This window comes from Podarcis raffonei, chromosome 17, assembly GCF_027172205.1.
Source record: "Podarcis raffonei isolate rPodRaf1 chromosome 17, rPodRaf1.pri, whole genome shotgun sequence".
NCBI classification, from domain to species: domain Eukaryota; kingdom Metazoa; phylum Chordata; class Lepidosauria; order Squamata; family Lacertidae; genus Podarcis; species Podarcis raffonei.
The window spans coordinates 8,119,257-8,263,435 of record NC_070618.1 but is presented as its reverse complement, the minus strand read 5'-3'; the positions used below and the strand labels follow the sequence as shown (position 1 = coordinate 8,263,435).

General features: G+C 45.0%; 2 protein-coding genes and 2 long non-coding RNA genes across 5 annotated transcripts; 1 reads left to right on the top strand and 3 right to left on the bottom strand.

Moving 5' to 3' along the window:
* Positions 1-38,672: 38,672 nt before the first annotated feature.
* ERI1 (exoribonuclease 1) lies at positions 38,673-48,022 on the bottom strand. 2 transcript variants are annotated; one of them, XM_053370932.1, is made up of 7 exons: positions 47,784-48,022; positions 45,687-45,861; positions 43,913-44,123; positions 42,849-42,932; positions 41,848-41,957; positions 40,782-40,896; positions 38,673-39,916 (listed from the first exon to the last, which is right to left on the bottom strand). In XM_053370932.1, the coding sequence occupies exons 2-7, from the start codon at positions 45,809-45,811 to the stop codon at positions 39,677-39,679; spliced, it is 885 nt and encodes a 294-aa protein (XP_053226907.1). In that variant the 5' UTR covers positions 45,812-45,861; positions 47,784-48,022; the 3' UTR covers positions 38,673-39,676. The 2 variants fall into 2 exon arrangements, with proteins under 2 accessions (XP_053226907.1, XP_053226908.1); XM_053370933.1 differs by lacking the exon at positions 47,784-48,022 and adding an exon at positions 47,262-47,281.
* A 12,011-nt stretch (positions 48,023-60,033) lies between these two features.
* On the bottom strand, positions 60,034-113,584 carry MFHAS1 (multifunctional ROCO family signaling regulator 1). Its single transcript, XM_053370927.1, has 4 exons — positions 110,154-113,584; positions 68,950-69,232; positions 66,716-67,122; positions 60,034-60,962 (listed from the first exon to the last, which is right to left on the bottom strand). The coding sequence occupies exons 1-2, from the start codon at positions 113,485-113,487 to the stop codon at positions 69,102-69,104; spliced, it is 3,465 nt and encodes a 1,154-aa protein (XP_053226902.1). The 5' UTR covers positions 113,488-113,584; the 3' UTR covers positions 60,034-60,962; positions 66,716-67,122; positions 68,950-69,101.
* Positions 98,009-99,040, top strand: LOC128404889 (uncharacterized). The gene is made up of 2 exons (XR_008328188.1): positions 98,009-98,065; positions 98,250-99,040. It is a non-coding gene; the product is annotated as an uncharacterized LOC128404889 (long non-coding RNA).
* Positions 113,585-115,735: 2,151 nt separating the features above from the next.
* LOC128404836 (uncharacterized) lies at positions 115,736-118,016 on the bottom strand. The gene is made up of 2 exons (XR_008328178.1): positions 117,947-118,016; positions 115,736-116,166 (listed from the first exon to the last, which is right to left on the bottom strand). It is a non-coding gene; the product is annotated as an uncharacterized LOC128404836 (long non-coding RNA).
* Positions 118,017-144,179: the final 26,163 nt, after the last annotated feature.

The following is a 144,179-nucleotide window of genomic DNA, read 5'->3' as shown; positions in this document are numbered from 1 at the left end:
CATTTGTGGTGGAATTGCAAGAAGGTTCAAGGTTTTTAGAGCTTAAAAATACATAAAGTAACTCTTATTACAGGTCAAATGGTTTCCTGTGATCAAAGGCTAGTATTATTAAACCTTTTTGAAAAACTTTTTGTTTAAGGTTTTTATGATAGCCACCAGACAAGTTGTAGATCAAAATTGGAAGGCAGTTGCTAATTTGACACTGGAGGAATGGTGTGAGAAGATCTGGAACATAGTGCTCATGGAAGAACAATCTAAGCAGCTTCAGATTCTAAAAATACACCAAAGATGATTTTGAGGAAACATTGTGGGGGGCAAAGACGCCACCATTGACCCCTAGCAATTTCTTGAGTAACCTGCTGAAATAATGAACTAGGTATTACTTAACACCTACAATTGTTCTCAGTATACTGGTACCTCAGGTTAAGTACTTAATTCGTTCTGGAGGTCTGTTCTTAACCTGAAACTGTTCTTAACCTGAAGCACCACTTTAGCTAATGGGGCCTCCTGCTGCTGCCATGCCGCCGGAGCCCGATATTTCTGTTCTTATCCTGAAGCAAAGTTCTTAACCTGAAGCACTATTTCTGGGTTAGCAGAGTCTGTAACCTGAAGCATATGTAACCTGGAGCGTATGTAACCCGAGGTACCACTGTATTGACACATGATTTGTTAAATAACTTACCTCTGTGTGAATGATATCTATACATGGGATGGATGGAGGAAGGATGGAGGGGGGCATAGGGGGTTCTTTTGAAATAGACAGTTTATCTGTATTTACAACTGAAAATGCATAGACTATAAAAAGGGTGCTGAGAGTTGATAGGAGACACACACACATGCACACCAGCTATAATCCCCAAAGCTCCCTGGGAAGAGGGTTGATTAAGCCACTCTCAGAAGCAGTCTGCTGACAACACACAGAACCCTTAACCAGTTACATTTCCCAGGATCCTTTGGGGGAACGACTGTTTAAAGTACGGTAATATGATGTGGGTGGCGCTGGGGGTTAAACCACAGAGCCTAGGACTTGCCAATCAGAAGGTCGGCAGTTCGAATCCCTGCGACAGGGTGAGCGCCCGTTGCTCAGTCCCTGCTCCTGCCATCCTAGCAGTTCAAAAGTACCTAAAAGTGCAAGTAGATAAATAGGTACCGCTCCAGTGGGAAGGTAAACGGCGTTTCCGTGCGCTGTTCTGGTTTGCCAGAAGCGGCTTAGTCATGCTGGCCACATGACCTGGAAGCTGTACGCTGGCTCCCTCAGCCAATAAAGCGAGATGAGTGCCGCAACACCAGAGTCAGCCACAACTGGACCTAATGGTCAGGGGTCCCTTTACCTTTACCTAATATGATACTGGTAAAATGTATAGTTGAGATGCAGCCTAAGGTGCCTTGGAATGAGTAGAGAAGAAAGCAGGGAGGACAACAGTAAGTGGAGTCAGAGCACTGGTTTTAAGCAAGAGGTCAGACAGTGCTTAGTGGGCAGTGCCCCATATGACCTAATGAACCAGCCTCCACTGTATCTTAATTTCTTCAAAAGATATGTCATCCTTCTCCAGCATTCACCCACCCACTTTCTCTTCTTCCCCCAGTGAAGTTCCTTTTTCTAAGAATAACATCCTTTAAAGTAGGTGAGTAATCAACCACCAACACTGAGTTGCTTTGCCCAAATGTGAAATGGGAGTGTGGGGTAACAACATACTGGATTTTAGCTAATCGGTCAACATAGTATGGAACAGTTTTTCTTTCAAAATTTTGGTGTAAAAAAAATTATAGTTAGCAGTTCATTTCCCTGTAATGTGAAATTTCACGAGACTTCTTACGCATAGTACTTGTTCAACTTCCTGTGGGTGTGTCCTCTAAACCCTCCATGAGAGGCTCTGAAGGACAGCCAATCGTTAGGAGACAAAAAGAGTGTCTATTAAATGGGAACATAGTTCAGCGAGGACTCCATAACTGAGAGCTCTGGGTACGCTCCCAAAACTGGAAATCCCAGGATTCTTTGGGGAGCCGTGACAGTCAAGGCAGCATAAAACTGTCAAGCTAGATAGTTTGGAATGTTAAGTATTATAACCAGTAATTTTTATGCCCAAGACACAGCTTTAAAAAATGGTATCAGAATTTACACGCTACAACGTAAAGGTAAAGGGACCTCTGACCATTAGGTCCAGTTGCATATGACTCTGGGGTTGCGGCGCTCATCTCGCTTTATTGGCCGAGGGAGCCGGCGTACAGCTTCCGGGTCATGTGGCCAGCATGTCTAAGCCGCTTCTGGTGAACCAGAACAGCGCACGAAAACGCCGTTTACCTTCCCGCCGGAGCGGTACCTATTTATCTACTTGCACTTTGAGGTGCTTTCAAACTGCTAGGTTGGCAGGAGCTGGGACCGAGCAACAGGAGCGGGGATTCAAGCCGCCGACCTTCCGATCGGCAAGTCCTAGGCTCTGTGGTTTAACCCACAGCACCACCCGTGTCCCTTACGCTACATGTAAAGATACGTTAAAAAAAAAATGGATGAAGCGGGAAGGGTGAAACATGACTTCAGAGGAAGGGTGTCCTCCATGGCCAATTCACACACACATCACACAAACACATATTTAAACCATGAAGGGGCACTTTCCCTTACAGTTGAAATTCTCCCATGAGTGAGAGTTGAGATTCTAAGAACACTTGCCTGAAGGCACACTTCCTTTGACCACAAGACACTCGCTCCCCTAGGGGGCACACCCTCCCACCCCCAGCTGAAAGGAATTAAGAGGGAGGGGATCTCTAAGTCCATCCTCCTGCCTCTGAAGGGAAGCAAGTGATCGTAACAGATCTGCTCAAAAATTATTGTGGAACTCCTCACACACCCCAGCCCACAGCGATATGAGTCACAGGCCTCTGGTCTCCCGTCTCCCCCAATGGAATGTGGAAGCTAAATGTGCTTTTTTCGCTCTGTGAGGCATAGAACCAATGCCAAGCTGAGACCCTCTGCTTCCCTCACTAAGGCACTGGTATCTGGGCTATCTGTCTGCTGTCAACATATTGCATAGGCTACATTAGCAGCTTAGAACACTGATATTTGCACTGGGAGGAGATTCTCTTTAAATGCTACAAATTTCCTTCCATGTATGAAAAAAGGCAGTATACATTACACATTTGAAATGTAGCATATATATGCCCTGAATTCACAGACTGTAACAGCTCCCTGGTGAAGTTTTTTATTAAAAAGCTATGCTTTGTGATTTTTGTGCATATACCGTATTTTTCGCTCTATAACACGCACCCGACCATAACACGCACATAGTTTTTAGAGGAGGAAAACAAGAAAAAAAATATTCTAAATGAAACAGTACATGTATGATTTTTGTGGTTCATGCTGTGGCCACAGACATGTGATCTGACGGTGAGTTTGAGGTAGCCCAATGCAAAAATCCTGAGGATCCATGTGGATCCATGCTTTGTAACCACATTTTTGCACCACTGCAGCCCCAGGCAACAGTGGGTGTGTGATTTTTTTGGTGCAAGCTGTAGCCATGGACATGCTATGTGATCTGATGGTGAATTTGGGGTGACCCAGTGCAAAAATCCTGAGGATCCATGTGGATCCATGCTTTGTAACCACGTTTTAAGTGGGGAGGGAAGGAAAAGCACTCAAGGGACAAGGGACACGCGTGGGGTGGGTGGAGAAGGATGCTGTTAATAATGCAGAAGAGGGGTATAAGAGGAGAAGGCTCCTCTCCTCTCCTGCTTTGCTCCTTTAAAGCAAGCAGGCTCTCTGTCCATCTCTCCTCCCCACTCAGCAACTCTTCTCCCGCTTTGCTGTTTCAAAGCGAGCCACGGAGGAGGGAAGGAAGGGGAACCATGGATCCTCTGCTCACGACTGCAGCAGATCCCCCCGCCATCCGTAGGCATTCGCTCCATAACACGCACAGACATTTCCCCTTACTTTCTAGGAGGAAAAAAGTGAGTGTTATGGTGCAAAAAATACTATTTTTTTTGTAATTTTTGAGAAAAGAAGTCCCGGTGCAACAGATTTGCTCTGAAGGAACAGAACTGGCTAGGTTGATATTGTCATGACTGGCAAAAGGGAGGGGATTGCTAAGTTTCACAGTAGATCCTGGTTCAAATTGGAACTCAGCCATGAAGCTTACTGGGTGACTTTTGGCCAGGGCTGTTGCAAGGATAAAACAGGAGAGGATCAGGCATGCCGCCATATCTCCTCGTAAGAAAGGTCAGATATAAACATAAATGAATATAGCAGATCTGTGGCACAGCTGTAAAAATTCCTGGCAACGATCATTCTCTGTGATCAAGTACCTTATGCACTAAATGGTGTCATACTTGCAAATGCACCCAGTATCATTATTTCTGCCCAGATCAGGGAAAGTAGTCATACCGGAATTACAGTACAATTCTAATAAAGTCTACTCAGAAATAAGCATATTAAAATCAATGGGGCTTACTTCCAAGCAGGTGGGGTTAGGATTGCAGCCTTAGCTGTCCTATTGGTATTCTGTGGGGCTGCAATGTTTTTCTCTATTTAAACTTCAAAGGAAGGAAGGAAAAACACAGCTACTGGGATTTTTGTAAACCCCTGGATAGTAGAAACCCTAAAGCAATAAGGACCCTTCGCATCCCACCAGTCACAAATATGAAGAGAGGCAGCATACATTTAAAGTGCATTCAATAGATATTTAAATCACACAACTTCCCCCAAAGAATCCTGGAAACTGGGGTTTCCCTCTCACAGTCCTATGACTCCCAGTAAAAGGTAAAGGGATCCCTGACCGTTAAGTCCAGTCGTGACCGACTCTGGGGTTGCGGCACTCATCTCGCATTATTGGCCGAGGGAGCCGGTGTAAGGCTTCTGGGTCATGTGGCCAGCATGACTAAGCCACTTCTGGCGAACCAGAGCAGCGCACGGAAACACCGTTTACCTTCCCGCCGGAGCGGTACCTATTTATCTACTTGCACTTTGAGGTGCTTTTGAACTGCTAGGCTGGCAGGAGCAGGGACCGAGCAACGGGAGCTCACCCCGTTGCGGGGATTCAAACTGGCGACCTTCCGATCAGCAAGCCCTAGGCTCAGTGGTTTGACCACAGCGCCACCCGCGTCCTATGATTCCCAGTACCCACAACAAATTACAGTTCCCAGAATCCGCGGGGGGGGGGGGTAGTCATGTACTTTAAATATGCTTTTGGATGTGTTTTAACTGTATGGTGCGAATTGGCCCCTCTACAGAACCGAAGACCTAGGTGTGCTGGAATGTGTATCAAAGTATTTTGAGGCAAACAGATCCAGGCCCCAATGCTATGCCAAGCCTGCTTACTTCACTGTAGGCAACCAAGTTGTGGCTTTTTTCAACCCCCACTTGTGTTTGGTCTGTACCCCCACCCTGGCCGCAGGAGCCACCTGTCTCACAAGTGCTTTGTTTCCGCTAACAACTTATATAATAGGAGTAAATGGTCTGTCGCAAGGATGTTGTGAAGATACGACAGGGGAGACGAAAACCCCAATATGCTGCCTGAGCTCAAGGGTAGATTACAATTGTGATTAGAAATCAAAAGCCTAGCATCACAGAACTGTGTGTGTGGCAAAGGCCACAAAGCCTGCTCCCGCATAGCTGCCAACTTTCAGATTTGAAAATAAGGGATCAGCAGCCTCACCTGTCCCGGGACAGTCTACGGGATATCTAACAATCCGGGATAGCATGGGAAGCAGCAGGAAACGGTGCTGAAATAAGGGAATTTCCCGCAAAAAAAGGGAAGGTTGACAGCTATGTGCGTCCTGGTCGCAAAGAAGGAGTAGCTGCCCCTCCAGACCAAGGCACAGAAACCTGACCTGCAGTGGGCTGTAATCGCAGAACAAGCCCATAATTCCTGCTCCGGGGTGAGGTGAAAAATGTCTTGACATGTTTGATGGCATCTTTTATCACTTCACTGACAATCCAAATCTGGCAAAGGATGTTGTACTTCCCCACCCATCTTTTGGGAACCATTAATATCTCATTGAGAGCCAGCCAGCATGGCTGAGCTTCACATGTTGGTGGCAGGAAGCCAGGACTAAAAGTAACTTGCAGTAATGAGATTGAGATCAAAGTTGCTTTCTCTACGTTGTCCTTGAGGGTTTTTTTTAAATGTTTAATGTTTTATTATGTTTTTATATATGTTGGAAGCTGCCCAGAGCAGCTGGGGCAACCCAGTCAGATGGGCGGGGTATAAAGAATAAAATTTCTTCTTCTTCTTCTTCTTCTTCTTCTTCTTCTTCTTCTTCTTCTTCTTCTTCTTCTTCTTCTTGTTATTTAATGTTGTTGTTGTTGTTTAGTCGTTTAGTCGTGTCCGACTCTTCGTGACCCCATGGACCAGAGCACGCCAGGCACTCCTGTCTTCCACTGCCTCCTGCAGTTTGGTCAAACTCATGCTGGTAGCTTCAAGAACACTGTCCAACCATCTCGTCCTCTGCCGTCCCCTTCTCCTTGTGCCCTCCATCTTTCCCAACATCAGGGTCTTTTCAAGGGAGTATTCTCTTCTCATGAGGTGGCCAAAGTATTGGAGTCTCAGCTTCACGATCTGTCCTTCCAGTGAGCACTCAGGGCTGATTTCCTTCAGAACGGAGAGGTTTGATCTTCTTGCAGTCCATGGGACTCTCAAGAGTCTCCTCCAGCACCATGTTATTTAATAGGACATCCCTATTTTTATCGGAGAAAGGTTGGAGGGCATGGCAATGGCAACAAGGCCAGAAGATTCCAGGGATGGGCAGTGGGACCTCAGCAGGTACCCAGTGACTACTAACCCTGGAGGCTGGCCCAGGACTAGAGGAGTTAATGGTCTTAGGCAGCTTCAGAGCAGGATATCCCTGCACCATCATACACCAAAGATTAGGAGAAAGGTCAGGGGATCTTGTGTCCCAGCACCTCATTTTCTAAGAGTGCTTTCATCCCTGCATATTAAAGTCACAATAGCACGAAATCCAAATAGACTGCTGCTGCCCAGTCATCAGCTACCAGATATGAATCTTGACATTTCCATTATGCAACCGCCAGAAGAACTGCAGTGCAGTATCTTAGCGTCACGTACTCAGGTTAAGTCTGCCCTCATCTGAGCTTTCCCAGTAGTCCACACATTTCCATTTTGCATGTAAAGGAACCTGCGAAGGAGAATGTTTATGGCATTCTATAGAAAGAGAGAGAAAAATGGATTTGCATGTCCTCACCTCACAGCTGCCCTGGAAACTTTGACTCCACCAAATGCACAGGGTCAGTGTCTCACATGTCTAGCAGGACATAGCACTCATGCTTCAGGCTTAAGGGTCCAGTGAAATATAGTTTGGATGCAGCCTATGAGACGTGGTCTCCATCTGGGCCTTCTCAATACGATGGACAGATCAAAGCCTTCAAAATGAGACAATGTAATTTGCATGCTGCACATGACCAGCAAGATGGTGACACAAATTAGATGGGCTATATTAGCATTTTACTCTCTCTTTTTTTTCCAATTTCTGTCCACTACTGTGTTTCTCCAGTAGTTCAGACACTGGTGACTTCAAAATTGGGTTCACAGCAGTGGGACATCCCTTGGGCTTGATCCAGAAGCTGCAGAATTCTGCAGTGCGGTTGCTGAGGGAAACCCTGTCAGCATCTAACACCTCTGCAAATTCTTATGTTCTCAGGATGCTTTCTTTTGCTGGATGCATTTAAACAGAGGCTGGATGACCACCTGTTAGGGATGCTGGTGTTGCATCTTGTATAGTACACCCTGGATTAAACTGGGTTTGATCTGGATCACCTCCAAGATGCAGGCAGCATCCGTTTCAGGCACGACTGATATGTGTGCAACCACGCAAACAGGCATTGCGCCGAACCAAGAAGTGTAACAAAAATGTCAAGGAAAGGTGTGGGGCGTTTACAGGCTTTTTCAACTGTGTTTCAAATATTAATTACCGTATTTTTCGCTCTATAAGACGCACCAGACCACAAGACGCACCTAGTTTTTGGAGGAGAAAAACAAGAAAAAAATATATTCTGAATCTCAGAAGCCAGAACAGCAAAAGGGATCACTGCGCAGTGAAAGCAGCAATCCCTCTTGCTGTTCTGGCTTCTGGGATAGCTGTGCAGCCTGCATTCGCTCCATAAGACGCACACACATTTCCCCTTACTTTTTAGGAGGGAAAAAGTGAGTCTTATAGAGCAAAAAATACGGTACTTCACTTAAACACACGGCACTTTGGAACGTAAATTGGGAGTTGCCTATACCTTATGAATCTATACACATAACTAGTGCCTTTGGTTATTCCCACACCACCCCGGCCAACTTTCCTCCTCACATTTCAGAAACATGAATGGGGGGGGGCGGGGAGTTGAAATTCTCCCAGGGAGACATAGTCCTATTTCTGAACATTCACTCAAACTTTAATTGCATGTCTGTATGTTTAAAGCAGCAGCGACATTCCAAAGTCCCTGGACACGACAGAGAATTACCCCCTTCCTACTCTCCAGGGGACACTTCCCTGTCCATGCACTTGTGTTTTGGTTTCTGGGTCAGATGAGGACAAACATTTGCAAACGCTGCCATGTGTCTTGCGGCTGTGGAGGAGGGTGAGAAGTATCAGGACCCCGTGCTGCTCTGGGAGTGACCAATGTAACTTTTTCCATGGACTTCTTGGCAGCACAGCAAGGCTCCTTCCTTGCAGATTATGTAAACTAAGAGAAGGAAGGAGAGGAGTCTATATACACTGTGAAATGGCAGCTAGGAAGCTTCCTTGTACTGTTTTCTTTTGTAAACAGTACATGATCTTTGCCCTTTTGCATTCACGGCAGTTTCACTTTCCACGTAATTTAAATAAGAGTCGCTTGCTTGTATGCTTTGCTCCTTATAAGCAAACGACAGTGGGAGATCAGGAGACTTCCTTTTTAAATGTGTTATCGTTTCTTCCAAGACAACAATGCCCGTTTACACCACAAAGAACTCATAACCCACCTACTTTCAGCAGCCAGAAACACCATAGCCAGACACTGGAGAGACCTGTCAGGAGTAAGCATGGACCAATGGTACCAAATAGTATGGGAAACAGCCCTACTAGAAAAATTAACCAATAAACTGAAACTGACACGGGGACAAACAGAAGAAGACGCCTTCACCCCCGTATGGCTCCCCTTTATTGCGTACACAGCCCAACAAGACAATGACAATAATCCACCAACAGCATACAAATCAATATGGCTAACCTGATCCAAAACACCCACCCACCCCACTCACACATGAAAACAAAAACCACCACAGCCAACCACAATTGAACAGCCACACCCTAGGCCAGTGGTGCCCAAACATTTTTCAAGGAGGGCCAGATTTGATGAAGTGAAGGGCCGTGAGGGCCAACCAAAGTTGTTGCGCTTTTTTTAGGATTGAAATTGTTGAGCTTTTTTTTTTTTTAGGGTTGAAGTTGTTGAGGGGTTTTTTGAGGATTTTACCCCATAAACTGCCGAAGGGGCCGGATTAGGCCCCCGAAATGGACTTTGGACATGTCTGTGGTAGGGCCTTTGGCCAATAAGGGAATCAAAGGTGTGCTAAAGGTGGGAAAGGAGATTGCAGAGGAGCTGAACGGATTATTTGCATCTGTCTTCAGAGCAGAAGACTCGCGAGTAACATAAAAGTAATAAGGTGAAACAGGAGAGATGTGAGCCGGGAAGGGTGACGGAAGGGCCCGGCCAGGCGGCGACTCACCTCGCAGGCGGTGCGCCATCCCTTTGGCCCAGGCGAGGCGGCGAGGCGGCGGCGGCTGCTCGGCGACCTCCTCGCCCATCTCCTTGTGAGGGAAACGCAGCGTCGGGGCGCCTCCGGCGGAGCAAGGCCGCTGGCCTTCGCCTTCCCCTCCGCCTTCCTCCTTTGCGCCGTGCAGCTTGTGCCTCCAGTGCCTCCCACTCTCGGCGGGCCCTCCCTGGCGCCGGGCTCCGAGGGCGAAGGCGCCCCTCCTCGGCCCCACTCCACCACGCCCATCAGCAGCACGGGCCCCGCCGCCGCGCTCCCGCCAGCCGCTCTGGCCGCTTCGCCTGCCTCCTCCTTGGGCTCGAAGCCCGGGTTGTCCGGGCTCCAGGCCTGCCTCGAGCAAGACGAGAGCGGTGGCGACGGCAAGCAAGACGAAGGAGGAGGAGAAGGAGAAGAAGCGCCGAGACGACTTTGCCGCTGCTGCCCGGTGGGTCCCGCAGCCGCCCCAGCTTGAGATGCTCCAGGCCACCGGGAGGGCAAAGTCCCGCCATGGCCCCCCGACCCTGGACGAAGGCCGCCTCCACCTCAGAAATGTTCTCTCAGGCCGGCCGAGTAACGGCGCGGGAAGGGAGCGCCTTCGCTTTCTCCACCGCCCGCCTTCCAGCCCCCCATCCCCACCCACAGCACGCCGCCTCATGACGAGCCACATGACAAGCTACACGGGCCACATGACGAGGTCTGGCGGGCCGGATTCGGCCCGCGGACCTTGTGTTTGACACCCGTGCCCTAGGCTAACCCCAACCTCTCTCACCACCAAAGGAACACAAGCGAACAGCAGAGAACCTGCACGAGCAACGCTGACACCAAACCCTACATACATTAAGCATAATAGAAACATTGTTTTGGAGTTGTTGAGCTTCCAGAAGAGAAGCAAAGCACGGAAAATGTGCTGGTTTTATGTCACACCATGCTCTGTACAATAGCAATCTTGCCCCCCCCCCCAAAAAAACCCCCTGATTTCCTGAACAAGAAACGGTTAGGAACTATTTTTAACAACTGAACAAGCAAGCCTTCAGATTTCAAAAGTATTTCTGGCTGCTCCATTTTTATCTATCAGATTTGCCTACCTTAAATAATTGTGTCACTGTTGCTTAACTTTGCAAGGGGAAAAACCTACAGCCTTGCACCATGATCTGCAAAAATAGAAAGAGAGTAACTGTTATGGGAATGCAAATCAATTCTGGCCTTGAAACAGAGGCTGCCTTGGACAATGGTTTTGTTGCATCTGCCAATTTGAAAGCAAGCAAACCTAGACACTGAACTTTCTAAGTTGCCTGAACACCTGTAATCAAAGTTGCATCTGCATCTGCCTCACACCTTGCCCATGTCTCCTCCCAATTCTCCTTACTTCATGATCATAGCTGTCAACGTTTCCCTTTTTTAAAGGAAAATTCCCTTATTCCGAATAGGTTTCCTCGCAAGAAAGGGGGAAAGTTGACAGCTATGTTCATGACCCACCATTTACTGACAGAAGATTGGGAAGCTATTGATCATGAATTGTTAAAAAACAAAAACACCACCCAACGTAGCAAGCTCCACAGCATGTTTCCCCCATAAGGCCACCTTGTCTGTTACCTTTGCAGGGAGAATTGCTCCTCCAGTAGTGTCTGGAATGCAGGCAGACCAGATCCATAGAGAGTCTTCTCACACCAGTGACTGGGAACGCTAGGAGGGGAAGCAGCCACCTGATCCAGCCGACCTAGACACACAACCAGTGATACACCAAGTGAGCATCTTCTGAGCAAGAGCACATTGCCAGGAAAGTGGTGCTTGAAATGGTCCTTTGGTGCAATGGTGGAGTTAAAAATCAAGCTCAGTCACTGAAGTCACCACCCTCCCATGCTAATACTTGGGCTTAAGAAAAAGAGAGCCAATTCTTATTTGGCCAGTGTGGGATAGAGAGGGATAGAGAGACAGAGAGAGAGAGAGACAGAGAGAGATAGAGAGGGATAGAGTGAGTTAGCAGCTGCATTGGAAGTAAGCATGGACACCGCAGGGATTTGAACCCCGTCCTGGGAACCAGGAGCGCCAACCACCAGTGTCTTTTGCTTTTTTTTTTTGAGCAATGCAACAAGGGGAAAAGCAAAACCTGAGAGAACATTCTGTGAATGTTCTCTCAGGAAAAAGAAAACCTTAAGAGGTTAAGAAGAGCTCTTTGGGGAGACCTGTGGAGAGGCCAGCGGAAAAGAAAAGGAGGAAAAGGAGAGACCAATACAAAAGACATTGTTTTGAAAACAGACAACTGAGTGGTGCAATGTGAACTTACCTAAAGCAGCACTGTCCTAATGCTGGTGACTCTCACTTCAAGAACAGTGAACTCTGGGAAGTCTGAAGGAAAGAAGAGCTGGAAGAAAAGAAGAAGTCTTCTCCTACCTGCAGGTGAGCCTCATTGTGGTGACACAGAATAGGGCCTCCTCTGACAATTCTGTCACTGCAACCTGAAAGAATCTTAGCACAATGAGTTGCAGATGGAACAGAAAATGAGATTTTATTTATTTTATTTTTTTAAAGCTTTCTTACCACCATGACTTCCGGGACTCTGCTGGAAGAGCTGGCTTCATTTGAGTGTTGCAGGATCTTTGGAGAGTACTGTGAAGACACCAGCAGAAAAGAAAATGGGAAAAAGGAGAGACCAATAGAAAAAACATTGTCTTGAAAAAAGACAACTGAGTGGTGGAATGTTAAGGAAACAGAGCTGGAAGAAAAGAAGAAGTCTTCTCCTACTTGCAGGTGAGCCTCATTGTGGTGACACGGAATAGGGCCTCTTCTGACATCTCAATCACCGCAACCTGAAAGAGTCTTAGCACAATGAGTTGCAGACGGAACACAATAGAAATTTCCTCCCTAGCCAAGCAAGGGATACTCACCTAAATGTCCTCCAGTCACAGAATATCATTTTGACCGCCATTTTATTTGAAGCTGGAGGAGCCATTAATCTAGAGGGGGAGAAGAGAGAGATCTAGAATCACTAGTTTGTCCCCAATAACCTTCCACCAATCCTACAGAAATGTGATGACACGGAATAGGGCCTCTTCTGACAACTCTGTCACCGCAACCTGAAAGAGTCATAGCAGGTTGGGCCAAGAAAGTAGGGGGTGAGTCATTTTGCGAGTATATAATGTGTTTCGATGTGCTAATGTTGGAGAAAACCTGGGCAACTTTCAATATAGTCCTGGAGGGTTACTTTACCCATGAAATTAAGGCCACTAAACTGTATGAGAAAGGATATTGCAGGATAAATGCCTTTTCTACCTTATCTTTCCCCCCCCCCCAGCAGCTTCATCCTCAAAATGCCTTCTTTGCTTTTCCACACTGGAATCAACATGTCACCCCATAGATTCCAATTAGGTAAAATATTCTGATCCGTGACGAGTGTGTTTTGCTGCTGCTTCTGCTGCTGCTACCTGCGGCACTTGCTAGCCACTGAAATCTTGGCACACTCATTCTAAGGGAGAGTTACAGATGCTAGATGCCACTCTCAGGGCTAGATGAAAAACAAAGAACTTATAGTATTTTTTTTAAAAAAAAAACACCAGCCAGATGGGCGGGGTATAAATAATAAATTATTATAATATTGTTATTATAACCTCAGGAAGGTGGTACACACAAGGACTTTCCAGACTTTCTAGCAAGAGACAAGAAGTCAGTATGCTCCCAAAATCCCTCCCTTCTCTCCTATTTCTGGCTTCAGTAAAAAACTTATTATCAAAGTATTACATATACTAAGAACATTGCAGAGGGCTTTCAGTTATTGTGTTACCAGCTACACTTCATCAGCCTAGATCCACCAACACTTCTTGCTTCTAAGTCTTTCCTGTGCTAAAGTCTTCCCAATCTTGGCTTTTCTAGCTTCAGCAATGAAAACCTCACACTTTTCCTAACATCAGATGGCTTCTCTAGTTGCCTTTTAAAAGAAAAACTTTCCATTTCCGCTACCTATTTTTCACTGTGCTTCAAGCAAACTTCATACCCATCTATGTGCTTTCATGTGCTCCTTTTTACAGTTAGTTTGAAAAGTAAGCAAAACATGATTTATACCCTTCGTAGTCCTTCATTTTCTCTTGGCTTCTCTAGTTGACATGTGGTGTTTTTTGTTTTGGTGATTATCCTTAAAATCTTCATCTTGGTATTTTTCTGAATTTTTAAGTTTAGATTTTGCTTGGCTGAGCTTTCTTTTGGGGACTTTCTCGAAGTCCAACTTTTGTCTGCAATTGACTGTCCCTCTTTGATCAGGATTAATTCTTCTTTGGTCTTCTAGTTTCTTTCTGTTTCCGTTTGATTTCAAAATTATTGTCTCTCCTAACACTTTTTAGACAGATACATTATATATATATATATAAGCTCACAGGTGAAAATTACGTGTACCTCTTTCTGAAGTTGTAAACAGTAATGTTTCAGTAGAGTAAAATCCCTTTGTTTACTTTAAAAATGTAACCTAAACTGGTTTCAGTTGTGTTTACAAACCTGTTCATCTTCCCCAGCCTCCCTCTCCTAATCCCTCTGCCCCTTAACTCCTTCAGCTTTGACCAGTGAGAGGGCCAACACCAGTAGCATAGCCAGGGACAGGTTCACTCAATGGAATGTGGCTCGCTCCTTCCACCACCTGTCATAATGACACATAAAAAAGTCCCTGGCAGCATTAATACAACCCCAGAGTTGGTCACGACTGGACCTAATGGTCAGGGGTCCCTTTACCTTTACCTTTACCCTATACCTTTACAGGACATTCAAACATATTATTTCCCTCAATCAATTCTGGACACTGCAGTTTGGTAAGGGTTTCTGGGGTCAGTTTCAGGGTCAGTTCCATAACCTACGAGCTATGTGGCCTTTTGTCCTCAGGTAGGGAAATCAAAGCATCAGCTGATGCATGAATGAGCATATGATCTCCTTCTTTGTACTGGTGCCCATTCATCCCCACTGCCCAGCAGAAGCAAATTTCCGTATGCAATGGTGTGTTGATGGTGGTTGGAGCATGCTGGGCTTGGAAGGGGGAGGGTGGGAAAGATGTCCTTCCTGGGAGGCATCTGTGCTCTGGCCACCAAAAGGTCATCTCAGGGGAGGGGAGGAAGCCCACCAGCACCTGATTCTTAGCAGCTTGTTGGAAGGTTTATGACGTTCCTTTATTGCTCTCATTTCCTTGAGGTGTATTGAAAGCTACAAAACACCAAAGGCCAAGGAAATGAACGACTTGGAATACGGAGGCAAGTGCTCATCCCCAACCAAGCCTCAACAGTGTCTTAAATTTAATGGGATGGATTTTGTCTTTCAGGCAACAAAGCTTGAGCTACCTTCAGCATCTTTTCAACCATAAAATAAAAACCATTGCAATGGGGATGTTGTGGTGTCATGTAAGTGCATTTATGGCACCATCTTTTGTATGACTAGATTGCTGTTAAGTGTTGGCTGCTTGTTTTTAGACCTGGTTCTAGAATTAGACCTGGTTCTAGAATGGGTGGCTGCTAGCTCTGGAATCTGTGAGCCAGCTGGTAGGGTCCTGTTCATGTTCTTGACCATTGGGCCTCTCTAAAAGTAAATCCCATTGGTGAAGTGTGCCTCTAATTTTAATTCAGAAAACATTGGATGCCTCAGGTGTCAATACCCTGCAAAAACACAATGCCCACTCACTCCTTCCCAACAGGTGGGCGGAGTTTGCGGCCTCAGGCTGAGCCACCTGGCCGGGTGGCACCCACCAGGTAACTGCGGGCTTGGCCCACCTCCACATGGCAGACCAATGGGCTGCCAGTGGGGGTGTGGCCTGGGAATACCTTTAGGGGCCGATCCCCGGCCAAGACTCACTCGTCTTTCTTCTCTTCTAGGATCAGGCCAAAGGGAGTTTATTTTCAGGCACTTGTGCTGTGGAAGGTTGCGTTCAGTTGTAGGCAAGGCCCCTGGGCCTCGGGTGGCGGTTTTGGGCCTTGTTAGGTATCCTTTAGCCTATCTTTGAGTGAAAGGGGGGTGGCATCTCACGCACCCCCATGCAGCGGCGTTTTTGCAGGGCCCATTAAAGGGTGTTTGTGGGAGTCCCTGGTCCTAGAGCGGCGGCAAGTAGGTCAAACTCCCAATCCGGTGCTGTGCGTGGGCACGCTGTGTAAGTTCACGCTTTGCAGTCCCCTCACACTGCACCTGTCTCCCTGCACATCATCATCCCATCCTCATGGGGTTGAGAAGGATACCTTCCAAGGCCAAGGCAAGGTTGCCTACATCTAAAATCTGAATTCAATAAAGTTGTGGCTAATTCGAACCCATACCTTGTTGTCTGGTCTCTTCCTTTGTGGGGGAGGGGGTCCCCAAGGACAGGGTTAGCACGTGGGCCCGCAAACACTGGTGTATAAGTGAAGATTAAGATATGGGCTGGGAAGGCCTTGCTTTAAATTTTACCTCAGCCATGAATTCACTAGCAGGCTTTAGCTATGCTTGCCGTTTCTATGCCTCAGAAATGTCCCCACTCTGGCAACATACCAATAAGAGTACCAGCTTATTTTACAGGGCTGTGGTAAGGATGGCTGAGAAAACGAAAGCAATTTGAACCATTTTGCTTGCCTCAGCAGCATGCATGGGGGGTCAGAGCCACACACACGCCTCAAACCTGACTACTATAAATGTTCATTATTAACAGAAATCTTCTTTTTTAAGTTTGCAGAGAGTGTTTATGCCTAGCTAGGTTATAAGTAATAGGAGTCATCAGAGAGATGAGCACAGAGTGGTGTCTAAAGAGAGAGTCATGCTCTCACCTCATCCCCCCCCCCATCAAAGTTCCCAGGGAGAGGAATGCTTCTGCGACCCAGTTTTTCCCACACCTGCCCCCTCACAGGTATCATTCTGACATGCTTAAGTAGGTACGAATGAACCTGTGGCACTTCTCCATGCATTGATTGTGGCCTCCCTCACCACAGTAATCCAACGAAGATCGCTTCTGTGATACGCACGCACTCAACAATGGCAGTGCTACTGAGTGGTGTGCCGTCACAAGCCATTGTTGGCAGCCGTCAGTCCCGAGAGACAAGCTAGTACTGCATTAACTGGTTTCTTCTTGCAGTGCAGATTGCGTTGAGCTATAGTTCCTGCTGCAGTTTTGGGTGACCTTGATACACCATTCTGATGAGTGCTATGGTTATTACATTACTAGCCACACACAGACATTTGCCATACATTTCCTCCTTCATGCTTCCTCTCAGAATGGATTATTTATCCTAGTGGCTTCCAAAGCTAAGATTCTTTTCTCATTCTCTTACTCAGTAGATTTCTTTGCTTTGCTTTGCTTTTTTAATTACTTTTTTATTCAAAATTATAACAAGACATATTATCCAAAAACATATCATCCTTGTTTCCCCCCCTTTTTCCTCCCTCCCCCCTCCCACACAAAACCCATCCACCCCCACCCCACCCCCTGACTTCCCTCAGTTCGTCTTTGATTTCTCTAAAAATGCTGTTTTCTGCATGTTACACAGTTGTATAGATCCTCAAACTATTTAGCTGATTATTATCAATAAAAAGTTTGTGAATGTTTATTCAAAACCGGCCAAGGAGTCCAGTTCGCTTTGTTGTGTCTCAAATACTTTGTAAAGGGTTCCCATTCATCTTTAAAGTCACAGTTATCCTTGTCCCGTAGCTTGTACGTCAGTTTTGCCAGTTCTGCATAGTCCATCAATTTTTCTTGCTATGATTCTTCGGTTGGGGTTTCTTCAGTCTTCCATCCTTGTGCTACCAGAACTCTCGCGGCCATTGTCGCATACATGAAGATGTTTTTTCGCTTTTTTGGCAGATCTTCTCTTCTCTTCTCATGCCTTCATTCTTTTCTATTATCACCAATTTGATGTTGCCTCTTCCTGGCTTCATATGCCAAGTGCACCATTAAACATATATATATATATATATATATATATATATATATATATATATATATATATTGGTGCCTAGCGCAAATAACATTGTAGAGGAACAGCCATACAGTCTGTAGCTCTCTGGGTTCATTAACATAGTCACTACATAAGGGCGATATTCATTGTCGACCAGATTTATAATTGGAGGTATGGATGCCTTCCAGAGTAGATGACCTTCTTTTGCTGTTGCACTCTGTGGAGAGCACATTCTTGGTGATGGTATCTCTTCGTCAGCATAATTTGGGACATTATTTATTGTAATTCCAAATGTGGCTTGAAAGGCTCTCATTAACTTGAATGTGGAGGTGGCTCACTGCTCTGGGACTCCCGATGAAAAGATTCATTGTTGATCCAGCAGCCAAATGACTGCTGCGCTGCCCCTACGGTGACTCCAGAACAGGGGTGGCGGTGGAGGCCGGTTTTAACTGCTGGACCAGAAAGCAAGACTGGATCTCTGCCAGGCTTCTCTTAAACCTGATTCCCATGCTAGTATTCTTGGGGGTCAAGCTGCTTTTTCAGAAGCATGTGCAAATAGGTTTGAAAACTGTACCTTTTTTTTTTCTTTTTACCACTCTGACATTTGAAACAGGACTCTGGCTGATAACAGGATTTGTAGTTTGGATCAAATATTTAATTACTGTGTTTAAGCTTAATTTAGCATATTTAGTATTTTATCCGTCCTCATTGGTTGACATTATGAAATTCAGGCCATCTTCAATCATTCTTTATTTGCCACCAAAAGCACCAATGACTTTCTTCACCTTTTTGAAAAGAACATATTATTTGAAACATATACCGGTAATTACAAATAGTACTACTTTTTAAAGTACTGTTGAGCTTTTGACAACTTGCTGCTTTGATAACGTGAAATGTTGTTTCATTCTCTCACTGTGTTCTTTTAGCTATGCCAGAATTACTTCTTTAATGGGGCTGTAATTCTGCTTCCTTCATTTATTTTACCAATAATATGTCTCTGAAACACATTCTTAGTATTTTTGGACATTGCCATCATATGTTTTATCATCAGTTTTTCCAGCTTGATATCCTTCAGATGTCTTCGAATACAACTCCCATCAGCTCCAGCCAGCACGGTCAGTGGCTGGGGATCATGGGAGTTGTAGTTCAAAACATCTGGGAGGCTCTAGGTTGGGAAAAGCTGTGTTATTATGTCTTTCCCTGCATGACTTCATAGGCAGTAAGATGCATCTACATTAGACTGAACGTTCTTCAGCTTCCGTGGTACAAATAGAATTAGGTTCCTCATATTAAGAGCCTTTTCAAAATCTCCCCCATCTGTGCTGCGCAGCACTGCTGTGGTCGGATCCAGAAGGGCTTTTCTTGCAGTAATGCAAGCGCGCATATAGGTGCACAATAAGTTAAATGTTGTTCCTCACTATAATTTTTGTGAGTCACGACTTTGTCCTCTCAGCTGTTTTTATACTCCTCCCATTGTCTCTGATGTTCAGCGTATAGGCTTTCCAGCTGGCGTCATGAGATATTAACTTGCGACAGACTCAGAAACTTTTATAGTGAAGAAAATGCGGTGGGGGCAGGGGAAGCATCAACTCCACCCCTGTCTGGCCAAAACATGGCAGGGGATACGTTATTCTAGCCCTGAGTTCCAGGGTGGGACTGGCCTGCCTGCCTGGCCTGGCCTGCTCTGGGCTAGAAGCCCATAACCATGAGGAAAACACTGAAACCAAATTAAGAACACAAGAGCCTACTAGATAGGCCGCTAGTCCAGCGTAACAGCATTTTCTATCCCTAGGCAGAAGAAGCCAACAGGATGTGACATTGAGCAGAGGGAGGGAAAACAACAACCACAATCCCACAGACAGTGGGAACAAATGTTTCTAGCAGAATTTACAGGCCCTGCTGGCATATAAGTGAATAAATTAGTTAGACCTCTGGGCTCCAGAATACATAAAAAAAACCCTAACACAAAATCCCAGGGAGAAAAAACAGTAGTTGAAGAGCATCTGTCTCTTGTGCACATTTAATATGTGTACATGTCCTATTGCCATGTCTGGTAATAAATACAAAGCAGGCAGCTTGCAACATTAGAAAACAAATCAATCCTCCAATTTTTCAAAACCGGCAAAGCTTTTTGGTGGCACAGGGGTCGGGGGAGTGTTTGTATTGAGCCAGGAAAATAATATTTGGCACTGGTCCTCTGGCATCCAGTCACCCTGTACAAACCACTTTGGTAAGAAAAAGCAGCTGACTTGATCTGTTTCAGCAGTGAACAGAAAAACCAGACCATATCTGGAAGCCTATTCTGTTTCTGCTAATGCAATCTCTTTGTTGTAGCCAAAAAGCCCCATGGAGATACTTTATATTTTATTCCCTTTCTCTTTCTCTTCATTGCCATGAGCAGAAGTAAAACACAGCACATGATCTTTATATTACTCAGCGCTATTTCGTTATTACCTCAGGCGACACACACAGTTCTAAATCATTTCATAGTACAGTAACGACAAGAATTCGACCTGTCATGTTTGGAAGGCCCAGCCCACTGAAGGCAGCCAAGGCCACCGTGTCTAACTCCGATGTGGTCACTTGATCCAGTGAGCACGTGGATCCCAAATGTGATGTTTGGCACTCATGGACCATCTTACTCTATTGCTGCTGCATCAGGCTTGCAGCGTGTCAGAGGAGGCCTTCGCCTCGTGCAGCCAAGGGGCCGTCAAATAAGTCACAAACCAATTTTAGACTTGGTCTGTTGAAAATTAGCAGCCATCGGCCGGTCTGTTATTTGACAACATAGCTCAGCTGCCGAGGAAACCAAGTCCCTTCACAAAGGGCAGCGCTTGGCGCCACTCAGCAGCCCTTTCATTTTAGCAGGTGACCCATGGATTAAAGCACCCTGAGTGACAGTTGCTTGTGCTTTTGGCTGTAATTTGAAGCACACCCTTAATCAGTACCCACAGCAAGGAGAAAGGTGATGAGTTTTAATGTATCTAATATCTTGTCTCTGGCTTTCTTCTGGCACATCTCATTCCTCTCACCTCTGCACAGGACTTCCTGTTCTCAGACTCGTTCACTTCTCTCATTGTCCATACATGAAATCCTTTTTCTTAATTCCCTTCATTGATTTCCTCTTCACTCCTGCATCCAGCACAAACAAAAGTGAATGTGACAGGTCCCGGGAATTATGAAGATTTAAAGACAGTAAACGTTCTTATGCATTATTAAGTCTTAAAAGGAGTAAAGAGAAAAAGAGTGTGAATGAGGAAATGCCTCCATAGCTAATAGGCAGAGAAAGAAGATTACAAATGACAAAATGGCAGAAGAGAAGAGAAGGTAGGATTGCTACAAACCTCCTAAACAGGCCATTTGTTTTCTAATTTTGTACTTTGTTTTAAAAAGTTCAAACAGAGACATTATCTGGGCTCATGGTTTGTCTCCCCCAAATTCCCACAAGCCATAAACCAAGAACAAACCTTGGCTACAACTTGAGGTATCTCTGGAGTGAGACAAAGCACAAAACCAGGTGTGGTTGTCACACTAAGCCAAACCATGGGTTTGCTTGGAGAAGTGCAGCAAGAGTAGTGATGGGAGAGGAGTATTTATAGCAGCCGCAATTTTCTCTCTGGGAATCCACACATTGGAATCTAAGCCATTGTTCGGCTTGGAGGGACGCGGGTGGCGCTGTGGGTTAAACCACAGAGCCTAGGACTCGCTGATCAGAAGGTCGGCGGTTCGAATCCCCATGACGGGGTGAGCTCCCGTTGCTCGGTCCCTGCTTCTGCCCACCTAGCAGTTCGAAAGCATGTCAAAGTGCAAGTAGATAAATAGGCACCGCTCTGGTGGGAAGGTAAACAGCGTTTTCGTGTGCTGCTCTGGTTTGCCAGAAGTGGCTTAGTCCTGCTGGCCACATGACCCGGAAGCTTTACGCTGGCTCCCTCGGCCAATAAAGCGAGATTAGCGCCACAACCCCAGAGTTGGCCACGACTGGACCTAATGGTCAGGGGTCCCTTTACCTTTTATTGTTTGGCTTGGCATTGCATGTGAATGTCTTATTTCCAGCATCTTCACTGCAGCAACCATTCTGGCAGCTGCAGCACAATCCCTTGTGTTTTTCCTCAGAAGTTAGTCCCACTGACTTTAATAGAATCCCATGTGAACATCAGAATGCAGCTTTAGGGTGCAAACCTATTGGCCTGTTGAGTTCAGTGAGACTTACTTCCAGGCACTGGGAGTTCCTCCTCACTGGGTAGAGGAGTGTAGCCTTAGTTGTTTAGTCAGGATGGGAAACTTCAGCTCCCAGATAGCTCTCTATCTGGCCCTTGTTGGCCTTTCCCCAGGCTACATCCCCTCTCCTGCTACACCATGTGCATCTTATAGGGAAAAGGCTGAGGTCAGAACTCATAAAATTATTTCCCAACCAGAGTAATGTATCCCTGGCCAGCAAGAGGTTTAGCAGGAAAGGCTACTTTCAGGGGAGAATGGGAAATTGTTGACCATACTACCCATCTTCTGAAGTCAACTACTAGCCTGTCCTGTTGCCATAGTCATCACACTTACCATGTGCCCCACTTTTCTCAGGAGGACAGATTTGGCTTGGTGGCCTGAAAGGATTAGGCACATGCTCATGCCACCCCTCTTTGGCTTAAAAATCTTCAGCGCCTGCGTTAATGAATGGAAATTCTATGATTCCATGAATGCTGAGCCCCCAATTGACAAAAGGGACAGTGGCAGTTCCCATGAGTTTGGATGATCTGGCACTCTTCTGAGTCTCCTGGTGCTTGCACACTTCCCAATAGGAAGAGGAAGAATACATGCAAGAGCACGTGTAACCTGGCTCGCTGCTGAATGTCACCCTGTGGGGATGCCCCAGAGAAGTATTCACTTGGCAGCAACAACAATGGGCCTTCACAAACTGCGAAAGAAGCAGAGCTCAGACTTGCTTATTATACCGCTGTTTAATGACTCTGCAGCTTGGATAATTAAACAGCGTTGCTTTCCTCCAGAACGCTGGCAAGCTTTGCCTCAAGAATCCAGGATCTCTAAAAGGGTAAGTCAGCGGGCCTCTGCAGTTCTCTGGGGCCGCAGAGTTACTGAACCTGGCTTCTAATAATAGGCCAGCAAGACAGTGTTTTTGACCTCAGTGGCCACAACCCAGCAACTTAGTCATCATAATACGCCGGCCCTGCTGAAATCCAGGGAAGTATAAAACATTGGGGGGTGGGGCGGGTAAATGAAATGAATGGTTAAGAATTTAACAAGATCTGCCCTGAATATGTTCCATTATAAAGCTGAAGAAGGGCGTTCAAAATGTGGGTAAGATTTATCTGAAAATAAAGTCCACAGTGTTTTATCTTTATATACCGTATTTTTCGCCCCATAGGATGCACTTTTTCCCCTCCAAAAATGAAGGGGAAATGTGTGTGCGTCCAATGGGGAGAATGCAGGCTTTCCCTGAAGCCTGGAGAGCGAGAGGCGTCGGTGCGCACCGACCCCTCTCGCTCTCCAGGCTTCAGAAAGCTATCCGCAAGCCTTGGGAGCCCGGCAGGAGTTATGTTGTTACATACATAAAACAGCTCAATCATTATTATTTTTTTAAAAAGCTTCTGTCACTATATTCCCTAAGATAAGAGCTTCAGAGGTGTTTTGTTTTGTTTTTAGTATACCGTATTTTTTGCTCTATAAGACTCACTTTTTCCCTCCTAAAAAGTAAGGGGAAATGTGTGTGCATCTTATGGAGCGAATGTAGGCTGCGCAGCTATCCCAGAAGCCAGAACAGCAAGAGGGATCACTGCTTTCGCTGCGCAGCGAACCCTCTTGCTGTTCTGGCTTCTGGGATTCAAAATATTTTTTTTCTTGTTTTCCTCCTCCAAAAACTAGGTGTGTCTTATGGTCTGGTGCATCTTATAGAGCGAAAAATATGGTAATCACTTTGAACATCTTTTTTAATTGCTTTGGTGGACTTTTTATCCTTGGTTGCAGCTTCTTCCTCTGCTTCAGTAAGTCACACAGGTTACCTTAGCAGATGCGCTCCAAGTATTGTTGGTCTACAACTTCCACCTACCCTGTCCATTGGCTATGTTTGGCTGAGGGTGAGGGACTCCCAGCAACATCTAGAAAGAACCATATTGACTTCTCCTGCCCTAAGGTGATTAGGGAACATGCAGTTAGCAAGAAGAGTGGCTTGCATTATTTAGCCAGTAAGATTTGGCAATACGATTGCATCACTGAGGGCAAATGAAGTCAAACGAGAGAAAGGGCAATATAAACAAACAAACACACACACACACACACCCACACACACACAAGAGTGGTGTGTTAGCACTGCAAAGAGAGAATATTTTCCCCCTCCAGATTGCAGAAAAACGTTCCTGGAAAAAAACTAAGTAGCTGTGGTTTAGCCCTACAATTTAATGTTCATGTCTGTTCTGTTTGGCCAGAACAGACAGTACATTTTTTGTGGTAATGCTGTATGCTCTTGAGCTCTTGCTCATTTTAAAATATGGCCACAACCACGTCCTTGCAGAAAATCAATTATATGCAATATAAAAATTTACCATGAAGTAATCATTTCAACAAGTCAGTATTACCATACATAATCATAACTGCTCCAATACGTTCAAGTTTTTAATATCCTTGAACTGACCTCATCTAATTTCATACGTCATTTTAAAGCAACTGATAACAACCCAACATTGCTTCCCTATTTTTAAATTGACTTTTTAAAGTGCAGTGGTACCTCAGGTTACATACGCTTCAGGTTACATACACTTCAGGTTACAGACTCTGCTAACCCAGAAATAGTGCTTCAGGTTAAGAACTTTGCTTCAGGATGAGAACAGAAATCGTGCTCCAGCAGTGTGGCGGCAGCAGGAGGCCCCATTAGCTAAAGTGGTGCTTCAGGTTAAGAACAGTTTCAGGTTAAGAACTGACCTCTGGAACAAATTAAGTACTTAACCCGAGGTACCACGGTAGTGTTGAGCTTTTGACAACTTGCTGCTTTGATAATGTGAAATATTGTTTCAATCTCCCGCTGGATTCTTTTAACTATGCCAGAATGACTTCCTTTTTTGTTGTTGTTGTTTAGTCGTGTCCGACTCTTCGTGACCCCATGGACCAGAGCACGCCAGGCACTCCTGTCTTCCACTGCCTCCCGCAGTTCTTTAATGGGACTGTAATTCTGCTTACTTCATTTATTTTACCGATAATATGTTTCTGAAACACATCCTTAGTATTTTTGGACATTGCCATCACATGTTCTATCATCAGTTTTTTCCAGCTTGATATCCTTCAGATGTCTTGGGAATACAACTCTCATCAGCTCCAGCCAGCAAGGTCAGTGGCTGGGGATCATGGGAGTTGTAGTTCAAAACATCTGGGAGACGCTAGGCTGGGAAAGGCTGTGTTCTTATGTCTTTCCCTGCATGACTTCATAGGTAGTAAAATGCATCTGCATTAGACTGAACCTTCTTAAGCTTCTGTGGTACAAAATGCCAGCAAACTAATAGCTTATAATTTTCAGGTTAATAATTTAATTCTGTATGTTCATAAATATTGTCATATATTTTCTGAGATAATTTCCCCCCAAGCTTTTCTCCCCATCTAGTGCAAAGCCTTCTTTGTGCAGTTTATTTATTTTATATAGCATCTTGTAAAATTTAGAATTGCCAATTAATTCCTCAGAATTAGCCTGCTCTCTTGAAGGCTGTTATTTTTTTAGAAACCCAGTGCTGTAATTAAAAGGGCTGATAACAAGGGAGGCAACAGGTCTCATTTAAACTGAGCTTGTAGATCAGATCTCTCTCCACCTAACGATGCCCCAAATCTATTGCCGCACTGTGGCGGCAAACCTATATATATCCATTTACCTGGATGTAAGCTCCGTTTGTTTGGGCTGACCTCTAAGCAGACATGCTTGTATCTGCACTGTTAAGTCTCCAAGTTGAGCCTCTTCTGTCAATGAGAAGCAAAAACCATATTTTAGTTAATCTTTGCAAGGGCAAAAAGCAAACATTCAGAAGCGTGCACACAAAAGGAGGGCCTGGAAGCAAAAGCTATTCTCAGGCACTGCTTTGTAAAACAAACAGAAGAGAACTAAACCGTAAGCAGGCGGACTGTGCAACCCGTTTGGCTTGTTGCTGCACAGCAAACAGCAGCTCTGGAACTCTTTTCATTTGGCAAAGTTCTCATCTGCACTTTTGTAGCCTCTCATCCAGAGAGAGGCCTAAATAAACTCGCATCACAATGATGTCTAGAATGAAGTCTAGACGCCGCGCTTTTCGAAGAAGGAAGTGTGACAAAGCATGATAATGTCTATGCCATGGGCAGGCTGCCCTCCCTGGAACCATGTGGGCTGTTTTAAGTCAGCCTTCTACAACCTGGTGCCTTCCAGATTTTGTGTACTACAACTCCCAGCACAGCCATGCTGGCTGGGGCTGTTGCGAGTTGTTGTCCAAAACATCTGGGAAAGTTATTCTAAATGATGGAGGAAGAAGAAGATAAGATGACAGTGTAGAAGAAGAAGAGGAGTCTGGATTTGATATCCCGCTTTATCACTACCCTAAGGAGTCTCGAGAGACGCAGGTGGCACTGTGGGTTAAACCACAGAGCCTAGGGCTTGCTGATCAGAAGGTTGGTGGTTCAAATCCCCGCGACGGGGTGAGCTCCCGTTGCTCCTGCCAACCTAGCAGTTTGAAAGCACGTCAAAGTGCAAGTAGATAAATAGGTACCGCTCCGGTACGAAGGTAAACAGCGTTTCCGTGCGCTGCTCTGGTTCGCCAGAAGCAGCTTAGTCATGCTGGCCACATGACCTGGAAGCTGTACGCCAGCTCCCTTGGCCAATAAAGCAAGTTGAGCGCTGCAACCCCAGAGTCGGCCATGACTGGACCTAATGGTCAGGGGTCCCTTTACTTTTACCTTTAAGGAGTCTCAAAGCAGCTAACATTCTCCTTTCCCTTCCTCCCCCACTACAAACACTCTGTGAGGTGTTTCAAAGAGACTTCAAACAAGTGTGAGAGACTGCAAAGAAGTGTGACTAGCCCAAGGTCACCCAGCAGCTGCATCTGGAGGAGTGGAGATGCAAACCCGGTTCACCAGATTACGAGTCTACCGCTCTTAACCACTACACCATACTGGAAACTGTGATTTAGAATGGGGCATGAGTGGCAGATCTTGCGGTGTCATATTTCAGTGGCGCCATGTGCAACGTTAAAATGTGAGCCCCTCCGCCTCTCACGCCCCATTCTAAATAATAGTTGCGGAGTCCCCAGGGTCACCCCCAAGGCTCTGCACCAGTGCAACCGAACCAGACGTGCTCCCCTAAATCCCTCTCTAGGCAATGCAGGTCATGGAAGAGTAGGAGGCGAATTGAAGCAGAGAAGGCCAGAAAAAAATCCCTAGAAACAAGATGGGGGGCATAAAAGTTAACCAATATTGAACCCTCTCCCCTAAAAAATATTATACAGTAATAAAATAGTTCTGCATTGTGCTTGTGGAGCCCAGGAACAAACAAACACACCAGGAGAGGCTGTCAGCAGTCAAGGGACTATGTCTGGTCCCCGGTAACTTCTAATCTGGCTACTGGCGTTCGTCTCCCCATAATGCAGCTCAGTGGATTGTTTCCAAGCTATGAACATCAGCAGAGGCTCTGGGAGAGTTCTCCCTTATTTCTGCATCCCAACTGCTGACACAACAGAGAGTAACTGACAGATCTCTATCAAAGCCTGAAGTTAGCATAGACCAGGGGTCAGCAAACTTTTTCAGCAGGGAGCCGGTCCACTGTCCCTCAGACCTTGTGGGGAGCCAGACTATATTTTGAAAAATAATAATGAACGAATTCCTATGCCCCACAAATAACCCAGAGATGCATTTTAAATAAAAGGACACATTCTACTCATGTAAAAACACGCTGATTCCCGGAACCATCAGCGGGCCAGATTTTGAAGGCAATTGGGCCAGATCCGGCCCCGGGCCTTAGGTTGCCTACCCATGGCATATAGACAATGCTGCACTAGATCAGGGGTTGTCAACCTGGTCCCTACCACCCACTAGTGTGCATTTCAGGATTCTAGGTGAGCGGTAGGGGGCTCTACGGCACAAGCTGAATCTTCCTTCCATCGAGTACTGGTGGGCGGTAAGGAAATTTTACCATCAAGAAAGATCATAAAATCATAGAATCATAGAGTTGGAAGAGACCACAAGGGCCATCGAGTCCAACCCCCTGCCAAGCAGGAAACACCATCAGAGCACTCCTGACATATGGTTGTCAAGCCTCTGCTTAAAGACCTCCAAAGAAGGAGACTCCACCACACTCCTTGGCAGCAAATTCCACTGTCAAACAGCTCTTACTGTCAGGAAGTTCTTCCTAATGTTTAGGTGGAATCTTCTTTCTTGTAGTTCGGATCCATTGCTCCGTGTCCGCTTCTCTGGAGCAGCAGAAAACAACCTTTCTCCCTCCTCTATGTGACATCCTTTTATATACAGTATTTGAACATGGCTATCATATCACCCCTTAACGTCCTCTTCTCCAGGCTAAACATGCCCAGCTCCCTTAGCCGTTCCTCATAAGGCATCGTTTCCAGGCCTTTGACCATTTTGGTTGCCCTCCTCTGGACACGTTCCAGTTTGTCAGTGTCCTTCTTGAACTGTGGTGCCCAGAACTGGACACAGTACTCCAGGTGAGGTCTGACCAGAGCAGAATACAGTGGCACTATTACTTCCCTTGATCTAGATGCTATACTCCTATTGATGCAGCCCAGAATTGCGTTGGCTTTTTTAGCTGCCGCGTCACACTGTTGGCTCATGTCAAGTTTGTGGTCAACCAAGACTCCTAGATCCTTTTCACATGTACTGCTCTCAAGCCAGGTGTCACCCATCTTGTATTTGTGCCTCTCATTTATTTTTTTTGCCCAAGTGCAATACTTTACATTTCTCCCTGTTAAAATTCATCTTGTTTGTTTTTGCCCAGTTCTCTAATCTGTCAAGGTCGTTTTGAAGTGTGATCCTGTCCTCTGGGGTGTTAGCCACCCCTCCTAGTTTGGTGTCATCTGCAAATTTGATCAGGATGCCCTTGAGTCCATCATCCAAGTCGTTGATAAAGATGTTGAATAAGACCGGGCCCAAGACAGAACCCTGTGGCACCCCACTAGTCACTCTTCTCCAGGATGAAGAGGAACCATTGATGAGCACCCTTTGGGTTCGGTCAGTCAGCCAGTTACAAATCCACTGAGTGGTAGCATAGTCAAGACCGCATTTTACCAGCTTCTTTACAAGAATATCATGGGGCACCTTGTCAAATGCCTTGCTGAAATCAAGGTAGGCTACATCCACTGCGTTCCCTTCATCTACCAGGCTTATAATTCTGTCAAAAAACGAGATCAGGTTAGTCTGACATGACTTATTTTTCAGAAATCCATGCTGACTATTGGTGATCACAGCATTCCTTTCTAGGTGCTCACAGACTGTTTGCTTAATGATCTGCTCCAGAATCTTCCCTGGTATTGATGTCAGACTGACTGGGCGGTAATTATTTGGGTCCTCTCTTTTCCCTTTTTTGAAAATAGGGACAACAGTTGCCCTCCTCCAGTCTGCCAGGACTTCGCCTGTTCTCCAGGAATTCTCAAAGATGACTGCCAGTGGTTCTGAGATAACATCTGCCAGTTCTTTTAATACTCTTGGATGCAGTTCATCTGGCCCTGGAGACTTGAATACATCTAAACTAGCCAAGTATTCTTGTACTATCTCCTTAGTTATTCTGGGCTGTGTTTCCTCTGCTGAATCATTTGCTCCAAATTCTTCAGGTCGGGCATTGTTTTCTTTATCGGAGAAGACTGAGGCAAAGAAGGCATTGAGGAGTTCAGCCCTTTCTGTGTCCCCTGTTTGCATTTCACCATCTTCTCCTCTGAGTGACCCCACTGTTTCTTTGTTCTTCCTTTTGCTACGAACATACCCATAAAAGCCTTTTTTGTTGCTTTTAACCTCTCTAGCAAGCCTGAGTTCATTCTGTGCTTTAGCTTTTCTGACTTTGTGTCTACACGTGCTGGCTATTTGTTTGAATTCCTCTTTGGTGGTTCCCCCCTTTTCCATTTTTTGTACACATCCTTTTTTAATCTTAACTCAGTTAAAAGTTCTTTAGATAGCCACCCTGGCTTCTTTAGGCACCTTCCATGTTTCCGTCTCATTGGTATTGCCTGAAGTTGTGCTTTTACTATCTCCCTCTTAACAAACTCCCAGCCATCATGAACTCCCTTTCCTTTTAGTATTACTGTCCATGGGATATCACCCAGCACTTCCCTAAGTTTTATGAAGTCGGCTTTCTTAAAGTCGAGAAATTGAGTCCTAGTATGCTTGGCTGCTCCTTTCCGCTGTATAGTAAACTTCAGAAGAGCATGATCACTCGCGCCTAATGATCCTTCCACTTCTACCCCACTAACCAGGTCATCAACATTGGTTAGGACCAGATCTAAAATGGCTGTTCCTCTTGTTGCTTCTCCCACTTTCTGGACAATGAAGTTGTCTGCAAGGCCAGTGAGGAATCTGTTTGACCTTATGCTCTTGGCTGAGTTTGACATCCAACAAATATCCGGGTAATTGAAGTCCCCCATTACTACTATCTCCCTTCCTTTTGCATGCTTGGCCATCTGTTCCAGGAAGGCATCATCTATGTCCTCCGTTTGGCTTGGGGATCTATAGTAAACTCCCACAATGAGGTCACTGTTATTCTTCTCTCCCTTAATTTTGACCCAAATGCTCTCACTTTGGCTTTGAGGTTCTAAATCTTGGATCTCTTCACAGGTATACACATCCCTGACATATAATGCCACTCCTCCTCCTTTCTTGTCTGGTCTGTTTCTCTGAAATAGATTGTATCCCTCCATTATTACATTCCAATCGTGGGACTTATCCCACCAGGTTTCAGTGATGCCTATTATGTCATATTTAGTTTGCTGTACCAAGAGCTCAAGCTCATCTTGTTTATTTCCCATGCTTTGTGCATTAGTGTACAGACATTGAAGTCCATTAATCATTCCCCCGTGTCTCTTATTTAAGGATTTTTTCCTCCCACCACTAGGTCTGCGTGCTGTTTGCTCCATTTGGTCTATGACATTTGGATGATCATCTTCATCAATTGATAGACTTCTACCTTCAGGAGCACTGTCTCCCTCCCCCACATTAGTCAGTTTAAAGCCCTCCTGATGAGGTTTCTGAGATTTTTGGCAAAAACATTCCTCCCAACCAGTGTGAGGTGCAGCCCATCGCTTGCCAGAAGTCCATCTTCAAGAAACTGCAGTCCGTGATCTAAGAATCCAAACCGTTCCTGTTTACACCATTTGCGAAGCCAGCTGTTCACTTCCACTATTTTTCCCTCTCTCCCTGGGCCACGTCGTTCAACTGGGAGGACAGATGAGATGACAATTTGTGCATTTAATTGCTTCAATTTCCTGCCCAGAGCCTTGTAGTCTCTTTTGATCTTCTGGAGGCTATTGCTTGCAGTGTCATTGGTTCCCACATGAACCAAGAGGAAGGGGTATTTGTCAGTGGGTTTTATGATTCCTTGCAGTCGTTCAGTTACATCTTGGATCTTAGCCCCGGGGAGACAGCACACTTCCCGAGACATCTTGTCAGGCCCACAGATCACTGCTTCTGTTCCCCTCAGTAGGGAATCCCCTATCACCACTACACGCCTCCTCTTAGGTTTGGTCGGGATTCTTCCGTGAGCTGTCCATTCCAAGGCCGCCTGCACATTCCCTGAGGACTGACTTTGCTGCTCGTCTTCATATACCTGATCGACTGTAATGAGGGAGAGATCCTCAAATGGAGTCTGCTCTTTGTCTTCCATGCTAGGGGGAGAGGACCTCAAAGCGATTGTGTATTTCTAAACAATCAGAGCGAACCCTGGGCCTCCTACTTCTTTGAGTCACGTTTCTCCATATATCTGGCTCCTGTGTTGGTGAACTAGCCTCCTTCTCAGGGGAGTCCCCTGTCTCCTCCTTGGTGAGACGGTGTGCTCTGTTGCTTCCAAGAAGAGCTCCAGCTCTCTAATTCTTTGGAGCGTAGCTACACGTTCCTCCAGTTGCTGGACTTTGTCTTCTAAGAGGGCAATCAACATGCAATTGCTGCAGGTAAAGCTGCCTGCAACCTTTGGCAAGATAGCAAACATTGCGCAGGAACCACAGGCGACTGCAGCTGTTCCCTCACCCTCCATCTTGAGAACATGTCGTTGGGGGTGGCTACAGCGGTCCTCCATCATAAAAAGCGTGAAGACAGGACAAATAACTCCCCTCCAAAAAAAACCTAGGTCTCCCCCAACAAACGTTTGAGACTAGCTCCCCCTAAATCTAAAAGATGGATCAAACTGCCCTGCAAGCTCTGATAAGCTCCTCCCACAGCTAATCACCTGCCTCAACAGAAACCCTGCCCCCTCTGACCTTTGCACAGGGAGAGCAGCTAATCAGCCCCAAGAAACACACACAAGAAAACCCTTTTTGCTCCTTCTTCAGCTGCTGCCCTGCAAGCTCAAGATGCATTAGTGGGCGGTAGGTATAAAAAGGTTGACTACTCATGCACTAGATGGACCATTGGTCTGGCTCTGTATAATGCAGTCTCCTATGTTCCCACATTAGTGATCTCTCCGCTTCCCTCTCCTTAATCCTTAGCTGCTGCTGTCCTGGGCAGACTGTAATATGCTCAGCTATGCCCCATAACGGGAGGTTTCCCATACAGTATCGAAAGGCCTGCTCCTCTTCATGTAGGCATGCAGTCTTAATCACATTCCTCCTGGCAGTAGCTTGTACACTAAGATTTAAGAGGAAGCGTTGTCCATGGTGGCTGGGAACAAGACAGTGTCTAAGGCTCAACACTGCCCTGCCTAGTTGTGAAATAGGAAGGTGCAACAGTCTGTTGCCTCCACAGATGTAGCCCACATGTGTAGGAATGGGTGAATCACATCCTAAATTTACTCAATATAATCATGCTAAAAAAGGAATCCCTTAAAACTTTTACGAAATAAAGTGATGCAACTTTTTGTATGAAACTCCTGCTAGATCAAACATGGATTTACCAACCACAGATATTTTGCTTATGCAACCAAGGTTGCTGTGAGGGTGATTGGGCCATGACATTGGTCAACCTATTGATCGCCAGGGTTGATTTGGCTGCTCTGGCTGGCTAGGTGGGTGCACTCTCCCTCCTTGTGTGTCCCTCCTGGAGCTGCATACCTGGTGGAAAACTATCTCAGACAGGATAAGATGGTTTTAAATTGTGCTATGTTTAGCTTTTGGGGGGATTTGATTTGCTATTGTAGTTTTGCCGCTTTGTGGCTTGAATACCTGGATATAGATCATGGGTAGGAAAACTAAGGCCTAGGGGCCAGATCCGGCCCAATCGCCTTCTAAATCTGGTCTGCGGACGGTTCTGGGAATCAGCATGTTTTTACATGAGTAGAATGTGTCCTTTTATTTAAAATGCATCTCTGGGTTATTTGTGGGGCATAGGAATTCGTTCTCCCCCCCCCTTTCAAAATATAGCCTGCCCCCCGCCAAGGTCTGAGGGACAGTGAACTGGGCCACTGCTGAAAAAGTTTGCTGACCCTGGTATAGATAGTATTTGGTACAGCCTGCCTTGGTAATAAGCAGTATATACATTTATGAATGGGACGCGGGTGGCGCTATGGGTTAAAGCACAGAGCCTAGGACTTGCCGATCAGAAGGTCGGCGGTTCGAATCCCTGAGATGGGGTGAGCTCCCATTGCTCGGTCCCTGCTCCTGCCAACCTAGCAATTCGAAAGCACGTCAAAGTGCAAGTAGATAAATAGGTACCACTCCGGCGGGAAGGTAAACGGCGTTTCCGTGTGCTGCTCTGGTTTGCCAGAAGCGGCTTAGTCATGCTGGCCACATGACCCGGAAGCTGTACGCCGGCTCCCTCGGCCAATAAAGCGAGATGAGCGCCGCAACCCCAGAGTCGGCCCCGACTGGACCTAATGGTCAGGGGTCCCTTTACCTTTACCTTATTACTTCCCTTTATCTGGAAACTATACTTCTGATGATGCAGCCTACATTAGCTTCTTTTACTGCTGCATCACACGGTGGACTCATGTTAAGCTTGTGGTCCACCAATACCCCTAGATCCTTTTCACATGTGCTACTGGCAAGGATTGTGTTTTAGTGTGGCCACTCTGCAGATGCATGTAGTGCTGGTCTGATATCCATCACTTCATTGCCAATATATTTCTCTAGCCATTCATTTCTCTCAGGGGAGTCTGTTTCTTCATTAAATTTTACTTACAGCTGCAACTCGACCAGAAGATATTGGCGATGCCAAGCCAAGGTTTCCATAGTCATAGCGTGTGAGCTCTAGCCTCTCAGTGGAGCCCATTAACAAAGGGGGAAAAGACAGGGGCACCCTGACTCTTCCCTTTCCAGTCATGGCATCCTTCAGATCACCAAACTGGCAGGGCAAGAGCAAGCTCAGATTTCAGCTCGTCAGCTCATTTGCATGCATGTGAATGACCTTTAGCTGAGGGAAGGTTGGGAAAAGGCTGATGGCAACCTGCAATCAAATCCAGATTTAATTTATGGATTCACTGGGCAACTGCCCGCCTCCGTCCTTTCTCCTCATTACTATTAATCTACAATCTCACAGTAGCCGTGTCTGTTTACTAAACTCTGGAAGGTTGGGATCATGTGTCATCTGGCTGTTCTGCGGCATGCAGCCCCTAGCAGGCTACCAGTACTCAGTTAAATGGCATCCCCCTTCTAGGACTAATATTAGGATATTATTCTTCGACACTAGACAAAAAGTCTTCCAAACTGACGTGGAGGAAAACTTCCTAGACAAAGTGGCATGGCCATTTAATTGCCAAGCTGATGCAGATATCAATGTGTTTATTGGCTTTCCAATGTTATTAATGCCACTGTATTGCTGCAGCCATCGTTTTGTTACATCTCTCAGTTGGGCAAATGGGCGTTAACACCGCAAATACTGTTTCATGTAAGCAAGTGAGTTATGATATATTAGGCAAGTTTATGAGTTTCGCAGCATTCTTCCTCAGACATGGTGAGAAAAATATACGTGCAGTGCGTGTGGCTACAGTGTAGATCATAAGATGGTGTTTTCCTGTGAGGGTTTCCTGCGCAGACAAGATTGTGCAGATCTCAGACAGATAACAGGTTGGGCTAGAATGAAGCACTGAAGATACAGACTGTGAAAATATGGAAATCAACAATAATCATAATCTGTCTCTCATTGCTTCTGTTTAATTAGCCCTTCCATGTACAGTGGTACCTCAGGTTAAGAACTTAATTCGTTCTGGAGGTCTGTTCTTAACCTGAAACTGTTCTTAACCTGAAGCACCACTTTAGCTAATGGGGCCTCCTGCTGCTGCTGCACCGCCACTGCACGATTTCTGTTCTCATCCTGAAGCAAAGTTCTTAACCCGAGCTAATATTTCTGGGTTAGCAGAGTCTGTAACCTGAAGCGTATGTAACCTGAGGTACCACTGTATATGCATCATAACTAATATAATGACTTTATTATACTTTCTGTTTTATATTCAGCCCTTTTCCTAATAATTTCTAACACTGAAATGGTTTCAGTTTTGATCATGTAATTTAAGGTTCTCTTCCCTGGATTGGTTAAAGCCAATTTAGATCTGGATAACGTATTTTTTTATTTGTGGCACTGTACCTTACAGAATATCAGTGACCCAAAACAGGCAGTTTCGTTGCACTGTGGAATGCCCTTCTATTTGAAACGCATTGTGTCAGACATCTTGTAATGACATATTCTCCCCCAACCTATCAGATTGGACCATATTATTACTGAATTCTTGACTTTTACCTGTTTTTTTTCTAATGCCATTGTACTGGTTATTATGATGTATCTGTTTTTATTATACTGTTTTTATGTTGTATTTTTGTATACTGCTTCGAGTTTTTTAAAAAAATATTAAGTGGTTTAGAATGCTTTAAAACAAATAAGCAGCACAGTTAAAATTAGCAGTGGTGAATCATACTTTATTAATTTTGTAATAGAGGTCAGAACATGGTATTCAGTGGAATTGTTTGCGTTGCATTGGCTATTGAGTAACCTGGCTAGGACTTTGCTACTGCAGTGGTAAAGTAAATAAATCAGGTAAGAGACAAAATAAGCATAAAAGCAACCACACTTCTGAAAGAGCTTTAAAGGGAGTGTGTTTTAAACAGTCCCACTAAAAGAAAATAGGGTGAAATAGAAGCCGTGCTCAAGCTACAGCCATGGGCCACTGGTAATGGTGCCAGTTACACACCTCCAGTTGCATCCACAGATGCATCAGATCAGCGGACATGGCTACTGCCATTTCAATGGGGATGTGCATTCAGTTGATTGGTGCTTGGACCTGGAGATGTGACTCAATGGCCTGGTTTGCTTATCACTTTCAACCAGTTAAATTCAACTATGACTTAATTGTGACTGTGTAATGTGCTGCTGAACAGGAAGAAAACTGTGGCCACTCCTGGTGCTACCGCACTAGTGTGAGCTAAGCCATGGGTTGGCTTAGCTTTACATCCAAATGGGGCTTGTAATAAACCACAACCAGTAACCATGGTTTGTTCTTGACAAACCATGAGCCTGGGCTCAGACTAATACTAAACCAAACCAAACCAAACCAAACCAGCTCCTTGTAGTGCAGCAGCAGAAGTGGAGTGGGGACAAAGTGACTGCAATTTCAGCAGCATGCACTATCACACTGGGCATTCACCTTGAAACCACAGTTAAGTTGAAACTATGGTTTTAAGTGAAGTGTGAATGAGACCACTGACTCATGTTTGTAGACGCTATTGAAAATTTAGGACACAGTTCCAACAAAGTTAAGCATTTTTTATATCCTTCTAGATTCCCTCATTCACTGAAGCCAGTGGGACTTAAATGCTTAACTATGGCTGGATCAGAACCCAAAAGATAAGAATTTTGCAACAGATTATATAAAGACTACCCTGTGGCAAGAGTTCTTTTTTTAGCCTTTATCCCATAAACCTTCCGCTGGCAGGTGTCCACATTGGCAGTCTATTACCTTGTTTACCGAAGTTTGAGAACTTTGTGCTTACCCTGAACATAATTTATTGGGAATGTCTGAGAATTCCCAGTTAGCAGTCTTGCTCTCTTGTTCCTCCTGCCTTAACACTGTGTGTTGCCATGCTTCACTTGAAAAAAATTAAGTCCCCTTCATGCAAGAATGTTCAAGGGAACATCAGGGGCTCTACACTGTAAACATAAGAACTCAAGGACATAAGTAGGGTCTTGCTAGAGCAGTTCAAAAGTCTAGCATTCCACAGTGGCCAACTAGATGCTTCCAAGACCACAAAGAGGACATAAAAGTAATAGCTATATTAATGAATTCATTATCTGAGTTTGATCATAGCTTAAACAATGCCATTCATGCACAGTAGGGAGGTATCAAGTATTTAAAAAATGGCGGAGAAACCCTGGTGGGGAAAATCCTAGGAACAGCCTAATGAGGACTCTGCATGCTTAGTGGGAATGGGATGCTAATGATGGGATGGGGGAAATCAGAAAGCTAGGAAGAGGGCAATGGCTGGCTGGGGCACGAAACAGGAACACTGAACTATATTTTGTTGCTGGTCCCCCTTCTTATGCCTAATAGCCAATTTGTCTATCTCTCCCATGAATAGCCATTTAACCTAGAGGGCATCACCACATTTTGTGGCATGAAATGTAATGTGAAGAGAAATATTTGCTGCAGCAATAGCAGACAAGCTTCTTTGAATCAATATATCAACATCAAAAGTCAATAGCTGGTAGTGTGATGCATCTTTAGTTATTTTAGGGCTTGAGATGGGTTTTTATTTTATCGGCTTACCAATGTCAGTGTTAGCTATCATATTTGATCTGCAACTCAAGGTAACATACGCCTCTCATGAAGTGGACAGCAAACCAGGACAGCTTATGCCATAATAAAATGGGTTAGTCTTTAAGGTGCCACAAGACTCTGTTGTCTATGAATTCATAGCAGATGATGAGTACCATATTTTTTCGTGTATTAGATGAGTTTTTTTGACTCAAAAATCATGTAAAAAACCCGTAGGTTGGTGGGCGCGCAACTCCACCCCATGCTGCTGCGGGAGGTGCGCGCTCTAGGGAGCGTTTCCCGCAGCAGTGTGGAAGGGAATCTGCGCACAGCCAGACAGCTGGTTGGCGGCCCGCACCCCGTTTCCCACCCACAGTGGCGTGGGAGGGAACGGCTGCCCACTGTGCCAACCCTCAGCAACGGCCCTGCTGGGGTGATGATACACATGCAATTACCCCTAAAAAAGCTCAACAACTTTGGGCCAGCTCCCCTCATTTTCTTTAAATTTAGCCCCCCAAGATATGGGACGCCTTATACATGGGGGCGTCTTATACATGGGAAAATACGGTATTTATGGTATTACTGTGACTATGATTTAGCTTAAGAGTTTATTTGAGGACTATTATATATTTTGCACAATGAGTTATAGCCCAGTAATATTTTGTACAGGATATGCATTATCTTTTGTTTTGGCGTACAGTAATCCTGTAACTTATGCACATTTAACTTGGGCACATTCAGCTTTATGTGTTTAGTAATCAATCGCTCACTAGTTAGCTAGCTAGCAGGCAGAAAGGTGCGGGCATCAAGGAAAAGACTTTGGCAATCCCATCTGCCATTGAACCCATTGTTTTTTTACTACACACAATCTTTGCTTTAGACATTATCCCTGGAATGTGACCCCCATGTAAGCTGCGGGCTTACTGTATTTTATTGCTTTGGATGGTCTTTCTAATTTTTTTGAAGTGTTAAATAAATACCATAGATTGTTAAACTTTATTGTGAGTTTATCTACACGTAGAACCAAAAACCCAGTGCAGGGGAATGGATAAGTGTTGGGAACTGAAGACATGGGTTTGAATTCATGCTCAGCCCTGAAGAGCCTTATGAAATCTGAGCTACTCAAACACTCTTTCTGGGTTGTTTTGAAGATAAAATAGAGTAACGTGCATATAAGCAAATCAGAGCTACTTGAGAAGGGGAGGATAGTTCAAAAGACAAGCATCCACTCATCAACACAAAAAAGATGTGCACTTTTATGTAATATTTTATGTACCAATAGAAACTTGACTTGTATTTATTATGTCAACATCAAAACAAAGCTTTATACACTTTGCAGGCTGTTTGGCATAGTTACATATGTAAGAGTTTGTCTTTGGTCATAGAAATAAACTTATGCAATAATCACATCAAATCCAGATCTTATTAAAATGTTGTGGAAATAAGCTTCTCCACTGATCCTTTTACAACAGAGGTAGAGTGGTCGAGTAATCAAACCAAACTATTTGATTCATAATGGAAGGAAGAAAAATAAACAGAAACCTATTCCAGCCAAAATCAAGCCCTTTCTAGTTCCACTTATTTAAATGGGAGAGCATAAAGCACATGCTAAAGTCAACAATTTAAGGTGTCTAAAAAGTGCTTAATTTTGGCCAATTAAAGGCCTAAACATTTCTGAATACGAAAAAGAAAAACGTTTGTTATTACTGTATGAAATTGCTATTAGTTGGGCTAAAGCCAGGGAAACTTAAAAACTGAATCTCCCTCTCCTGGAGCAAGACTTGCAAAAATTAACAGGTAAGTTTTGAAATATGAGCAGAAGGTAAAGTCGATTTGGCCACTGTTTCACAAAGTCAAGCAGACCCTTGTATGCTACAAAAGAAAAGAGATACAGCACATTCAATGGTGTTGTTCAACAGTGTTGCAATTACCTATTTCATATTGAAGGAGAAAAGAACGGTATTACACCTGTGGACTCAATTCTATGCTTCTAGTTTTGACTTTACATTTTACAGAAAGCCATCTTAACTACCTGGATATTTTATACCAAACCTAGCACAACGAACCGAGGCGGCCATAAAAACAACCCAACATTAACACCAGTGGTTTTGTGACAAATTGTAAATTCCAGTGAGTTGTTAAACTGGGAAACAGATACCAGTTTTTAAGCTCCTTGGAAGTCTTTTGAAGTCCTAGCGTTCTTGGGTATGGTCCTCAACGTAATGTAACTCAATGTTTAATTTTTATCGTAAACTTGGCATTAGTGGTACAGGAGCTCCCTCTATTGGGACAGTGGAGGAGACAGTCAGTAACAGCCCACCATGCAATCTTTCATTCACCCGAAGCTCACAGCCATCTTGAAGCATACGTATTGCTATGCGTGCAATGTTCTTAGAGTCATCAAGCCCACTGTGAGGCCGTCCGTCATAGTCCATTCCCAGCTTTTCAAGCATGGTTGAAAGTCTAATTTGGTTTCTTGGAACCTGATAAAGAAAATAAGAGATACTAAAGCAGGAGGAGGTGGGAAAGAGAACCAATATATATACACCCACCTACATTATTATTGTTGTTGTTGCTGTTATTAAATTGTTCAGTTGCCTAATGCCACAATACAAACAAACAAAGGGTTATATGCAACTAAATTCTATTGATAGTAGACCAACTGAAGATAATAGGCCTAAATCAGCCATATGCATTCATTTCAATGGGTCTACTCTGGGTATGACAAATATCAATACAACCCAAAATAACGAAGATTATACCCTTCTCAACCAATTTAGAAGAGCTAAAGGCACAGTAGGCAACAGTTACAGGCTGGGTTGCCGTTTGCTAACGGTTTGGCCAGAGGTATACCTCACCTGGAACAGAGCTTTGATTAAACTAAGTTCTAGCCAGCTAGGACTTGATGTATACATTCCCACAAATTTTGAAGCCATGGAGATAGAAATGTGGGGGGTTTTTTTTTGGGGGGGGGATTTGAAATATATGCAACACTTATTTTCTGAGAAAGTAATAAACTTACATTTAGAGCTTAAGAACATAAAATGCTTCCTAGCTATAATACTGAAAAAGGCATATTTTTGTTTTTGCAAAGAGGAAAAAATAAATATTGAAAAGACAAATCATCATCATTACAGGAAACAAGTTATCCCTACAGGGATAACTGTAACAGCAAACCAAAACAAAAAACTAGCAAGGAATGCTCCCTCTTTTAAACAAACATAAACAAATTCTCTGAATGAAAAATGATGTATGTCAGATCATATTGATAATATAAGTCTACAATATACTTAAATTTTAAATACCTAGCACTGAGTTTCAGGCAATGTAAGTGACAGAGACACAAACCTTGTAGAAGTTCCCATAGGATTTGCGAATATTGATCCACTTCTTAGCAAAAGAAGGATATTTCAGACGGCTAATGCGACACTGGATATTCAAAAATTTACTCATATCCCAAGATCTTAAAGAAAGAAAAAATATGCATAGTATCTTAAGAGTGAGTTAGGTGTTCCTTTCATGCTAATAGGACCAACACATGAGGATCTCCCGTGTCTCTGATTACATGAACTTTGGAGGTCATCTTCTGGGCACCTTCAGAGGCTGGACAGGTGGCAACCGGTCTTCTCCCCTTTCGTTTTATAGAAGGTTGGGGAAACCCCTAGAACAGATTTAGTGGGTATGCAGGGAGGAGAGGGGGAGAGTATTCCACTGCACAAGGATAAATCCTTGCACTGGCAAAACTCCTTTTAACCAATGAGTTTTGAGGCCAGGTAAAACCAGTTCTATTTGCCTGATCTTTTAATTTAACAGTGAGATAAAAATTGCATTTATGCGCTGATGTTTTATGTGACTCTGCTGGATTTTTAAAATTTCTGTCACTGTATTAACTAACTTTGTTTTTGTAACTGTGCAATGGTGTTTGACATTACTTTATATAGAATCAGTCTTGCTAGAATTAAAGAGGTGGGACTCAAATAGCAAAATTGCAACTTTTATGCAGAAGAGTTTTTTTGTTTTTTTGCTATACTAATTATGGGTAGGAACATAATTCTGGATATGGATAGGAACATAATGGAGCATGGTTGCGACCAGCACACTAGCTGTAAGAATCACTTGGATTAAATACTTACATATGAATACCAACGTGCTTGAAATAGTTACACATATTATCCCCACTGAATTCAACTTTGTTTGGGAGTCCTTTTACAGAACTATTCATCATGACATGCTATTCAGATAAAAATGCAAAAACAGCTTCAGTTACCTGAATAATTCCAAAGATGCAACATAAAAGAATAGCACAGAGTTAAGATTATCAATTTGGCTTAATTTTTACAATATATGTTTCTTGATTGGAAATTAATGGTTTTGCAATGTTAAAAATATTATTTTTAAGCAACTGAATACATACCCATCAGTTAATATGGAATAGCTATATTTGCTTCCCAGTTCTTTCTGTTTCATCCAGTCCACAGCATGTTGCAGAACCTTTGGAAATTCATCTGCTTTATCTACAAGGTCCTGAAAATATGTAACAACAGCAATGAGCAAAAATAAAAATATTGTACAAGGTATGATCTAAAAAAACATTGTGCAAGAAACTGTGAAAAGCAAGATTAACACAAATTGGGACTTGGATAAGATAAATCTTTAAAAGCTTGCTAGCAAGTCTACAACAGATTTCAAAAAACAAAACAAAAACGTAACTAAAAACGTTATTGTTTTCTATTGCATTTAGTGGATAGTAACTACTTTCAACCACTCCCTGCACAACAGACTGACAACATTAGATGGAGCTGCATTCCTAACACTTATACAGGAAAAACAAACTTTAAATCAATCCATCAACATAATCCCCATAGAATTTAAAATAGTAGCACAATCTGAATATACCTTATAGCTGGAGCAATACATTTCCCTTTTTATCTCCCAGAACAATGCTCTTTAACTTTCTTTTAAACCTCTGTCTGCCTAGAAACCATTATACACCTGCTGATTAACTCTTACTTTGAGGCACAGTCTGGAATATTCTGAACACCATCCAGGGACAGTTTCCAGCACATTGTGTGGGAAAATTCAGAATGATACAATATCATTCAAGCTACCTTTTAGGGAATCCTATCTTCCATCAACGATCTTATTGAGAAAACCCTGATAAGGACCTGAAGGAGCTTTAGGAATCCCAAGAACACAGGTTGAAAATCATGTACACATAATTAATGTACTTGAAATATTGATTTTAGAAATGTTAATCTGGAAACAGGTAAGGAAGGGGGACATTGTTGTCCTAAGCACACTTAATTAATCATCAACATACCCAATAAATATGCTTGGAACTAGGAGCCAAGACTATTATAACAAGCACTTGCTTCATTTACACTCATAACTGTGGTCAGCTGCAGAGAATGTTACCTGAGAGATTCCTGTCAAATTAATGCAGAATTCTGAAAGCTGAGGATTAATCTCTGGTTTCACATACTGTTGAAATGTGTCCTCCTATAATATTAAAACATGGTTCACTTGGCAACAATGCAAAAGAATCACAGAAAATGTATAATGTTTTAGAAGAAAAGAGTAATAATTAAGGTATTAACTAGCATGCAAGCAGTCAACATCCAAGCTTTTTTATATTTGAACACAAGCAGTGAAATGGCAACATTTTATGAAAGAGAAAACCTGACACTCATTTTCTTATGGACAGGGACATTCTCAACAGCCTCCACTTTGGGTATCTTTGCCGGCTGATATGTAGTGCTGAGACCTTTTTAACATACAGTAGCTGTTAAAGAACTATGGACACATCATCAGAGCCACTGAACACTTGTACAGATGTGATTTTTTGCACTATCGAGGACAAACTTACATATGTGTAATGAAGCTCAACAGATCTTTGAAAAATGAAAAGCAGGATGCTGCAGTTTTTAATATAGGAGTGGCAGTGTAATAACGTAACATTTTTCTTGCTGGCTGCTTTTCCACAAAAAAAACCTGAAGGTTCTAGTTACCTTTGTTGCAGGAACAAACATGTGATTACTTTTAAATTACTGTAAAAAGCTTTTAAACTGAAAGCTGAACAAAAACTAAAAGTTATTTTTAAGAGGTTAAACAATATCTGTAAGAAAAGGATATACAGTGGTACCTCGGGTTATCCCTCTGGATACGTACTCTTCGGGTTGCGAATGCGGCAAACCCAGAAGTGTATACTTCCTGTTTTGCCACACGCACATGCGCAGAAGTGATCTGCATGCAGAAGCGATCTGCACGTCACGTGTGTGTGCTGAAATGGTCAATTGCGCCGCGCACGTGCCCAGAAGGGCGCCTCCGGTTACAGAGTTTTTGGGATACGGCCGGGCCTCCGGAACAGATCCCGTCTGTAACCAGAGGTACCACTGTATTGCCCAAATTCTCTTTTACAAAACACACTGTATCTAATGTTTGCTACCCATAAAAAAGTAAGAAGAAACAGGGTCACTTACAATTTCTAATGTCCGAGTGTTTAACAAGACAATAGGAAATTCAATGATTTCATGTGTAGATTCAGGAGGATTTCCTTCTTCACAAGTTGCTTCAAAGTCAATAACACAGATGTAATCATAGTAATTATCTGCATTCATAGTCTGGTTTTGCATTAACTTTTCTTTCTTATAGTAGTTTTTCAGTCTCTTTTTCAAAACATCTTTCACTCCTCTGCCAAAGGAAAAAAATATATCAGTGCTTGACCATCACCTAAGGTTTATTCAGCAAAGTGCTGAGTGTAGAAATGCCATGGTATTTGTAGAATACAAAGTGTAGAAATCTCATGGTCTATTTGTTGGTTGGCTCCCTCTGCAAACTTTAGCCCTGCCTCTTGTAAATGCCAATGCCTAAAAGGTATTACAATGAGCTGTTCTGATCCACAGGCCACACAAAGCAGTTGCTCCTACAGTACAGTCTTCTCTTGAGAAAGGAATAACCACCTTAAAGCAAGTCCAAAAATCTCTCTAGAAGAATCAGAAAAATCGCAAGTCTTAGAAAATGGAAAGACCACCTTATTCAGTTACCCCAGTTCTTTACAAAGGACGTCAGCAGTGAAATGGAAACACTTAAAAAAATAACAATCATTTGATTCATGATTCATATAAGCTTAAGCATATCCAGGCAAGCTGCAGTGATAGATAGATGATAGGACAGGAATTAATCGCAAAACAGGAATAGTACCAATTATGTACACAGCTAAGAAGTTTATTTCAGCTAATCATAGCTCATTAACCAATTTAGGGTTTGGCTATAATGCTAAACCACCAATCCCATCCTAGTGCCCTCCAGATCCTTTGGACAGCCCCCATCAGCTCCAGCTAGCATGGGTAGTATAGTGGAGGAGCATGCAATTCTGAGACTTGTGCCCACAACGGTAAACTGTTTATAATTACATCCTAACCATCCTATTGAGTTTCTTCCTAGCTGTCATTCTCCCTTCAATTCCCTTTTCTTACCAGGTTATCCTTTCAGGAAGGCTATATGAAACTTCTCTTACATGTTCCTTTTGCTGTATAACTGAAGAATATACAGACTTATAACTTATATTGCAAACTCTAGAATTACAAATTATGCAACAAGTCATGTGTTCAGAAATTACATTACCAGTAGCAGCTGTAACTATCAAATCCTCAGTTTCTCCACAAGTCTTCAGTTCCATTCCATTTATAATGTACTCTAAATAACTAACAAATGACAAACTTTCCCTCTAATTTCACTTACTCTTCAGGCTGTAAAAAGCTTGTAGGAATAGGGATGCATAATAGGTGACCATACTGGTCTCATTCCAGCCCTGCTCAGGGTAGTTTTTAATGGTTGATGTTTCGTTTTGTTTTTAAATACAGTTGTACCTCGGAAGTCGAATGGAATCCGTTCTGGAAGTCCATTCAACTTCTGAAATGTTCGGAAACCAAAGCGCGGCCTCTGATTGGCTGCAGGAAGCTCCTACAGCCAATAGGAAGCCCCATCAGATGTTCGGCTTCCAAAAGAACGTTTGAAAACCGAAACACTCACTTCTGGTTTTCGATTGTTTGGGAGCCAGAACGTTCAACTCCCAAGGTGTTCGGGAGCAGAGGTCCGACTGTATTTTGTTAGAAGCCACCCACATTGGCTAGGCCTAGGGCAACCCAGTCAGATGAACGTCATATGAATAATAAAATTATTATTATTACTTACATATGAAATCAGAAATGCATATGTATCCTCAAAAAAGACAAACACCTGACAAATGCCTACCTGGTGTCAAGTTTGAATTCAGCAAGTTTAGCTCTAAGTTCATCTCGGCTCATTCTGTTGATATGGCCATTCGTCAGAGAAATCTCTTTGTAAACTGGGTCGCTGAAGTCACTTGAACCAGACATGGTTTTCTTTTCTTGACAATAAAATATATAATGCCGCTTACTCTGGAAGGCTATGTGATAATGATACAAAACAATCAAGTTTACATCAATCGACCTCAACTTCCAAAGCTTAAAATAAGTATTTTATTCAACACATTCCTGCTGATTTGCTGATCCATATATAAACTAATAAACACTTTTTACCTGATCCAGGGCATTATATAAAGAAAACCCCAGAGTTGTAATAGTCTGGAACCTCTCTCCCCCTCATACATACATAACTTTTGAAATCATTTTTCTTTTATGAAGGAAATGATGGTCAATATTGCTTTGTGGGTCGGATTTAGTCTACCAGTCAATAGTCTGAGATCTGCAGGGGAGTTCTTGCTGATAGTTCCACTGTGGCTGGTGCCACAATATCATAGCAGAACCTTCTTGGTCACAGTACCCAAACTTGCAAATATCAGATAGGCTTAGGATTTAAATATGTAATGTGATGAATTAATATGTTTAATGCCAAATTTGAAAGAAAGAAAGATGATAAGTAATGAAGTTCATCTTATAAGAATATTGGTTTTGGAAAACTGTTAAAATGATATACACTGAAATTCAACCAGGGGGATACGAGGAGGTCACTTAACAATGTTACTAAGATTGGTTTAAATACAGCTGAGATTTATGTTTGTTTGTTTGAAAAATCTTTTGGAAAATTAATAATAAAAATTTGGAAAAAATAATAGAGACCATTCAACAAAATGGGGGGGGGATGCTACCAAAAAAAACACACCTTGCCACACACAAGCAGCACCAGAGTCTACAATTGTAGCCTTTTCAGGTTTTGCCCTCGGGTGGGAAGAGAATTGTGCCCGGGACAGGGAAATGGGAGTCAGCAGACACTCAAGGGATAATTTTCAGAGAAAAAGCTTTATTTCTACCATCCAGGCTTGGTAGAAGGAGCTAGTGTGATAATTTCACAAACAAGCACAAGTTCACAGCCATTTGCACAGAGCATATATCCCCTCCCCTTTCTCCTCCTCCTCCTCAGGAGCCCTGCCCCATGATGAGTTTCCTGAGCATGAACAGAAAGCTCCTGTCTGTGGGACTCTTGGCGCCCTTCCCAGGAAAGGGGGATGAGAAGCCAAGGGGGTTGAGGAGCCTTGTGGTCCAGTGTCCAAGATGTGTTGCAACTAGAGTGAGATAAGACTCAGTTCCCAGGCTTGCTTTATGCTTGGCATTGACAGAGCCTATTCATCAGCCTTTTGGAAGCTCTCTCGTACTGATAAAAGTAACATTTTGCCTATGCAACAGCATCTTGTGAGAAAGCAGAGAAGAGCTGTTTTAGAAGAGAGAAAGGGAATTTTGGACAGTTTGAGGCTTAGGGTGACTTCGGGCCTAGGTGGGGCACCTGTCCTCACCTCCTTCACAATAAACATGCACGCTGCTCCACCCCCTTCACCCCATATTTGTTTACCCTCCAGCCTGACGAGGAGCTCTGGAGAACCCGAAACCTTGCGGGATATGCTGTGGCATTTTGGCGGACTTCATAACGGTGCTGCTCTCACGAGTATTAATGGAAGCGCAACCCTTTCAAACGCGTTGTGGGAGTGGTAGGAGGGGGTTATTGGTTTGTTTTTATTATCTATTTTGTGGGGGGGGGTTTCCTACGGCATTTTAATGTTGCGAACCGCTCTGAGAAGAATAATAAATAATAATAATAATAATAATAATAATAATAATAAAAAAATAAAAATAAAAATAAAAATAAAAATAATGTGAAGCACCACAAATTTGGTGATGGTGATTTGAGACCGTTAAACAGGACCGTTCTCCTCCCCTCCCCCCCCTCGCGCGCGAGCGCCATTCCTCCTTCAAACGGCTAATGCCGCCTCACGTGACTTTCGCCGGGCGCCGCGCGCGAGCTGGACCAATGACGCCACAGTGGGGAGGAGGGAGGGCGATTCCCATTCTGAAGCCTCTCCGCGGCAACGCTCACCCGCAAGCCGGCTTCTGTCACTCCTCCGTTCTCTTCTAGCGCTAGCGGCTGCTGCTACTGCGACGTCGGCACGTTCGCGTTCCGCCGCTCCCTTCTCTTCCGCTGTGGCGCGGGCGGCCGCCAGAAGATCAAAAGCAGCAGCAGCGTCACAAAAGGGGGCGGGATAAGTGACGCAAGCTTGCCGGAGAGCCTCTGCTCGCACGGCTCCGCCCACCTGAACCTGACGATTGACGCGAAGGCGGGACTTAGGATAGGAACGCCCCTCCCCTGATCTTAACAACTCTTAAGACTGAGAGGGCCTGGAGGAGGAAGTGCGCGTGCGCGCCGCCGCTACCGCGCGTCTTTGTCCGGCGCCCCGCCTCTCTTTTCCTCCCGCCCCTTTCAGAACGGAAAGCGCCCGTTTGGCGGCTCCTCCTCCAATCCGCGGCCCGTCTAGTGTCACGTGGAGAACTCCCGCTCTCAGTGTTTAGGCAATGCGCCTCGACGTCAGGGGGCGTGGCCTTCCTCTCAGACTCCCGCTTTGCCCCGCCCTCTGCCCGGGCTGGGATTTAGGGTGGTTGCAGGCAGTTCCCCCGCACAGGGCGCAAAATAATAATTATCAATGACAATATCAATAAAACCAGTATTTATACGAAAATACCCATTAAAATATATACATCGAATATATCTTTATTAATTTTACTTCCTTTCCAAAACTTGGTGCCCAAAATCCTTAATAACAGCAAGTTCAGTCATGCCTAGGGTTACTGAAATATACTCAGAGTCAAGAGTGGATTTCATGCTCTTTATTCAGCTCATAGTAGTGAGGAGGAATGAATGTTCCCCCAGAATGTCTGCTTTATATACATTATTTACACAATGGGCTGCACGTGATTGGCTAATTCCAGGATTCTCCTGTAGGCCAATCAGGTTGTGAATTCACTTTCATCTGGAGCTGGATTGGGTGGCTCCTGAGGACCAATCATACTGCTGCATTGTTCTAGGACCAATCAGACTGCTGCATTCTGAATCCTATTGTTCTAGGACCAATTAGACTGCTGCATTTTGGATCCTATTGTTCTAGGACCAATCAGACTGCTGCATTTTGGATCCTATTGTTCTAGGACCAATCAGACTGCTGCATTTTGGATCCTATTCAACTCAGTACATAACAGTTACAGACACTTCAGGTTGTGTGTTTTCGTGTTGCGCACTGCGCCGAACCCGGAAGTACCGGAATGGCTTACTTTCAGGTTTCGGCGCATGAGCAGAAGCACTAAATTGTGCTTTGCCCATGCACAGAAGCACCGAATTGTGACCCGTGTGTGCGCAGACGCGATGCTGTGGGTTGCGAACGTGCTTCTCGCACGGATCACGTTCACATCCTGAGCGTCCACTGTATGAAGACCAATCAGAACTGTTTGTTTACATTTCTTACGTCATGTCAATACTCCTCTAGTACTGTCATGCTGTCCACGCAAACGGGTTGCTGATCTTTTGTGTACAGTGCTACCTCGGGTTAAGTACTTAATTCGTTCCGGAGGTCGGTACTTAACCTGAAACCGTTGTTAACCTGAAGCACCACTTTAGCTAATGGGGCCTCCTGCTGCTGCTGCGCCGCCGGAGCCCAATTTCTGTTCTTATCCTGAAGCAACGTTCTTAACCTGAAGCACTATTTCTGGGTTAGCCGAGTGTGTAATCTGAAGTGTATGTAACCTGAAGCGTATGTAACCCGAGGTACCACTGTATGGCACTGACTTCTTTTTTATCTCCATTTTTAATAAATGTGGTAATATCAAATATAGTTCTATTTCATCACATTCTCATAATTATAGTAGGGTACAAAGCGAGAATCTGGAAATGTCATCTTTCCTTCTGTAGCTTGTGTCTTTGGTTTTTGCACTGGTAAGCAATGTACTTTTGGTAGCTGGAATGGTTAAACGGTTTCCACTTTGGAGTGCTGCATATCCTGGATGGTTTTTTCCGCACTGTCTCTTCACCTGTTAAGAAGTTACATAATTTGTTATGACTTCCTTGAAAATAAGTGTGTCCACTGATCTGCTCTTAAACAAATCCATAAAATTTAAATAAATGCATGTTACCATGTTGATATTTATCAACCAAGAATTTTTGCATTGCTGGACATTAACATCAAGCAGCAATTGGAAAGCTGCTTTGAATAAGTGGGTGAATGTAGGTATTTTTCTTAATATATCAATGATGCTCCTTTTGATAGTTCCTTTGGAGCATGGGTAGGCAAACTAAGGCCCGGGGGCCGGATCTGGCCCAATCACCTTCTAAATCCGGCCTGCGGACAGTCCGGGAATCAGTGTGTTTTTAGTAGAATGTGTGCTTTTATTTAAAATGAATCTCTGGGTTATTTGTGGGTCATAGGAATTTGTTCATTTCCCACCCCACCCCCAAATATAGTCTGGCCTCCCACAAGGTCTGAGGGACAGTGGACCGGCCCCCTGCTGGAAAAGTTTGCTGACCCCTGCTTTGGAGAAAGTTGTTTCCCGCAAGCAGGCTGTGGCTTTGTGCCTGCATTGGAAAAATCCGTAAGGAAAATCAGTGTTTTAAAACATAATGGCTAAGCCACAGCACGTGAGCCGTATCTGACACCCTTGGAGTGTTTTGTGGCCTCCAAGTCTTTTTTCCTAATTTGAAAGGATCTTTCAGGTTGGTTGGTTGGTTGGTTGGTTGAAGATATTGACTATAGGTCCCCTGCTGTAATACCATGGGGACAGTTTTTTGTGATTCCCCAAGGGCAGCTATGGTTTTCCCAGTAGTGATGTATGGAAGTGAAAGCTGGACCATCAAGAAGGCTGATTGCCGAAGAATTGATGCTTTTGAATTATGGTGCTGGAGGAGACTCTTGAGAGTCCCATGGACTGCAAGAAGATCAAACCTATCCATTCTTAAGGAAATCAGCCCTGAGCGCTCACTGGAAGGACAGATCTTGAAGCTGAGGCTCCAATACTTTGGCCACCTCATGAGAAGAGAAGACTCCCTGGAAAAGACCCTGATGTTGGGAAAGATGGAGGGCACAAGGAGAAGGGGACGGCAGAGGACGAGATGGTTGGACAGCGTTCTCGAAGCTACCAGCATGAGTTTGACCAAACTGCGGGAGGCAGTGGAAGACAGAAGTGCCTGGCGTGCTCTGGTTCATGGGGTCACGAAGAGTCAGACATGACTAAACGACTAAACAACAACAACAACAAGGGCCCCTCCAAAATGTTGTAATTTAAAAAATAATATGTAGATTTTTTGCTGTGATTTCAAGAGGTGCTTTCTCTGCTTAGTCAGGATTCCACACATCTTCCCATTTTCAGATTTAAATACACATTACTGGCTGCTTCTGCGGGCGCTACAACAAAAGGTTTTTGTGTCACCACCTTGTCTCACCAAAATGTGTCCTATAAAAAGAATGTTTTTGCCACATCAACTTTGAGATGCAGCCTTCAGTGAGGTCATCATGGGCCATTTTGTCCCCCAAAAGTAATGTACAACGTAATAATAAAATAGTACGGTAAATAAAAGATAAAATGGTCAAAGAATAGGAATTGTAAGGCAGAGCTAAAACACGGTGGGGAGTGTTTTTCAGCTCAGTAGGTCGCATTCCCTTGTGGTCTACCTTCTGCCAGTGGTGGCTGGGGTCAGAGGCAACAGAACTGAGAAGATAAATTCTAGCCATGCAAAAGCCAGAGGTTTTTACACATATGTGCATGAACACACACACCAAAAAAATCCTCCAGGCTAACAGGATACATAAAAGACTCATTCGTCAGGTAAAAGCCCCCAAGGAGGACGTAGAATCAGGTCAACAAGTACAGTAGTGGGTGACTGGGGCTTATGGGGAGAAAAGGTATTAAGATATGGGGAAGTGGGGCATGGCCCAGGGATAATCTTGAGCGTCACTTTTGGCTCCTGGGCCTGAGGATCCCCACTTTGTAGTGCGTTAACTAGATAACAACAATCTAGCAAACTGGCCTGTGTTTGTTGTGTGTGTGTGTGTGTGTGTGTGTGTGTGTGTGTGTGTGTGTTTTCACTTTGCTTCATCAGATTTATTAAGTGTTATCCTCAGTTGGCTGGTGTGTGTATGAAATATTAAACAGAGAAAGTATAAACATAGGTGAAATGGCTGTGGAATGCAAAGAGAGTCTGAAACAATTTATGTACATTTTAAAATGAGCATATTCAGGCCACTTCCTGCTCTTAATATTTCCCTCCTTCTTGCCACCAGAGGGCAAGCAATGCAGCACATTCCGGGTATGAAGAATTGCTCATGCATTACTGTACTTCTTAACATTTATAATAAAAGGATTTCAAAGGAAATGTGAAACCAATCATTTTTCTTCTCAAAGAGTGCCACTTACTTCTGAGTGCTGAGTGAAACATCTGATTTTGGATTCAGGGTGGCAGCGTAAGTATCTGCAGAAAACGTGAACATGGAGCATAGATGTTGTATTTAGGCTGCAATGTCATTTAATGCCTCATTGTCCTAGTTTTGCTCTGTACATTCTAGTGGTAACTTGGTGTGGCAACACTCTCTGAACTGAAGGGAAGGGCATCATAGGCTCTGCCCAACTTGAGGACCAAGAGACAGCACCCCAGCTCTCAAAGGAGAACATTGTGGCAATATGGAGACCAACACGGCCCCCATCCGTAGGCTAGAAAAGGAGCAGATGCAAGAAATGCCCTTCTTCCTTTCTTGCCAGAAGAACTGCTGGATTGTGTGTGTGCTTAAAAGAGAGGGAGGGCCACACGTCCAGGACAGATGATACTGCTGAGATGATGTAACTTCAATAATTAGTGCCTGGACTCGTTTACTTCCCTCTTCCCTCCTGATTCTTGTCTCCTCTAGTCTCTCCTTGACTTTTAGATCGAGTGCCTGCAGGCAGGGACTGTCCTGTCCTTTAATTTCCGTACAGCACCTATAAATATTTAGGTGCTTCGTAAGTGACAAATGACAGCAACTTATTCATTAAGACACTCATTTCAAAGCACTTTTTAATTAAGTGCCATTTTTGTCTGGGGCGAAATATTTCCCAGGCACAACAAGCGGACCGCTTACCTCTGGCGATAGGAGTTGACCTTGAAAGATAGTGGCATACAGAGTGTTTGATCTCCTTTGGGATGCCATTGAATGGATGTGTCGACTCCAAATCCAACCTGTCCCTGAGCCCCTGAAGAAATAGGCATAGTTTCCTCATTGGAGATGGTAAAGAAACAGAAATGTCTCAGCTAGATCTGTCCATACCAAATACCTTGACATTTTCTAATTTTTCTTCCTGTTGCTCTTTCCGCATACGTTGGATTTGCCAAGTAGAGTTTAGAGTTTATCTTTCTTCTGGCTCCAGTGCCTGCCTGTGGCCTTGTTTGTTGTGGTAGCCAAGGAAACAGTGACTCGCTTGCAAGCAACACACACACACACACACACACACACACACAGTGCAAGCATTTTTCAGTCCAAAAAGCTTCAGCTACCAAGGAAGCTAAATCCGTTATTTTAACTCTTCTAAACTTCACTGCACAGAAGGAAATCCTGCGTTTTATTTTTCGTTCTCAAGAGATAATGTCCTATAGGAATCCTCGTTACATTTGCTAATGTGCGTTCCTAAAACAGTCCATGGCAGTGGCAAATCAGCAAGATAATAGCACTTCTTTGATTGGCTAATCTGTCTCTGCATCTGCTTGTAATTGCAGAGCGCGAGTTAAGAAATAAAGCACATTCTTGACATTACACAAGGAATGGAATCCAGTGATAATGGTGCCCATAGCAACAAGTATAGGCAAACTCATCTCTCCTCCCCTCCCCTCCCCACCCAGCGGCCCTTATTTTATTTCTTTAAACACTTCGATCCCTTGCAGGCATTGTATACTACTAGGTAGAAGATCGTATCTCCCTTCACAAGTAGTTATTAGAGCCAGTTTATGCAAGCAGAATCAAATCCTGCTCTGTGTAGCATGTAGGCGGCAGATGTGCCCACGAGGGGAATTGTGTGTTGGAATAAACCCCTTTCTCAAACCTGCCAGTGGGAAAGGGAGAAAGCTAATCATCCATCACCTGATAAGATATTAAGCTTCCACTGGAAAATGTTTACTACACCACCCACTTTTACAGCAGTAGGTGAATGGAAGTCTTTAGGTAACCTATATGCATGTGAATGTATCCTGGCTTTGGAAAATCCACAGCTGCTGGGAACCAGCTTTCCCCACCCTTCTAGGAACAACACTGCTACAATTGTCAGTTGTCCTGAAAAGACAAGGGGAAATAACCATTTGTTTCTCCACTACTGCCACTATCGAGTTGCCAGGTGTTATGTACTGAAGTTCTCACCCTGGGCCAGCAGCGGGATACTGTAGATAGTTCAGGTCCACATATGCAAATAAGGGATTGAAAGTGACGTTCAGTGATTGGCTAGTTACAGAAAATGGTTACTGTTGCGTTGTAGTGGAGCTCTATATAAGCAGGCTGGCTGAACCCTTCAGTTCAGTTCTGTTCTGGCCTGAGAATAAACAAGAGCTGTTTGAAGAATCGCTGTGTTGTCTGATATGTCCACCCACAACTTAACACCAGTGTCCTGCCAAACTTGGAATATGCATACCTGATGCAAAAGGTAAGGCAAGAACTGTTTTGGCTGACAGAAATGTTAGAAAAATGCTGCGAGTGCATGTCTTCCCATGCTTTCTTTTCCTTGTAGAACATATGAAGAACCCCCTCAAAAAAACATTCCCAGCAGGGTATTTACATGCACTGCCCTGTGCTCCTTTCCTTCGGGAGCAGAATTATTTCAGTGCTTAATGTGCAAGCTTACTGGAGCAATCCAATTATTTTCCTTTGGAGAAAAGCACCACCTGCCTCCTAACTTGACTCCCTTCCAATATCTGAGCAAAAAGCCGAGTGACTGTGTGTTTTTGCAAGCGGGGTTGGGCTGAGGGGGAACGGCTTGCCTAAAGTCACCTAGGGAGGTCATGGAAGAAATGGGGACTTTCTGATTCACGGTTTGTAGGTCAGGCTCAGTCGTTCTGTCTGCAGCATCTCTCAGTCTTAACTGTTCCTCCAGGCCTTCTGGAAAATGCCAGAATTGTTTCTGGGTGGGTTTGCTGTGGGGAGGGGAAATTGCTGCTCAGCAAGAAAGCTGTTGATTGGGCCCCAGAACTCTTATAAGAACATGGAGAGAGCCTTGCAGTTGGGTCAAGGTAATGGGCCTATGACAAACCTAGACAACATCTTAAAAAGCAGAGACATCACCTTGCCAACAAAGGTCCATATAGTAAAAGCTATGGTTTTCCCAGTAGTGATGTATGGAAGTGAGAGCTGGACCATAAAGAAGGCTGATCACTGAAGAATTGATGCTTTTGAATTATGGTGCTGGAGGAGACTCTTGAGAGTCCCGTGGACTGCAAGAAGATCAAACCTCTCCATTCTTAAGGAAATCAGCCCTGAGTGCTCACTGGAAGGACAGATCCTGAAGCTGAGGCTCCAATACTTTGGCCACCTCATAAGAAGGGAAGACTCCCTGGAAAAGACCCTGATGTTGGGAAAGATGGAGGGCACAAGGAGAAGGGGACGACAGAGGACAAGATGGTTGGATACTATTCTTGAAGCTACCAGCATGAGTTTGACCAAACTGCAGGAGGCAGTGGAAGACAGGAGTGCCTGGCGTGCTCTGGTCCATGGGGTCACGAAGAGTCGGACACGACTAAACGACTAAACAACAATGGGCCTATCTTGTACAGCACTCTGTTCTTATAGGGGTCAACCAAATGCCTCTGGCAAGTCAGGATCTGAGTGCAACAGCATTTAACGGTGGAGGCAGAAGATAGCCATTATGGCTGGTAACCACTGTTAGCCTTCCCATCCATGAATTTGTCTCTTCTCTTGAAACATCAATTCTAGCTGGTAACCTCTTAAGCAGTGAGAGAGAGAAATATAAACAGTGATAAAAATGCCATTGACGGACAGGAGTCTAGATTAAAAGGTAAAGGGACCCCTGACCATTAGGTCCAGTCGTGGCCGACTCTGGGGTTGCGGGGCTCATCTCGCTTCATTGGCCGAGGGAGCCGGCATACAGCTTCTGGGTCACGTGGCCAGCATGACTAAGCTGCTTCTGGCGAACCAGAGCAGCGCACGGAAATGCTGTTTACCTTCCCGCCGGAGCGGTACCTATTTATCTACTCGCACTTTGACGTGATTTCGAATTGCTAGGTTGGTAGGAGCAGGGACCGAGCAACGGGAGCTCACCCCGTCGCTGGGATTCGAACCGCCGACTTCAGCAGTGAGAAAGAGAAATATAAACAGTGATAAAAATGCCATTGACGGACAGGAGTCTAGATTACGAATAGATAAAACCAGGTGAACAATGACATGTCTGGTTTCTCTAGCAACAGGTTTTTACTTTGCCAAGGCAACCATGATTGCTAATGTCATTTGCTAAAATGACCTCAAATAGCTAAAGAGATTTTAGCAGTTATTGGCTGGTGTGGAATCAGAGATTTCCTCTTGAGGTGCAAAGGTATAATCAGTTCATAAAACACAAAAAACTTGTATTTTAGAAACTTGGGGTAACGTTAAGAATGTAGCAACTTTATACACCTTGCTGTATAATGCAGAAAAACCCTGCATGTTTGTTTTTTATCTCACTGTCAATTTATAACCCATAAATATAATAGCTTCCCCACTAGATGCTTCTTTAAAAAATGTACGTTAGTATTGCTTGGGGTCATGTTTTTCATCAGTTTGTAGAAGATTTGCAACGTAGAGAATTTAATTCCATCTTTCCTGTCCAAACCGACAGGGTTGTCTGCATAAGGCTCTGATCACAAAAAATCTGGAGGGCATATGATGGTATTTGGGAATCTCGTGGAAGGGATGCAGGCAACAGCACTGCGATTTGGATTCACATTTATGCAAGCCAAAAACAGTAGTAGCAGGGCATTTCTCCAACATTAGGAAAATCCAAACTGTCTCTCATTATTCAGTGGAGTCCTTCTCCTCAGATTTACTGGTGGAAGTCTCTTGAAAACCACGTTTTGTAATGTGGATGTTTGCCTCCACGAAATTAATTTTTCCATTCTGGATTTGTCCCATCACTTCCTGTAGGCAACAAGGAAAACCTTGATCTCTGGAATGCAATTAAAGGGCAGCTATCTACTCTAAAGTTCAGCAGCGACCGCTTCCTACAAAATTACATTTTCCATATGTGTCTTCCTAGAGAGACATCTGAATCACTGTTGGTTTTAGTATTTTCAAAGGGAATTTCAGCCATTGCTTCTTTGCCCTGGTAGGACTTGTGCTGCAATCTGCGATCTTTCTGCACAGAGTACAACCTAAACTAGTGCAAATCTCCACAACGCCTCAGGCATTCCAACAGCATACTTGCATCATGGCCATCATTTCTTTTGGTTAACGTGCGGCCAAAACAAGAGTCCAGCTTGAAGTCAAAAGCTTGCTTACTGCTATGGCTTTTAAATTAATCCCCCAGTAAAGGTATTATCCCCCAGTAAAGGGGGAGGCGGGTGGCGCTGTGGGTAAAACCTCAGCACCTAGGACTTGCCGATCGAAAGGTCGGCGGTTCAAATCCCCGCGGCGGGGTGCGCTCCCGCCGTTCGGTCCCAGCGCCTGCCAACCTAGCAGTTCGAAAGCACCCCCGGGTGCAAGTAGATAAATAGGGACCGCTTACCAGCGGGAAGGTAAACGGCGTTCCGTGTGCTGCGCTGGCTCGCCAGATGCAGCTTGTCACGCTGGCCACGTGACCCGGAAGTGTCTGCGGACAGCGCTGGCTCCCGGCCTCTAGAGTGAGATGAGCGCACAACCCTAGAGTCTGTCAAGACTGGCCCATACGGGCAGGGGTACCTTTACCTTTTAAAGGTATTATGGTACTGGTCATTTTATTCTAATTTTATTGTGCACACTGCCTAAGAGTTTTACAATTAAGCCATCTGTAAACCTTCCTTAATAAATAAAAAGTACTGCTGTTCACATTTTGCAATGCAAATTTGGAAAGTGGGGAAAAAGAAGCCCGCTTCAACTTATTTATTTGTGGCCTGCACAGGCAAAAATACAAATTACAGTTCTGTCAATAAATAGTCAGAGAAAACTCAAGTTGTAATATTACTTTTATTCTCAGGTTTTCGTCTTGGTGAGAATATTTTTTCTTCTTTTTTTCTTTTTTCTTGTAAAAAAGAAGTCTGTGCTGTAATATGGAGAATTAACAGATAAGCTATAAATATAGCCGCCCCCCATGCCCCTTGCTGAACAATCACCACCCATGTTACACCAAACACCCCTTTTTTTTGGCCTTCCAGAAGTGACTCAAAGATGGGTCAAAGGGAAGAGAATCTTTTGAGGAATTAAAAACAGCACACGTTTTCTTTGGCAGCACTGCGGTGCATATCCAGGAAACAGCTTTTCCTGTCATGGAACCTAGGAATAGAAAACGTGACTGATTCCAAGGGCAATTCTCCAGCAGTTTTAAGAGGAATAGCTTGATTGATTTTTTTTGTGCCTCACAGAGCAAAACCTTGCCCTCTTCCCAGAAAAGTCTTCCGCCGATACTACCACAACAGGATCTTGTCAAGACACTCTGCCAGCCAAAATATCTTTTGTCTGGCTGCAGTGTCTGTATTGAAATGTCCTGCATAGCAAAAAATGATTTTTTGAAAAATTATATTTGCTCTTAAAAGTTCTCAGACAACCGCAGCAAGTGTTTCGCCTCAGCCGCTCCAGTGCGATGTTGCTGAGCATTTTTAGCAAATAGCCTGAAAAACATGACTGACTAAACGCCACCCATGTTTAGGCTGACATCAGCAAAGAGTCACTCTTCCATTGCTGGCAAAGATCTACTTTAACAGGTGCAAAAAACCCCTTCATTTTGGCCTTGAGAGGGAAAACTCATGTCAAGTTGTGCTCCTCCTTACAGAAGTCAGAGCTACTTAGAAAGTTGCACTGAAGAATGAAGGTACACTTAGAAAACTCATCTCAACTAGTATTTGCCAGAAATTCAGTGGTGCTGAAGCCTGGTTAAGCACTGCTGTTTTGGCACTTTCCCACAGAATGACCAAGTTTTGCTCAAGCCTACTTAAGGCAAAACTAAACAATACATTTCTGAAGCCCAAACTATTTTACTAGGTGATGTGGCACCGAAATCTGCTTGGGAACGTCTTCTTAGCACATGCCCCTGATGCGCTAAGGTAATTAAGATCTGGGAATGTTCCACTTAAATTCACACTAGACCTGAAATGGCCCACAAGACCCAAAATACAACAGAAAACTGCAGCTAATCCCCCAGTTAACCTTCTTGTACACAACAGTTGTCGAATGGAGTGACTCTGAAGCGGGGGGGACATCTTTCAACACACACCGACAAAAATTAGCCACTGGGATTCAAAAGCTCACTCGTAACACCAGACACATTTGTTGATTAATGTCTCTTTTTCAACCACTTTTCAAATGAGGTATATCTTTCCCTCAGCTAAGCTTAAAATTCAACAGCTGTTTTTATGATTTCCGCATGGAAATCCACCTCAAAGTTACATGTTAAAATGCCCCTACATTTTTTTAAATGTGATGTTTACTTGTAAGAGTGGATATTACAGATTGTTGGCTGCATTCTTCAAACAAGGGAATAATCTTGAGGTCTGAGAAGTGTGGTTTCCTCTGCTCTGTGGCTTTCCTGAACCATTCCAGTAACACCAAAAGCTTCTACCGATGCGCTGAAGGTAGACTGTGTTGCAAGCTTGGATGGTGGTGTCATAATTCAGTTTCCTAATCTAGCAAATGTGGCACAAATGCTGCTCTAAACATATGGGCAGAAGGCGCTACCATTATCAGAATGGCTTAAAGTGTAGTGCCATAACTATACATAACTCAGGCGATGTTTAAAGTGGGGCCCAGACTAATACATTCTTTTGAAAATAAACCACGTTTCGTAGGACACTGAACCAATCCCCACCCCAGAATGAGGGACATTATGAATAAAGCCAGCGTGATCCATAGTCGAGAAAAGAAAATTCTAGAAGTGAGGTGCTCAACTTCGTTGCAACATGAGCTGCATTTTAGCTGCTGGTGTTCCAAGTGCTTAATTTCAATACAGGTAAACAGAGTCTAGCAATAAAGCCCAATCTTTGTGGCACATTGTCACCAATAGCTGAATTGCTTTCTCTAGGCTCCCAAGTGGCTGGAGGACTGAGGTGTGTCCATCTCCACGCTGCTCTTTGCTCCTTGTCAGTCATTTCTGCCTCAATTCAATTATTCCATTTTTTCCCCCCTGGTCAATTATTCTTGGCATTGTTTAGGGATGAAGGATTCCTGGCTTACTACACGGCTGTCCACTCAACTGGACACTCCAGAAATAAAGTTTAACTAAAGCTGTCTTCCCCTTCTCCACCACGTTGACATGTTCCACTCGCAAGAGGGAGAAAACTCAAAACCACATTTGCTTCTTTCAAGTACTACTTCAACTGTTGTGTGGAGGCAGAGGCATTCTCAGAAGAATCTGTGCTAGTGTTTATTTAGGTGGATTTTACCATGAAACTGCAGTGAAATTGAAGATTGTGTGTGTGTGTATCTGTGTGTGTGCGTGTGTGTGCGTGATGTGTATGTATGTGCACAAACCAGGTGTTTAAACAATAGATACCTGCATGCATTGTTTTGACATCACATCCAGAACCCAGCAACTGATTTAGCACAATCTCCATGCTGACCTTTGTACCCAGTGTCAAATTAATTCTAAACTGCATAGATAATTAAAAACTTAGAAAAATAAAGATTAACACTTAAAAAAACACACACAAACAAATTGCTGAACAGCAGTGAACTTCAGCAGTGATCCTCCTTCACATTTGACAGACTTGGAAACAGAGTGCCCCCGATACTGCTGTCGTCAATGGCAGCTGCGGCTTTTAAACTGCACATTGAACATAATCCCTGAGAAGTTTTTCATCCTACTCTGTTGGCAAGCAGCTCTTTGCTAGAGAATGATCCTGAGGCTGAGGGTCGAGTGATGAATCCTTTAGTCCACCATTCATCTGCAACGTAATATATTACTTTAAAAACCATTTCACTTCTGGGGTTAAGTTATATGCTCAGTCCCTGGGAAAGCATCCACCTGAAGAGGTATTTTCCAGTTTTGATTTTGCGTCCTTTTCCACAGCACATTACAGCCACAGAATTATTAATTTCTTCCTATGGGGAAACTAAAAGAAAGAACAAGAGGAAGTTTATATACAAGAAGCAAGTCATAAACATTCCACATATTCATAATTGTCACCAGGGCTGTCTTTAGCAGATGTGGCGCCGGGGTGCAAATATCAGCCCAGAGCCCCCAAATTACCACAGATATGGTTGGGGTGGCCGTAGCTGCGCACTGCCAGCCATGGGCGGGCCCCGCAACTCTCCCCCATGCCGCTGTGGGAGAGTGATCCCCACAGAGGCTTGGGAGTGAAGTTGCGCCCCTCCCAAGCCTCCTCGGGAGGAGAGCGATCCTCGCAGAGGATTGGCAGGGAAGCTGCGCGCCCACCAGCCTTATGGTTGGCGGGGCGCAGCTGGCAGGCATGCAGGGAAAGGGAGGTCGGCGGCAAAGCCACGCAGCTCCCCCACTTGCTGGGGCGCCTCTGAGAGGCCGGCGCCCTGGCGCAACGCACCACTAAGCCCTATGGGAAAGACGGCTCTGATTGTCATAAGCAGAGCATTGCCTTTGAAGAGCAAAACTTCTCACATTATATTTCTCAAAGAACTTAGGGGATCTATCCATCACACAAGGCTAATGTCCCCATTTGTACAAACTTGGGAAGTTACCAGGAAGACTTAGGCAAGCACCCCTACTACAGTTCCTATAAAACAGTGTTAAGGAGATGTAAAACCAATTCAACACACACACACACACACCCCTCTCCAAAACCACTTTTTTGTTTTTAGCATTCTCAGATAATGCTCACAGATCCCAGTTGCAGTCTCAGCTAAGGGTGCGTAGGGTTGACCATCTTGAGTTTTAAAATAAGCCCTGTAATACTCTTCCGCCTGTTTGTGGCTGGTTATCAGTAGCTGGCGTGCAGCTCACTTGCCGCTGGTAGATAGCGATGCATTCTCTGCCAGGCCTGGGATGACCAAGTCCTTTAGTAAACCACTGGCATATCTAGTTTCTGCTATCTTGGTAACCAATGTTTCCTGGATTTCCACATAGCTCAGCAGTCTTGTTAGTGCTGAGCTGCTGACTCAAGGAAGTTCCGAACAAAACTGACGGAGGACCCAATAAAGACTATTCTTAGCGAAGCAGCAAAAAGAGAAGAAGTAATCGTTTGCTCCCCAGGCCTCTAAAGGACGGCCAAACAGAACCTAACCAACAGGAGGAAAGAAGAACGCTTCTTGTCTGCAGAGCAACTAGCCTACATTCCATAGCAAGCCTTTTCCTTTCTCCAAAGAAGCTCAAGGGGCATTTAGGAGCTTATAATCAATATCCAGCTGATCCCTGATCCAGACCTTCTTATCCAGATTTTGTGGTGTTATAACTCTGCCTTGCTGAGATTTACTCAACTCCCTCCCTCCCTGCTGCCTCCAACACATTGAAGACAGCAAGCAGATGGAAGCCAGCCTTCAAATTCGCCTCCAAAGCAAACATAATTTGTGCAGGAAGAGATTGTTCCCTTCAGATTAAACTGAAGACAGGAGCGTGTTTTTTAATAGGGGAAAAGACTGTTCATACAGTTGAAGATACTTGAATATGAAGCATGTAGTTTGTGGCTAGCTGAAGCTCAGAAACTGGGATACAGATTTGTCCCCACTCCTGCTCACCAGATCGTAGAGTTGGAAGGGGTCCCGAGGGTCATCTAGTCCAACCCCCTGCAATGAAGGAATCTCAACTAGATCACACATGACAGATGACCACCCAACCGTCATGTATCGGCAGATATGGGGAGCCTGTGGTGCTCCAAATGTTCCTGAACTACAACTCCCATCTTCCCCGCCCATTTGCCATGCTTGCTGGAACTAATGGGAGTTGCAGTTCAGCAAATATCTAGTGGGCCAAAGATCTCCCAGCCCTGCTCTCCTGTCACCCATTTCCCTCTGCTTCAGGAAATCAATTTAAGTACCGTATTTTTCGCTCTATAAGACGCACCTAGTTTTTGGAGGAGGAAAACAAGAAAAAATATATTCTGAATCTCAGAAGCCAGAACAGCAAGAGGGATCGCTGCGCAGTGAAAGCAGCAATCGCTGCGCAGTGAAAGCAGATTTCCCTATGGGCTTTCTTCTTGCGAAGCAAGCCCATAGGGAAATTCGTCTGGCAAAGCACCTCGAAAAACGGAAAACTCTTCTTGCGCAGTGAAAGCAGCAATCCCTCTTGCTGTTCTGGCTTCTGGGATAGCTGCGTAGCCTGCATTCGCTCCATAAGACGCACACACGTTTCACCTTACTTTTTAGGAGGGAAAAAGTGTGTCTTAGAGAGCAAAAAATACGGTAAGTATTTCTGTTCCAAATAATTTATGAAGGAGGGAGGGATGCAATTTATATACAAATATTACTTTCTTCTTCTTCTTGCTGCTATGTGATATTAGTGTGTTGGTTTTATATTTGATTGGATTTAGCCGATTACGCTTGTGTGGTTTTATATGCACTTTAATCTACCGTAGAACCTTTTTAAGGCAGATGGTGACTTCTGCCACGTGTGGTGGTCATGCAGCAAAGTGAAAGGCTTTTGGGAATCGATTTACAACGAACTTTAAAAAAAATTTAAATATACTTTTCCCCAAAAGCCTGAAGCTTTTCTGCTAGGAATGATGGGTAAAGAAATTAAAAATGAAGATAAGATATTATTTCTATATGCCACAACAGCTGCAAGAATCATGTTAGCACAAAATTGGAAAATGGAGGTTATACCCAATATAAGTGATTGGCAGGTCACAGTGATAAATTATGCCGAGCTTGCTAGAATAACAGGAAGATTAAGGGATCAAGACGAACAGAAATTTCATGATAACTGGAATAAATATTTGACGTATATTGGAACTAAATTTCAGACGACACTGGCGGGGTTGAAATAACTCTAATAGTAAGTGATTAGGAAGTAAAAGGGATAAAATACATGACTGTAAAACCTATCTGATATTTACCAAAGGAGTGGAGGGAAGTCCAAGGCTTGGCAGAGCCTAAAACAATTTTGTATTATACTTATGATTTTTGGAATGGATATAATATGTGCAAGTTATGTAATGGATTTTGTATATGTCTATATGTATATATATGTAATATCAATAAAAATTTATCAGTGGAAAGAGAACCTTTTTAAAGGCAGAAGGGCAGGGTGCAATTTTACCATTGTTATGGTTGAGAACCACATCAGTATGTGCAAGTACATGCTTAGAGAAAGGACACGGTTATTCTTCAACATGCAAAACTAAGCAGGAAAATCTGCATTTGTTGCGTTTTGGTGAATTGATGTCAAGCATTTATTAGTGAGAATTTTCTCCCCAACTCACCTGCCAGCTCCACCGCCCTCCCCACAAACGAAGCCAGGATATACGAAACATTGAAATTATTCTCGAGGACAAAAGAGATCCACTTCTGTCTGCAGACAACAAAGGTTCATGATCCCCAAGCCTGAGCAGAACCCAGACCTATACCAGGCTAACAAGACAAACTAAGCTTGCAGCTAAACTAGCCAGATAAGTATCTGCACACAAACGCAGAACAAAAAGGCTGAGTAGACTTAGCTGACGTTTTTGCTTTCCTTTCATGTGAGCAATTTCATTACACAGTAATGAATTTTTCTCCACCGCAGTCATTTCCCCGCCCTCAATTGTACTGGTTATAAAGCCAGCGTCTAACTTTCAGATAATAATTAGGAATTATTATGTGTAGGGTTGTAAAGTTGTATCCATCTCACTTAATCAACAAATGCTTTAATTAGTAGGTGGCAATTTTAAGCGAAAGGGGCGGCACATTTTAAATGGATGGAACATTGTGCAGAGGTCATTTTGCTTTTGGCATTGCTGTCATACAGATGCTCTTTCTTTTCAACACTTAATAGCTTTTGCTTCTTTAATTCTACTTTTTTTTACTTCATTATCTCAAAAAGCACTTAGTGAAGTTTCAGTAGTATACAAAATTAGTTAAATGTACTAGATTGTAAGTTTGTGGGCAGGGCTTGCTTTTTGTTTTTAATTTTTGTGCACTACCTTTTACATAGTATTATTATTAAATTGATGACCTAAGCAGCCGGTCATTGGAAGGCAGACAATTAAACAACTAAAATGCTGGAATCTGTGAGATGGAGGATGTGGCATTCAACAATATGTTGGTTTTCTGTCTATTTTGAAATAAAAAGGAGAAATTTTTAATCAAACTGTGACCCAAATTGAACTGTTTTATGGAAAGAAATGTCTATGCATTTCTCCCTTTTACCTCAGCCAGTAATATATTTGTAATAAGCAGCAAGCCATGACAATATCAAAACAAAAGACAATCGTTTAATTTTGCTAAGGAAGGTTAATTTGGGAACAGATTTTTTGTTCTGCTGCTACTTAAAGAGTTACTATAATAATCAATGTTATCCCTAACTGTACAATTTGCCAAGGAATAAATGTTATAACCAGCCAAAGGTATTCCTCAAGGAAATACCAAGAGCTTGTGAGCAAAATAAAGAAAGCAATCACTAACATTACTAGAGAGAAAAATTAACTGAAAAGCCAGAGCCAGTTACCGTATTTTTCGCCCTATATGACACACTTTTCCCCCTCCAAAAGTGAAGGGGAAATGTGTGTGCGTCCTATGGGGCGAATGCAGGCTTTCGCTGAAGCCTGGAGAGCGAGAGGGGTCGGTGCGCACCGACCCCTCTCACTCTCCAGGCTTCAGGAAGCTATCCGCAAGCCTTGGGAGCCCGGCGGGAGTTGCCGCCGGGCTCACAAGGCTGGCGGGCAGCAGCCAGCAGCCCGAAACCAAGGGAGCGCAGCGGAGCGTGCCCCGAGCTTCAGGCAGATATCCGCAAGCCTGGGGAGACCGCGGGAGTTCCCGCAGGAGTCCCAAGGCTTGCGGATAGCAGCCTGTTCTGGGGGCTGGGGTCAAGGGGAAAGCTTGCCGGGGGGGGGAATAATTTTCCCCCCTTTATTCCCCCCCCAAAAAAACTAGGTGCGCCCTATGGGCCGGTGCTCCCTATTGGGTGAAAAATACAGTATATTGTGGTTATTTTGGACCCCAATCATTATCCGACAGAATATTTTATCTCAGGTTTGTTCACACATCCACGTATTATCACCTGGACTCTTACATGACTCTTTAGTTAAAATCCTGAATGGACTATTTCCACTGAAAAGTACTGTTTAGAGTTGACAATGGTAACATGACAATTTCTACCTGCAATTATTATCTCCAAGAGCTCACACACGCAAATAAACAAGTGATCTTTCTATGTTGTATGTAAACTTGCCCTGGAAACAAAGAGCAACCCTTAAACCCAGTGGCATTGTGGGGGGGGGGCAGAGGGACAGTTGTCCCAGGCGCAAAATTGTTAGGGGTGCAAAATTTCAACCCCCAGTGCTGTCTCCATACAGCTGTTCGCTTCCATTCCTGGGCTGTGTTGAAAACAGCTTCTCCGTGTGAACCAGGAAGTGACCTCTCCAGACAAGAGGAATGACTCTTCTTTTCTTATCTCTGTGGCTCTAATCTCCTGAGTGGCCTTGTTAGGCAGTTGAATATGCATGCATACTCTGTCCACTTCCCTCCCTCCCAAACCCACTCTGTGTGGCCCCGGGCACTGGAAACCCACGCTACACCACCACTGCTTAAGTCATCTTTCATATTGCTTTAATGGCAATCAAGAGATTAGCAGAGAAACTAAGGATATTTTCACTGCAAGAATGGCAGGTCCCTTCCCTGCAGAAAAGGCCAACTGCAGGTGCCTTGCCCTTGCAAACCCAGAGTAAGCCCTGAGGAACACAATGACAAAGTCAAAACTTACCCGAGTTACCAACAGTGCCTTTTCAGCAGATATATCTTTCAGCTACAGCTGAACAGTGACCACACCGAGAACAACCTTACATTCACCAATGGGTCCAAACAAGTGCACAAGACAGGTCCACAGAGTTCTCAATCCCAGCGTATCGCCGTCAGTCAACAATGCTCTCGTTTCCGTGCTTACGAAGCAATTAAAACCACCCAGAGTTTTCAGACTGTCGTGTATAAAAGTTCCAAAAGCAGCACAGGATGAGGATGTTTTGCTGTGTTTCTTGCTTCAATAAGCCTCTGGACAAAGTTCTTGGAAACACACCACTCCAACCCCAGCCGATGGTAAGGATCAATTCAGGCAGGCTACAGATTTGTGTCCACCCCAGCGCATAGCCTTCCAGCACACCTGCTCCCATTAATCTGCATGTTTGAAGAAGACAAAACAGAAAGTCTCAAGGTTCATGGCGCTAAGGATCCACCTTCTCTGTACCATAATATACTTATCCTGCATCTGTACATGTCTATCATCTTCTAGTTTGTTTGTTTGTTTGTTTGTTTGCTTGCTTGCTTGTTTGTTGCTTTATCTAGCCCGGGGCAACCCAAAGCGACTTACAGCCAGACAGACAGATAATAGACCCTACATAGATTCATTAAAAAAACCAGGAGGAAAGAGAAATACATTAAAAACACCTCACCCACTTCTAGAAGGCCACAGTTAAAGGACAGAGGCCTGGTTATACAAGAAGGTTTTTAGGAAAGTATTTAGGAAAGCTGTTTGTTTGCTGTGCATCTGGACATGCCTTTAGATAAAAAGGTAAAGGTACCCCTGCCCGCACGGGCCAGTCTTGCCAGGCTCTAGGGTTGTGCGCTCATCTCACTCTAGAGGCCGGGAGCCAGCGCTGTCCGAAGACACTTCCGGGTCACGTGGCCAGTGTGACAAGCTGCATCTGGCGAGCCAGCGCAGCACATGGAACGCCGTTTACCTTCCCGCTAGTAAGCGGTCCCTATTTATCTACTTGCACCCGGGGGTGCTTTCGAACTGCTAGGTTGGCAGGCGCTGGGACCGAGCGACGGGAGCTCACCCCGCCGCGGGGATTCGAACCACCGACCTTTCGATCGGCAAGTCCTAGGCGCTGAGGCTTTTACCCACAGCACCACCCGCGTCCATGCCTTTAGATACTGCCAACCAAATTTTGCATCATGGTTCCTGACCTCAAGGAGCACATTTCTGCCTCTTTGGATATAATTGGACACCATTTTGAATAAAGATTGTGGACTGGGCCTTTCAAAACTGCACTGATTTTTTGCTTTCTTAAAATTCCTGAGCAATTCCAGGTACGAGGTTGCTAGTGTCAAAATGTATTTGACAGGCAAATCTACCGTGAATCTCAGCGGAGAATAACAGGACAATGTATTGGTTGATTTTATTAAAACCCAACGTTACTTAAGCTTATTAAAATCTAAATATGCACAAAGCCATCCCATAATGTTGCAATTTGAATAATGATCAAACATCAAGTTGCAGCATTATTTTTTAAATTCATAGATAATTTTATTAGGAGGATTTTATGGGTTAGTGCATCGAAAACACAGGACACTAGTAGGATCTTCGGACTTATTGACAGTTAAAACTGAATGTAAGTCACCTAGAGACAGCTCTGTGTTAGGCAATTACCAAATTTATTATTTACTTAACAATGGCTTCATAATTTATTTAATAATGGCTTTAATAGTTTTATAAGTCCTGGTACGTTATGGGATTGAACAAACATTTATTATAAATGAGCAGCTGAAGCAAACAAACCTACGTTTGCTTTGGAGGATATTTCGAAACCGTTTGCAGAACAGCAACTTGCTTAATCCCAAATCTAAACTGGACGCTACTCGTCTGCTCTGTGTATTACTGACATAGTTCTTTCATGCACATGTCAGCAGAGCAGTGTGGGCGCTGGTTCTCATGCAAAAATAAACCATGTGCCGCTAACTGCGAGATGTTCCTTAGTGAGGCTTTTTTTCTGCCGTGGTTGATGTTTGCCCAGAACAGGAGTTGCAAGTGGATTTCAAAAACACAGACAAACGGAAGCTTTTAAGGTGTAAATTCTGCAACATAAATAAATAAGCAAAACAAGGAACCCTCGTAAAATACTCACCCTCCACCAAAATTCAGCTTTGCTGTAGCAATCTAGCCTAAAAACCCCACACTGCAAATACCTTCCCATTCACTAAAGGAAAACAACATAGCTGTACCTTTATTTCCCAAGCTGTGTTGTCCAGGTCCCACCAGTAATCAGAAACATCTCTGGGCTGTACATTTCCAAAAATGCTTAGGAAGGGCTTGTTCGATTAAGGGGTGTTTGGTGTGTCCTTATATGGGGGCAAAGGCAGGTGTCTTCCAGAAGTTACTTGGAACAAGGGCTGATCACTGTCGGCGTAGGGGGGTAAACCAGAGCCACATTCACTCGCTCGTTACCGTTCTTCGGACAGATGATCTCAGTCACTCCCTCTGGCCTGGGCTGACTCAGCAATTCTCCTGCGGAAAACAAGGTAGAGGGTGTTAAGACAGCCACGACACATCTTGCTTCAGGTCTCGAGTCACAAGAAAGGTAAGTTCCCAAGCATGGATAAGGAAAACACAACTCAAGCGATCATTAACTGCTTGAAGAGAAGTAAGGTAAAGGTAAAGGTACCCCTGACCATTAGGTCCAGTTGTGGCCGACTCTGGGGTTGCGGCGCTCATCTCGCTTTATTGGCCAAGGGAGCCGGCATACATCTTCCAGGTCATGCGGCCAGAATGACTAAGCCGCTTCTGGCGAACCAGAGCAGCGCACGGAAACGCCGTTTACCTTCCCACCAGAGCGGTGCCTATTTATCTACTTGCACTTTGATGTGCTTTCGAACTGCTAGGTTGGCAGGAGCAGGGACTGAGCAATGGGAGCTCACCACGTCGCGGGGATTCGAACCGCCAACCTTCTGATCGGCAAGTTCTAGGCTCTGTGGTTTAACCCACAGCGCCACCCGCGTCCCAGACCCTACATAGATTCATTAAAAAACCAAGAGGAAAGAGAAATACATTAAAACATCCCGCCCACTTCTAGAAGGCCACAGACAGTTAAAGGACAGAGGCCTGGTTATACATGAAGGTTTTTAGGAAAGTATTTAGGAAAGCTGTTTGTTTGCTATGCATCTGGACATGCCTTTAAATACTGCCAACCAAATTTTGCATCATGGTTCCTGAGCTCAAGGAGCACATTTCTGCCTCTTTGGATATAATTGGACACCATTTTGAATAAAGATTGTGGACTGGACCTTTCAAAACTGCACTGATTTTTTGCTTTCTTAAAATTCCTGAGCAATTCCAGGTACGAGGTTGCTAGTGTCACCCGCGTCCCTCTTTTGAAGAGAAGTAGCGTAATGCAAAAATGCCACCCGACACAATTATCGTATTGACAAACTGAACGTCTGAAGGAAGCAAGACAAAAGGAAGCAGCTGTCATCGCTTCCCCGTTCCAATCACCTGCACTGCCAGACAGACGGACTCTAGAGATCTTTATCTAGAATCGGAACATTTAATGCATGCACTCCCAGAGTCTTATGAAAGAAAGGCTACAGAGAAAAAGAGAGATTGCCATTAGGATTTAGGGGTAGATGGGCTCTGGCTCAATGAAGGCTTTAATAAATGAATTAAACTATACCTGCCATGAGCAGACTTGGTAAGAGCCAGGCACACAGTCACACTTTAAACCCCTGCCTAGGTATGTTCCAGTGCAGGTGTGCACTGAATTCAGTCTTCCTTCTCAACGGCCTCGGAAGAGAGCCGTGGAAAGTGAGAGAGGCCCTCCAGAGACCCTCTGCAATTGCACATGCCTTTGGATGCAAGCACTTTTCCTAAATTCTTCTAGGGATCAGACATTTGTAATTTCCCCTAGGAAATTATCTATTTTCAGCCCAGACCTTTCTGTGCTAATGGCTTGCAACCATTTCTCCTCCTCAAATTATTGTTTCTTCAGTGCAAACACAGAGTAAATAAAAAAAGGCAGTTGCCTGTTTCTAAGGAGCTGTTGAGCACCTTTCAACGGTGTGGGAAGATAACAAGAGGGGAAAATAAATGAGAGAGACTATGGTAACGGGATAGGTGAGCAAATGCAGACAGAAGAGGTGATTGTTGATGAGGAGGTTTTCCCAGGTAGGCCTGGTATCCAGATGCTGACATTTCCCTCCTTTAGATATTTAATAATTCAAGGTCTTGATCTAAATACCCCCAACAACTGTAGGCTCTCATTAATGCATTCCAAATCTTTTGTTGTATCAGTTCTCCTCTGGAGTTTCTTTAGTTTCTTTGGGTTGCATCCAACACTGTTGTTACCTGTACACCCTCAAAATCTGCTCCGGAGGGCACAGGAAGAGGACAGAATTAACACAACAACTCTTCAGGTCTTTCAAATGTATTTCAAATAATGTTATATAAAAAATACAGTAGCCAATTAGTCTTATTAGTTGATAATGAGTCAACATTTAGATCAGCTAACAATAACATCAGAATACAGTATGTGTACAATGTTTCCAAGTGTACATGGCACTTTATAGAATAACGCCAGCAAAGAAAAAGGGGGATTATGACCCAATAGCTCAGAGTTATGGGTTCGAATCCCATGTTGGGCAAACGTTTCCTGCATTGTAGGGGGTTGGACAAGATGACCCTTGTGCTCTCTTCCAATTCTACAGTTCTATGATTCTATGGAAGTGAGAGCTGGACCATAAAGAAGGCTGATCGCCGAAGAATTGATGCTTTTGAATTCTGGTGCTGGAGGAGACTCTTGAGAGTCCCATGGACTGCAAGAAGATCAAACCTCTCCATTCTTAAGGAAATCAGCCCTGAGTGCTCACTGGAAGGACAGATCGTGAAGCTGAGGCTCCAATACTTTGGCCACCTCATGAGAAGAGAAGACTCCCTGGAAAAGACCCTGATGTTGGGAAAGATGGAGGGCACAAGGAGAAGGGGACGACAGAGGACGAGATGGTTGGACAGTGTTCTCGAAGCTACAAACATGAGTCTGACCAAACTGCGGGAGGCAGTGGAAGACAGGAGTGCCTGGCGTGCTCTGGTCCAGGGGGTCACAAAGAGTCGGACACGACTAAACGACTAAACAACAACAACATGATTCTATGACCTAATGAGCTTACAACCTGAAGTACCATATTGGTGAATACTATGAAGGGAGAAGGGAATACAAATTAATGTGTCAGACGTCAAGTGGGGGAGACTCAAGTTCAAATCCCAGCTTTGACCATGAATCTCACTTGATGTTTTTGGGGTCAGTCAATGTCTCTCTGACTAACTTACATCACAGAGTGCCATGGGTGTAAGTGAGGAGTGGGATGTTGGGTGGGGGGGAGAACATGCCATGTACACTGTTGTGTTTGTTAGAGGAAGGGTGGGACACAATAGCATTAAATGGCACTGTTACAAGAAGGGGGGGGGAATCATCCTCCCTTATTCCCCCAGGAAAGAAATCAATAAAGACAGCAATATTCAGAGTTTGAAGATTCTTTAGTTTAAAGGATGGAAGTTGCCGTTCACACAATTTCATCTGATGTTCTGTGCTAAACAGGCCAGAACAACATCCGCAGCAATTCCTGCACCCAGCCCCACAACTTCCAGGCTGTGGAAACTTTTTTTTTAATTGAAGAACACAAACAGCAATTTAAAGATTTCAAAGGATGGAAAATTCTTCCACTGAATTTTCCCTCCAGGAGTTAATTACTAATTTGTTGAGACTACTGTGACATTTTGTTTCATGAAGCAATAACTAGCTTTATGTAGGGTTTGTTATTGCATTTCGCCACTTCTGAATAATTCCCAGCCCCACACCCCCACCTCATAAAAAGGACATGCTTATCCAAGGCAATATGAACGTTAACAGGTTGTAGACACAGCCTGCAGTTTGGAGTCCCCATGAATAGGCGAGAGTAAAGAGTTCGATGAGGAGCATTTGTCCTTAAAATGGCAAGCACATGCAATCCTAAAGGAGCATGTTACACTTAATAATAATAATAATAATAATAATAATAATAATAATAATAATAATTTATTTATACCCCGCCCTCCCCGGCCAGAGCCGGGCTCAGGGCGGCTAACACCAGTAAAATTACAATAAAACCATAAGGGGTGGGGGGACAATTTAAAATACAGGTTAAAAATGCAATTTAAAATGCAGCCTCATTTTAAATGTAGCCCATAGATCAAAACCATAAGGGGAGGTAAACATAAGGGTCAAACTGAGTCCAAACCAAAGGCCAGGTGGAACAGCTCTGTCTTGCAGGCCCTGCGGAAAGATGTCATGTCCTGCAGGGCCCTAGTCTCTTGTGACAGAGCGTTCCACCAAGTTGGGGCCAGTACTGAAAAGGCTCTGGCCCTATGTCAGGGAACTGCAGGCAGCGAGGGAGGAAAGAATTAGAGGATACAGGTAACGATCTCCACTGCTCAGTACTGAGTCCTCCTCAGAAGACAGAGAAGAGGATAGTGAGTCTGGGGAGGAAGGGGTGCTTCAGAGAGAGGGGGATCCACGTCCCAGGGGGAAACGGAAGGGGCTGAGCCGTTGACTCTGTTGGTCTCGAGGGAGAGGGAAAAGAGAAAGTAGTTAGAGCAACGCGTCATGAGAGACGGGTCGCTTTGTTTATTCTGCATGTAATCTTGTAGGAAAGAAATAAAGAAAGGAATTGAACATTTTTTATGTATGCAACAACAGCAGCAAGAATACTGCTCGCCAAGTATTGGAAGACACAAGATCTACCCACCGTGGAAGAATGGCAGATGCAAGTGATTGACTACATGGAGATGGCAGAAATGACTGGCAGAATCCGTGGCCAGGGAGAAGAATTGATGGAAGAGGATTGGAAAAAGTTTAAGAACTATCTACAAAAATATTGTAAAATGTTTGAGTGTTAAAATGATGTGGGATGTGAAGATAACATGGCATTTGGGATATGGTTAAGAGAGTTATGAAAAGAAAAATCTTAAAAAGGAGAAGGGGGGTATGACTAGAATAATATTATGTCAAAGTATACAAGGTGGTATAAGGGTTCAAGATAAGGGAAATTAGAGACATAATAACTGGAAATATATAATTATAAACGAGTTTGGAAAAAGGGTTAGAATTTGCTGAATTTGACGGAATAAAGAGGAATACAAAAAAGGGGGATGTGAGGAGGTCAGGAAAGAGGGATATGGATTTTTGAAATTTAAAAAGTGGAATTTTTCTCTTTTTTTTCTTCTTTTCTTTTTCTTGTTAAGTGTGTATTTTTTGTTTGTTGTTGATGTTCTCGTTTTGTTATATGTGATATATGTTTTGTAAAATCTTAATAAACATTTTCCAAAAAAAAAAAGAAATAAAGAAAGGAATTTATGGCTGGCTGCCGGGAGTGTTTCTCTGCTAAGTGCAGCAACGCATGCAGCTGGCAAGCTGACACCCTAGTTGAGACCAAGGCTCAAAAGAAAACGGGTGGGGACAGTTGTGGCAAGTCATAGATATTAACATGGTATGTGGCCACAACTTTCCCCACATGCAACAGTCACCATTGGAACTTATTATCTGTCTTTCCTACTGGGGAGCTCTGGCTTGCTCTCCCTCTTCTGCATTTGCAGCCTCTCTTTTGTTCTTGCTCATGTTACTGGCATAAGCTGGCCTTGCAAAGAAGCCCAGAGAAGCGACAAGCCGACAGAAATTTTAAAAATCGCTGAAGTCTCTACGTTGCCTGAGTTCAGGGCTGTGTGTGAGATGGTAAGATCCCACAGGAATGCAAAGGGGGGGGGGGAGCACAAAAAATAGTACTGGGTGCACAACTTGGCTTCTCGCGACACTCAGCTTTCATTAAAAACAACAACACCCCAAATTCCCAGTCCTTGCAAATGTAAAGATATGCTTGAAAGTGGTCGCTTCCAACTCTACAATTCTATGATTGCGCACGCATGCACACACACAACCTTCCCAAAGGTCATATTAATCTCAGGGTAGGGAAGGTCACATCACTTTGGGTGGGGTGAGGCTTGTGTTTTGACAAGATGATCAAGGGTCCTCTGAGCTCTGTCTCCCTCTTAATTAAAAGAAAAGTAAACTGCAGCTTCAAGCAGCTGATTGACTGTACTCAGTAACCTGGCTGCCTTTCTTTCAAAAATGTGGGACAATGGGAACAATGGTAGGTGAGGATATTGCATTTGGGGGGGGGAAGAGATGGCTGCCCCACCCCCTGGCCACTTTGTCAAAAGGTATGTCTCCCCTCCCAAAAGTGGAATTTAATTTACCAGCCCACTCTCCCAAGCCTCTGATATTCTCCTCTGAAGTGAAGGCCCAAGACAGGTGTTGATCATGATGTGAGCTGCGCACAGGTGGTCTGAAGCAAGCGAGCTACTGCCATTCCTGCGGCGCCTCCTTTTATTGAGACAAATATGCAAGCTAGGCGGATACATTTTGGGCTGTGACCTTTACACATCTTCTGTCCCTAGATCGTGGGGTGGTACAAAGCTATTTTGGCACCTGTTTTCCACAGCGTCATTTTCCCCTTGCACAGTGTATGACAAAGGAGACAAAGGTCTCAGGGACAAAAGGTTACAGACAGGACACCGCTGACTGCTGAGACCGCAAAAGGTCAGACATAGGGGATGATGTTCCGACAGCCGTGGCTTGTCTGAGGGGGAGTCTTCCCTGCACCCCAAGGTCACGCGTGCAGGCAGACTGTGGCTGCCTGCTGGTGGAGTGTGCGCTCCCTCCGGACCTCACTGTCCACTCCGCGATATCCCTACACTCCTCCACTAACAGCTTGGAGAATAACAAATGGTCCTATGAAAGGGTGGTGGTGGTGGTTTGTGATTATCCTCCGTTTCTCTGAGCAAGATTTCCTGTAGTTAATGTAGTAGACTCACCCTCATCCCTACTTGCAGAAGCAGAATAATATATTAATTCATTTCCGCAAACAAGTTTAAAAAGGCATAATAAATTAAGCAAAATCAATAGTGCGAATCTGCTCAATCTGCGTCATTTATACTGAGGGTGAGGAACCTGTGGCACTCCAGATGTTGCCTCATGCTGGCTGAGGCTGATGGGAGTTGCAGCTCAACATCTGGAGGGGTGCAGCTTTCCCACTCCCAATTCGCACAGACCACAGAAATCCATTTTTAATTTGAGGGATTTTTATATTTGCAGCACAGAATACTCATAAACCTGCCTACTTTATTACGCATAATATAAAGGTAAACGACCCCTGACAGTTAAGTCCAGTTGCGATCGACTCTGGGGTTGTGGCGCTCATCTCGCTTTACAGTGGTACCTTGGGTTAAGTACTTAATTCGTTCCGGAGGTCCGTTCTTAACCTGAAACTGTTCTTAACCTGAAGCACCACTTTAGCTAATGGGGCTTCCTGCTGCCGCCTCACCGCCGGAGCACGATTTCTGTTCTCATCCTGAAGCAAAGTTCTTAACCTGAAGCACTATTTCTGGGTTAGCGGAGACTGTAACCTGAAGCGTATGTAACCTGAAGCGTATGTAACCCGAGGTACCACTGTACTGGCCAAGGGAGCCGACATTTGTCAGCAGACAGTTTTTCCGGGTCATGTGGCCAGCATGACTAAACCGCTTCTGGTGGAACCAGAGCAGCGCACGGAAACACTGTTTACCTTCCCGCCAGAGCGGTACCTATTTATCTACTTGCACTTTGAGGTGCTTTCGAACTGCTAGGTTGGCAGGAAAGGGACCGAGCAATGGGAGCTCACCCTGTCGTGGGGATTCGAACCGCCAACCTTCCGATCGGCAAGCCCAAGAGGCTCAGTGGTTTAACCCACAGCGCCACCCACATCCCTGGGCATAATATAGTTTATACCTATTAGTGTTACATATAATCTGTGGTATGCAGAGAGAACGGGTGCAGAGTCTTCTCCTGCCGCCATGTTTTTGCATTTTTTCTTCTATTTCCCTTGCAATTCTGAAAAGTACACTTGGCACCTTGGCCAGAGTTTGTTTGCTTATTTGATTTTCATACTGCCGCTCCTCTCAGCTGGGAATCTGGACATGTCAGTGACCTATATGCTGAGGATGATGTTATGTTCTGGTGGCGGACGCCACATACAATTTAAGACGAGTTTAATAACAGCCGCAGCAGCAGTGGCGTCTGGGATGACGACCACAATGATTACATTTCTGAGTAGCATGCAGCACCCTTATTTGTTTCTGTGTGGACCATTCCCCCAATCACATTATCAAGCCTACCACATGCCCGAGTAATCAGTGCCAAGCATTATATAAACTCATCCTTTAAGGGGGGGGGGGAATAACAATTTTCCTGTTCTGCTGAATTAAGCCCCAGTGGAGTCCAAGAGGAATTAGAAATGTTCTGCAGATCAAAGTCAAGAAAGGTCACATTGCCAGAAGGAACTCTTGGCTCCTTTTCCTCTCATTGCATTAAGGGAAAGCGGGGGGACAGGGCAGGAAAGAGAGAAGGTGGCACACACACACACACACAAACACACACACACAAATCCCTCCAGCTTTTTTCATCGACTAGACCTTTTGCAACCCTTCTGTGTTTGGATAGTACATTCTTTCTGAGGCATGTCACACACAATTGGAAACCCCAGCTCCTGACGGCAAGCCGTTTCATAAAAATGAGAGATAATACAGAAAGTGAAGGAACTCTTCTATTGCCAAGAAATAGCCTCCTTCTAACCCACCCACCCACCAAAACACCCCAAGAACCCAGAGGTACAGACTGATTTTCCCCCCTTCTCTTTCAACACTGGGACGCCAAATTGTTTTACTGCTTTTATTTTTGCATGTGGGATTGTATTGACTTTTTAAATTGCTGTGCCTCTCGTAAGAAACGGGGGACAGAAAGAAATATTACAGTAAGTCAGGGTTTCCTAAAAGCGGTCAATACTGATCCCCTGGGGTTGATAGGACTGTGCAGGGGATGATTAAAGATCTGGGGCTGACAAGGGCTGAGGGGTGGGAAAGAAGTTTACGAGGTATACTGCAAAAAAATTAATCAGAGATTATGAGCCTCGGGCATGTACAGAGTTCCTTCTCAATGAGGAACCTCTGTATTTCATAAGATGATTCCACAAAACAACCGCATCAGACCATTCTGCTTTGCTGCTAAAAAATTGTGTACACAGGTACACTTTTATTTTTTATTACCCTATTTCACTTTTTTAACATTCTATGATTCCTAGTGATGTCAACTGGAGATTAGTAAATGTTGATTACCGTATTTTTCTGAGTATAAGACTAGGTTTTCTTCTTTAAAAATTATGTTAAGAAAAGGGGGACGTCTTATACGTGGGGCAATTTCCCCCCATTTTCTTAATTTGGAGTCCCCAAAAATAGGGGGCGTCTTATACACGGGAAAATATGGTATATGCTGATATTCCTAGACTTTATTCCATTTGCATTCCTAAGATTCTGGGTAAAGGATGACTTTATCAACTCATCAAGGGGTCCATGAACTCAAAAGCTTGGGAAACCCAGTTATAAACAAACAAAACGGGCGAGCCACTTCAGTGACTGAGCCAGTTCGTACATCCATATTCAATACCTGTCTTACCAGCGTGAATGAACTCATCGCAAATCCATCGCCACAAACAGGACTTCTGTAGCATCTCAGACACAGTACTTTCTCAATGATATTAAAAGGCATTTCAGTCCCTATCGACTTTTCTGGGTGTGGGTCAGAATATCTGCACTAAGGCCAACCACATTATATGGAGCACACAGTCCACTATGACCCTCCTCTCCACCACACACACATTGCACTGCAAAATTATTACATTTTACAACTAGTAAACAGAGGCAGGGCAATCAGGCTGCCTCAAACCGTACTGCTTGTACCCACTTAACCCAGCATGCAAAAATGCCTTATCCCAAGGGAAAATGCTGTTTGAAAAGCTCTAGGCTGGACTTAAGGTAATTGCCAGGCCACGCAATTTTGCCAATGTTGATAATGTATTATGTAACTGATTTAGAAAGCACTTATTGCTGATGACTGAGCAAGGTCATCAGACTCTTCAGCTGAGCTGCTTCTGTCCTGCAAGAATGTCCGTACAGAGAGTGGAAAACAAGATAGAAATGAATTATGGGGAATATAAAATTAATGCAAAGAGGATAGAGATGCAATTATATTACCCACCCACTTATACAACAGGAACTCCACAAGTGCAACGAGACTTTGGTTTCTCTCCTCCACCTCCTCCTGCAACCTCCCCTGGCCAAAAAAGTGAACCAAAATAAAAAACCTGCTTCAGAGGTGCCCAAAGCAAAAGGTGTTCATTAACGACCATAATCACAGTTAATGATTTTACTAAGATCATAAGCTATAAATAATTGTGTACCTATTTAAATATACAGTGGTACCTCGGGTTACATACGCTTCAGTTTATAGACTCCGCTAACCCAGAAATAGTGCTTCAGGTTAAGAACTTTGCTTCAGGATGAGAACAGCGGCGCGGCAGCAGCAGGAGGCCCTATTAGCTAAAGTGGTGCTTCAGGTTAAGAACAGTTTCAGGTTAGGTACGGACCTCTGGAATGAATTAAGTACTTAACCCAAGGTACCACTGTATGTTTTTAAATATGCTGGAAGCTGCCCAGAGTGTCTGGGGCAAGCAACCCAGTCAGATGGGCAGGGTACAAATAATAATTTATTTTTATTTTTATTAGTTCAAGATGGTGCTGACCTCCCCATGCAGTTTGAAGGAATTAGGCTGACAGATGAAAGCCATGGGTGGGGGGTATACTATTTTACATCATGAATATTACCTCAGTGTATGATCAATTACTGCTCAGTGTCAGACACCTTGCCTCATGACAATCCTGGATTTCTCCAGGTGGGTCGAACCGAGGAAATAAGGCCCGGTTCCACTGTCCAAACCAGTGACGTCTGGAACAGATTGGGCTGCCATCTTGACTCAAAAGGCTGTCCAATGTTACCGAAATGCAGACGAAAAAACTGCTCCAGTTTCTTCTCTCCTCCTACTCTATCTTCAAGCCCAGGTTTAGGTCTTCTCCTCTTCCTGCCTTGGGACCTCTGTAGTCTTGGCCTCACCCTTTTCAATCCTCAGATGCACCTTGTTTCCACAAACTTAAGTTCTCAAAGCTACAGATGAAGAGTATGTGGTTAAAGCAATTATCATTTCAGGAATGTGCATGGGCCCATTCAAGAACGTAGTCTTGGGTGCAGTAGAACTCATCTCCCTGAGCATCTCGCTTTTCATTTGTTTTGAAAGTTATCTTTTATGGCTGCACAGATATGCCTCCAGCTGAAACCAGACTACAGCTGATGGAAATTTCAAGTGAGTTTGGGCAACAGGGGCTTCACTGCTCCTGCAAAACTACTTACTCATCCTCATATCTAGCAGCAGAAGAATTATTCCACAAGTTTTACCATTTTGCATAAGTTAAGAAGGCTGATCGCCGAAGAATTGATGCTTTTGGATTATGGTGCTGGAGGGGACTCTTGAGAGTCCCATGGACTGCAAGAAGATCAAACCTCTCCATTCTGAAGGAAATCAGCCCTGAGTGCTCACTGGAAGGACAGATCGTGAAGCTGAGGCTCCAATACTTTGGCCACCTCATGATAAGAGAAGACTCCCTGGAAAAGACTCTGATGTTGGGAAAGATGGAGGGCACAAGGAGAAGGGGACGACAGAGGACGAGATGGTTGGACAGTGTTCTCAAAGCTACCAGCATGAGTTTGACCAAACTGCGGGAGGCAGTGGAAGACAGGAGTGTCTGGCGTGCTCTGGTCCATGGGGTCATGAAGAGTCGGACACGACTAAACGACTAAACAACAACATGCTAAAAGCATCCATACTTGGTGTAATTTATTCAGAAGTCAGCTTTCTGCCTTGCCCTAATTAACACATATATATGTAAATTACAGAGAATGCACGGGCCAGAAGGAATCTTTGCTGCACTGGACGGAGCAACAAGAAGACATTCTGGCACCCAGGGCGGAAATTCCAAACCACCATTTTGCCACAGTGGTAAAAAATAAAATCTAAATAAATGTTTTGTTGGCATTTAAAGGGTACCCCAAAATATCTGTCTGCAGCAGGCCCCTCCTCACTGTGCCTAAAGATGTGATTGGTACAGCGTAGAGCAAAACATTGAAAGGAACTGTAGGAAAACAGGCAGCTCTTCCTCCCCACCAAATCTCACAGATTGTCTTTGCTATATCTAGCTACAGCATCACTGAAACAAGTAACATCTGGAAACTAAATCAATGTGTCAGGGAACCTGTTTATGTCCAGGGGCACAGCTGCCCCTTCCAGTTTCAGCAAGTCATGGCAAGTTATCGTCAGACATTCATCACTTACGACCAAAGTCGCTTTCATACTGCATCACCAGCTGTAATGTTATCACTGAAGATGAACTGGAAGGGCACAACAGGAGAGAGGGAGAGGATTCTGAGACCAAGCAAAATGAAAGTGGAAGGACGCACTGGACCTCAGAGGGAGAAAATAGGTTCTGAGAGAAATCAAGGATGGAGTGCTCATCGTCACAACACACCACTTTGACCGCTGCTGCTTGCCTGTATGCAGCCAGTAAGACATCTATCTAATGAGCACTCACATAAAAGGGCAGTGTAAACAGAAGCGTCCATTTTGAAGCTATTTAAAAATTGTTTTTATCATGTAATGTCCTTGGGAAAAGAGGCCATTTTATGCCCCCCTTTTATAAGAGCTAATTTTGCTTTCCGTACTAAGAACTTCCAGCCTTTAAAGGATTTCTGCATCTTAGTCAAGACTACAGGTGACCTGAGAACAGGGGTGTGGCAGGGGATGTTTGGGGCATTGAACAGAGGGGATGTTCATTGTTTCAAAAGGACTGGGGCAAATTTTTACTTTATATGAAAGAAAATTGTAAACAGTTGAAAACGTTTGTAGGTTTAAGTTGAAATGTTTGGTAATGGGAAATTAAGGAGCTGATTTACTTATAAGAAGGTGATTGCTAAAAGATTTATATAAGGTAAACAAGTGAATATAGGAATGTGAAAAAAATGGTAAAGTGATATGGAAGTCTGTTAGAGGGAGGGAAGGAGGTCGATGCTTTACTTAAGTAATGCTTTAAGTTATGATTTTTTTGATTTTTTTATACTGAAATTTTTCATACTGAAATGTAATGAAATAAGGAAAACATAATAAAAATTATATTTAAAAAAAAAAAACAGAGGGGATGTTCAGTGCTGGGAAAGGGGTGGGGTGGGGGAGAAGAGTGAGACAGATTCATCATACCTGGGGCTCTTATCCACAAACTAAACCAGCAATTCATTCCAAAGTCTCCCTTTCTTCTCTTGGACGTCACCGCGGTTCAATCAAGGAGGACACAACTACAGTAGGGATTGAGTTCTGCTTCCTAATCTTTCAACCTCTGTTATCCAAGGTGAAAACCATTACCAAGGTGATGATTAGCACTGGATCCATGACTACGCCACACAGTTACCAAGAGACAAGATCTGTGCTCACCAAGACTCCAGAAATTGTTCTAAAGCTCATTATCTCGGAGAGTGACACTGGCATTGCAGGCCGCAGATGACATTTTCATGAGTTCTCCAGACATAAGGGAGGACTTGCATGAACACACCCATGTCTTTAAAGGTAGCGGAAGCAGCAGCCCTGAATATGAATGGTAGATCAGCTTTCTCCTCCAACTACCCTTTCATAACACGAGACACAATCTAACCTGCAGCACAACCATGCTACACAACTTTTATGACACGGTACTGCTTCAGATGACAGAGGACGAGATGGTTGGACAATGTTCTCGAAGCTACTAACATGAGTTTGACCAAATTGTGGGAGGCTGTGGAAGACAGGAGTGCCTGGCGTGCTCTGGTCCATGGGGTCACAAAGAGTCGGACACGACTAAACGACTAAACAACAAAAACAACTGCTTCAGACTGCAGATGGGGGATGCTGGATCTGAAATCCACCTTGGAAAACTAGCAAGTCATTGCCCAACCTCCCTACAAACCAAAATGCCAGCCTGTGATTTCAGAACAAAGGGCAGCTCATAAATCATTTTCTATACAGATAAATGAAATTTCAAGACTGCCATGGCCCTGACAGTTGCAGTATTTTGCAATGCACATGCATGATGCATTCTTAGGGAGGCCAGGAAGAGAGACATTATGACAGGCAGGAGTGTTTTTCAAAATTATCTCACATGCACTTTCTATAACAGCCTACCCCAACCTGGTGCCCATCAGATATTTTGGACTACAACTCTCATAGCCCTAGCCAGTATAGCTAATGGTTAGTGATGATGGGATCTGTAATCCAAAACAAATGGAAGGCACTACAACAAGGAAGATTGCTCTATACATAATGCAATCAATGCTGCTGCAGAAATAAGCACCACTATGCTTCTGCATTAGTGTTAGAGGACTGGCCAAATGCATGCAATAATATTGCCACTTAAAGGCCTTTCACATTTCTCATTGAGTTAAGTGCTCTCGCCCCCTTTTATCTGTACAGTCACGTTAATGGAGCAGCTCTGTATTCCCTCTCCATACCATCTCTGTGTCGTTTTGTACTCTGCACTGAATTCAAAGACTACAAGTTGGATGGTGGAATTATCATTGAAAGTGGTAACTCTCCAAGGATCCATGGATTCCCTAGAACAGAGTTTGAAGAGCCACTGTTCTATCGTACTCTGAAAAGTCAGCATAGTTTCCACTGAGGAGGTAAGACCAGTACAGTTGTACTTCGGAAGTTGAACGGAATCCGTTCCAGAAGTCCGTTTGACTTCCAAAATGTTTGGAAACCAAAGAGCTGCTTCCAATTGGTTTCCAATTGCACAGGTGCACCAGGGACAATAGGGGAACCTGTGCCGGATGTTCAGCTTCCCAAAAAACGTTTGACAACTGGAACACTTGCTTCCGGTTTTCAATCATCCGGGAGCTGGAACATTCGACTCCCAAGGCGTTCGGGAGCCAAGGTATGACTGTATCTGTTCTGTACCACTTGCAGAGACCTGCTCTCCCTGACGCAAACCCCTGCACAGAAAGCTAAAATTGTTTTGTATGGAGGCTCATTCAGAATGATTCTACACCCCACTCCCAACTGGAAACTAGGAATTAATGTCTGGTACGCTGTTTGAGAGTGGCTACATCTGAATCCCTTCCTTGCCATCTCTAGCCACCTGAAGCAAAACGAGAAGCAAATAAAATAAAATAACTGAGCCCTGAATCTTCCAATTACCAGCAACGCTCTACATACCCAATAATGAAAAACCATTCATTAATTATGGGTGAAGTACACAACAGTTTCCACCTCTCTTTATTGTGGGAGTGGAAAGGGAGAGAGGGAGTGCAGAAAAAAGCTTGCTCTTCAGTCACCTGTGAGGTAGCAAGTGATACTCCTAATAGGCCTTGAAAGTTCACACACAGATCTTTAAACTTTAATAGAACGGTTACTTAAGCACAGGTAACATACACCTGCCTCAGCGGTTACATTTCACTTTCTTCAGGAAGCTAATGGATAATAAGAACTCTGTAATATTTCCTGTAAATGAGAGGGAATAGAAGAGCGTGGAAGGGAAGGATGTGGGCATAACTCAGGACGTGCTGGTAGTTTTTCATGCTACAATTACTGTTTTACGACTGGGATTTTTAATATTGTATTTTATTATTTGATGTTCACAAAGTGCCCAGAGAATCATGCTACTGGGCAGCCTACATAAATATCACAAATAAATAAATCAAGGCATGGCACCTTACAAATACAGGGATGAACTCTGACCCCGCCTTTCCAGGGATGGGAGGCAGGTTTTGGCATTGTGCTTGCCTCAAAAAAGACCTGCATTAAACACCGGTTGCATTCAGATGAACGTATCTCATCTGAATAAGCCAAGATATGTACGAGTGCTTTTGCCACACAAAGAGTCCCTTCACTTCTCCCTTCATACAAGCAAGTGGACAAATAAGCCACAAGTTGCCCAACCAACTTCTGAAACCATTAACCTGTTTGGGGAAAAACAGGAAGCTATAGTTTATGGAAGATTTCCCAGTTTGCATGAAGAGCCTGGACTAACCTCCCTTTGAGAAAGAAACACCAAAACCTGCTCATTTTATCCACATTTGGTTATTATTGCTCAGCTTTGAAGACAAACATCATTTTTCTCCAGACAGTTTCAAGGAAAGAGTTCTGCTTATGGCATGCATATTCCTCTTGCTTTTGCCTCTGGTAATCAGGTCTGGCAAGTTTTTGAACTGCTTCGATAAGAAAGTTTCATGTTGCCTCTGATAGACACCACAAGAAACAATGCCTCTCTCAAATTACTTTGAATTCTCTTTAAAAAACTACTCAACTGTCTCTAGTAATAAACACAAGGTGAGATGTTCATGGTGGAATGACATATCTGTTTTGACAATATAGTACTGTGAGGAAGGAGAAGGTAAGAATCTAAAAAGATGCTCAGACAACTTATCAGATCACCATTTTCAGATTCTTGCTCTCAATGTATTCAATATGCTAGGAGCACTAATTCCAACAGCCTAATTTCCAACTGATCCTGAAGCTGAGGTTCCAATACTTTGGCCACATCATGAGAAGAGAAGACTCCCTGGAAAAGACCCTGATGCTGGGAAAGTTTGAGGGCACAAGGAGAAGGGGACGACAGAGAACAAGATGGTTGGACAGTGTTCTCGAAGCTACCAACATGAGTTTGACCAAACTGTGGGAGGCAGTGGAAGACAGGAGTGCCTGGTGTGCTCTGGTCCATGGGGTCATGAAGAGTTGGACACGACTAAACAACAACAAAATCTCCAACTATGGAATATGGTCTTGAATAATTATTACAGAAGAGAAACACCAGCTGCTTATTGTGGGTATTCAACCCACCACATGTGAGCAACACATACTTCCTCACAAGTAAGGAGACACACAAAACTCAAACCATCTTATTTACAAAATGTGACATTCATGCTGCATTCTAAACCTCTTCATCGTTCTCATATGGAATCAAGATCAGCTTAGCTCACAGACGGGGGCCAATCTTAATTAATGATGTTTGGCATTGTTCTATTATGTTTTATCACGTTACTGTTATTTATTGTTTGTAAGCCGCTTCAGGATTCATTCGAACGAAAGTGGCTTAGAAATATAACAAACCAAATCAAACATTTGTAACAGTGCTTTTGAACGGCTCCAAGTTCTCCTTCACGTATTTTAGTAAACATTACAACGGGGGTAAGTCTGATCTCTAGACCACGGGAAGGGGGCTGTGACTGAGAGAGAGGAGCTTGTCTAGGGGTCAACTCGAAATCTGAACCAGATATTTCCTGGCTCCCAACTCAGTCTCTCAGCCCCCAAACTGCCCTAGTTCTCTGAAACAGCAACAGTACTAATAGCAGTCCCAACAGAAGAAATCTGCTTCTCATTACATATGTTTGAATGGTTTTTGTAAAGGAATGTATTATGGGGACGGAGCAGGCAAAGAGGTAGCACTTGTCACTCATACCTACAGCATTTCAGTTTCATCATAAAGAGCAGCTTAACATTAATTAATGCAATTGCAAAGACGACAGATTCCATGGGTGGGACCCAGTGTTTTTCTCCATGTGTTTAAGGAGCTCCTTATCTCTGAATGTAACTCTCCTTTGATGAATGGGGTTCTTCCCATGCACCAAGCAAAACATTGTGGTAGGAGATAATGCCATATGCCTGCAATAGATGTTTTGCTTTTTAAAAAAACGTTGTGACTTCCTAATGAATGTTGATGGTTGGGGAAGAGCTTTGATTCCCCCCACCCTTGAAAGCAGCAAGGGAGTGTTTCTTCCCAGAGAATGATTAGAAGGCACACGATGGAAATCTATTTCTGAAGCTAAGCAGGACTTGTCCCATATGCTGCCCGGATGGGAGACCACCTGGGGTGCTGCATGCATGCAAGGCACTTTCTGAGCTGTTCAAACATGGGCAGGGTATGAGAAGTGGCATAAATAAAGGCAGTTCTAAGTATACAGAACCAAAATAATTGTGTAGGAAGTCTTCCAAAGTGATACTTATTGGAATGAGATCAACATTACTTTTGTCATTGTATTTCCACCTCCATCTGTCGACGGAAAACGTCGTGTGTTGCCTGGGCTTTCACAGATGGGCTTTTAGAGAAATGCTAGCAAGCAAGAAATCAGTGAATCTTAAAATAGGAAGGAGTATGTGCATAATCTAAAAGGGACACGGGTGGCGCTGTGGGTTAAACCACAGAGCCTAGGACTTGCTAATCAGAAGGTCAGCAGTTCAAATCCCCGCGACGGGGTGAGCTCCCGCTGCTCGGTCCCTGGTCCTGCCAACCTAGCAGTTCGAAAGCACGTCGAAGTGCAAGTAGATAAATAGGTACCACTCCGGCGGGAAGGTAAACAGCGTTTCCGTGTGCTGCTCTGGTTCGCCAGAAGCGGCTTAGTCATGCTGGCCACATGACCCGGAAGCTGTACGCCGGCTCACTCGGCCAATAAAGCGAGATGAGCGCAGCAACCCCAGAGTCGGCCACGACTGGACCTAATGGTTAGGGGTCCCTTTACCTTTACCTTTTTATGTGCATAATCTAGTACGAATGAGCAGAATGCAGGTTTAGATGAGAACGCAAAATTTAGAGGTAACATAGCACAGTAGACATGAACATCCCACATGAAGTTGGATGCCACTGGCCTGCACATTTAGTTTCAGTCAATGCCCTCGTCTCCCCACCAAATAAAACCAATAGGCACTGGGGTAGGTCTAAAGGGGCATTGAGATTTAAAAGCGATTTAGAAGTTTACAATGAAAAAGTGGCAAGTAATAGGAGGCATTTCAGAAAATGGCATTAGAGAGAACAAAACTGAGCATAGTAATACAAGGGTTTCTTGTTTGTTTTTGAAATGACTACTGTGGTATTATTGGTAAGGGTAACCTCGTTCCTTTATATTTGAATAAGCATTTAAGAGCCTGCCCCACGGAGCCCCGTAAAAATGAAAGTAATCTATATGAAAGTCAACAACACTGAAATTGCTGAAAACTGGAGGCTTGAGAAACTAGCTAATTCTGAAGCAGAACCCAACGTTATGAGTGAAGTTTCATTTATGTTTATTGAGGAGCGGAGGGAGGCCAGCTATTCCCACAGCATACTTAGCAACACCATGTAAAGCTAGAGCCCTATTCTCATGACATACCGGTACTGAGGGTGAATGGAGGAGATGAATGTGCAGTTGGTTGCACACTGGCAAAGTCGACTAAGTGTATCCCACTGTATAGGCCTTTCTTTCTGCAGGTGGGAAATCAGGTTTCTAAATCATACACAGACCCCCATGCCTATGCATATACAGTTGTAGATTCGGGTGAATGCCTGCCGCTGTGATTCATGCTCTCTGTATATGTGTTCACTCACCCTGGAGACCTCAATGCACAGGACTAGGGTGCGAGGACTACCAATGTTCTCATGCTGGACCAAGGATAAAAGGTTAGCTGGCGATGGGCTAATGTACTTTAGTATAATAATAATAATAATAATAATAATAATAATAATAATAATAATTTTTATTTATACCCCGCCCTCCCCAGCCAAGGCTGGGCTCAGGGCGGCTAACAAGCAATAATAAAAATAAGTTGAATGAATACAACTTAAAAACAAAATTAAAATACAACATTAAAATATTGAAACATTAAAATATAGCGTCATCACAGGAGGAGAAAGGAAAAGAAAAAAGAAAGAGGGGGAGGGAATCAAATTGGCTCCAAGCCAAAGGCCAGGCGGAACAACTCTGTCTTACAGGCCCTGCAGAAAGAAATCAGATCCTGCAGGGCCCTGGTCTCATGAGGCAGAGCGTTCCACCAGGCCGGAGCCAGTGTTGAGAAGGCCCTGGCTCTGGTTGAGGCTAATCTAACTTCCTTAGGACCCGGGACCTCTAGGGTGTTGCTATTTATGAACCTTAAGGTCCTCCGTGGGGCATACCAGGAGAGGCGGTCTCGTAGGTACGAGGGTCCTAGGCCATGAAGGACTTTAAAGGTCAAAAGCAGCACCTTAAATCTGACCCTGTACTCTACCGGGAGCCAGTGCAGCTTGAAAAGCACTGGGTGAATATGCTCCCATGGCAGAGACCCCGTGAGGAGCCTCGCTGCAGCATTCTGCACCCGCTGGAGTTTCTGGGACAGCTTCAAGGGCAGCCCCGCGTAGAGCGAATTACAGTAGTCAAGCCTGGAGGTGACCGTTGCATGGATCACTGTGGCCAGGGCGGGGCGGGAAAGGTAAGGGACCAACTACAAGCGCTGAGATCTGAGACAGCCTAGTGGTCAAATGTGTGAATGCAAATCTTTCGTCGGTATTAACTCGCAAGTTAGTCCTAAACAAACCATTGCCTCTCGGTCTCAGCCAAAGCCCAGTTAGGGGCTGCTTCAAGGTTTTGTAGGAAGTACTGAGATACTGTACAATATGAAATGCTTTGAGCAGCAAAAAAAAAAAATGCAAAATAAATGCCAAGCATCGCCTCTCATGTGAAGCTTTAAAAGTATTATGACCGCTGACTACTATTTTAACCTATTTTGGTCTATTTATTCAGATTTATTACCTTCTCTCTCTCCTCTCTCTGAGACAGTGTCAGCAACAACCATTTTGGAATACTAAAAACATGACATTTAAAATACATATTCTATTATTTATACATCCCAGTGTCTTCAATCTTTTCATTCATATACGTCTCTCTGTGTAGAATTTTTTAAAAATTTTAATTGACGTTTCCACAGTACAATTAAAAGAACTAACCTACAAGAAATACAGAAAAGAAACTAAAAACTGTTTTCCCCCCTGTTTATATATTACAATGCTATAATTAAAACATCTTGCATCATTTCCAGAAAATACCAAGCTAAGATATTGGCTAACTTCCAGAGACAATGAACTGAGAGCTGAGCAACAGCCACTAGGGACACTTATATGCCTCATGATTCTTATTCGCTGTATAAGAGGTGCCCTTATACTGCCTACAAAAGGAGAGGAGAGGTTTCTTTGCTATAAAGATTCAAGTTCCTTCAAGTCCTTGCAAGGTCAAAACCTGCGGTCTTAAATCATAGCCAGATCAGACCCTATAATCTACTGAAGCAGTGGCAGGAGACCACCTTTCAGACTGAGGGCTGTCCTCTCATCTGTGAAATGTCGGGGGGCTACATGTCAACATGGGGCAAGGCCAGGGGCAAAAGTTAGCAGAGCACCAAATGGAAAACTGTACATTTGTACTACAGTCTACTTTCTACACAGACTCACACACCCCTCTCTTATATTCCATCCAGGCAAGCAAGTACAGTGGTACCTCGGGTTACATACGCTTCAGGTTACATACGCTTCAGGTTACAGACTCCGCTAACCCAGAAATAGTACCTCAGGTTAAGAACTTTGCTTCAGGATAAGAACAGAAATTGTGCTCCGGCGCCGCGGCGGCAGCAGGAGGCCCCATTAGCTAAAGTGGTGCTTCAGGTTAAGAACAGTTTCAGGTTAAGAACGGACCTCCGGAACAAATTAAGTTCTTAACCTGAGGTACCACTGTAGCATTATAAGAAAGCGCTTGCAGTGATGCATCTAACCATGTTGCTCCCTTGATCCCTGTCCTTTATGGTTAATAAAATCTACCCAGCAGGGCATGTTTGGGTGGTTTGGGGTGTGGTGAACGCATCATTACAGGATAAGGTAGTTCCCACTGTTTTGAAATTGGTGGCGGCACATCCACTCCAAAAAAGCTCACCCAGGACTTCCTGTCCAAGTTATTGGCCGGTTTATAATATCAGTGGGTGTTTTTTCTAGAGTTTGGATGGATGGTTTTATTGTTCCCGAATCAATGTTATTGTTCTTGGAGCTTGTTTTATCCTGTTTTACTGTTTCAACGGCTTTATGCTCTGAGTAGCCTATACAATCGACGACAATGATGACAGTGATTCAAGGACACGTCCCAGCTAGGCAAAGCCATTGAAAGAGGACGAAAAGTAAGTGAGGAGTGTGGCCTGGGAAGAACTGTGCATGAGGGCAGGGTGTCACCTGAAAAGAGTCCCGAGGGCCAGAAAAGAGATTCTGGAGGGCCACATTTAACCCTTTCGCCTGAGGCTCTCATGCCTGGACCTACATGATCAATATGGACTTCAAGGGCAGTACTGCATACAGCACATTGCGTTAGTCTAGCATTACAATTTAAATGATTCTGCCTCTTACCCTTGCTTAGAGATGTGAAGGCCTGGGGGGGGGGGGGAATCAGAAAAAATGGGAAATAAGCAGCTGCACCTTTGTACTTTATTTTATTTTATTTTTACCTCCAGGCTTTCACATCTCAACCTTTGCCTGATCAACTGAGCAGAACCTTCTTGCCTTCTGCACTTCAGGCTTCAAGAACTGACTACAAGAATCTGGATTCAGGCATGTTTGTTCATGGCCTTGAAAGATACACATTTGTTGCACATGCAAAAAAATAAATAAATAAAAATTACACATACAACGGAGCAAAATAACACCGTATTCCAAATCTTAGCAGTCTCCCAGAGTGCACTAATATAAACACTGAACCAGATGGACCCCTAATGGAACATTTCTCCCCATGAGAAATCATCTGTCACGTCACTGATATTTTCCTGTCAGGTATTAAAAGAAGAACTACTGAATAGTCGTGCAAAGAAGCTATCATCTCAAGCAAAAACCTTTCATTGCAGTCACATTATATGTAGTTAGGATATCAAGCTAGACAAGTCAAGTGTGGTCTTATCTGGAATACTGCCAGTCAGCCCCCGTTTTCAAATGGGCCAGTGGCTGCTAAAATGTTAAAGGAAAATATCACTTTACCATCTTATAGATCAGCCTTCTGCTCTCTCTCAGTGGCAATGTTTTTCTTGCCCAATGCAAGAAAGAAGTGCACCAAACAAGGCAAATTCCTTTAAAATGAATGCATTTGATTAGGAGAAATTTAAATCTATTGGCAATGGCAACCAGATTAATGATGTCATGCATTACACAACTGTGGTTACAGCAGGATAAAAACCATATCCAAAGCAATTTCACACGGTCTTTCACCTCTAACTGCTTTCCTGTAAAATAACAGTCCAACTTCAGAGATGTTTATCTGGAAAGTAACTTTACACATTGTGCTAAGATTCATCCGGTTTTGCAAGTTACAATAATTATGCAAACATGTCATGGCGGTTAAAGTTAAGACAGAGATAGAAGAGAGAAAAGAGCACTTAACTTTAAACCACACAAGGCATTCTTAAGCATTAAACACTGAGGTTTTTAATCTTCAGAGTGAAATGAAATTTCTTCTGTAATTAGTGGAGCTGTGCATCTATTTCAGTCACTCCAAACCCTTCCCCTCCACCAACCAGGTATTATATTTCAACAAAGCAATTTTCAAGGGAAAGACGGCCGGTATGCTACAAACAGGAGCAATGATTTAAAATTAACCACCCCCTTCTTCCTTCTTAAGCCAACTTTTTTAAAAACAAGCACCCAGGCTTCATTCATTCTATCACATAATGTTCTCTATACATAGGAATGAGAAGCAACTGCTGTCCTTTCCAACTGTACCCCATATTACTTTTCCAACTGTACAGCCCATTTACTTTGCTCCACAGAATTCAATGGGGGCGACTGAGATCCAAGCCAGCCCCTTTTCCCATAGTCTTTCCCTTATTCTCCTGTGCAGGTCATGTTCCTGTAGTTTGTAATCCATGAGATTTGGGTGGATTTCAAATTCAGTTCCCTTGTATTTCCAGAATGTTTTAATTTGGAAAGAAAATACTCATTTCCCATCAAAGTGACCCCATGTTGAAAATAAAGACATTTGTACCCACTGTATAAATGCTGCAAGGGACTTTTTAATGTGTGGTTATGACCTACTGGTGGCGGAAGGAGCGAGCCGCATTCTAGTGAGTGATTCTGTCTCTGGCTATACTGTAGTACTGGTGTTAGCCCTCTAGCTGAAGGAATTAAGGGGCAGAGGGATTAGGAGAGGGAGGCTAGGAAGATGAAACAGGTTTGAAAAGGCAACTGAAACCAGCTCAAGTTAGATTGCTTCTGAAAACTATTGGGATTTTTTTTTAGAGTAAATGAAGGGATTTCACTCTGCTGAAATTCATCATTTACAACTTCAAAAGGGACACAGGTAATTTTAACCTGTGATCTCTTTCGTGGTTGATTTCAAATACTGTGTGCATGCATCTTAATCAGGTATCTGTCCCTAAAAAGTTTTAGGAGAGAGATTAAATTTTAAACTAAAAGGAAACTGAAGGAAAATAGAAGATCAAAGAAGACTTAATCCTAATAACACAGGGACAGTAAATTGTAGACAGATGATGGATCTTGAGAAACTCCCCTCAAAATGAGTTTAGCCAAGCAAAACTTAAACTGAAAATTCAGAAAAATACCAAGATGGATCAAGAAATCCATCAAGAAAAGTAAAAATGGAAAACCAAGAGAAAATGAAGATAAATGAAGGAATGTGAAGGAGGGGAAATCAAGTTTTATTTACCTTTCAAACTAATTAGTCTTTGGATGAAAAGAGAAAGCACATGAAAGGGTACATGGATATGATGTTTGCTTAAAGAAGAGGGAAGATGAGTAGGCAAAATAGAAGGCTTTTCTTTTAAAAGGCAACTAGAGAAGTCATTTCATGAAGGAAAATTTTTGTTTTGTTGCTGAAGCAAGAAATGTGCAGGTGGAACAAAAAGAAAGAAGACAAGGAGAGGACAAAGCCGTTCCTTCTAATTTCATGTGGGCTCAGGTTGCCTTGGAAGGAGAGAAAGACAGGTAAGTTTAAAAATTGCTGAAAAGGCAAATAAAGCATTTTGAGGACGAACCTGCTGATGGCGACTGGAAAGTGACTGCTCAGGGACATGGCAAGTCCAGGATCCTGTGGGAAAGTGCTTTCTCCAAAGGAAGTTCCTGAGAGTGGCTAGAGTGCTGGATTAGGACCTGGGAGACTAGAGTTCAAATCCTCACTCTGCCATGAAGCGCTCTATCTCTCAGCCTAACCTACCTCACAGGGTTGTTGTGAGGATCCAATGAGGAAGCAGACTAGAACATCAACTCCACTAAGCCTTTCCAGCAGAACCGGCAAGATTACGAAAAGATATGGGAAATGGAGCTCAAAAGGTAACTATGGAACAGGCCAGGCAAGATTACCCCTGATGTGTAACATGGCTCTCTGGTGATAATAACCAAGGTTTTTGCTGAAGGGGAGCTGCGCAGAGAGGGAAAGCTGCGCAGGGCCCTTCAGCGAAGCGGCAGGAGAAACAGAGCCCCTTCCATTTCCTGCCGCTTTGGTGGAGAGGCACTGCGCAGAGAAAGAGAGAACTTTTTTTTTCTTGTTCTCCTCCTCTAGAACTAGGTGTGTCCTATGGTCGGGTGCGTCTTATTGAGCGAAAAATACGGCATATTGTCTTCCTTCTGCAACTCTTTGTGCAAAGACTTTTTCAGGTCACAGGAGAAGGACGATCACACCGCCATGAACTCACTGGAGAAAAGGTAGGTTACTGATGTAATAATACATAAAATATACAAGTTCCTAAGAAGCTTGCACTTAGCAACATTGGTCATTCAGTCATTCTTTTCAGATGAGCTGGGAACTGAAGACGCCAGGTGGCCGCCATTCCTGTTTCCAAGGGAACTTCTACTGTCAAGGCCTTTTCCTGTGTTGGTCCACAATGAGGTACACTTGCGGGTGGGACAACACTCTTTCTTTTGTTCCAGATCTTCTGTTTTACAGACGTCGCAGAGTTCACTGTGTCTGAGGCAGAGCTGTTTTGTTAACTCCCAAGATGCAATGTGAGTAAGAGCTCTTGATACATCAAGTAAAACCCAGCAGCGTATTATTAAGAGAAACATGCATTTTGACTGCGCGGCTTTAGGTAACCTGCTGTTTTTGTTCCTCTGCTTCTGTAGGAGAGAGAAAAGGTGCTGAAGACCCCAGTCTCTTCCAGGTGCATCTCATTGACACCCTCTCTTTACAGTTGTGTCTGAAGAACCCACAACACTCAGATGAAGCCACCTCTTCCTGCAGAGTCACAGAAGTCATGGTGGACGTATTTTACAAACAAACAAACAAAACAAAAAACTAGAAAAATACCAAGATGGAGATTTTAAAGAGAATCAAGAAAAATGAAAATACTTAACTGGAAAAGCCAAGAGAAAATGAAGATGAAGGAAACTTCAAACTAAGGAGACTTTGGATGAAAAGAAGGAGCACATGAAAGGGTACATGGATATGAAGTCCGCTTAAAGAAGAGCGAAAATGAGTAGGAAAAATAGAAGGCTTTTCTTTTAAAAGGCACCTAGAGAAGTCATTTCATGAAGGGAAAGTTTGAGTTTTTTGTTGCTGAAGCTAGAAATGTGCATATGGGGGGCAAAGAAGACAAGGAGAGCACAAAGCCGTTCCTTCTAATTTCATGGGGGCTCAGGTTGCCTTGGAAGGAGAGAAAGACAGGTAAGTTTAAAACTTGCTGAAAAGGCAAATAAAGCATTTTGAGGATGAACCTGCTGGTAGCAACTGGAGAGTGACTGCTCAGGGACATGGCAAGTCCAGGATCCTGAGGAAAAGTGCTTTCTCTGAGGGAAGTTCCTGAGAGTGGCTAGAGTGCTGGATTAGGACCTGGGAGACTTGAGTTCAAATTCTCACTCTGCCATGAAGCGCTCTATCTCTCAGCCTAACCTACCTCACAGGGTTGTTGTGAGGATCCAATGAGGAAGCAGACTAGAACATCAACTCCACTAAGCCTTTCCAGCAGAACCAGCAAGATTGTGAAAAGAAATGGGAAATGGATCTCAAAAGGTAACTATGGAACAGGCCGGTCAAAATTATCCCTGATGCATAACGTGGTTCTCTGGTGGTAATAACCAAGGTTTTCGGATTTTATTTTATTTTTTTGCTGCATAGCTCAGACAACACAAAGTGTTGACTCCACACAAAAAACTTGGTTCCTCCAGCACTGAAGGTAATGCATTTAAAATGCCAATTTTAAAACCAGGTCTAGCAGTCAGCTTCCTTTGCCAGTAACTTCACACCTGGAAATTAGTTCTGCAGTTGAAGGTAACTATTAAATACTTTTGACTTTTCAAAAGGTGGCGGCTTCTAGGTGAGTATCTCGTGTTTTGCTGGAGAGAAAATCTCTTTTCCACCTGCAATTCTTGTGCTAAGACACTTTAAAGTCTTAAAGTTTTGTTTACCTTACAAACTAACTAGTCTTTGGATGAGGACAACTCAGTGATCTTTTTCAGTGCAATGCTTTTGTACTGGCCTCTCCTTTTTAATCTCTTCATCCGCTTCTTGAAAAAATGGCAGTCAAAATGGCACTCTTTGACTGAACCACATCAAGGTGAGTATCCCTTGCTTGACTAGGGAGGCAATATCTAGTCAAAATGGTACTCTGTGATTCCTCATTCGTTTTAAGGTTGCGGCAAGACGGTTTGCGACTTTTTACAGCAAAGGATTCTTCCGTATATGTCAGAAGAGGCCCTATTCCGTGTCACCACATTGAGGCTCACCTGCTGGTAGGATAAACTAGTGACTTTAGATCGCAGACCAACAGAAGGAGCTGCCAGACACATGAAGTCAAATGGACAAACAAAAGGGTGAGCATTGAGCAATCTTTCCTCTTTCCACATACCAAGCTTAATGGCAGAGATTGAAGTCTGAATTTTATCTCTCTTTTGTGCCCCTCTAGATCAATGGCCTGAAGCTGAGGCTCCAATACTTTGGCCACCTCATGAGAAGAGAAGACTCCCTGGAAAAGACCCTGATGTTGGGAAAGATGGAGGGCACAAGGAGAAGGGGACGACAGAGGACGAGATGGCTGGATAGTGTTCGCGAAGCTACCAGCATGAGTTTGACCAAACTGCGGGAGGCAGTGGAAGACAGGAGTGCCTGGCGTGCTCTGGTCCATGGGGTCACGAAGAGTCGGACACGACTAAACGACTAAACAACAACAACAAAGATGTCAGGGAACTGCCATCGGAGACAGAGGCGGAGGGAAGGCTCCAGAGGGATGCCGGAGAGGGTCCCAGCAGGCAGCCCATCTGCTGGGGAAGGAAATCAGCGTAACACCAGTGGAGAAGGGGGTCAGATGGGGGAATCGGAGAGGAGGCTCCAGGACTCTTCACCGGAGAGAGCACGGGTGCTCCGCTGCCCACACCCTCCCTGCACAGAAGACTTCCGCGCAGGGAGAGTAGGAGGAGACTTGGAGTCAAAGAACTTCTTTGCTGGAAGAAGTTCAAGAAACGCCCACTGACGGATTCTGCCATCGACTGAGACAGCCATGAAGCTAGAGGCTGTCCAGACAGAAAGGGTTCAACCAGGTAAACTAGCCAGGAGTGGCGGCAACTTACGCACAAGCAACCCCTATAACCATTACAAAAGATCAATGGCTCATCCAGCTTCAGACAAAAATGGCAGTCAAAATGGTATTCCATTGTTCAAGGTCAGTACCCCTTGCTTTACTAGGGAAGAAATCTCTTATCGTGTTCCATCTGCAACTTTTTGCACTAACATTGTTCTCTGCTAAGACTCTTTCAGGTTGCAGTCCCTGACTCGTCAGAAGTGGAAGCCCTTTGCAGCAGATTTCTTCATAACTCTTAAGGTTTTTCTTTTTCCTGAGAGAAGATTCACAGAATGTTCTCTCAGGTTTTGCTTTTCCCCTTGTTGCATTGCTCAAAAAAAAGCAAAAGACACTGGTGGTCGGCGCTCCTGGTTCCCAGGACGGGGTTCAAATCCCTGCGGTGTCCATGCTTACTTCCAATGCAACTGCTATCTCTCTCTATCCCTCTCTATCCCTCTCTATCTCTCTCTGTCTCTCTATCCTTCTCTATCTCTCTATCTCTCTCTATCCCTCTCTATCCCTCTCTATCCCACACTGCCCAAATAACAATTGGCTCCCTTTTTCTTAAGCCAAAGTATTAGCATGGGAGGGTGGTGACTTCAGTGACTGAGCTTGATTCTTAACTCCACCATTGCACCAAAGGACCATTTCAAGCACCACCTTCAAGGTTTCCAGGACGGGGTTCAAGTCCCTGCGGTGTCCTCGCTAATTTCTAATGCAACCATCGTGCCCCTCTATTTTCCCCTATATCACTCAAATCCCAAAGTATTAGCATGGGAGTGTTTTTGTGTGGGGATTTCAATGAATAAGCTTGGTTCTGAACTCCGTCATGGCATCTAAGGACCAATTCAGGCAACCTTTGCCCTGTGCCTGCTGCTCTAATGATGCTCCCCTGATGCATCTCCAGGTGTGTCTAGATAGGCTGGATCATGTGGGTGCTTCCTATCCTAGCATTCCCAGAAGTACTACTCTCCTAGTACTTTTTTAAAGAGAGTCTAATTTCACATCTATGTTTGTTTAGGAAGCAACATGCACACACACAAAAAATGCAGCCTATTTAAATTATGTGGAAAATGGACAAGGTCTCAATAACAAAGCAACTGGTACCACATGCACACATTAGCAGAACAAGCAGGTCAGTGTCCTCCTTTGGAGAAGACTTGTGTCCATTTGAAGGGCTATCAGAAGGTTAGGATAAGGAGAGGTGGCCGTTCTCTGTCTGATGACCTCTATTTGAATGGCTGTCCATTCCAAATCTGGGTTAAAAATAAAGGAAAGCAGGGGCCCAGGAACTGCCCATCAGCAGCCAGCCCCTTGGCAGAAGACTGAGCACAAGCACACAGGCCCTGGTTCTCTCCACTACAGTGAGATGTATAGTATTCCTCTATAAAAAGTATAGGGTGATATCTAACATTAGTCATACTCAAGAGTAAAATCATGCATCCTGCTAATTCATACTCAGACTCACCAAAACCAATGGGTCTACCTTGTATTACTCAGTAGGGCAGTAATCATTTTTACATGTCTATCTATATACAGCATTTGCAAATTAGTCTCCTCTTTCTTTCTTTTTAAGCCATGTGTCAGTGGCCATTATAAGCCAAGAGGCCAATTTCTGCAATTCAAAGAATCTAGCTGGAGGCTGAAGGGCAACAAAGTTTAGTGAGCAGGAAGAACTTGTGGAAGGAAGCAGTTCAGACTCCAAGGCTGAAGCAGAGGAGGGGCGTCAAGAGACTGCTGAAGAATCCAGGGAGTCTCCCTCTCCTCCTGAGACAAGCTCCCCTCCAGCCTTGTCTCCAAGAACGCACAGAATAATGAGGAGAGTGGAACAGAGGCCAGAGATGCTCAGATGCTGTTTGAGACTGGTTGGGAGAGGAGGAGCCTCAGAAGGCAGGGACCTCAGTCCTGACAACTGCTCCACAGGGCCAAGACCTACTGGGAAGTGTCACTGAATTGTTTGTTCATTTCCTTGAATAAAAAGTCGACTGAGCACTGACAACTGGCCTTGCTTCTTTGTGCTGACCTGCATCTGACTCCATCCCTGGCAGCCTGGCCCTTTGTTTTCCCCTTGATCATGGGAAGTGCAGTTTGACCCTAACTCTGCTTAGAAGGAAGTCCCAGTGATCCGGCAAGTGTGCTTTGGGGGCACAGCTATAACACAGTGGTGGAGTGTGTATTTTGTAGGGAGGAGGTCACAGATTTCCAGATATGGCTGCTGGAGGAGATCCTTAGAGAGACACTGTCAGTCATTGATACAAAGCCAGATGGGAGCACTGGCCTGATTCAGCTATAAGGCAGCTTCCTTTGTTCCTATGCTTAGGGTTGCAGCCATGAAGCTCAATTCCACGGATGAATTTGGTGGGGCTTCCTCCCAAGGAAGCATACACAAGATGGCAGCTTTAGGCTTGCAGTGTAGGAGTAGCCACAGTGGCATCATTCATAGAATCATAGAATTGCAGAGTTGGAAGGGACCCCGAGGGTCATCTAGTCCAACCCCCCTGCAATGCAGGAATCTCAACTAAAACAACAATGACAGGCGGCCATCCAACCTCTGCTTCAAAACCTCCAAGGAAGGAGAGTCCACCACCCTTCGAGAGAGTCTGTTCCACTGCCTAACAACTCACTGTCAGAAGGTTCTTCCTGCACTTAGTCAGAAAGGCCTCTATGGGCATATATGGGCATTACCCTGGTCACCTACTCTAAGTAAGTTGATTTGAGAACAACAAAAACAGGACATAAAATCATGCTTGCTCCTGGTTTATTTCACTAACTACAGTCAAACCAGATATCTCTGAGTGTGGATGTCACAGGAAACTGTGGTTAGTTTGAAATCAAAAGCATGTCTTTCTGATCTCTTCCAGTGGCATGCAAATGAAGAGAAGCATACATGCCTGATACTTGTGCAGACTCATTCACGTTATTGGAAAATGAGATGTTTTTAACAACTGAAGATGGGGTAGGTGCACTAGAGTCAAGCTGTAACAGCTAGCCAGTGCAGTTTTGGTTGGGAAGGGATTAACAGGGAACATGCTGTCTCCTAGCTTCCTCCTGAAACTTACAAATGATCAACAATGCAACTGCTTGACCCAGCAACCGTGAACAGACGCTATTCTGTCACACAAGGCTGGTTACACTCTCCCCACTAAACATGTTTGGGAGCACAAATGTAAACGCGAGCTCATTAAGTATTGCAAATATGTGACGGCATTTGCAAATTTCTTTAGGGTCTTTTGTTTTAAAGTGGAAGGCTGGAGTATGATTTCCTTCTAACTGATACCATGCTACAAGCAAAACACTTGAGAAAGTCCTAAGAGCAGGGGGAACACAGGGGTCTGGAATTGCTCCCGGGGAAGTCTTCCAGTGGCTCAAACATTACTAGTAAGGCCACCAGGGATTTTGAGTTGCAAAGAATTAATCTTACAAGAGTACTTGAGGCAGGTAGTGAGTGGTGTGCAACCTTACAAATGTAAACAAACACTTTTTCAAAGATCAAAACTTGGGTTTAAAAAACACTGTGATGTCTGCATTCCTAAACACATTTACTTGGGATTAAACACTACTGGACTGACTTCCAGGATTGTGTTGTGTTTATCACTTTAAAGTAAACATGGAAGTTGATGTTCCAAATTGGGGGAAATTATGCTAAAATATTTTTAATACTGAATTTAACATTTTAATAAGCTATAATACCTTTTAATCTAGTCTTCTTTGTGACACTCTAGTTTGTGTAGGATCAATTATTTTTACATACCTGAGAGGCCTGTACCATGTGATATTTGGAATGTAGATTAGACTCTTGAAAACTAAGAGATTTTCTTATCAGTATAGTTCAGTGTCAGCTTTAGCCCTCAAAGCAGCATCTTTAACATTACAGGACCAGCATTCTCCTAGATATTTTTAGTCCTCAGCATCCATCTGCATGGCACTTCGTACCACTGGACCTCTTCTCCTTTCACTCATAGTGGTATTTGCCTATTATGGAGGCTCTTTGGAGAGGTTTAGTTCTTCTGCCGTACCATGCCTCTTCCATGAGAGGCAGCAAAACACTTTCAAAGAATATGTTTCTTGTATTTCATAGTCAGCTCTCTAATGCAATGGCTGGATTCTTGAGTTCTGAAGATTGAGATGAGCTATATAGTATGAACAACTTCATTGATTGCTTTCATTTGGGAGAAAACAGACGTAGCTTCTCCTAAAGATGCAGTTCCTCATAAATTGAACAAAGTAGCTTCATAAAGGCCAATGCTGTCTCCCCACCCCTTCCATTGCTGTTGTATCTGAACAAATTGTGAGCACAATGCTCTAATTCAGAAACGATCACAACTGTTGACAATAATGTCTCTATCTCTCAACAATCCTGTAACTTTGCACTTCAAACCTGCACATTTGATACCTCTGCATGTTGCTTTGATACCTGCCCAGGAACCTTTTTTGCATGTAGAAAAACAATTCAGGTGGAAGGCTAGGCTAGAACCTTTCTCCCTTATGAGCTAGTTTTCTAATAATCAGATCTCATTCACGTTTACTCAAGAAATAACTTCACTGATTTCAGAAGGATTTATCACCAAATAAGCATGCATAGGACAGCAACACAAATTCAGTGAATTGTTTACAGAAAATGTCTCAACAGAGCCAAACCACATAAGCATACACTAGAAAACAATCTTCATATTTCAAGAGGGGTGTTCACAAGATTTCATGACTTTAGCACAGATTAATTAATCTGGAAGAAACATAAACCCTAAATCCTACCCTTTTAGTCACTAAATGGGATTAGGACCATAATAACCATTCCACACTTTACAGAACTTTCTCAAAAACCACTTAACCAATCAGTTAACTCCTTAACCCACTCCTCTTCCCATAATCCGGGTGACTGGGGAGATCCTGGTAGCCACACTCATTGCATCATTTGTGACTCAGACAGCATGCATTAGATTCTTTAGTCTAGAATATATTCAGACGCACAATGAGACAATTGTAAAAAGACAGCAATGCAAATCCTCAATGGGGTATGCAAGAGAGTCTCTGAAATGTGCTTATCTCATCGGTAATCTTCTGCATGCTCCTTTATTGTCACATCACGCTGTCTGGTGTTCTTAAATTCACAAGGCATACCTAAAACCAGAACCCCAAGTTCAACATAAAAAGCTCAGGCTTTAAATAAACACTAAGTGAGGTGGTCTTTTTAACATAGAAGATCATTCTTAATCAGGGTGCTCAAAATAATTTTTCTGACCATTTCCTAAAATCTACACACACACACACACACACCCTGCCCCTGGTCCCATTGGCGAATATTCCAGTTGGCGAATATGCTTTCCCCACAGTGACCCTATCATGTAACACTGTTCCCGTAGGGCAGTGCTAACTAACCTGTGGCTCTCCTGTGGCTCTTGGACTCCAACTCCCATAAACCCCAACCAGTATGGCTAACACATCAAGGATGGTGGGAAATAGAGTTCAACAACACTAGAGGGCCACCAGCGTTCAAAATTCATTTTGCAGCTGGCCAGTGTGGTGTAGTGGTTAAGAGCGGTAGTCTTGTAATCTGGGGAACCGGGTTCGCGTCTCCGCTCCTCCACATGCAGCTGCTGGGTGACCTTGGGCCAGTCACACTTCTTTGAAGTCTCTCAGCCCCACTCACCTCACAGAGTGTTTGTTGTGGGGGAGGAAGGGAAAGGAGAATGTTAGCCGCTTTGAGACTCCTGGAGGGGAGTGAAAGGCGGGATATCAAATCCAAACTCTTCTTCTTCTTCTATTGGCCGCTTGTGACCAAGCAAAGATGCCCATTCACCAGGATGGCGCATGACGCCACCATCTGGAGGTGCATGCCTGGGGATCCCTGGATCTTGACTGTTTTCACATACTAGCAATGCATCCTGTAAAATTACCATATTTTTTGCTCTATAAGACGTACCAGACCACAAGACGCACCTAGTTTTTGGAGGACGAATACAAGAAAAAAAATATTCTGAATCTCAGAAGCCAGAACAGCAAGAGGGATCGCTGCGCAGTGAAAGCAGCAATCCCTCTTGCTGTTCTGGCTTCTGGGATAGCTGCGCAGCCTGCACTCGCTCCATAAGACGCACACACATTTCCCCTTACTTTTTAGGAGGGGAAAAGTGAGTCTTATAGGGCAAAAAATACGGTATATTTTATCTGCACAGAGTAAATTTTAGGAACCAATAAGTCATATTGAAAAATGTGTCTTTTGAGCTGCCTGGCCCCAAAATGGCAACCAGGCATTCCATTTTGGCGGCTGCAACCCTGGTTTAACGAGCCATTTGGTGCCTAACTTTTATATCTGAGTTTCTAGCACTGTTAGCCACTCCCTGCTCTAGGGTTTTCTATGCTGCAACACTCCAATGCCACGTAATAATGGCTCCCCAGAAAAGTTTTTAAATGCAGCACCAGCTTTGAAAATGCAAGGCTGCTCTCCAAGTGATTTCCCTTGCCTCTGTTCCTTGTCAGACTTAACCTAGGTTTAAAGTCACCAATCCAAGCACAACCCTTAATATTAACTATGGTTCTACCATAAACCTGAAACAGAAACCATTACTTTTAAGTGGATTTGTAAACCGCGGTTGGCACTAACCGCTGGGCTTCACTACAACCAACTGCAAGTACAGTAATACAGTGATGCCTCTGGATGCGAACGGGATCCGTTCTGGAGCCCCGTTCGCATCCTGAAGCAAACGCAACCCGTGTCTGTGCGTCACGATTCGCCGCTTCTGCGCATGACGTCATTTTGAGCGTCTGCGCATGTGCGAGTGCCGAAACCCAAAAGTAGCGCATTCCGTTACTTCTGGATCGCCGCAGAGTGTAACCCGAAAATGCTCAATCTGAAGCGACTTCAAGCCGAGGTAGGACTGTATGTAGTCATGCTCTGAATCGTATTTTTTCTTCCTTCTTTTGAAAAGGAAAGAGGAACACATTTCCAAACAGGGCGATAAATTCAGAATGAAACAAAGGGTGTCTCACCAGCTGAACTATTTAGGCCTGGACCAAACATATATGAACTTCACCAGTCTCTTCCCAGGAAGGAGTTCCTCTGACCCTGCAATCTGTAACCCTTGAGGAAGGGCTTTAGCTCACTGGCAGAACATGCACTTTGCATTTTAAAAGCCCCAGGATTCAATCCCCAGCATTTCCAGGTAAGGTAGGAAATGTTTCCTGCCTGAAACCCAGGGAAGTTGTTCCCAGTCTATGTCGACAGCACTGAGCTAGATGTCCAGTGGTTTGACTTGGCATAAGATGGCTTCATCTGTATGTTTTTAATCCAATGATGAAGGTGACCTGAAAATAGCAGAGCCTTTAATCAGTATCCTCTGGGCTCAGAGGGCTCGTCTTGTCCTTGAATGATTGCAGTGTGGTTCACATTTTCAGTAGTTCGCATATACTTAAAACTAAAATCTTGTTTAGCAGTTATATGCAGAATTATTAGTGCCTGGATGCAATTTTTGTATGTATCAACAGAAAGCCAAATTGGAGGGGGCACCCATTTCCAAAAAGCACTTTAGAGAGGGATAATGAACTTTGCTCACAAACAGATGCTCATTTTCTTTATGGGATGATTGGCTTGGTTAACAAGATACTATAAATTTAAGAATGGCAGGAACATAGCATTGGGCTGAAGGGATTCTTAACTGTATTTTCTCAGTTACTGCCCCTTGTTATCATTGGTGTCTCTGCCACAGTCAATACAGTGGTACCTCAGGTTAAGTACTTAATTCGTTCCGGAGGTCCGTTCTTAACCAGAAACTGTTCTTAACCTGAGGCACCACTTTAGCTAACGGGGCCTCCCGCTGCTGCCGCGCCGCCGGAGCACGATTTCTGTTCTCATCCTGAAGCAAAGTTCTTAAGCTGAGGTAATATTTCTGGGTTAGCGGAGTCTGTAACCTGAAGCGTATGTAACCTGAAGCATATGTAACCCGAGGTACCACTGGACTCAGATTGTGACCACCCTGAGGGCAAAGAACTGTCATCAGTGTCATACCTCATGTTACGTTTGCTTCATGTTACGTTCTTTCAGGTTACGTCCAGCGGCTACCCAGAAGTACCAGAAAAGGTTACTTCCGGGTTTCGCCGCTCGTGCAGAAGCGCTGAATCGTGTTTCCCGCATGCGCACAAGCGCCAAATCTTGCCGCGCACCTGCGCAGATGTGGCACTTCAGGTTGCACAATTTTCATGTTGCGAACAGGCCTCTGGAATGGATCCCGTTCGCAATCAGAGGTACTACAGTGGTGCCCCGCAAGACGAATGCCTCGCAAGACGAAAAACTTGCTAGACGAAAGAGTTTTCCGTTTTTTGAGGTGCTTTGCAAGACGAATTTCCCTATGGGCTTGCTTCGCAAGACGAAACGTCTTGCGAGTTTGTTTGCTTTTTCTTAAAGCTGCTAAGCCGCTAAGCCGTTAATAGCCGCTAAGCCGCTAATAGCTGTGCTTCGCAAGACAAAAAAAACACAAGACGAAGAGACTCACGGAACGGATTAATTTCATCTTGCGAGGCACCACTGTACTGTATTGCTCTCTAAAGCACCCAGTACATTGATTAAAAGTAAAGGGACACTGACCATTAGGTCCAGGCGTGACCGACTCTGGGGTTGCGGCGCTCATCTTGCTTTATTGGCCGAGGGAGGCGGCGTACAGCTTCTGGGTCATGTGGCCAGCATGACTAAGCCGCTTCTGGCGAATCAGAGCAGTGCACGGAAACACCGTTTACCTTCCCGCCGGGAAGAGGTACCACTGTATTGCTCACTACATCGATTGCCCTATGTTAAATAATGACAGGCAAGATATTAAAATAATGACTGGTTGAGCAACAGCTGGGTGGAGTGTGGTGTTCATCACCAGCAATGTTAAGATACTGGAGGAGGTGGGAAGGAGGTAAAGAGGATCCTGGAAGCGCTTCCAGCGTGCATATGATTTTGCCGCCGCTAGTCACTGCTCTGGGACGTGGGTGGTGCTGTGGGTTAAACCACAGAGCCTAGGACTTGCTGATCAGAAGGTCGGCGGTTCAAATCCCTGCGACGGGGTGAGCTCCCATTGTTCGGTCCCTGCTCCTGCCAACCTAGCAGTTTGAAAGCACGTCAAAGCGCAAGTAGATAAATAGGTACCGCTCTGGCGGGAAGGTAAACGGCGTTCGCAACATGAAAATAGTGCAACCTGAAGCGCCAATAAAGCGAGATGAGCGCCGCAACCCCAGAGTCGGTAACGACTGGACCTAATGGTCAGGGGTCCCTTTACCTTTACTAGTCATTGCATACCACCAGGGAAAAAAAGCACTGAGAAGCACAGAAAATCTACCAGACATTGGCTGCTCTCTCTCGCAGAATCACAAGACTGCTATGGAGGAAACTGTGAAGTCCCACCTTTTGGAGACAATATAAAAGAACTTGCTGCATCAGATTTGCTATGGACAAACCTGACTGACCCTGTTATGTTGACAGCAGAAACTCTAACCTACGAGCTTCACCCTGCAAATCAACAAGGGCCTAGTGCATTAACAGATGCAGGAAAGAGCAAGCTTTATGTCATGAATCTGACCACTGAGTCCTCTGAAATGACTTCTACTGGTGCTTACTTCCAGGTATGTAGAAGCAGCAGCAGCAAGCCAGGTCAAAAACTAACCACAGTCTAAGAAAAACGCAAACGAGCCAAAACACACATTTGAATAAGAGTGAAATTAACTCATCCCCCCCTCCCTCCATCTTTATGAAGTACATTCCCAAGTACTTTGTTGAAAGAAAAGTCCCATAAACACATTGCTTATTAAGGTCAGAAGTTTGACTTGATTTTATGCCAACATACGCTCCTCCTGCCAAAAATACTCTTCCGGCGTTCTGACTCAATTCTGCATTACTAAAGCAGGAAAGTATCAACTGGTTACACACAAGTAATGAATTCAAAACAAACCATCATCAGAAAGTCTCCAGCTATCACACTGAAGAGAAGCTGTGAGTCACCACCGCAACCACAATCTCTTTGTGTTGGCTGTCCCCTCGCCTGCTCCCACAATTGAAACCTAGACTAGGGGAGGAGAGTGAGGCAGTCATTTTGCAACTCTCTCTTGCAGTGAGTGACTCACGAGTCACTCTTTGCTGGGGCTCAGAGGGGACCACAACAGTGGAAGTAGCTTTCATAATTAAGGAAGAAATCATTCCAGCAAACCAGTGCATCTTTTTTTCTTCTTAATTGCCTCTCTGCATAAAGGTCATTTGCAGTGATGCAAACTTTCCAAAAAAAAGCTTGTATTGGGAGCCTTTTCCTAGGGCAACGTGCTCTATAGAATTTTCAGTTTTCACCCCAAAAAATTCAGATGTCCCTAGATAGTGTGTTCAAATTCAGCATGTTTATTTTTCCTGCATTTAGGAAACAAAACTGAAAACTAAGAAAGTGTCAAGTTTCAAATACTGTATTTTCCAACATTGTGTTTTCATTTGACATCCATTCATTGCTACTAATTTATTATTTTTCTTATTGTTTATTTTCCCTGCATTTAGTAAACAAAACTGAAAACTCTGAAATCGTCAAGTTTCACATATTATATTTTCAAATATTCTATTATCAGTTGACATCCATTCACTGCTGCTAATTGACTTATGAAATAGAAATTTTTCCATGGAAGTCTGTTGGGGTTATTTTCTGCTCCACATCACTGGCTAGTGTCATAGCGGGGGAAAAGAACCCCGGACAAGTTTATCCAAAGAGGGCCTGAATGACTTATCAGTGGCTCCCTTTGAATTCTATGGGGATAAAGCAAGCTAGGACACAGTTAAAAGGAGACTAAACCTGAACAGTTTTCAGGATTGCCGCTGTACGACTGCACAATAGCTTTGGAGGAATTCCATGTTGTTGTACTCCTCTAATGGCTCCACCAGTGCAAACATTTCAGCTTGCCCAACAGAACAATCTCCCCTCTCTGTCCTCCATGCTGTTCTAGGAGTTCTCCAGACACCCCAGAGCCGATCTGGGATGGCACCCGGGGGCTGGAGGGAGCCCTGTTTCACTAGGGCACAGGTGTCAAACAGAAGGCCCACGGGCCGAATAAGAAAGCTGCCTCTTTAGCGCATGCGCGGCAGCCTACAAGCCAGAGAACGTCTGCCCTCTAGCGGCGCCGGCCGTTCTACACAGGAAACCTCCGCTTTACATGCATTCAGGAAACCTCCACTTGTTTTTATATTGAGCGCATGCCATCCTGTGATGTGACAGATCCAACGGCTGCCTGAACCCTTCTCTTACATTATTACAAAAAACAGTAATAATTGAATGCAGTGACAATAATTTATGATAATAAAGAGTGGACACATAGTCCTACAGATACAACCGGCCCTTTGAGGGTGACCAAACTGCTGATGCGGCCCCCGATGAATTTGAGTTTGACACCCCTGCACTAGGGCAAGGTGATCCAACACTTAACCTTTTTGGCGGCCCTTGGCAACATTTGATGCCCCTTGTACCACCTTCCCAAAGCCAGGTACGTGATATGCTGGGCTTTGAGAAGCTGTCAAATTTTGGCCTTGTCGAGGGGGAGCAAGACATGGCAAAGTGTAGTCTGTTGGTTCCATACTCTTGCGGCCCACTGGGTATGAAAAGCTGGACCGTCCTGCACTAGCAGAATGTGTTGTCCTGGCTCCCATGAGCACACCTACATAGCTGGATCCGGCCCATTATTTTTAAGATAACTGATGCGGTTTGGGAGAGGCACAGCTTCCCATAGGGGGCACCCCCAATATTGCCTCTGGTCAACATTTGTATTGAAACAACACAGAAACCTACCAGACTTGAGGGGAAAGGGAGGTGAATATACATGCCATATGCAGTAACCCTTCTTGTTGGCCACTGTCAACATTAAGAAACCAAAAAAGCAATCACCTCCACCTAATGTCCCCCCCCTTACAGGCAATTTTGACAAACATTCTAACATCAGATATTATTTGGGGTTTTTCATCTTAAAAGCCAACGATTGAAACACATCCCCTAAATCAATTTGCTTTGCAAGTATTCCAAAGTATTAAGAATACATTCACATACTATTCATCTGGTCTGCACAACGCACAGGCCCACCAACCATCCATTGTGGCTTTCCCAAGCTCCCCCCCCCCCTTTTTTTCAATACTCAGCATTTAGTCGCAGGCAGGGAGAATACCAAACACTTGGCTGGCCGCAATATATGGTTGCTTTTGGAGGCTTGTTAAGATTCAAAGCCTCAACATATGTGAACACACACATGCTGCACACATAGGAAGTTGCCAACCTGACTGAAGGAAAAACAGAATACGGAATCTAATGAAGAAACAAACATGAACTCTCTATGAAAACATGTACAGGAGCCAGCAGAAGTAAATCAGTTCCTTTGGCTGTTTTGTACATCAGCATATGCAAAAGCTGCACAAAGGGAGGCAGAGAGGGATTTTTTCACAATACTGCTTGCTAAACATAGCAATGGGTGGGAACAGATGATCCTCTGACCAAGTGACATAATTGTGACAAGGGTGCATGCTGCTGACAAAGTGAGGCTATAAAAATACGCCAGGTATCACTGTTATTCGGGCAAGATGCAGACAGCCATTTTAACCACATATCTCTGTACCTGATGTTCACAAAACACCAACTTATCACTTGACTGGAAAATACGGATGACTAATATGCTTCACAGCAACAGAGTTCGCTGGGGGAGTGGGGGTGTATTCTGTATGGACTTATTTGCACCACCATAATAAGAATTTCACCGCCTACGTCAGGTGAATCCTGTATTGTTCTGCCAAGCGCCAAGGGAGAATTTGACATTTTCAACCCTGACCAGAAATCTGGGGGGAACAGAGAAGTGCAAAGATTCCTCGCTGCTTGGAAGAATGGAACACGGAGCACATACAGGTAAGCAAACTTATCCTGGGGTAACCTCTCTCACCTGGCGGTAGGTGAGATTACCTGCATCATCTTGCAACACGGCAAGCAGCTGCGGAAAGACAGCTTGCATCTATCTATCCACCCGCTTACGAGGCAATTACATGCGCACACTCAATATTAACCCAGTAGTGCACGCACACATGCACACACACACACACACAAAGAAACACCTGAGCATTAAAATATTCTTACCTGGGAAAGTATGCGGGTGGGGCGACCCTCTTTTAAGGCACTTGGAACAGAGGACATGCACAGTATAGTACAGGCCTGGCCATTCTTGAAGCAAGACATTCAGTTCTTCCACTAGTGGGGTTATGGCTTGCCAGGCTGTCCATATATTTGGTAAGGATGCATGACTAGCGATAGACAAAGTATCTGGCTGCTGGGTGCCTTTGGCAGGTCTATAACTTACTACGACAGGTACCTTCCCCCTGTAGGCATAGATCTGGTATTTCCCATCAGACCGCTGAACCACGTGGCTGTTGATCTGGACGCTGTAGCGGGCGAAGAGCCCAGGTGGGAAGATGAAGGGGAAGCTGTACTCAATCTGCAGCTGTTCAGCGACAAAGGACTGCCCACCCAGGTTGGAGCCATTGATCCACGCCTCTGCATGGGGCATCTTGTTCTTCACATAGCAAGGGAACTTGTACCATGCCGTCGCCCCGTTCAAGGGCTTGGACTTGGGCTTGTTGACGCAGTAGCAGAGACCCATCTTCTCCAGCAGCTCCAGGATCAGCTGCAGGTCCTCTCTGCTCTGGATGTGGGGTTTGAGGAGCAGGCGAATGACATGGGCGGGGAGAAGCCCGTGGAGCAAAAAGCCTTCCACATAGTGGTGGAGCTGCGTGGCCTTCAGCTCGTCCACGTGGGCATTGCCAAGCAGTTTCTGCAGCAAGACCGTGGCATCCCGTTGGCAGAAGACGTTGAGGATGTCAATGAGCCTGGGCAAGTTGTGGAAAACGTATTCTCGAAGGGTGAGGTGCTCCTCAAAGTAGAGCAGCTTGCCGCTCTCATGCAAGTAGGAAAGGGCACTCTGGAGACGGTCCTCCGTCAGCCCTGCCTGCAGGCCAAGCCGAGCTGAGTCCCACCAGCTGAGCCACAGCTGCTGAGCCTGCGGTTGGAAGTGCAGCTCCTCCAGCACCTGCCAGGACCTTGGCAGCACCCGGTGCAAATTGGGAAAGATGTCTCTATGCTCGGCTACTGAAAGGAGCTTCTCTCGCAAGCGGCGTACCTGGCAGCAATCCCAGCAGCTGATAGGCAGCACCGGGGAAAGGATTTGGGGCCGGTGGTTGAGCAAATACTGGAACTGAGCTTTCTTGCGCCGCAGGTTCTTGTCTGACACCCCATAGAAGGCGACGTGGGGGCTGGAGCAGCGCAGGTCGAAATCCTGGCCCAGGGCTTCGTCTACCTGCTGGGCCAGACTCTGGAGGCCCTCGTAGTCGCACTTCTCCTGCCGGGAAATCTGTCGGTGGATGTCTAAGCACTTCTCTTCCACCTCCCGTTCAGCGCACAGGTCAGCGTGGGTGCCAACCATGCACACCACGGCATGTGGCACCTTTGCCCCCAGCCAGTGAAGGAAGTGCCCCACGGAGGGATAAAAACACTGCGGCACATAAGTGCTCAGGTTCACCACCAGCACATAGAGGGCTCCCGGAGAGAGGAAGAAGGGCTGGATCACGTCGTAACTTGGGTCTCCCGCCAGCTCGTACACAATGAAAGTCAGGCCCCTTTCCACATCGGCAGTCCAGTCCGTCACCTCTATGCCTTTGCTGCTGCCTGGCAACCCTGCTGGGTAGGGAGCTGGGGGCATAATGGGCCGTAGGGGAGGGTAATATCCTAAGTGCGCCTCCCCATTTATTTTTGGTGAGGGGGCCAGCGGAGCATCATCCTGCCGCTCAGCAGCAAAACATCCCACCTGGGTCTGCCCAGCAGCTTTCGGGGAAGGGTAGAAGAGCATGTCCCACTGCTCACTGGAGATACATCCCAAATGGGAACATTTCAGGGTCGAAGCTGGCAAAGGGGAAGCCTCTGGCTGCTCGACAATGGGGCGACGGTGTGGCTGTGCTTTGGGGGAAAGAGGCTGAGGGGGCAGGTCTCTTAGGGTCTGCATGAAGCACCCCTTGGTCCGAGCTCTCCCAGCGTCCTTGCAGGCTGCAGCGAAGGACAGCTCTCCATGCCCTTGTCCCTCGTCCTCGTCCTCCACTAGACACTTCCTCAGCAGCGTCTTGCCTGCGTTTTTCAGGCCCATCAGGACCAGCTTGAGCCGGGGCTTGAGGGCAGGCTGGGAGTGGGCCAGCTCCTGCTGATAGGCCGCGATGTAAGGGATGCCCTTCATGCAGACCTCGTAGGGTGGCTGAATCAGAGGGTTGTCTTTGATCTTCCAGAGGCTGATGCGGTTGAGCTGGCCAAAGCCCTCGGGCAGGATGGCAATCTGGTTGCCCTGCAGGACCAGCTCCTCCAGGTTATGCAGCTGGACGATGGAGTCGGGCAGGTAGCGGATGCGGTTGTTGTCCAGCCACAGGGTCCGCAGCTGGCCCAGCTGGCACAGCCCAGCGGGCAGCAGGGTGAGTTGATTGCGGCTCAGGTACAGCTCTTCCAAGCCAGGCAAGGCCAGCACAGCGGCGGGGAAGTCGGCCAGCAGGTTGGAGGAAAGGTTCAACATCTTGAGGCGCTGAAGGCCACCAAACCCGGCGGGCAGTCCTCTCAAGCGGTTCCCGTCCAGCATGAGGCTCTCCAGGGCCCCTAGCTGGCACAAGCCTTCGGGCAGGGCAGCCAAGCCTGTGCCGCTGAGCCACAGGATCTTCAGGCGCCGCAGGGCGGCGATGCCCTCGGGCAGGGCCCGCAGGTGCCGGTTGCCGGAGCAGTCCAGCTCCTCCAGGGAGCCCAGCGCCAGCAGCGCCGGAGGGAAGGCGGGAAGCTGGTTGTGGTCCACGTCGAGGGCGCGCAGCTGCTGCAGGCGGGCCAGGGCCTCGCCGGGCAGGCGGCTGAGGCGGTTGAAGCTCAAGTCCAGCTCCTCCAGCTGCCGCAGCTCGCCCAAGGCGTCGGGCAGCGCTCCGTCGCCGCCGGCGCCCAGCAGGTTGTGGCTGAGGCTGAGCTTGCGCAGCCCGCGCAGGAGCGCCAGCGCCGGGCCGTCGTCGCGCAGGGAGCGCAGGCGGTTGTGGCTCAGGTCGAGCTCGGCCAGGCGGCCCAGGTGCCCCAGGGCGGCGGCCGAGGGCAGCCTCGCCAGCCGGTTCCTGCGCATCGAGAGCACGCTCAGGCTGCTGCCCACGGCGGCGCACAAGCCCTCGGGCAGCTCCTCCAGGCCGCGCCCGCTCAGGTTCAGCGTCTCCAGCGGCGACGGCGGCTCCTGCTCCTGCTGGGGCTCCGGCTGCTGCAGCAGCGCGGACTTGGGCTCCGGCTCTGCCTGCGGGCCGCTCTCCTCCCGGGAGCCCAGCTCCAGCTGCCCGAGGTCGCTCCGCAGCTTGCCGGCGCGCAGGGCGGCGTCTCGCCACAGCCGGGCCGCTTCCTCCGGCCGCTCCGTCTCGGCCATAGCGCCGCCGCCGCCGCCGCAGTCCTTAGGGCGCACCGAGGCGAGAGGAAAGATGGGCCCGGGCACCAGCGCCGCCCCCGCCGCCGCCGCCGGGCTCCCCGCCGCAAGCCGGGCCTCGCCGCTGCAACGTAGCGCGGGGCTTCGCCATGGAGGAGGCTGCGCGCGTCTTGCGCTAGGCAAGGCTGCCGGCCGCAGGGATGTCCCGTCCGCCGCGCCTCTTCCTCCGCCGCCGCGCCCGGAGGAGCATCCTTTCTCCTGGGCGGCCGCTCCCAGCAAGGCGGCGCCGGCGGATTCCCGAACCGGGACTGAGGGGAGGAAACTGGAGGAGGTGCCCGTGGCGGCGGCGGCGGCAACAGCAGCGCCGCCCCTCGGCGCGTCAGTGCACGCCTGGTCGGAGCCGCCCTTGCAGGAGGAAAGGGCGCGCCAGCCTGGAGCGCAAGCTTTTCCTCGCTTCCCTTTGCTGCCGGCTCGCCTCCATGAACGAGGCTCGCCGTCCTCACCCAAAGGAGGCAACTCCGAGGGGCCAAGGTCCCTTAGCACCCCCATAAAATATTTGAGGGGGGCCAGCCCCCCCAGCTGATGCTCACTGCCATTCAAATGGTGTATCAGGATTTATGTTGGGGGGGCAGGCTTTATGTGGGGGGCAGAACCTCAGTTAAGTATTTTTATTGATTTAAGGGGGCAGCTGCCCCCCTTCTCCCCTGGCTATGCCCTTGCGTGTCCTATGATTGATTAGGTGGGGTGGGGCTTACCTGCCCCCCCCCCATATTTTATTCAAGTTGGCATTCCTGAAGTCACCTAAGGTTCAGACCTGCAGGAAGTCAGGGTGTTCCGGGGACTGGTGTGCTGCAATGTGAAAGTTCCATCTGTCTAAAGAAGATGATGATAATTAAGGTAAAGGTAAAGGGACCCCTGCCCATTAGGTCCAGTCGTGGCTGACTCTGGGGTTGCGGCGCTCATCTCGCTTTATTGGCCGAGGGAGCCGGCGTACAGCTTCCGGGTCCTGTGGCCAACATGACTAAGCCGCTTCTGGCGAACCAGAGCAGCGCACGGAAACGCCATTTACCTTCCCGCTGGAGCGGTACCTATTTATCTACTTGCACTTTGATGTGCTTTTGAACTGCTAGGTGGGCAGGAGCAGGGACCGAGAAACAGGAGCTCACCCCGCCACGGGGATTCGAACCGCCGACCTTCTGATTGGCAAGTCCTAGGCTCTGTGGTTTAACCCACAGTGCCACCCATTCACACATGCAAGGCAGAGCCAACCATTTAGTTGAAGTTGAGAGCTTTTAAATTCATTTCAGGGAGTGCTCCATACCTCTCTGTGTGTGCTTGTGAACTAGTTCAATCCATGGGGGCAATTCTCAGGAACAATACTTAACTGCCAATGTGGGGGGACCTTTGGCCTGCTTAGTGTTGCTGAAGTACAGCTCCCATCAGCCCCAGTATGTGCAGCGACCAGTGATGACGGGGACTGAAGTTCAGCAACATCTGGCAGCCCGAAGGTCCGCAACACCAGCACTACTGAAATAAATAAGAGCAACTTGGGATCACTACTGCAGTTAGACAATGGTCTCGCCTCCTTGTCCCTCTCTACACTGCCCAACCCAAGCTTCTTGAGTTCTCTTGGTTCTATTCCCACTTCCTTGTGGAGGAAGATAGCAGTTAACTATTAGAGACCAAGGTTCACACAGATGTCTGTTTATTTACTTTTCGCTTTTGCTAACCCTTCCTCCAAGGAGCTCACATTCTACCTCACCCCAGCAGCCTTGTGAGGTTACCGTAGTTCAGGTTGAGATATGTCTGTGATCATCCACTGATGATCTGCTGTGATCCTTCAATAGGGGAAATAATAACCTTTTATTTAGACTAGAAAGGGTTTCCAGTCTTCCTTAAAATATTCTAAATTTGTATGTTTTAACAGTGCCATCCATTTTGCCATCTCTGCAATATGCCAAGATTTTCAACAGGTGATCATATCAAAGGATATTGTGAGTTGGACCCACCCGTACCTGGAGATGCCAGAAATTGAACCCAGGTCCTTCTAAATGCTAAGCATGTGCTCTGCCCACTGAGCTACAGCCTTTATGGTGGACAGCTACCAGGACACCCGGGGCCTTGACCAATAAGCTCTCCTGCCTAAGCAGAGTTAGGGTCAAACTGCACTTCCCATGATCAGGGGGAAAACAAAGGGCCGGGCTGCCAGGGCTGGAGTCAGATGCAGGTCAGCACAAAGAAGCAAGGCCAGTTGTCAGTGCTCAGTCAACTTTTTATTCAAGGAAATGAACATACAACTCAGCAACACTTCCCAGTAGGTCTTGGCCCTGTGGAGCAGTTGTCAGGACTGAGGTCCCTGCCTTCTAAGGCTCCTCCTCTCCCAAGCAGTCTCAAACAGCACCTGAGCATCTCTGGCCTCTGTTCCACTCTCCTCATTATTCTGTGCCTTCTTGGAGACAAGGCTGGAGGGGAGCTTGTCGCAGCAGGAGAGGGAGACTCCCTGGATTCCTCATCAGTCTCTTGACGCCCCTCCTCTGCTTCAGCCTTGGAGTCTGAACTGCTTCCATCCACAGGTTCTTCCTGCTCACTAAACTTTGTTGCCCCTTCACCATTTGTTGCTTCCTTAGATTCTCCGAATTGCAGAAATTTGCGTCTTTGCTTATCCTGGCCACTGACACATGGCTTAAAAAAGAGAGAGATTAATTTGCAAATGCTGTATACAGATGCATATTTAAAAATGATTACTACCCTACTGAGTCATACAAAGTAGACCCATTGGTTTCAGTGAGTCTGAGTATGAATTAGCTGGATGCATGATTTTACTCTTGAGTATGACTAATGTTAGATATCGCTCTGTAATTTTTATAGAGGAATACTATACATCTCACTGTAGTGGGGAGGACCAGGGCCTGTGTGCATGTTCTCAGTCTTCTGCCAAGGGGCTGGCTGCTGATGGGAGTTCCTGGGCCCCTGCTTTCCTTTACTTTTAAACCAGATTTGGAATGGACAGCCATTCAAATAGAGGTCATCAGACAGAGAACGGCCACCCGTCCTTATCCTAACCTTCTGATAGCCCTTCAAATGGACACAAGTCTTCTCCAAAGGAGGACACTGACCTGCTTGTTCTGCTAATGTGTGCATGTGGTACCAGTTGCTCTGTTATTGAGACCTTGTCCATTTTCCACATAATTTAAATAGGCTGCGTTTTTTGTGTGTGTGCATGTTGCTTCCTAAACAAACAAAGATGTCAAATTAGACTCTCTTTAAAAAAGTACTAGGGGAGTAGTACTCCTTAGTACCTGGGAATGCTAGGATAGGAAGCACCCACATGATCCAGCCTATCTAGACACACCTGGAGATGCATCAGGGGAGCATCATTAGAGCAGCAGGCACAGGGCAAAGGTTGCTTGAACTGGTCCTTAGATGCCAGGCGGAGTTCAGAACCAAGCTTATTCACTGAAATCCCCACCCAAAAACACTCCCATGCTAATACTTTGGGAAGTGAGGGATATAGGGGAAAACAGAGGGGCATGATGGTTGCATTAGAAGTTAGCAAGGACACCGCAGGGACTTGAATCCTGTCCTGGAAACCTTGAAGGTGGTGCTTGAAATGGTCCTTTGGTGCAACGGTGGAATTAAAAATCAAGCTCAGTCACTGAAGTCACCACCCTCCCATGCTAATACTTTGGCTTAAGAAAAATGGAGCCAATTGTTATTTCGGCAGTGTGGGATAGAGAGGGATAGAGAGACAGAGAGGGATAGAGAGATACGAGAGAGAGAGAGAGGGATAGAGAGTCAGAGAGAGATAGAGAGGGATAGAGTGAGTTAGCAGTTGCATTGGAAGTTAGCAAGGACACCGCAGGGACTTGAACCCCGTCCTGGAAACCTTGAAGGTGGTGCTTGAAATGGTCCTTTGGTGCAATGGTGGAGTTAAGAATCAAGCTCAGTCACTGAAGTCACCACCCTCCCATGCTAATACTTTGGCTTAAGAAAAAGGGAGCCAATTGTTATTTGGGCAGTGTGGGATAGAGAGGGATAGAGAGACAGAGAGAGATAGAGAGGGAGAGAGAGAGAGAGAAAGATAGAGAAGGATAGAGAGACAGAGAGGAACAGAGAAACATAGAGAGAGAGGGATAGAGAGAGATAGCAGTTGCATTGGAAGTAAGCATGGACACCGCAGGGATTTGAACCCCGGAGCGCCGACCACCAGTGCCTTTTGCTTTTTTTTTTGAGCAATGCAACAAGGGGAAAGGCAAAACCTGAGAGAACATTCTGTGAATGTTCTCTCAGGAAAAAGAAAAACCTTAAGAGTTATGAAGAAATCTGCTGCAAAGGGCTTCCACTTCTGACGAGTCAGGGACTGCAACCTGAAAGAGTCTTAACAGAAAACAATGTTAGCGCAAAAAGTTGCAGATGGAACATGATAAGAGATTTCTTACCTAGTAAAGCAAGGGGTACTGACCTAAATATCCTTGAACAATGGAATACCATTTTGACTGCCATTTTTGTCTGAAGCTGGATGAGCCATTAATAATAATAATAATAACTTTTATTTATATCCCGCCCTCCCCAGCCGAAGCCGGGCTTAGGGCGGCTAACAACAATAAAACAGTACAAAAGTACAGCACAAACAACACTCTAAAATCATTCATTATAAAATTAATTAAAATTCAAGCCACTGGCCACCATTGGGCCAGAGCTCCGCGAAGATTGCCGAGGGAGGGAGTCAGGCTGTGCCCTGGCCAAAGGCCAGGTGGAACAGCTCTGTCTTGCAGGCCCTGCGGAAAGATGTCAAGTCCCGCAGGGCCCTAGTCTCTTGTGACAGAGCGTTCCACCAAGTCGGAGCCACAGCCGAAAAAGCCCTGGCTCTAGTTGAGGCTAGAAGGGCACAAAAGAGAGATAAGATTCAGACTTAAATGTCTGCCATTAAGCTTGGTGTGGAAAGAGGAAAGATTGCTCAATGCTCACACTTTTGTTTGTCCATTTGACTTCATGTGTCTGGCAGCTCCTTCTGTTGGTCTGCGATCTAGAGTCACTGGTTTATCTTACCATCAGGTGAGCCTCAATGTGGTGACACGGAATAGAGCCTCTTCTGACAACTCAGTCACTGCAACCTGAAAGAGTCTCAGCACAATGAGTTGCAGACGGAACACAATAGAGATTTTCTCCCTAGCCAAGCAAGGGGCATTATGTCATCTTGTCGTTGCTGCTGGAAAGGCTAGTCTTTTCAGTACAGCTCCACTTGCAAGACACATTGGAGACATATTCCAGAGTTAAAGGCTCCATTTTAGGATGGGAATATACAGAAGAATCCTTTGCGGTAAAAAGTCGCAAACCGTCTTGCCGCAACTTTAAAACGAATGAGGAATCACAGAGTACCATTTTGACTAGATATTTCCTCCCTAGTCAAGCAAGGGATACTCACCTAGATGTGGTTCAGTCACAGAGTGCCATTTTGACTGCCATTTTTTCAAGAAGCGGATGAAGAGATTAAAAAGGAGAGGCCAGTACAAAAGCATTGCACTGAAAAAGATCACTGAGTTGTCTTCATCCAAAGACTAATTAGTTTGTAAGGTAAATAAAACTTTAAGACTTTAAAGTGTTTTAGCACAAGAATTGCAGGTGGAAGAGAGATTTTTTCTCCAGCCAAACACGAGATACTCACCTAGAAGCCCTTCAATCAGAATGCATACAACTGCATTGTTACATTAATTATGATGTAGCATTTCAAGTTTACTTGTTAGAGATTTGCGCCTTTTGCTACCTCTGAAAATTCAATTTAATAGTTACCTTCCTTCAACTGCAGCGCTAGTTTCCAGGTGGGAAGTTACTGGCAAAGCAAGCTGACTGCTAGATCTGGTTTTAAAATGGATATTTTAAATATATTACTTTCAGTGCTGGAGAAGAAGAAGAAGATGATTTTGGATTTGATATCCCGTTTTATCACTACCCCAAGGAGTCTCAAAGCGGCTAACATTCTCCTTTCCCTTCCTCCCCCACAACAAACACTCTGTGAGGTGAGTGGGGCTGAGAGACTTCAAAGAAGTGTGACTGGCCCAAGGTCACCCAGCAGCTGCATGTGGAGGAGCGGAGACGCGAACCCGGTTCACCAGATTACGAGTCCACCACTGTTAACCACACTGGATCCTTATTATTATTATTATTATTATTATTCTTTAGAGTCAACACTTTGTGTTGTCTGAGCTTTGTGCTAAATAGCTGCTCCTAGAAGATGCTTAGCAAAAATAAAATAAAATCCAAAAACCTTGGTTTTTACCACCAGAGAGCCACGTTACACATCGGGGTAATCTTGCCTGGCCTGTTCCATAGTTACCTTTTGAGCTCCATTTCCCATATCTTTTCGTAATCTTGCAGGTTCTGCTGGAAAGGCTTAGTGGAGTTGATGTTCTACTCTGCTTCCTCATTTGATCCTGGTTAGGCTGTGAGATAGAGCTCTTCATGGCAAAGTGAGAATTTGAACTCTAGTCTCCCAGGTCCTAATCCAGCACTCTAACCTCTCTCAGGAACTTCCTTTGGAGAAAGCACTTTCCCCCAGGATCCTGGACTTGCCACGTCCCTGAGCAGTCACTCTCCAGTCGCCACCAGCAGGTTCATCCTCAAAATGCTTTATTTGCCTTTTCAGCAAGTTTTAAACTTACCTGTCTTTCTCTCCTTCCAAGGCAACCTGAGCCCACATGAAATTAGAAGGAACGGCTTTGTCCTCTCCTTGCCTTCTTTGCTCCCCCCCCCACCACATGCATATTTCTAGCTTCAGCAACAAAAATCCCAAACTTTCCCTTCATGAAATGACTTCTCTAGTTGCCTTTTAAAACAAAAGCCTTCTATTTTGCCTACTCATCTTCCCTCTTCTTTAAGCGGACTTCATATCCATGTACCCTTTCATGTGCTTCCACTTTTCATCCTTCATTTGTCTTCATTTTCTCTTGGCTTTTCCATTTAAGTATTTTTGATTTTCTTGATTCTCTTTAAAATCTCCATCTTGGTATTTTTCTGAGTTTTCAATTTAAATTTTGCTTGGCTAAACTCTTTTTGGGGGGACTTTCTCAAGGTCCATCATCTGTCTACCATTTACTGTCCCTGTGTTATTGGGATTAAGTCTTCTTTGATCTTCTATTTTCCTTCAGTTTCCTTTTAATTTGAAATTTAATGCCTCTCCTAACACTTTTTAGGGACAGATACCTGATTAAGATATATGTGTGCAGTATTTGAAATCAACCACCGCAGAGATCACAGGTTAAAATTACCTGTGTCCCTTTTTAAAATTGTAAACGATGAATTTCAGCAGAGTGAAATCCCTTCATTTACTGTAAAAAAAATTCCCAGTAGTTTTGAAAAGCATCTAACCTAAGCCGGTTTCAGTTGCCTTTTCAAACCTGTTTCATCTTCCCAGCCTCCCTCTCCTAATCCCTCTGCCCCTTAACTCCTTCAGCTCTGACCAGTGAGAGGGCCAACACCAGTACTATAGCCAGGGACAGGCTCACTCACTGGAATGTGGCTCGCTCCTTCCACCACCTGTCATAATAACACATAAAAAAGTCCCTATCAGCATTTATACAGTGGGTGCAAATGTCTTTATTTTTGACAGGGGGTCACTTCAGGGCTTTGATGGGAAATGAGTATTTTCATTCCAAATTAAAACATTCTGGAAATACAAGGGAACTGAATTTGAAATCCACCTAAATTTCATGGAATACAAACTACAGGAACATGACCTGCACAGGAGAATAAGGGAAAGACTATGGGAAGAGGGGCTGGCTTGGATCTCAGTGTTGCCCATTGAATTCTATGGAGCAAAGTAAATGGGCTATACAGTTGGAAAAGTAATCTGGGGTACAGTTGGAAAGGACAGCAGTTGCTTCTCACTCCTATGTATAGAGAACATTCTATGATAGAATGAATGAAGACTGGGTGCTTGTTTTTAAAAAAGTTGGCTTAAAAATAAAGAAAGGGGTGGTTAATTTTAAATCATTGCTCCTGTTTGTAGCATACCGGCCGTCTTTCCCTCGAAAATTGCTTTGTTGAAATATAATACCTGGTTGGTGGAGGGGAAAGGTTTGGAGGACGACATTGATCAACCGTCTCTCCTGCCTGCCCCCATAAGCACTCTTATTTTAGTCAAGCAAGCGATATTCTCAGAGAATATGCCTGAGTGGTTCAAGGAACAGATTTAGAAGTGATGAAAAGGAAGATATAATTTAAGCTAGTCCCCCTTCTTGGAACTGAAGGCCTCAACATAATTAGCAGTGATGATTGAAAGCAAAACCCTATATGGACATTCTGTTTGCTTTCAGAGATCACTGCAGTTCAGGTTATGCTGACTGGGAAAAGGTTTGAACTCGACCAGTGAATGCATTTTAAAGCCATGAGACGGTGCCTCCTGCTTGTTTGGTAGAAGTTACCTCAAGAAAAAGTTGTCTTGACTTCTGTGCCTTTTAATAGCTGTGCGGATTTTCTCTCCCCTACATGACAAGCTGTACCAATCAGAATGCCTTCTTCTGTTCTACTATTAGGGAACACTGTCCTTTACATTTCATCCTAGCCTATTGGTTTAAAATGTAAAGTATAGCATTGTTGACATACGACCTTCAACAGCCCAGCTTTTCCATTCAGACTTGGTGGGTATGCAGCCTAACCCATCTGTAGCACAAAAGATGTTGTTGTTTAGTCATTTAGTCGTGTCCGACTCTTCGTGACCCCCTGGACCAGAGCACGCCAGGCACTCCTGTCTTCCACTGCCTCCTGCAGTTTGGTCAAACTCATGCTGGTAGCTTCGAGAACACTGTCCAACCATCTCACCCTCTGTTGTCCCCTTCTCCTTGTGCCCTCCGTCTTTCCCAACATCAGGGTCTTTTCCAGGGAGTCTTCTCTTCTCATGAGGTGGCCAAAGTACTGGAGCCTCAGCTTCAGGATCTGTCCTTCCAGTGAGCACTCAGGGCTGGTTTCCTTCAGAGTAGATAGGTTTGATCTTCTTGCAGTCCATGGGACTCTCAGGAGTCTCCTCCAGCGCCATAATTCAAAAGCATAAATTCTTTGGCGATCAGCCTTCTTTATGGTCCAGCTCTCACTTCCATACATCACTACTGGGAAAACCATAGCTTTAACTATACGGACCTTTGTTGGCAAGGTGATGTCTCTACTTTTTAAGATGCTGTCTAGGTTTGTCATTGCCTTTCTCCCAAGAAGCAGGCGTCTTTTAATTTTGTGACTGCTGTCACCATCTGCAGTGATCATGGAGCCCAAGAAAGTAAAATTTCTCACTGCCTCCATTTCTTCCCCTTCTATTTGCCAGGAGGTGATGGGCCCAGTGTCCATGATCTTCGTTTTTTTGATGTTGAGCTTCAGACCATATTTTGCGCTCTCCTCTTTCACCCTCATTAAAAGGTTCTTAAAATCTACAAAAGATGTAGATTTTCCCAATCCGGAGTCATTCATGCTCATCCTCAACATGCTGTTTTCAATTTAGAGTGTTTCTAGATCCTGCTATTCATGAGGTTGGATGTGCCTACTTGTTATGCGTTTGAAAACCCTCCTCTTTAGGATATACACATATTTCCCTCCCTGCACATGGTCCAAGTGAACAAAGAAAGAAGTGGTGCTTGTAATCTTGATATACACCCACTCACAACATCATTGGGCAGATGTGGATGTGCACACCCACTCCCAAATTGTCAGGACTGCCGACAACTGTTTTCAAATGGACACACTGCAGGGGAATAAAAAATCAATCTGCAATGAGCTTTCAATTTTAGAATGAAACGAGTGTTTCCATTGTGTACGCACTATACATTTAAAGATGTTCAAAACACATTCCTCCAAAAACAATTCCCACCACTCTTAATCTCGGGGCCGTGGGTTCGAGCCCCATGTTGGGCAAAATATTCCTACATTGCAAGCGGTTGGACTAGATGACCCTTGTGGTCCCTTCCAACTCTACGGTTATAATCCTTAACAAACTACAGTGCCCAGAATTCCTTGAGGGAAATAATGTGCTTTGAAGGCACAGGGCAGGTATCACTTCATGAGTCAGCAGAAGACCTGCACTAGGAGTAGCCACAATGGCATCATTAATAGAATTTTAGGATTGCAGAGTTGGAAGGGATCCTGAGGGTCATCTAGTCCAACCCCCTGCAAGTCAGGAATATTTTGCCCAACGTGATGCTCAAAACCACAACTCAGAGATTAAGAGTCTCATGCTCTGTTGACTGAGCTATTTGCCCTGGCATCTCCATGGCCTAGATGACAGAGAGGGCATCACTTCGGTCCCGCTAGCGCAGCTGTGTGACTTCATCCCTGGAGGTGCACTCCATTGTTTCTTGAGACAGAAGGATGCCAACAACTCTTGGAAGCCTTGACAAACTACAGTTCCCACGATTCCTTGAGAGACTATAATGACTATAATGGTAAAACTGACTATAATGGTAAAGGTAAAGGGACCCCTGACCATTAGGTCCAGTCGTGACCGACTCTGGGGTTGTGGCACTCATCTCGCTTTATTGGCCGAGGAAGCTGGTGTACAGCTTCCTGGTCATATGGCCAGCATGACTAAGCTGCTTCTGGCGAACCAGAGCAGCACATGGAAACACTGTTTACCTTCCCGCTGGAGCGGTACCTATTTATCTACTTGCACATTGACGTGCTTTCAAACTGCTAGGTTGGCAGGAGCAGGGACCGAGCAACGGGAGCTCACCCCGTCATGGGGATTCGAACTGCCGACCTTCTGATTGGCAAGTCCTAGGCTCTGTGGTTTAACCCACAGCGCCACCCGCATCCCTTGACTATAATGGTATGATACTGCTTTAAGTGTACAGTGCAGGTGAGGCTTTAGTTGGATACAACTCTTGAGTTTATTCATTTGGTTTGCTCATATGACATTTATGCAGCATATTTAAATCACCAAGATGGTAGGCTGGTCACTTATGCCAACTCATTTGCACTGCAAGGCTGGCGCTCCACTGGGGCAATCCTTAGCAAGCCCTAAGGAGCAACACATTTTCTGGCTGTAGTCTTGAAGTCAAAATGCAGAGGCATAGTTGTGTTGAAGAAAAACAGCAGAGAACGTTGTGGTACTTTCAAGACGAAAACAAATGCATCTATGCAACTCGTCTGCCCAATTTGGTATGGTGTCCATCTGCTTTCAGTTGGGGGGAAAAAGATAAAGAAAGAAAGACAGCTGTGGCTGGCTACAAAGAAACAATTCCAAAGCACAATTCAAAGTGTTGGTGCTGACCTTTAAAGCCCTAAACGGCCTCAACTTCCGGGTTAGCGCGAATGGCTAATGGCGGATTCCCTCCGAGCTCCGGAGGGAATCGGCTCTACAGGAGCTGGGTCTTGCCGCTGCGGTGACGCGGGGACCCTTAGAAATCACAGGCGCTGAAGCCTGTGAACCTGGTGACTCGGCGGGCACCATTTGCGCCCCCCCGACCTGCGAAGGAGCCTTTTTAAAGGCTTCGGAACGGGGGACGGGGTGAGCGGCGCGGTGCTGAGAGTCGACTGCTCCTCCTGTGGAGTGAAGCCGCGTGCCATGGTCGGAGAGCGCTGACTTCTTCTTGTGAACAATTGGACTCTAAAAGTAACAACCCGTGAGTAGTACGGAAATTGGACTTGTCAAGGAAATTTTCTTTTGAATTTGGTACGATCGGGGAAGGTGCAAACAGGAAGTCCGCCTCCCCGTCTTGTAAAAAATTTAAAGCAAGGACTAGTTAACTAAGGTCGAGAGAACTTATTTTTTTTCTATTGGATAAAAGATATTAATTTCACGATTTGGCAGTATAAGTATAAGTAATTTTACTGGAGGATAAGAGCTAATTTTGAGAGCCGAAGTGTCACACACACCCCGGACCCGGGAGTGATTCGCGAGAGAGCCTGTTGAGGAGAAATAGAAGAGTTTGACAGCTGTCAAAATCAGCTGTCAAGAAGGAAAAAGAGAATTTTGTTTCTGCTGTCTCTGCTGGATATATTTGTTGCAATTTGGTTTTATTTTGTTGAAAACAAGGAACAACTGATACAAACTAATCTGACTTTTGGATTTGAACTGGAAAGAATACTAAGTTACCAAAATCCCTCTAGAGGGGGATTTGGGACATTACAAGAATGGCTGGAGGAGGGAAAATTCAGGCTGGGTTAGACAGAGTTTTTGTTCTCTTGGGAAAGTTACAAGGCCAAATTGATGTTTCGGCTACAAATGTTGCAACTCTGAACTTAACAGTAAATAACATTACTGAATTGGATAAGGATTTGACTCAGGAAGCCCATGCAGCTGGACAAAAAGAGAAACTTGAGAATTTTGAAAGTGTGGAGAAGGAGACATATGTTGTTCCTGAGGAGAAGGAAGGAGGAGCTGTAATTTTGCAAATGACAAAGGAGAGCCAGAGGCCTGACAGGATGCTTACAAAGGAAAATAAGAAATCGAACCAGAGGCCTGACATGATGATTACAAGGGAAAATAAGTACTGGATGATGAAAATCTGGTTTGAATTGGAGATTGAAGAATGGAGAGATCTCCTTATGTGGAGATCTGAAGACCTATGGATTACAAATTTGATTAAAGTGGAAGCTGGAGTTTTCGCGACAATTGGACTTTTGGGCCCTACTTTTAAGTATGGAGGTCTGGCTGGAAGAAACATGGACCTTATTGGGACAGAGCTGCTCCGAGATCTGGTGTTTAATACTAAGGACTATCAAAAAAACCGGCAGAGAGGAACTGAGAGAGAATTAAGAGCCTCGGACGTGAGATCTCCAGGCTGATAGTAGATTAAGACTGATGGACATTTGCTGGGGATCGAAACCGGGAAAGGGGGTGGTGGGGTCTGGGAATCCAAAGGGTGTACAATTATAATCTGTTTTTTATTTTGTTTGGCTATTAGTATGAAAATTGGGGAATTCGTGGAAGGGAATTTGGGTCGACTTTAGAAAAAGGTTTCAGCACTGAGGTATAAATATTGATGTCTATAAGTTAAAATTGTTTTTTCTAAAATGAATTAAATATAAAAAGGTTAAAAACTGGGGATAGGAACTTGTTGAACTAACAATTTGAATTGGAATACAAGAAGGGGAGGTGTGGGGAAGTCAGGGAAATATGGTATTGAAAATATGGAATTGTAAACTTTATGTGTTTTTTTAATTTTTTTTGTTTTTTGTTTTTTGATTTTTTGTACTAAATGTGGAAAATTTTAATAAATATTTAAATGAAAAAAAATTAAAGCCCTAAACGGCCTCAGTCCTGTATACCTGAAGGAGCATCTCCACCCCCATCGTTCAGCCCGGACACTGAGATCCAGCGCTGAGGGCCTTCTGGTGGTTCCCTCACTGTGAGAAGTGAGGTTACAGGGAACCAGACAGAGGGCCTTCTCGGTAGTGGTGCCCACCCTGTGGAACACCCTCCCTTCAGATGTGAAGGAAATAAGCAGCTATCCTATCTTTAAAAGACATCTGAAAGCAGCCCTGTTCAGGGAAGTTTTTAATATTTAACGCTGTACTGTTTTTAACACTTGATTGGGAGCCGCCCAGAGTGGCTGGGGAAGCTCAGCCAGATGGGCGGGGTATAAATATATTATTATTATTATTATTATTATTATTATTAATAATAATAATAATAATAATATATTTTTTCCTATTCCTAGCATCAGCTGGGAGCAGGGGTGCCAACTTGAATAAAATATTGGGGAGCCCAGGTAACTCATCACATAACACTGCACATGCACACCATTTGACTGGCAACGCCCATCAACTTGGGAGGGTGCGGCGGCCCCCTCAAATATTTTATTGGGAGGTGGGCTGAACAGACCTCGGCCCCTAGGCTGGGAGTGGTTTTAATTAACACAGCTCTCTCAATCCTGAGTGAGGACGGATTTGGCAGGGGCACATGGGAACGGCTGCCTCAGTAACAAAGTCCAACGCAAATAATCATCAGTGTGATCTGAGCTTGCAAATGCACCCAAGAGTTGTTTCGATGAACGGCTCACACACTGATATAAACAGATCTCTTTATCCCTCCTCCTCTCTCCCTCCTCTCTTTCCCTGCCTAATGAGCAAACAGTTTGCTGCAGTACACCGGTAGGATTTCCTCTCCTCTCCCCTTCCCCTTGGGAGTCTGCTGAGTGCTGCTGAAGTGAGACAGTTGTGTATATATTATTCATGCCTCTCCGAAACGCAAAAGTAGGTGAGCGCTTGCACAGAACACATAAATACCACAAAGCGTTCACCTTTTCGTGAAGACAGGAATGGAAGAGATTCTTGGGGAAACGCCTGGGCAGCACATTATTCTCTTGCTGTCTGCAGCAAAAACAAAGCCCATAAGAAAAATCCTTCCGTCCTCATGCCCAACTTAAGTACAGATCGAATTGTATTTTTTCCTGTTCATCCCGTCTCACTCCCTGCCCCCCCCATTTCCTTTCCTACTATTTTCACCCACTGCGGCAATTCAGCTCAAAAGTTCCTCAGGACACACAAACACATACACCTTGTTGTTGTTGTTTAGTCATGTCCGCCTCTTTGTGACCCCATGGACCAGAGCACGCCAGGCACTCCTGTCTTCCACTGCCTCCCGCAGTTTGGTCAAACTCATGCTGGTAGCTTCGAGAACACTGTCCAACCATCTCGTCCTCTGCCATCCCCTTCTCCTTGTGCCCTCCATCTTTCCCAACATCAGGGTCTTTTCCAGGGAGTCTTCTCTTCTCATGAGGTGGCCAAAGTATTGGAGTCTCAGCTTCACCTCTCAATAAAGCACCATATGCATGGAAGGCACTGAGTCAGCCGGTAGATTTATTAGCTTGTTCATTATTTCGATAATAATTTTAATACAATTCATTGATAAATGGCGGTTAGTGACTACTGTTGCATCAAACTGAATGAATTATTGACCTGAGTTGCAGGTACAAATACACACATGAGGGAGGGAGGTTGTAACAAGCAGTAGACATTCACACAAAAACACAACATCAAAGGTTCATTCACCTGTGTGTCTTCCAGTGCAACATATGTCGTCATCTGCCAACAATGCCTGTTATGGTGCCCAAATTCCACCACTTGAGGTCGTTATCTCACGATAGGGCCTCCCTTGCAAATCAATACAGTGGTACCTCGGGTTACATACGCTTCAGGTTACAGACTCCGCTAACCCAGAAATAGTACCTTGGGTTAAGAACTTTACCTCAGGATAAGAAATGAAATCGTGCGGCGGCAGTGGGAGGCCCCATTAGCTAAAGTGGTGCTTCAGGTTAAGAACAGTTTCAGGTTAAGAACGGACCTCCGGAACGAATTAAGTACTTAACCTGAGGTACCACTGTACTATGAGAAAGTCAACTATAATCAGAACAGTAAGTCTAGATTTGCGGCTATTTATTCCCTGCCCCCTCAGCATATTTAGCAGAACTGTTTCTTCATTCAACCAATTAACACCATAATTTCCTTGTTTCCTTGTAGTGGGGATGTAGTGGTAGCGCAGTGAGCCTTTTCTCTCAAACACACTAAGGTGTAGTTAAGGCAAGAGTTTCAGTTGGCAGTTATTTTAAGTGCTGCAAGCATGCATTGAGTTGGGAAATAACCGTTAAAGCCCAAGCGAGGGGAGTGATGTAGCCCAGGGCCAGAGCACACTGAAAAAACATTCCACGCCAACTGAAAAAGGATTATTGCATGTGAATCCAGTCCTGAGACTAAAGGCAGAAGTTGATTCTCACAGCCAGGTTGACTTACCGCCAATCCTATGAATGTTTATTCATTTCAGTGGGACATTTTTCCCAAGTGAGCGTGCATAGGATTATGGTCTTAGGCAAGGGTCAGCAAGGTTTATCTTGCCTGGGCCAGATCGGTGCCCATGATTTTCAGCGTCTGTACACAGATGCGATTTCCGGCACCACAGAAGCGAGTCCCTGCGCTGCGCTGACTTAGAACAGCATGCAAGCAGCGGCTTGGTTCAGGGGGCGGTTCGTGGGCCAGTCAAACGACCTCTTTGGGCCACTTCCGGCCCATGGGCCTTAGGTTGCTGACCCCCTGGTCTTAGGTATTCATTACATTTCTATCCAACTCTTCCCTCAAGGAACTCGGTTTCAGTTTCTTCATGTCAAGCAGAGACATCACTGAGCTTCTTTGATATTGCAGCTGAGAGCGAAACTCGACCTCACAGCCGAGGTTAAGGTGGGCTCAGTTCCCAACAAACACCTGTTAAAAGGAGAAAAAACTTGTGTGTGGGGAGATATTTGGGGTCCTATGTAAAGAATCCTATGTAAAGAGTCCTATGTAAAGAATAGGGACGCAGGTGGTGCTGTGGTCTAAGCCACAGAGCCTAGGACTTATCGATCAGAAGGTCGGTGGTTCGAATCCCCACGACAGGGTAAGCTCCCGTTCCTCGGTCCCTGCTCCTGCCAACCTAGCAGTTTGAAAGCACATCAAAGTGCAAGTAGATAAATAGGTACCGCTCCGGCGGGAAGGTAAACGGCGTTTCTGTGCGCTGCTCTGGTTCGCCAGAAGCGGCTTAGTCATGCTGGCCACATGACCCGGAAGCTGTACGCCGGCTCCCTCGGCCAATAAAGCGAGATGAGCACCGCAACCCCAGAGTTGGTTATGACAGGACCTAATGGTCAGGGGTCCCTTTACCCTTTTAATGTAAAGAATCAGAATGCAAAGACACCATAAAGAATTACATTTGGCTTACTGAGTGACCTGACTGCCCCTTTGAACTAAGAGCAAAGGAAGGCATTACATTTTAAGTGTGCTTAAAGCGGTACACACATTCTGAACTATCTTTCCAGAGCGCTGAACGTGTGTTCAGATCAGTGGTGTAGCATGGGTTGCCAGCGACTGGGGCTGCACGGGGAAGGGGAGCAGGAGTGAGGGAAACAGAGTACGCATGCACATTCAACTGCCTAACCGCATCTGCATCACCCAGGAGATGGCAGCTGCAGAGATAAGAAAAGAAGAGTAATTTTGTTGTCTGGAGAGGTCACTTCCTGGTTTGCATGGAGAAGCCATTTTCAATGGAGCCCAGTGTGCAGTTGCGTTGAGGCAGCACCGGGTGTTGAAATATTGCGCCCCTAACAATTTTGCACCAGGAGCAACTGCCCGTGGGTCCCCCCACGCTGTGCCACTGGTTCAGACTCAATAGTGTACTTAAGTTGCTACAACTGCCATCAGCCTTAGATGTCAAATGCTCTCCAAGATTGACTGATGCCACAGCTGTAGCTATAGCACCTCCTATAGCTTTAGCCACTCTTGAGATCAGTTTTCAGACTGAAATTAAAGTGACATTCTGCATATGACGCATAGTGGGTGGCCAGCTGAGACCTCACAGAGAAACCACTGTGTTCCAGATAGATAAATCTTCACTCCTATATACGTTTGGCCCAGAGGCAGTCACTACGCATTTCTGGGCATGCTGCCGCTTGCAACACCACTGATGGCTAATATTTAAACAGTTCCTCCGGTTTAGTCTAGTTCAGCTGGGTGTTGCCTGAAAAGCATTCTGTTATAACTTCGCTTGCTGCTGAGATATGATTAATCGGTCACTTGGGTGGTGAGTTTAAACCGGATTCTGTGACTGGCTCTTGGAACTTGGAGGAAGAAGAAAAAACTTTGGCCACGGCAAAAGCAAAACGGAAAGCAGTTCTGTAATTGCAGCCTACAGATATCTGCAGCAATAAATGATTTCCTCTGTCAGTTTGGCCAAACCCTTGCTGGACAAAACTGAAGCGGCTCTCCGGAGAGCACAGACGCACTTGGACTAAACATACGGAGGGACCCATTAAATATTATTTTATGCTCCCATTTCCTGAATCAGGAAAATGGTCAGGAAGCAGCAATTCATAGGGACAGTTCCCCTAGTAAGGAGAAAGCACTGGAGCGTTATGGTACCTGCCAGGGAAGGAAGCCTTAGAGTGGACAGCCCATCCAGGACACTGCGCAAGAACTTTATTGCCTCTCTTAAAAGAGAAAGAACAGCAACAGAAGCCTCCAATGTTATGTAGAAACTGAGCTATGTAATGGCAGTATCCTCATAGTGCTTTTTGCATATACAAGCTGATCAGGCAGGCACCTATAGCAGTGTATCTCCACCAGGGGAGCATATGAAGATCTCAGAGCAAGAAGGGTGTGTGTGTGAATGTTTCCAAAAACATATGTTGTTGTTGTTGTTTAGTCGTTTAGTCGTGTCCGACTCTTTGTGACCCCATGGACCAGAGCACGCCAGGCACTCCTGTCTTCCACTGCCTCCCGCAGTTTGGTCAAACTCATGCTGGTAGCTTCGAGAACACTGTCCAGCCATCTCGTCCTCTGTCATCCCCTTCTCCTTGTGCCCTCCATCTTTCCCAACATCAGGGTCTTTTCCAGGGAGTCTTCTCTTCTCATGAGGTGGCCAAAGTATTGGAGCCTCAGCTTCACGATCTGTCCTTCCAGAGAGCACTCAGGGCTGATTTCCTTCAGAATGGAGACGTTTGATCTTCTTGCAGTCCATGGGACTCTCAAGAGTCTCCTCCAGCACCATAATTCAAAAGCATCCATTCTTCGGCGATCAGCCTTCTTTATGGTCCAGCTCTCACTTCCATACATAACTACTGGGAAAACCATAGCTTTTACTATACGGACCTTTGGAATCCGTTCCGGAAATCCGTTCGACTTCCAAAATGTCTGGAAACCAAAGTGCAGCTTCCGATTGGCTGCAGGAAACTCCTGCAGCCAACTGGAAGCCATGGAAGCCCCGTCAAATGTTCTGGTTCCAAAGAACGTTCACAGACCGGTTCACTCACCCAACCAACCACACCAGCCACTACTGAGTCTTAATTTTGTGATGTGCCCTTAAAACACACAAGCACACAATTTCCCAAGCATACTATAATGAATGGAAATGTAAAAATAACTTCAGAAATATATCACAACCATCATGGCCGGAATGTAGCAGTGGAAAGATTCCTGTATTAATAAATATTTGCGTGGAAGAGAGCACTTGAGCAAGTGCACCCGAGTTCATGTGAAAAGCCAGCTACAGCCCATGTCTACCAAACTTCTTGCATTCTTTCTCTTTAGAGTTCTTTACTTGGAGATTCAGACACGGGCAGTTCAATCCACTGCACTGAACCAAGTGAGGTTCAAGCTATTTCACAAGACCGCCATGAATGGCAAGTTTTACCCTGTGCTCATTACTGGTCTTTGCCAAACCAGTTCCAAATTGTTCCAGGGCAATCTCAATCTCTGGCACTTGAAGACACTGGAAGACTCTTTCCAGGGTCAATATGACATTAATGAGCCTATAGCAAGAATGAATTTGGCATCACATCAAATTGATTCCATAAAATATTGAAATGAAAGCCGAAAGCCAAAACAACTCATAAGTGCAGCATCATGCTTTGCAAATGGCACGTTCAAGTGAGAACTACAAACTGTGTGGTTTGAGGAAAGTTTCAGTGATGGGATCCCATATCTTGAAAGGAGAATAAAATTAAACTGTCAGAGGCTTTATTGGCAAATATAAACAAGTCAGTGGTGATTAAAAGCCAGGATCAAATAAGGCTAATGTTGCTTAGATTTATACATTCCTGAATTTATCACTTGCTAAAGATTTCCCAAGTTTCGCAGGATATGCGAAGGATAGAAAAAGAGGCTGTGTACACATTGTATCTTTGAAACACAATCAAAACTCAAGCTTTCCCTTAAAGAATTCTGGGCACTGTAGTTTATCCCTCAGTGTTACGATTTTCAGCAACCCTTAACAAGCTACCGTCCCCAGAATTCTTTGAGAGGAAAAATGTGCTTTAAAAGGTACAGTATGTACAGTGGTACCTCGGATTAAGTACTTAATTTGTTCCAGAGGTCCATACTTAACCTGAAACTGTTCTTAACCTGAAGCAACACTTTAGCTAATGGGGCCTCCTGCCACCACGCCGCCAGAGCACGATTTCTGTTCTCATCCTGAAGCAAAGTTCTTAACCTGAAGCACTATTTCTGGGTTAGCGGAGTCTGTAATCTGAAGCGTATGTAACCTGAGGTACCACTGTATATCGTCAGAGGCCCTGCGAAACTCCATTTCCTTTCATTGCCTCTTCTGCCCTACTTCCCACACTGCCTTCCACTGCTGAGAGTGTTACGTCAGGCAAGAGCATGCGGTGAAGACAAATTTCCTTTTTCCAGATCTGTCCCTGCCTTCTATTACTCTAAAGTGATTGCAAGAAACAGGATTTGCCCTCTGACAGCAGTGAATAACAGTCATTCCTCGAGTCTTGCTTATCTCCTAGAACTCAACCTGAGTCACTGAGAATGAAGACCAACTCCTGTCTGCACCTTTGTACAGTTCTAGGTTCTGCTTTTTTTTTGTCCTGCTAAAGAGTGACAGATTTTGAAGAAAGAAAGGACCTCTCCAGATGTCTTTTTCATTGCACATTCAATTATTTGTCCTCATGATGGTATCAGGATGGTTATGAGGGATCTGATTTTCAATACTGTTTCCACCTGCAAGTTTTTGGGTGGACAAATTTTCATGTACCGTATTTTTCGTCCTATAGGGCGCACCGGCCCATAGGACGCACCTCATTTTTTTGGGGGGGGAATGAATAAAAAAAATTATTCCCCCCCCCAGCCGTGGCTGCCGCCCCAAGCCTTGCGCACACCTGCCCGAAGCACGGGGCACCCTCCGGAGGGCTCCGCGTGCTTCGGGCGGGAGGCTGCCGCCCCAAGCCTCGCGCGCTCGGTGGGACCTCCCACCGGGCGCGCAAGGCTTGGGGAAACTCGCAGGGGCTGCAGGCTGCTGCCCGCAAGCCTTGTGAGCCCGCAGGAACTCCCGCCGGGCTTGCAAGGCTTGCGGATAGCTTCCTGAAGCCTGGAGAGCGAGAGGGGTCGGTGCGCACCGATCCCTCTTGCTCTCCAGGCTTCAGCGAAAGCCTGCATTCGCCCCATAGGACGCACACACATTTCCCCTTCATTTTTGGAGGGGAAAAAGTGCGTCCTATGGGGCGAAAAATACGGTAGATTTGTCATGTAGGTATGTTTCAGCTCTACTTCCGGCTTGCTTAATTAACAGCTTCCAATTAAGGATTCCATCTCAACAGCACATTTCACCACACAGATTGCACAAACGCTTTTAACCAATTACGATAAACATATGGGACTTAGGCTGTGCACACACTATCCCTTCAAAGCCCTTCCCCCATCTCAAAGAATGGGCAGAGTGACAATTACCAGAAACTACACTACCCAGAATTCTTTGAGGAGGGCTTTGAAGGTGCTTTAAAGGCACAGTGCGTATGCAGCCATAGATTACTATATGGTTGATGTGAGCAACCTTGTCACAAAATTGCATTTGCATGTTTGAAAAGAAATCAGGTAAGAGCAGGACAAATTTCTGGACAGCATCCATAAAAAAATCAGTGATGTTGCTCACTTCACACTAGGGCAGTCAATCGAATTGACAAAGACCGTTAGTCAGCAGCTTCTCCTACCTTGAAACCAGCTGTTTTGTTTCAGCTACGCAGGGTATATTGGATTAGATATGCCTGGAGAGATTTTTTTGAAATTTTCTTTGCCCTTTAAACAGCTGATCCACATGCTACACGACAAAATGCCCTTGAAAAATCCCACCAGTTCTCTCAAAGCAGAGTGTTATGCGGTATTGTATGTGCGCTTGCATGGGCGTAGCCAAGATTTATGTGGGGCGGGCTATCTGAGACATGATTTGTCAGTTAGTGAAGTATTTTTATTTATTTACTTGATTTGGGGGACAGATCCGGTCCACTTCCCAGTGGGGAGGAGTTGCGGTGGACAGCATGGCCACCCACTCCCCACCGGGGGCGGGGGACTTTGTCCCCCATTGCCTAGGGGATCCCGGCCAGCCAATCCACTGGCTGGGCGTGGCGTGGCCGGGGCCCGTTTAAATGGAGGAGCGAGCCAGAGGACGCCCTCTTTCTCTCGCTTCCTCAATCACCCTCCCTCCCTCCCTATTTTGCAGGTTAGGCAATGGCCTTGCTATGGACTTTGGTTGGTCGCCTTGGTTGTCCGAGAAGCCTGGTAGGAATTTTTCCACTTGGCAAATTGGCACTGGCCACTTGGTTTTCGCCTACCTCGTAGCAATCGGCACAACTTTGTTAGGGTTGCGGTTAGGCATTGTTTGACCTTGTGTGGAGGAGGGGAGGTGTGGCCATCACCTGCCCCTCCATGCTTAAGGGTATTCCATTAAAGGAATCTGGGGGTATTGATCTAGTCTGAAGCCCAGCTGGGGGCTAGGGCCTTGACACGACCCTGACGGGAACACCAGGGGGAGCTTGAGTTGGTTCGCATCGACAGGGCTCCCTCTACCGGTGGCTTACCCTTACTGGACTTCCTGCACAATGGGCAGGAGTCAGATATAGTCAGGTCCAATCAATGCCTAAGCCAATACCGCTCACATTCTGTAATTCAATAAAGTTGTGGTCAAAAATTTGCCCAGTAACATAAACCTAGTATCTGTGTCCTTGTGTGAGTTATTTCTGACGAGGGGGTGGCTGCAGGGTCTTGACACGCAACTGCCCCCCTGCACCCCATGGCTATATGCATGTGTGCGTGCAAGGGGGGTGCTATTGAGGTTTGAAAGTCTAACACCCACCCACCCACCCCTTTTGTGTGCCAGTATCGTTGTGTGGTTCTCTTTAACCTGGACGGATGCTGCATCAACATGGAAGAAGCCCTCGCTTAACAATCCGAGTCAATATACTGTATGTTTACTTGGAAGTAAGTTTCACCGTGTTCAGTGGGATTAAACCCATGGTAGCATCCACAGTAGTTTTCCCAGTAGTGATGTATGGAAGTGAGAGCTGGACCATAGAGAAGGCTGATCGCCGAAGAATTGATGCTTTTGAATTATGGAACTGGAGGAGACTCTTGAGAGTCCCATGGACTGCAAGAAGATCAAACCTCTCCATTCTGAAGGAAATCAGCCCTGAGTGCTCACTGGAAGGACAGATCCTGAAGCTGAGGCTCCAATACTTTGGCCACCTCATGAGAAGAGGAGACTCCCTGGAAAAGACCCTAATGTTGGGAAAGATGGAGGGCACAAGGAGAAGGGGACGACAGAGGACGAGATGGTGGGACAGTGTTCTCGAAGCTACCAGCATGAGTTTGACCAAACTGCGGGAGGCAGTGGAAGACAGGAGTGCCTGGCGTGCTCTGGTCCAGGGGGTCACGAAGAGTCGGACACAACTAAACAACAAGAAGCATCTACAGGATGCTTACCCTTCTTTACCCTTCTCAGGCTGCAGTCCTAAGCATACTTGGAAATAAGTTGCACAGAAATCAATGAATGAAGAATCAAGCACATAACAAGCTGAACGGCAAAGTGCTAACCTGAAATCCCATGCATGCTTCACTGGGAGTCAGCCTCATTGAAAGCAGAGGAAGTTATTTCCAATTAAACATTAGCCACACCTTAATTTCCCAAGTAGCGAGAGATTCCAGCAGAGATTCATGGAGGGTTTCTTTTGCTTTGTTTAATTTTCAAATATGCAATCAAGAGGATAGTGTGTGGAGGCAAAGTACTCTCTTACGAATGGATAGCACAGCTGCTAATCCTGCATCAGATTTGCAGAGATTTAAGAATGTATGCACACTGTACCAGTTCCAGAAACACAGTTTCAGTCAATTTGAGTAACAAACTGGGTCTCACACTAAAATTCTAAGTGCACACTTTCTCCCGCTTTCCCCTTCCTTCTCTCCCTCTCTCTCACAAAGAGCAGATTTTAGAACCTGACAACTTTAGAAAGCTGTTTTCCTTTTGAAAAAGAGAGAGTTTCTGGCTCTCGAGGTTGCAAACCCATGCTTGGAAGGATGCGTCTTTGTGACATCTGCTAAAACCGCAGCAGCCGAAGGAGAAGCTGCAAAAGATTATTAGTGTGTGGGGCTACCTCCCTCCTCCGTCAGAATCAACTATGCAAAATAATTTACAGAGATGTGCTCACTTTGCGCAGCATATACAGGCTTTCAGAAGTCAGCCTTTTCCAGTGCACAAATCCAGCGTCATGTGGGCAGTTACTAATGCTACATGCTTGCTGCTTGCTTGAATAAACGCTGCAATGCAGTAGTTGCTGGGCAGCACCAGTGCGAATCACATGACCAATGCATGTGCCCATGTGGTGACTGCTGGAGTTCATGGCCTGGGCTGCCTGCAACTCTGCCTGCTTGTTTGGGGAGGGGCTTTTCCTAATGAAATGTCTGCGACGCACAACGAGACTATAACTAGGTAAGACAGCCAAGGCCAGTAACGAGCAAGCAGGGCCGGTGCCAGCTGCTGTGATACCCCCTGCCCTCCAGCAGCTGCTGCCTGAATTCAACCACCTCATTTGGCCTATTCAAAACACCAGAACAACAACAACCCACCCACCAAACCACCTCTCTTTGTTCCAGCCCACGACATGCCAAGGGCGACAATAAGAGTTGTGGTGTGCGCTCAGTCTCTTCTAAACTGGGACTGGTGATCTCATTTCTTGCAGCGTCTCATTATTATGGAGCTCAGCCAAGCTATTCCCATCTATACTTTGTCCAGGGCTTTCAAAGGACTGCTAAAATTGGTGATGTGTTTTGCCACTGAAATTGCAGATCCACCAGTAAATTTGACCTCAGGGCTGCTGTGTTGATCCTTTGCAAAAAAAAACAACACAGCATGGCCTAATAAAACCAAAGCACCAGGTTTGGAGGGGTAGGGGAGCCCAGCTGTTTTGACTGATGTCTATAGATGAGATTAAACAGCTTTGAGATTACTTTATTCATCCCTATCCACGGTTGACCCACTCTGTTTTGTATTTTGGCATTCCCAAAGGGAGAAGGGAACATTTATAAGTGCAAGCTAAAAACACTGCACACTGAATAAAGAGATAAAAATTAAAGCATTTATTTAATCCTGTTGCAAACTGGGTGGGTTTTCAGCTCCAGATGGTGTCCGTGACAACCCAGAGCGGGGTGGAGTGGGGTGTTATTCAACTAGGAGCTAAGGAAAGAGAGAGGTGAGCGAGACACATTCTTTTCTGTACCCTGCCTCATCCACAAACTTCTTCACCACTTCCACCATTCTCCATCCATTTCAGAGGCCTGTACCTCAGGCAGAACAATAAGAATCTCAAGTGGAGAAATAGGTAAAGGTAAAGGGACCCCTGACCATTAGGTCCAGTCGTGACCGACTCTGCGGTGCTCATCTCGCTTTGTTGGCCGAGGGGAGCCAGCGTTTGTCCGCAGACAGCTTCTGGGTCATGTGGCCAGCATGACTAAGCCGCTTCTGGCGAACCAGAGCAGCACACGGAAACACAGTTTACCTTCCCGCTGGAGCGGTACCTATTTATCTACTTGCACTTTGACATGCTTTCCAACTGCTAGGTTGGCAGGAGCAGGGACCGAGCAACGGGAGCTCACCCCATCACGGGGATTCGAACCGCCAACCTTCTGACTGGCAAGTCCTAGGCTCTGTGGTTTAACCCACAGCGCCACCCGCGTCCCCAAACTTCTTCACCACTTCCACCATTCTCTATCCATTTCAGAGACCTGTACCTCAGGCAGAACAGTAAGAATCTCAAGTGGAGAAATACTAGCCTGCAAAGCAGAGGTTGGAGGGCCATCTTTCATGGACGCTTTAGTTTAGATTCCTGCATTTTAGGGGGTTGGACTAGATGACCCTTGGGATCCCTTCCAACTCTACAATTCTATGGTTCTATTCTATGATTCTAATTCAATGGGAGGTTTTAGCCTTCTTTAAGCATTTTAAATTCATATCCATGGAGGGCCTATGGGGTCATATGTCATGTGCCACCCCTGCCTCCTCCACCCTGACCTTCCTGCATTGGGCAGGAAAGTCGGAAGGGGGATTCTGAGCGTGCTTGGCTGGACACACTTACCACCCTCCGTGCACAGTCAGGTTTCCTGAACCCAGGCGATATTGTGGGCCAGCTGTTCCTGAAGAAAGTGCCCCCAAACAAAGACTTGTGGCAGGACTTGAATTTGCAGTTTGGGGCAGGGGAGGAAGGAGGCTGGCCCAGGGACAGAAAGAGTAAAAAAAGGGGATCCGTGGTGTGCCAGTGGCAAATCAGATCTGATCCTGGAATTGTGTCTTGAGGCCCTTTGTGCAGCTTTGGAGACTGATTTGGCACTGGAGTGTGAGTTTGGAGCCTCTGGTCCAAAGCCGGACGGGAGACCAAAGAGAAATCGAAGGGCTCCACGAAGACTAAACCTGCTGACCAACTTGTACTGAGGCCTTTGTGAAACCCCAAATCAAAAAGCCATGCAGAGAACTCTAAGTGGTTTTGGATGATGTACAGTGGTACCTCGGGTTAAGTACTTAATTCCGGAGGTCTGTTCTTAACCTGAAACTGTTCTTAACCTGAAGCACCACTTTAACTAATGGGGCCTCCTGCTGCCGCTGCACGATTTCTGTTCTCATCCTGAAGCAAAGTTCTTAACCCGAGGTACTATTTCTGGGTTAGCAGAGTCTGTAACCTGAAGTGTATGTAACCTGAAGCGTATGTAACCCGAGGTACCACTGTATAGGCCAAATCCCAAATATTGTTTAATGTTGTAACTTGTTGTGGATTCCCCATTTCCCCAGAGCTGAAGTTCTAAAGACGGCTCTTCAGAAATGCAACACTAGCACTTTCAGCTAAGTCAGCTAGAAGCCCTTCTTCCTGCCTCCTATGTCCCCATACCTCTTCTTCTCCTTCCTCCGCCTCTTTCCTTTTCCCCCTCTGTCCATTTAAATTTGCAAAATTGCTGCTTCTCACACACATGCCCAGCAGTGCACACATCCAAGACTCTACCCATCAGGTTAATTGTCCACTGGGCGGGTGGGCATCTAGACCCATTAAATAAGCATCAAATTTCTTTTGTCAAAGGCCCTGACCACCCATTCACAGTGATGAAGCGAGCCAAACACAGAACAATATCTGTAATAAATGCTTCATTGTACTATTGAACATAATTCCAGTGATGCCTCAATTCAAGGCAGACATTGACAAATTGGAAAGAATTTGGAGAGAGATAAAAGGACAATGCAAAGTCTAGAAGGGAAGCCAGCTGGAGAATCGAATGAAGGAATCGGGTGTAATTTGCCTTTGGTAAAACGAACGGCACACTGAGGTTAGAGAACATGTTGCAGTTGAACAATATTAGAAGCCTGAAATAAGAGGGGGGAAATGTTGCCCATAACTACTGAGGTCAGGCCAAGGAACAATGACTTTCTAATTAAAATAATACAGTTTGAAATTGTTAGGCAAAACTTAGCTGTGTTCAGTTCAGCAGCTGAGTGGAAAGGTGGCAAGATAATTTCTTTTGAGTTGGAGAGTTACAGGACGCTCTGGTTTAATGGTGGTGTACACACCAAACATTTAAAGCATGCAGACACACACATCCCACTAAGTCCAAGGAACTGCGATTTGTTAAGGGTGATAGAAATTGTAGCTCTGTGAAGGCTAAACTATAGAACCCAGATTTTTGTGTGTGCAGGGGGTACTCACAGGGCAGTTTACATGCGTGAACTAAGCCAATGATTTCTATGAATGAAATTACTTGCTGCCAACCTAGCAGTTCGAAAGCACGTCAAAGTGCAAGTAGATAAACAGGTACCGCTTCGGCAGGAAGGTAAACGGCGTTTCCGTGCGCTGCTCTGGTTCACCAGAAGTGGCTTAGTCATGCTGGCCACATGACCTGGAAGCTGTACGCCGGCTCCCTCGACCAATAAAGCGAGATGAGCGCCGCAACCCCAGAGTCGGCCACGACTGGACCTAATGGTCAGGGGTCCCTTTACCTTTACATGTTACAAGTGCCTGCACAATCAGGAGCTTACTAAACTCAGCATTACACTCCTATTTTCAGAATGTGAAGAAAACAAGAGAAGCAATTCTCAAGTAATACAATGGGTATTGGGAGGTTTCAAACTCAGGGTCTTCCTTCAGGTTTCTTATATACACCACTCGCTCTTCCACTCCTTCCACTGCTCTACCTCTGTGCTTTTTGCCCACCAGGTTTTGTACTTCTGGTCATCTCTTATTCAGCTCTGAAGTGGGCTTAGCTACCCACCCCCGCACATCCTCCATCTACAAAGCCTATACAGAGCCACTGTGTTAAGTTTTAATCCAACTCAGACTGATATATTCCTTCTCACAGAAGCCAGGCTGGGAACATTTTGTTGCTGTCAAGCTTTGTTCCTTGATCAAGCCGGAATTTGGAATGTTAATGGACATTCCTCAGCATCTCTCTGGACTCAACCAATCAGCATCCAAAGTTTCCCTGGCACAAAGGAAATGCAATATAGATTTCTGAGATGATTATATAACTCTCCAGTATTACTGTAGCTCATTGCAGGCCTGTACCAGGAACTAAGCTGGCTCCGAATGCGGAAGAAATGTAGAAAGCTGAAGCCAGCCAAGTTTGTGGCGTAAGATTACCGTGCAGAGCCAAGTTTAATCAAGGGATTACGGTAACAAAGTCATCGCTCGGCCAATGGAATGAGTACAAACTGGGTTACTATTTCATTCCCAGACTTCTAGTGTCATCCTATGCACAAGAGAAAAAGACAGTCGGATCCCTGCAGAATTTGTGACCCACCTAACTGACTAACACACTTCTAATATGGCAGGCCATCAGCGACACAATAAATCTATTTTTGCAGTCTACTTGAGATTACAAAACAAAATAAATCAAGAGGGTTATCAAACACTTGACAAGGCACAATGCATGGTTTAGGGCAGAGATGGGCAGCCTGTTGATCAGCTCCAAGTCCCATCAGCCCCAACCAACATGGTCTGATGATGGTAGTTGTAGTCAATGGAACTTACCCCCAGGTAAGTGTGTGTATAGGCCTGCAGCTGGAGTGAGCTCTTGCTACTGCTCTATTTCCTTCACTTGCAAACTCAGCTTTTGAGTAGCCCTGAGGGTTCCACTCGCCATTAAAATTCTGCCCCATGACAAAACAAAATCCCATGCAAACCAAAACATAGCGATGTGTATAAATTATGCAAAGGGAAAAGATCTGCATTGTTAAATTTTAGCCTGTATATTTACAGATGCGTTCTTCTACTCCTACTCAAGGAGGAGAGCAAAGGGGGGGGGTGGAGTACACCACCCAGAACTCCACCCTAGGGCAACGTGCAAGATACTCAGCCACAGTTTCGGCTTCTGATGCTTTGATAGGCTTCAAAGCATGTCAGAGATGCCAACTTGCACAGCTACAATGGATAGGAAATAATGCTTACTTTTCCTTAATTATTTTTGTGGGGTGGGGAGAGGGAGACAAAGCTGAGATTCACAGCTTGCTACAATTCTGCACTCAGTACTATAGCAACTTGTGTGGAATCACAGAATAGTCAGCTTTCAGGCAGCTCCTCCTTCCTCATTGCCTTAGTTGTCTTCTTGTAACAGCAGCAGCACAGCTGCAGTTTCCTAGTTAAGAACTTGCTCTCTCCTGCAGGCATTGCAAGCAACAGATGACATTTCTGGATGCTGTTGAAGCTCAGTGGAAGTCTCGCTCATGGGCCATCTCCTAGTAGAGGGGCCAGATTTTTTTTTTAAAAAACAAAAACAGGATTTTTCAGCAGGTGTAGCTTGTTTCACAAACTACACCTGCTGAAACTCCCCCCTTCCATACCATTGTTAAAGTAGTAGGAGTCCTACTCTTTTTTGCTTTTATCTGACCACAGACACCACTGATTGTATGCGGCTTGTTTTGAGCACAGCCAATACTTCTCTTGCAAAAATGCTTCTCTTAGAAATCCCCTCTGGGGAAGACTCTGTATTCCAAGCCTACCTGGTCTGGCAGGGAAAGCTGCTTCCATCTCTGGCTAGGAACATTCCTCCTTGGAAGCACATATGCAAAGTTTCCTGAGCCAGTCTAGGAAGGAAAAAGTGCCCAATGCACTCTGCACCACCTGTACCTTAGCATTTCCTTTACCTCCCAGGATGCCCAACACGGAAAGGAGGAAGTGGTGGTGAGTCTCTGGAGGTGTTAAGAATGCAAAATACTGAGCAGTTCTCTGTGTACCCACTAGGTTTCACTGGCTACATCACAAAACTCAAGAAGCGTGGCAAGAGCTTGAGTGCATGTTTGTGTCTCTCTGCTTTTCAATTTAACCCACAGTGGCAGGACAAGAGAGTAGGGAAGAACAGAGAAAACTGTGGAGGATAAGCAGCTGCCTTCTCTCCCCCATCAGATGAAGATTAGGGCTGCAATCTGACCCATTTAGCTGGGAGTAAGTCCCATGGACGCGGGTGGCGCTGTGGGTTAAACCACAGAGCCTAGGACTTGCCAATCAGAAGGTTGGCGGTTCGAATCCCTGTGACGGGGTGAGCTCTCGTTGCTCGGTCCCTGCTCCTGCCAACCTAGCAGTTCGAAAGCACGTCAAAGTGCAAGTAGATAAATAGGTACCGCTCCGGCGGGAAGGTAAACGGCGTTTCCATGCGCTGCTCTGATTCGCCAGAAGTGGCTTAGTCATGCTGGCCACATGACCTGGAAGCTGTATGCCAGCTCCCTTGGCCAATAAAGCGAGATGAGCGCCGCAACCCCAGAGTCGGTCACGACTGGACCTAATGGTCAGGGGTCCCTTTACCTTTACTAAGTTCCATGGAAATCAATGTGACCCAAGTAGAAATGGCTGGGCTTGGGGACTGGTAAGTTGAATAAATACAATCACAGACCTTTCAACATGCTGAAATATCTTTCCCATCTTTCCCTTAAACCTAAAATACACCCCCTGTCG

Coding starts and splice junctions, on each gene's coding strand:
- ERI1 (XM_053370932.1), bottom strand. CDS start 45,811: ATGTCTGGTTCAAGTGACTTCAGCGACCCAGTTTACAAAGAGATTTCT. Junction 41,958..42,848: donor ATTTGACAGGAATCTCTCAG/GTAACATTCTCT, acceptor ACATATTTTCAG/GACCTTGTAGATAAAGCAGA. Junction 40,897..41,847: donor TATTCCATATTAACTGATGG/GTATGTATTCAG, acceptor TCTTTCTTTAAG/ATCTTGGGATATGAGTAAAT.
- MFHAS1 (XM_053370927.1), bottom strand. CDS start 113,487: ATGGCCGAGACGGAGCGGCCGGAGGAAGCGGCCCGGCTGTGGCGAGAC. Junction 69,233..110,153: donor CCACCCGCATACTTTCCCAG/GTAAGAATATTT, acceptor TGTTTTCCGCAG/GAGAATTGCTGAGTCAGCCC.